Here is a 144,179-nt window from a genome sequence, read left to right on the forward strand (position 1 = left end):
GTTGGTGCACATGAGGCTCTTAGGTGATGGGAATCTGACAGGGATCCAATGTAAGGTTGGGACACGTGTCTTACATTTTCTGTAGCCTTTATATATAGAAGAAATCCTCAAATGCAGGGCTATTGTGGCAAATTATGTAAAGCAATTCCGTAAAAAAGTATTGGTGTAGGCCTAACTTACACTTAAATACTTTTTTTACAGAACTGCCTTACAATACGCGCCACGGGAGCCCTGGAAAACAGTGTGCTATATTAGCCATTGTGTGTTGTGCCTAGGGCTGTTGCGGTGACCGTATTACCGCCACACCTGGCGGTCATGAAGGGAGTCAAATTCCATGTGACCGTTTAGTCACGGGTAATTAGGCTTGTCCCATCAGCTTAAATCACATGAAAAGCATCCTCCATTTGCTATTTAAGTTCACAAAATATGTATTTTTTCCCGCTGCCCCTGTTTCGAGACAGATGCATGTTTCTTCAATATTTTTATTTGACGGCCTGGCGAAAGGCCTCCTGCGGGGACGGGGGCTGCGATTCAAAATAAATTAAATAAAAATATAGGACAAAACACACATCACGATTAAGGGAGACAACACGACACCTAAACAGAGAAGTAAGACGACAACATAGCATGGTAGCAACACAACATGGTAGCAGCACAAAACATGGTACAAACATTATTGGGCACAGACAACAGCACAAAGGCCAAGAAGGTAGAGACAAAACATCACGCAAAGCAGCCACAACTGTCAGTAAGAGTGTCCATGATTGAGTCTTTGAAGAAATTGAGATAAAACTATCCACTTTGAGTGTTTGTTGCAACTCGTTCCAGTCGCTCGCTGCAGCGAACTGAAAAGACGTGCGACTCAGAGATGTGTGTGCTTTGGGGACCTTTAACAGAATGTGACTGGCAGAACGGGTGTTGTATGTGGAGGATGAGGGCTGCAGTAGATATCTCAGATGGGGGGGACTAAGGCCTAAGAGGGTTTAATAGATAAGCATCAACCAGTGGGTCTTGCGACAGGTATATAGAGATGACAAGTTTACAGAAGAGTATGGAGTGCAGTGATGTGTCTGTTCTATATGGAGCATTTGTGGAAAATCTGATGGCCGAATGGTAAAGAAAATCTAGCCGCTCAAGAGCACCCTTACCTGCCGATCTATAAATTACGTCTCCGGGGTTAGTTTGGCAGCTGGGGTGAAAGAGGACCGATTACGTTCGTAATGGCTGCTATTTCACCCTTGCTGACAGGCAGTGGCTGAGACAGCAGATGTTCTGACAATATACACTGCACTCTTTGAGAGAGTGCAAACCAGGCCAAAGACCCCTCAGAGACACCAATGCTCCTTAGCTGGCCCACCAGAATGGAATGGTCTACTGTATCAAAAGCTTTGGCCAAGTCAACAAAAATAGCAGCCTTTTCTGGGTCTTTGGACTCATACCTTGTGGGATTGGTAATAATCTGAGACAGATTTAGGGAGTCCCATTGCTTTAGGACTTGGTCAGCTGGTTTAAGCATGTCCCAGTTTAGGTCACCTAGAAGGACACATTCAGACTTAAGTGTAAGGGGCCAGGAGAGCGCTTAGAGCAGGTAGGGTACAGGCTGGTGCTGATGGAGAGACAAATCTGCCCAATTCCAGCCTTGCTGAAGAACCCCCAGATCATCACCGATCCTCCACCAAATTTGACAGTGGGTACGAGACCCTTGTAGGCCTCTCCAGGCTTGTAGGCCTCTCCAGGTCTCGCACCCACTGTGAAATGTGGTGGCGGATCGGTGATGATCTGGGGATGCTTCAGTAAGGCTGGAATCAGAACAGATTTGTCTTTGTGAAGGATGCATGAATCAAGCCGCGTACAAGGTTGTCATGGAAGAAAACTTACTTCCTTCTGCTCTGACAATGTTCCCCAACTCTGATGATTGGTTTTTCCAGCAGGACAATGCTCCATGCCACACAGCCAGGTCAATCAAGGTGTGGATGGAGGACCGCCCAATTTCCAGACCTGAACCCCATAGAAAACCTCTGGAATGTGATAAAGAGAAAGATGGATGGTCACAAGCCATCAAACAAAGCCGAGCCGCTTGAATTTTTGCGCCAGGAGTGGAGTCACCCAATACCAATGTGAAAGACTGGCGGAGAGCATGCCAAGACGCATGAAAGCTGTGATTGAAAATCAGAGTTATTCCACCAAATATTGATTTCTGAACTCTTCCTAAGTTACAAAATTTGTATTGTGTTGTTTAAAACTGAATATGAACTTATTTTCTTTGCATTGTTCGAGATCTGACAACACTGCATCTTTTTTATTATTTTGACCAGTGGTCATTTTCTGCAAATAAATGCTCTAAATGACAATATTTTTATTTGGAATTTGGGAGAAATGTTGTCAGTAGTAAAGAATAAAACAAATGTTCATTTTACCCAAACACATACAGTTGAAGTTGGAAATGTACAGTTTTTCACAATTCCTGACATTTAATCTTAGGGAATTTCTGCTATCTTAGGTCAATTACGATCACCACTTTATTTTAAGAATGTGAAATGTCAGAATAATAGTAGAGAATGATTTATTTCAGCTTTTATTTATTTTATCACATGGGTCAGAAGTTTACATACTCAATTAGTATTTGGTAGCATTGCCTTTAAATTCTTTAACTTGGGTCAAATGTTTTGGCTAGCCTTCCACAAGCTTCTCACAATAAGTTCTGGCCCATTCCTCCTGACAGAGCTGGTGTAACTGAGTCAGGTTTGTAGGCCTCCTTTCTTGCACCCACTTTTTCAGTTCTGCCCACAAATTTTCTATAGGATTGAGGTCAGGGCTTTGTGATTGCCACTCCAATACCTTGACTTTGTAACCCTTAAGCCATTTTGCTACAACGTTGGAAGTATGCTTGGGGTCATTGTCCATTCGGAACACCCATTTGCGACCAAGCTTTAACTTCCTGACTGATGTCTTGAGATGTTGCTTCAATATATCCACATCATTTTCCTACCTCATGATGCCATCTATTTTGTAAAGTGCACCAGTCCCTCCTGCAGCAAAGCACCCCCACAACATGATGCTGCCACCCCAGTGCTTCACGGTTGGGATGGTGTTCTTCGGCTTGCAAGCCTCCCTCTTCTTCCTCCAAACATAATGATGGTCATTATGGCCAAACAGTTCTATTTTTGTTTCATCAGACCAGAGGACATTTCTCCAAAAAGTACGATCTTTGTCCCCATGTGCAGTTGCAAACCATAGTCTGGCTTTTTTATGGTGGTTTTGGAGCAGTGGCTTCTTCCTTGCTGAGCGGCCTTTCAGGTTATGCCGATATAGGACTCGTTTTACTGTGGATATAGATACTTTTGTACCTGTTTCCTCCAGCATCTTCACAAGGTCCTTTGCTGCTGTTCTGGGATTGATTTGCATTTTTCGCACCAAAGTACGTTCATCTCTAGGAGACAGAACTTGGTCCCATGTTGTTTATACTTGCGTAATATTGTTTGTACAGATGAATGTGGTACCTTCAGGCATTTGGACATTTCTCCCAAGGATGAACCAGACTTGTGGAGGTCTACAATTTGTTTTGAGGTCTTGGCTGATTTATTTTGATTTCCCCATGATGTCAAGCAAAGAGGCACTGAATTTGAATGTAGGCCTTGAAATACAGTGGAGAGAACAAGTATTTGATACACTGCCAATTTTGCAGGTTTTCATACTTACACAGCATGTAGAGGTCTGTAATTTTTTATCATAGGTACACTTCAACTGTGAGAGACGGAATATAAAACAAAAATCCAGAAAATCACATTGTATGATTAAGTAATTAATTTGCATTTTATTGCATGACATAAGTATTTGATACATCAGAAAACTTTGTTTGCAATTACAGAGATCATACGCTTCCTGTACTTCTTGACCAGGTTTGCACACACTGCAGCAGGGATTTTGGCCCACTCCTCCATACAGACCTTCTCCAGATCCTTCAGGTTTCGGGGCTGTCACTGGGCAATACGGACTTTCAGCTCCCTCCAAAGATGTTCTATTGGTTTCAGGTCTGGAGACTGGCTAGGCCACTCCAGGACCTTGAGATGCTTCTTAGGGAGCCACTCCTTAGTTGCCCTGGAAGACCCAGCCATGACCCATCTTCAATGCTCTTACTGAGGGAAGGAGGTTGTTGGCCAAGATCCCGCGATACATGGCCCCATCCATCCTCCCCTCAATACGGTGCAGTTGTCCTGACCCCTTTGCAGAAAAGCATCTCCAAAGAATGATGTTTCCACCTCCATGCTTCACGGTTGGGATGGTGTTCTTGGGGTTGTACTCATCCCTCTTCTTCCTCCAAACACGGCGAGTGGAGTTTAGACCCAAAAGCTCTATTTTTGTCTCATCAGACCACATGACCTTCTCCCATTCCTCCTCTGGATCATTCAGATGGTCATTGGCAAACTTCAGACGGGCCTGGACATGCGCTGGCTTGAGCAGGGGGACCTTGTGTGTGCTGCAGGATTTTTATCCATGACGGCGTAGTATGTTACTAATGGTTTTCTTTGAGACTGTGGTCCCAGCTCTCTTCAGGTCATTGACCAGTTCCTGCCATGTAGTTCTGGGCTAATCCCTCACCTTCCTCATGATCATTGATGCCCCACAAGGTGAGATCTTGCATGGAGCCCCAGACGGAGGGTGATTGACCGTCATCTTGAACTTCTTCCATTTTCTAATAATTGTGCCAACAGTTGTTCCCTTCTCACCAAGCTGCTTGCCTATTGTCCTGTAGCCCATCCCAGCCTTGTGCATGTCTACAATTGTATCCCTGTTGTCCTTACACTGCTCTGTGGTCTTGGCCATTGTGGAGAGGTTGGAGTCTGTTTGAGTGTGTGGACAGGTGTCTTTTATACAGGTAACGAGTTCAAACAGGTGCAGTTAATACAGGTAATGAGTGGAGAACAGGGGGGTTTCTTTTTAAAAAACTAACAGGTCTGTGAGAGCTGGAATTTTTACTGGTTGGTAGGTGATCAAATACTTATGTCATGCAATAAAATGCCAATTAATTACTTAAAAGTCATACAATGTGATTTTCTGGATTTTTGTTTTAGATTCTGTCTCTCACAGTGTACCTATGATAAATATTACAGACCTCTACATGCTTTGTAAGTAGGAAACACTGCCGATTTTGCAGGTTATCAAATACTTCTTCTCCCCACTGTACATCCACAGGTACACCTCCAATTGACTCAAATTATGTCAATTAGCCTATCAGAAGTTTCAGAAGTTTCCATGACATAATTTTCTGGAATTTTCCAAGCTGTTTAAAGGCACAGTCAACTTTGTGTATGGACACTTCTGACCCACTGGAATTGTGATACAGTTTATTAAGTGCAATAATTTGTCTGTGAACAATTGTTGGAAAAATTACTTGTGTCATGCACAAAGTAGATGTCCTAACCATCTTGCCAAAACTATAGGTTGTTAACAAGAAATGTGTTGAGCGGTTGAAAACGAGTTTTAATGACTCCAACATAAGTGTTTGTAAACTTTTGACTTCAGCTATACCAATAAATAGTAAAACCAGAGAAACTGATCATTTTTCAGTGGTCTCTTATTTTTTTCCAGAGCTGTACTGTATATATATATATAACTACAACGAATACAAAAAAACTCAAACTAAAAACGTAATAATCTGATGTGTGACAATATTAGCCTATTACTTGTGAATTATAGTTGTATCACCTGAGAATGATGCCCAGCATAAGGCAATAAACAATAATGAAGGTGTTTTCCCACTAATGGAACATTCACGCGTATAGCCTACTGCCATGTGTGCATTGCTGCGCTCATACTGTGAAGAAATGGCCTAATAGTTTATCAACATTTTAATCTAAATATTCTGATCTGTCATTGCGTCAAAAAAACATTTTTTTAATGCTAGTGGTTGTATTAATTCAGGATCTATCGTATCCCCAACTGTCCCAGACTATGTTTGGAATAAAAAAATGTGTTGCACAGAATAGGTCAACTTTTGTACTATGGGGATAGTAGATTGACATAAAATAGTGCTTTTGATGTTCGTTAGGCCTACTCATCTTGTTGGCTGACGAAAAGTAAATGTGTACAGTACAGTTCTTCCAATATCTTTAATATGTATCTCAGAATTGGATAAGGACACGCACAGGTGCGTCCAGGATTTGTCTGTCTTCACTTGTAGCCTGTGAGAAAGACCCTATCACGTGATGGAGAGCCATATTTAACCTTTATTTAACTGCTTGAAGGTGTAGGCTATATTACATGGAATTATTCGACTTTTTAAAAATGTTGATGTTCCAAAGGTCTGCATCAGTGGTCTGCTTTCCAAAGGTCTGCATCACTGCATGTGTGGAAGCCAAGATATGTTAAATGTGTTTGTTAATTAACAGTCAATTAATTACTTGAGACCGACAGTTATGTGCCCCATGCAAGTTGCAACATTGTACAATATCACTTTTTTTTTATATAATTGACTAAACGCTACAGCATCAACTGTCTCTCTGCTTTTGACCTGTTTACTATTCATCAGTTCAAATGTAATGTCTTTTTGCATGACAAAATCCTTCAGACAATTCCACAGTAGCATGGAGTAATATAATTCAGATAGGAAGTGAATAGGCCTATAAGTGGAATATGGGACCACTATTATCTACATACAACAATGTATTTCAGCGCTGCATTGTGCACTCAGACAGATAGGGCAAATATATCTAGTGTTTACTATGGTATAAAACGGCTCACTAGACTACTCCTATCCCGAGACCATCACAAAATCAAGGTTTTTATGCTTTCTATTACAATTTGTTTTTAACAATAGTGTATGCAGGTGTAGCGGGTAACAAAGTTTGGCTCTGACTGAGCTAGACTCAAATATGGGACACAATTTGGAGAGACACAATGTGACATGCATGATAAATGAGGACCATATTCACAGGTGTAGATCCTACAAGGCAGAGCGAGCAATAAAGATACTATGTAGCTGCTATGAATGACTTAATGCGTTCCCTGTACATTTATGACGCCCTCTGGAAGAAAACCTATGAATAGAGTGTACAAGCTGCCGTGGTTCATTGTCATGAGCTTCCGCATCTTGTTGGCTGACGAAAAGGAAATGTGTACAGTTCTTCCAATATCTTTAATACATATCTCGGAATTGGATGAGGACACCCGCAGTTGCGTCCACGATGTGTCTGTCTTCACTTGTAGCCTGTGGAACTCATTTTCGGAGCAAGCTTAAATGGGCTTTTACTCTTTGTTGATGTCAGTATTGCAGCATAGTTTATTTATAAATACGCTTTCTGATACTGCATAAGCAATGCTGTCTCCGGGTGTTGCAGATGCAAAGTGTATGTGCAGTGATACACAATTACCATGAAATCCTCTCTATTTATTTAAGGAAGTCTTATTTGAAAATGAAGGGGTTTCAGCCACTATAGGCTACTGACTATACTAAACCGACTAGCCTACAGTTAATAGGCTACCATAACACAGTTGTCTATTGTGCTCTACTTCAGCTGCACATTTTTTGAAATCTAAGATGTTTGATTTATTTGAAGTTGAATTTGTGTCTTCTCTGTCACTGCCTCCACCCTGAAATGTGTATGTTTCTAGGTTGCCACACTGCCCGAGGAATGGACACCAGCCACCAATCGTATTCGATCACTCCTGGACAACCTATTTCTCACGACACCTACGTCTCTGTGTGTGGAGTAGGCCTACCAGTTTTCCACACCCTAATGGTTTTCCCATACCGTCATGTCCTGGAAGAAGCCCTGCTCCACCCCCGGATTGCTGCATCCCTGCCCAGGTCTGTCCATGACCTCCAGGGTGCTCAGGCCCTGCAGATAAGAACTAATCACAGCGCTCATTGGGAATTTTTTAACGTTGCAGCAGCAGCTGTGATGGCAATAGTCCTTAATGTGTTAGCAGTAAGTCTTCATAACTGTTATAATCATAGTCACAGTGCTTTCTTTGCGAGTGAAAGTTGTTGTTTTCGTTTACTATTCATGTTCAGCACTAGTGCAAATCATGTTTATTTTTTTATCTTTGTTGTTTATTTTTGTCTCAGGTCAAATTCAAGTACCACCTGTGTGAGTTTTCACTGTCAGGCATCTTCAGTAACATCAGTATGTTAATACTGCTTCTTTGTGACCTTTGATCAAGAGTAAAAGAGAGCTCATGTCAAATCTCTCTTACTGTATCATTATAGTGAAAGGAGAAAAGCTGGAACAGTGTTACAGCAAAGTTCTTAAGGTGAAGAATGAGGCACTTCTCCAGATAGCGGACTTCAAATACACAGTGCTTTTCACAAGCTATTGTCATTTAGACTGATGACTTCTTCAATTTCATAAGGGTAGCATATTAATCCAATCCTCTAGACGCTACCATTTGATGTGTCATCATACTGACTGTCTTTTTTTCTGTCTCTATGGTATTACGTGTACAGACTGACACTAATCTACCAAGATTATTTTCATCTATATTATTCATAGTCGTCTATTTACCATCCACAAACCAATGCTGGCACTATAACCGCACACAAGGAGCTGTATGAGGCCATAAGCAAACAAGAAAATGCTTCTCTGGAAGCGGCACTCCTAGTGGCCGGGGACTTTAATGCAGGCAAACTCGAATCAGTTTGACCTAATTTCTACCAGCATGTCACATGTGCAACAAGAGGAAAAAAACTCTAGACCACCTTTACTCCACACACAGAGACGCATACAAAGCTCTCCCCTCCATTTGGCAAACCTGACCATAATTCTATCCTCCTGATTCCTGCTTACAAGCAAAAACTAAAGCAGGAACTACCAGTGACTCGCTCAATACGGAAGTGGTCAGATGACACGGATGCTACGCTACAGGACTGTTTTGCTAGCACAGACTGGAATATGTCCCGGGATTCATTTAATGGCATTGAGGAGTATACCACCTTAGTCATCGGCTTCATCAATGAGTGCATCGACAACGTTGTCCCCACAGTGACCATGTGTACATATCCCAACCAGAAGCCATGGATTACAGACAACATCCGCACCGAGCTAAAGGCTAGAGCTGCCGCTTTCAAGGAGCGGGACACTATTCTGGACACTTGTAAGAAATCCCGCTAATCTCTCAGACAAACCATCAAACAGGCAAAGCGTCAAGACAGGACGACGATTGAATCCAGGACCTCTATACCAGGCGGTGTCAGAGGAAGACCCTAAAAATTGTCAAAGACTCCAGCCACCATAGTCATAGACTGTTCTCTCTGCTGCCGCATGGCAAGCGGTACCGGAGTGCCAAGTCTAGGTCCAAGAGGCTTCCAAACAGATTCTACCCCCAAAGCCATAAGACTCCTGAACATTTGAATTAAATGGCTACCCAGACTATTTGCATTGCCCTTTTACTCTGTTGCTACTCTCTATTTATTTTCTATGCATAGTCACTGTAATAACTCTACCTACATGTACATATTACCTCAATTACCTCGATGAACCGGTGTTTCTGCACATCGACGCTGTACCGGTACCACCCTGTATAACGCCTCGCTATTGTTGTTTTACTGCTGCTATTGAATTATTTTTGTTACTTTTATTTCTTATATTTTTTATATATATATATATATATATATATATATATTTTTTTAAACAGCATTGTTGGTTAAGGGCTTGTAAGTAAGCATTTCACTGTTGTATTCTGTGCATGTGACAAATACAATTTGATTTGATTTGATCTCTGGGGCCAAGCTTCCTGCGATCCAGGACCTATATACTAGGTAGTGTAAAATTATCAAAGACTCCAGTCGCCCAAGTCATGGACTGTTCTCTCTGCTACCGCACGGCAGGCGGTACTGGAGCGCCAAGTCTAGGTCCAAAAGGCTAGACTTGGACTTTCTGTTCCTTGTTAGAAACTAATAGAGCTATCGTCAGACCGGCTTGAATACTGTGTTCCTTACAGGACATTCTGTCCCCACCCAAGGAGGGGAGAGACCTTGGGCTTGGAGTAGATTATTTAACAGGTGGCAGACAATGCGAGAAGACTTGTGAACTATATTGCCATCGTATCTGAGAGGAGGAGGGATATTTATGATGAAATGTGTGGTATATAGACCAATTTACAGGAAATGATAAGGGGAACGTTCCCGTGAATAAACATTTGACTATAGTGGCTGGGCCTTCGCCTGATTCATTTCAACCAGTTTCCTACAAATTCTGGGTTTCAGGCTGAGAGTAATATAATTCAATTGGGTTATGTACCTGAAGAACAAAATTATCTCATCACAAATAACATTTGATTTGATTTTGATTTGAAAAAGCTCTGGGCTCTTCTGAAGGAAGCCAGACTCCTGAGCTCTGAGAGAAAAGCCACAGAGCAGGATGTGAGCAAGTTGTACAATGTGTATATATGAACATGTTAAGTGTTTTGCTAGCTATGAAGTAGAGCTTTATGCGTAGACATCGGTGAGGTTACTCAGACCTGTAATGCTCCAAAGCTGTAATGCTGTCATAATCAGCCTGGTATGATCACCCAGGAGATGACTGACCAAATAAAGAACTTGGCTGGGGTGTGTGGAGCCATAGACAACAGTGGGGTTAAACTGTAGAACCCAGTTCCTATATTTGAGTATAAAAATAAATTTTTTTCAAACAAAACTACTCTACATTTTATCTCTAGGACCCTCAGGATGACAATTCAGAGCAAGATTACTGAATGTAAGTACATTAGTTACCTTCAGAAGTGAATGTATCAAACCAGTTGCTGTGATAAAAGTGTTTTGTTGTTGTGCACAATCCCCAACAATAATATGGTATTTTTTGTTGTAATAGCTACTGTAAATTGGACACTACAGTTATATTAACAAGAATGTAAGCTTTCTACCCATATAAGACATGTCTATGTCCCAGAATTGGCTGTTGTTTACAACATCATTCTAGTCACATTATCGCATATTGAGCAACAATCGTCCCGGTTTAAAAGCACTGGTTTATCAGCTGACATAAAACATGTTTTTTTTTCATAGCATCAGCCAATCGAGGCCACCGCTCTTTTAACCAGAGACACCTTTGGTGAGTCTCCTGAGGCTGTGACATTGTCACGTTGACCGTTAGATGCTTTGCAGGTGTGAAGCTCACAAACAGTTAATACAGGACAACAATTGTTAACTTGATACTGTAAGTGTAACCAAGGAAGGATCTTTAGAGTTACACATGAAGTTATTCACTACACATTTCTGTGATAACATTGTTTGTGTTTGTTTCAGATTTAGAGTTCAGGTAAGTCATTTAAAGTAACTTCTGTATTTCACCCTCAAGTGTTAGGTTGTTAGTAAGAGGTATTCAGAAGTTATTCTTGGAAGTTGTGAGCTTAAGTGTGATTGGTGCAAAGGACATGCTCCTATGTTTCCTTGACTGAAAATACTATTGTGATATCATTAAATGACTGTTGCATAACTGCTTTTGAAAGGTTTTTAAATGCGTAATTGTTGCACAAGGCCAAGATGTCTCACAGCCAAGAGCAGAGTGAGAATTAGGCCGACTTCTCCAAAGAAATAGATGTGGTCAAGGTCTGGAAACAAAGGATGGAGGAAATGGACAAAAAAATATATAAGCAAGGCTGGCAGTCTCCCTCAAACACATTCAAGCTTTTTGCTAGACCCTCCCATTGACATCAATACAGGACTAAGTGAAAATCGGTCAGTCAGGATTCAACCCCTAATGAATACTGACACAAACTCTGGTTCAATCACGTCTGGGTCAAATTAAGCAGAAATGTTTTAATAACGTTTATTACTTGTTTTTCTGGCAGATTAAGAACCTTGAGGACCAATTGGAGAAGCATTATGGTCAGTGAAGACATTCATTGAAAACATTTTTTAAGTGGACTTTAAAAGGCACAGTGCAGCCAAATATGTGATTTCCCTGTGTTTTATATATATTCCACACTATGAGCTTGGAATAATACTGTGAATTTGTGAAAAGAGCCTGTTTTTGGTGGGATTAGTGGGGTTAGTTAGGGATTAGTTAACAGACCAATAACAAAGTGTTCCAAACCTCTCTGCCGATAACAGCCAATATAAATTTTCCCTTCCCCACTTGAGATATTGCCCTTTGCTAAGAAGCTATTTTAGTGAATTTTGGGGTGTACATATTACCCCTTTTTTCTCTCCAATTGGTAGTTGCAGTCTTGTCCCATTGCTGCAACTCCCGTACGGACTCAGGAAAGGCGAAGGTTGATAGCCATGCATCCTCCGAAACAAGACCCTGCCAAACCGCACTGCTCACTTAACCCGGAAGCCAGCCACACCAACGTGTCGGAGGAAATACGTACAGCTGTCGGCCAAAGTCAGCGTGCAGGCACCCGGCCAGTCACAGCACGATGGGACAAGGACATTGCTGGACCAACGCTGGGTCAATTGTGCGCCGCCTCATGGGTCTCCCGGTCACGGCCAGTTATGACAGCCCAGGATCGAACCCGGGTCTGTAGTGATGTCTCTATCACTACGATGCAGTGCCTTAGACCGCTGCACCTCTCGGGAGGCCTTTTTTTTTCAGCCTTTTTTTTCAGCTTTTTTTTTTTTCAGCCTGTGCTGCTATGAATGTGTTGAAGGAGAGGGAGGGAAATGGCAGTCCTCCACCACAGGTACGTCCAATAACTAAAATAAATATTCAGTTTGACCATTAAGGTAGTTCATTGTACTGTATCTAGACAATCCCGCTTGGCAAAAACTGGTTGAATCAACGTTGCTTCCTACATCATTTCAACAAAGAAATTCATTGTGGTGACTTTGAATCAATGTGGAAAACTGATTGGATTTGCAAAAAGGGAATTTTGTATTTTTTTTCCCACCCAACTTGTAACCTAAATCCATTGACATGGTGACAATTCTTGTTAATTTCATGTTGAATTCATTTTAGTTGACAACTTAACCAAATGTAAATCAAAACTAGATGTTGAACTGACGTCGGTGACCAGTGGGATGGATGTGGAAAACATACACAACAATACACACACGTACATTTCAATGCCTATTAATTATATGGTTTATTTAGACCATTGGTAAACATTACCCTCTGTGACAAACATTTTAATGCTGTTAGAACCATGCTCTAGACGAACAGTCTGAACAAAGAACTCGTAAACAACCAAGGTCCAGACTCGACCACTCTCTTAGTCTTTCCTCCTTTCCTTTGAACTTTTATCTAGCTATTTCTATGGAGTAATCAGATGTGTTTATACACTACCTCCTCTCAGTCTCTCAAAAGGCATTTGAAAGGCATCCTTCCACACATCTAGACCCCAGAGAGAGGATACATTCCTGCTCTATTTGATATCAGAAGTTCATACTTGGGTAAATAGAGACTTCGCTTCCTTCGGATGCCTTGGGCCAGGGTCTTGGAAGATCGATAATACCCACACCAAGGTGGTAGTATGCAATGCTGTTTGTTTCTCCAGTCTGCTTTATGGCTCAGAGACCTGGACCCAATATAGGGAGCACAACGTCATCCTGGAATCGTTTTCCCACGTTAGCGGAGACTGCATTCACGGTAAACGCTGCATATGTCGGCTCATTTGGAGATTTCAATCGCGCTATAGCGCTGAACAGCGATACAGATTGAATCGAGACCCAAGTCGACTTGCATTGAAGCAAGCATGGCTGAAGGACATCTCTGTTGGCTCGGCCATGTGATCCGCATACCTGAACACCACCTCCCTCGCCGAGTTCCCTACAGCCCTACAGAGTGGTGCCAAACGCTCTGCTGGAGGTCAGAAGAAGCGCTCTAATACAACCATTGCATTTAAAAACCAAGGTCTTGTCTTGGCTTCAGATAGATAAAATAGCTCACCCACATAAACGAATGTCTTGATCCTGTTTGTTTCCTTCAAATGTAGTCTATTTGGAGAATGGACTGTGAGACCCTGTTTGAATGATTGATTGCTTTTTATTGACAGAAATCTGTCATGCAAATAAGTGAAAATTATAATAAAATGGATTGCTGAACACTCGTGCATTTGTCACTGATAACAAAATCCTCAATATGTCTATACTGTAAACCTGCTATTTAACATTAGGCACTCTGTGGTCACCAAAAAAACTCAAGGCTCGTACTGTGTATAACCCTCCCATTCAAAGTGAATGACAGGTAAATACTATATTTCTGACAACCAATAATCACGGTAACAGACAAGTGCTCAATATAAAACCTTGAGTATGAACAGACGTGCTCTCTTTGGATGTAACATTAATTTTTATGATACAATATGCTGTTATATCCATCAAATACATCCCTAGTGTACATACAGAGCGTGTTCCTAACTGTTCTGAGTCTCAGTGGTGGAGGGAGGTGGAGAGGTAACATAGATGACCTGGAAGCTCTTACCCTCGTCCATCAGGTCCTCCATGCTGACCCCCAGGAAGCCCACAGCCCCCAGGGCCTGCATGTAGGGCTCAGTCTCCACCATCACACCTTTGAAGAAGCCCTGCTCCACCCCATGACGCAGGAAGCCCAGGTCACACGTTGCCAACATCCTTGTTCCTACCAGGAAGGAAGAAAAGGAGGGGGTTGTAGTATTCTTTAGAACAATCCTTCTATTTCTATGGTAACCATCATACAGAGAGATACAACAACAACAGGTTCTGTGCACTGCAATACTGTCTTCCTGTAAAGGCTACTGTGATAACTCTATAGATATGCAGTGCCGTAGAGATGCAGTAAAAGTTTAGCGCATGTTCGGCACCAATATTGTTAGGATAATACAGTCAGAGGTCACTAAGTACCAGTGGCGACCAGTCATCCATGGCTCTGCCCCACCTGTTTTGAGACCCACATGTTTTGCATTTTTTTGTATAAAAAATATATATTAATATACAGTATATATAATATATATATATATATACACAAAAAAATGGGGGGGGGGTGTATGTTATTTTGGCATTAATACATGTCACGTATCACTTTGCAAACAATGTAAAAACAAATATATATATATATAATTGAGTTAATAAATCTGCAGACAACCATGGTCTCTTTTTTGTTTTCTTGAGTAAGGAAGTTCCAAAATGCAGGTGTTTCAGTCTAGCTCAGTGCTTTCTGTGGTGGTGGGACGGGCCAGCAGAAAATAGGAACATTGCGCCGTGATTGGCTCAGTTTTCTGTCACTCATGGGGACCTTGCGCAATCGCCTAGCTTCAGTCCTTTAGTAAGGGTAGACATCCAAAATGTCAGCCCTTTTGGTCCTACCATAGTGCTATATTGCAAGTACCCTTCCAAGAAGTGTCAAGGTCATTGGCCACAGAAATTACGTCAAATCACGTTATATGTACAGTAGCTTTGATTGAACTGATCAAGTCAACATCTTAATTTCACAACCTTAGCAAGCAGTCATCATCGTGAATCAAGTCTACTGGCAAATCCTTTTTAATCCTTGTCATATGAAGAGAAAATATAGATAAAAACGTAGAGCAAATGTAACGATGAGTTGTTTGGAAGGAATCGGTGACAGTGGCTAACCGCAAGCATTGCAACTGGGAAGTCAGACTGGGAAATATGTTTTGAGCGGTCATCCGACTCGGAATTGTAAACCTTTTTCTTTGATGACAAAATTTGCCAAGAAGGACCACCGCGCACAACAAAGTGAGTCCAACAATGTCTTATACGCTGCTGCATAAATAATGTAATATGCTGGGGAGATATGGTCAGCCATATCAGCAATGCTTTTTAAAAGGCAGTAAACGAGGTTGAATGAATTGTTTCGTTGCCAGACAAGGCTCCACTGATGGCCAGGTGTATCGGTGGTAGGGATTCACTCCATTGTGCTGGAAAGAAAGCTCTGCTGTTGGGACAGCTTTATGTAGGCCCTAAATATTTGTGGGCACCGCTTGTCACCGTTATAGTGCAATCAATGTATTGTTTAGCGTTGTGTAGTGGCTTTGATGGCATGCATTACAAAAAAATTGGGGGGAGTTTGCCCCACCAAGATTTACATGCTAAAATCGCCACTGCTAAGCACAACATAGCTTCAAAGTGTAAATTAGCAAGAAAGATGAGTTGGCATCAAGTAATTGTCTCTGGCCCTCTCCCAGTTAGGGGGAGTGATGAGTGTCAACAAAGTGTCACAACTCAATCGCTGGTTGAAAACCAAAAATATATTTAAAAAAAAAAATGTATATACATTTACAAAAAAGAAAATGACTGCGTTTTTGTCTTTCGAGCTTCTAGTCTTAATCTATGTAGCCTACTCAATCACTTGTTATAGCTACTATTTTACAGGCCTCCTAGGCCGTATACCGCGTGCCTCACTGAGTTCCCTAAATTCCTATGGGACCTTGTAGTCATGGCAGATAATATTCACATTTCGTTGGTAGAAAAGTCCACAGACCCACTCCAAAAGACTTTCGGAGCCATCAACAACTCAGTGGGTTTTTTCTCCAACACGTCTCCGGATCTACGCATTGCCACAGTCATACCCTGGATCTAGTTTTGTCCCGTGGAATACATATTGTGGATCTAAATGTTTTCCCTCGTAATCCTGGACTATAATAATCTGCTCAAACCCCAACCAAGGATTATCAAAAGACGTGCTATAGATTCTCGGACAACCCAAAGATTCATAGATGCCCTTCTAGACTCCCTCCACCTACCCAAGGACCTCAGAGTACAAAAATTGGTTAACCACCTAACTGAGGATCTAAATGTAATCAGTATTCCCTAAGAGAGGATGGCTTTCACTTCAGCAGTGATGAATTCATGAACTTCTTTGACGAAAATATCATGATCATTAGAAAGCAAATTACGGACTCCTCTTTGAATCTGCATATTTCTCCAAAGTTTTTTTCAAGCACAGAACTGCCAGGACCTAGGATCAATGGAGCCACAAAAGTTGTTGTTTTTTAAATGTATTTTTTAAAATGTCCTCTAAACCTTCCAGCTGCATACTGGACCCTATTCTAACTAAACTACTGAAAGGGCAACTTCCTGTGCTTGGCCCTCCTACAGTGGTTCTTCCCTTAAAGTTGTGTCATACCCATGCTACGGAATAGTATGGCAAGTTTGAGTGCATTGCGTAATATATTACTGTCAGCCATTGTTGCCATTAATGTTAGTTTGACCACCAGAGGGCATCTTTGAGACGTTATTGAAAATAAATGGAGTTGTAGGCTAAGAGTCCTGTTTACTGAAGCTGTTTTAGCATAATTTACTTATTGGCATAAAGGCTTACTTCAGTATACAGTATATCAATCAATCATTCATTCATTTGTGCATGTCAACGCACAGCATACAAGTCATCCATGTCTTTAAATACAGCCAAGCATTTTAGTTATAAAATGAAATAACAAAGGGAGCCTTGAATAAACGATGAATAAAGCGCAACATGTCGACTAAAGCAATTGAATTCACGAATGCACTTGACTGTTTTTAATATTGGCTGTACTAGACTTTAACACCTTTTTTGTTAGAACAGACCATATGGGATTGATTTATAATTTGTTGTGCTGTTTATACTGTTAGAAATGTTGCATACATTTATTAAAATTGTGTTTCTATTCTCAGAAAAACAAAAATGCATTTGACATTAGTCTATGTAGACCTCAGGGTTTCCCTAGGCTACTCTCGACTGCGAGTGAAGAGCAAAATAATCATAACATTTCCACACCCTAATTTCACACCCAAACGGAGATTCAGTGAAAATAAATATTGGATTAATTTATCAAGACCAGGCCCCATGCTTGTCTCAGAGCAGCACGAAACGGTGTTGAAATAGTTGACCACACACGGGTAGTCTATTATTTCAAATCCTATTATAACAATTGGATGACTTTGGGTGTTTCAGTAAGCAACAATTTGTTGCCTTCAAATACTTTATTCCAATAGCAGACATCACTTGCGTATATTCAGTCAACACATATATTTTAAGAATTAAATGGAATATAACAGACCATTTTCAGTGACAGGTAGATCCAGGTTTTCAATGAAATGACACTGAGATGTAGGACTTAGAGTCCTGTTTACTGTAGCTGTCTTAACCTCTTGGAACACTAGGGGCAGTATTTCATTTTTGGATGAAAAAACGTTCCCGTTTTAAACAAGATATTTTGTCACGGAAAAGATGCTCGACTATGCATATAATTGACAGCGTTGGAAAGAAAACACTCCAACGTTTCCAAAACTGCAAAGATATTATCTGTGAGTGCCACAGAACTGATGCTACAGGCGTCAAGATGAAACTTCAAACAGGAAATGAGCAACATTTTCGAGGCGCTGTTTTCTATTGTCTCCTTATATGGCTGTGAATGCGCCCTGAACGAGCCTACACATTCTGCCGTTTCCCCAAGGTGTCTGCAGCATTGTGACGTGTTTGTAGGCATATCATTGGAAGATTGGCCATAAGAGACTACATTTACCAGGTGTCCGCCCGGTGTCCTTTGTCGAAATTGGTGCGTAATCTCCAAGCTGCACGCATTCATCCATGTGATTCAGAGGAGAGAGGAGACTTCCACGAACGATATATCATTGAAGAGATATGTGAAAAACACCTCGAGGATTGATTCTAAACAACGTTTACCATGTTTCAGTCGATATTATGGAGTTCATTTGGAAAAAAGTTTGCCGTTTTGATGACTGAATTTTTTTTTTTTTTGGTTAGCCAAACGTGATGAACAAAACTGAGCGATTTCTCCTACACAAAGAATCTTTCAGGAAAAACTCAATCAATCATTCATGCATTTGTGCATGTCATCACCCCAGACAGCACACATACATCTCGCCTACGTCTGCCCAATGTATATACATGCTAGATCGGCCAATGTAGGATGGGGTATGGGGGGTGATAACAGACATAATTAATCCTAGGCAACCGTACCACTGTGTGGCTGCCTTACTAACGTCTGTGTGATGCCTGCGTGTTAATGAAAGTCATAAGGTGCATTGTTGATATTTATATTAGTTACATCTCAACCATAAATGTGATGAACTGACCATTTTCCCTGTGCAAGCCGACGTTCCAAAGTAGCCTCCGAGTGTAGCCTACGGCATATTTCCTGTTCTCGCTAATGGCCTAGAAAAGATTATGTCCAATCTATAGGTAATCTGTCTTTCCTTCAACACCTCATGGCATGGTATGGTATGTTAGCCAATCACAAACTGTGTTATTACCAGTTCCCAGTAGCCTACATCAGACAACTAATAAGAGTTGTGTCCACGGCTTTCAGTTGAATAGAGGAGTTCAAAGCCTTTCCCAGAGGGTCCGTGTTATTCATGATCCTTGGGATGTCTCTACCTCTATCAAGTATGAATATAAAATGGTTTAGTGTTGGTTTCGGGTTTAGGGTTCAGGGTAAGGATGTCCCAAGGAATCTGGATAGCAGTGACCGTTCATAGAGTAGGAGACTGGCACAGTATTTGAGAGCTCGGCGACGACACAGCCATTCATTTGTTAGTTTTCTTTACAAGCGGCAGAAGCGATTTCTTTTGAATGTCTGCCCCAGTTAGTTTCCTTAGAGATGATGAAAATAATTAACAATATGTCTTTGATCCAATTGAGGAGTAAGTAGGCTATATTTAAGTTATGATATCGTTAGGAAATATTTAGGGCTACTGTGTTTATAAGTCAAATTAGATTTATTTGAAAATAATACATTTTTGTTGATAAGTTGATAACATATGTATGGTCATATTTCTGATGTTTTATTTTGTTTGTTATTTTATACATTTAATGAATGTATATAATTACTGCCACTAGTGGAGCTGTGACGTCAATCGAATGTATTAGTGAGATCGTGAGGTCTTGGAGATTTCTTCTTCATTCTTGGAGAATGACTAGTTCTGAACAATAATATTTTTCCTTCTCATCATGTGCAAATGTGCAATATGAATTGAGGTAACACGGTTAATTACAAAGTCTCTGAGTTTGATGTTTGAAGGCAATTTTAACCGAGTGAAAAATTGGTTGGTACTTTACCCATTGTAAGTAATGGAGTTAGACAAGGTTGCTAATGGTTTACATGTAAGAGAAGGGACTAAGATGGCGACCAAACTTTCTGTACTTTTTTTCAACAACGTTTTATTTTCTATGAACAAAGGCGCAGTTTACTTTAGGTAATATATGTAAATATGTGATGTCACAATGTGTTAGTGCTAATATTCGTACGAAAATAGCGTTTAACAGTTTGCAAGTTTTATGCTAACTAATGTTTGCTTGACTAAGAGCTAGTTAGCTCTAGGCTAGTTGGTTTTAGTCAATGTCAGCTTACATGTAATGGTTGTTGCATTTGTTTCACACATAATTTAGAGTTTTCGAAATGGACATTATATATAATGTGTATATGTATGGTGACTCCAGGTTTGGATCAAGGGACCAACGGGACTGCCACGGGCAAGTACCTTGACGGGTACCAGGAATGGTGCAAGGACAATCTGAAGGTAATTATCTTTGCACACAACAGCAGCGTCCATGCCTCCAGAGTACTCACGCCTGCTATAAGGACGGAAGCCGCAGCTGTTTACTGAGGGAAACCATGCAATTGTATATGAAATTATTGCATATACTGTAGTGTCGTGTCTTTGGCTATGTCGGATTAAGTGATATGACATGCTATTCTATAAAATAATTTCTCCGTCATTAATATTACCTGATTGAGCTAATCATGTAAATGTAATTAACTAGAGAGTCGGGCACCACAAAATAATATTTATAGAGCTGTTATCTTCCGAATAAACTCTTAAAGACCTAGTAATATTTTACATCAATAGCAGTCAATATTAATCGTCATCTTAATTCAGTCTCATCTGAAAGTTCTAAATTCTTGGTTATCTGCACGAATCCTGGCTAACAAGTTGAACCAGCAATACAAAATTGGGTTTAATTATTTATTTACTAAATACCTAACTAATCACACAGAATTACACATACACATAATTAAATAATAACTTGATTACAAATTACATCATAAAGGAAACCATAAATATTTACTCTGAGCTGCGCTTCGGTAGGTTGGTGGTAGATGGAAGGCCGTGTTGCACCACAGAGTCCTTTGTCCTTTGAAGAATGTCTCTGCTGGTAAATACGTTGTAGTAACGTTGTTGTGTGGTAGACTGGATACTCTGTCTGTTCCTTCCTAACCTGCATTTGCTTTATCTTGGCCAGGTCGCAATTGTAAATGAGAACTTGTTCTCAACTTGCCTACCTGGTTAAATAAAGGTGAAATAAAAAATAAATACAAATCATTGATGAGAATGTCTCAGATGACAACCGAACTAACACCATATTCATTAAGTACCACCACATATGTTCAATTGTTCGGATTACCAGAATATAGTTAATTTCCCCCCACCTTCTGATGTTCCCAGAATCTCTATGTTAACCAAGGGTTTTGCAAATGTAACATCAGTAGGGTAGAGAGAGGAAAAAGGGGGAAAGAGGCACCCTAAAAAAGCCCAAATCATGGGAGCAAACCACACACACACGTCAGAGTTATAAAAATCCATCTTTAATTATATGAGCTCTATCACAATCCTGTGACTATCAGATAAATTCAGTGTCTCTCAGTGAATTCTGAGAGCCCCCTTCCAATGCAACTGAGAACCTTTAATAGCAAAGACACACACAGTCAGAAAGCATAGACATAATTCATCGTTCATCTTTGTCTCCTTTCCCAAACCCCAGAACCATAAACCAAATCCTCCATATCAACAGGCATATATCAAATTGTCATTTAGATACAACCAACTCAAAATACAACCTCCTGGACAAACTCACGGAGAGGAGAATGAGCCTATAGGTTAAGATAGAAACAACATTAGAGGGAGCATAGAATGATTCCAGACACTGCCACCCTTCTTTCCCCACTGGAAAAAGGTAGGGAGTAAAATATATGTTTACACATTTTTAATTTTTTTTTGACCTTTATTTAACCAGGCAAGTCAGTTAAGAACATATTCTTATTTTCAATGACGGCCTGGGAACAGTGGGTTAACTGCCTGTACAGGGGCAGAACGACAGATTTGTACCTTGTCAGCTCGGGGGTTTGAACTCGCAACCTTCCGGTTACTAGTCCAACGCTCTAACCACTCCAGAGTAACGCTGAGGTACATTGCAAAATTCTGAAACTTTTGGCTAAAAACTATACAGAAAAGCTAATCCATGCTATTGTCACTTCTAGATTAGACTACTGTAATGCTCTACTCGCTGGCCACCCAGATAAAGCACAAGATAAACTTCCATTATTGCTAAACACGGCCGTGAGTATCTTGTCAAATAAAATGTTATTTGTCACATGCGCCAAATACAACAGTTGTGGACCTTACAGTGAAATACTTACTTACAAGCCCTTAACCAACAATGCAGGTAAGACAAATACCCCCCAAAATAAGAAATAAAAGTAACAAATAATTAAAGAGCAGCAGTAAAATAACAATAGTGAGGCTATATACAGGGGGTACCGGAACAGAGTCAATGTGCGGTGTCACCAGTTAGTCGAGGTAATTGAGGTAATATGTACATGTAGGCAGAGTTATTAAAGTAACTATGCATAGATAATAACAGAGAGTAGCAGCAGTGTAAAAGAGAGGGGGGAATTGCAAATAGTCTGGGTAGCTATTTGATTGATTGTTCAGGAATCTTAGGGCTAGAGGGGGTAGAAGCTGTTCAGAAGCCTCTTTGACTGAGACTTGGCACTCCGGTACCGCTTGCCGTGTGGTAGCAGAGAGAACAGTCTATGACTAGGGTAACAGTGCCTGGTAGGATACTTGGCCCCGGTGATGTAATGGACCGTACGCACTACATTCTGGCTATGCTTCCCTTTGTAATCTGTAATAGTTTGCAAGCCCTGCCACATCTGACGAGCGTCGGAGCTGGTGTAGTACGATGCGATCTTAATCCTGTATTGACTCTTTGCCTGTTTGATGGTTCATCGGAGGGCATAGCGGGATTTCTTATAAGATTCTTGGTTAGAGTCCCGCTCCTTGAAAGCAGCAGCTCTACCCTTTACCTCAGTGCTGATCTTGCCTGCAATCCATGGCTTCTGGTTGGGGTATGTACTGTGGGGACGATGTCATCGATGCACTTATTGATGAAGCCAGTGACTGATGGGGTATACTCCTCAATGCCATCGGAAGAATCCCGGAACATATTCCAGTCTGTGCTAGTAAAATAGTACTGTAGCTTAGCATCTACATCATCTGACCACTTTTTTATTGACCGAGTCACTTGTGCTTCCTGCTTTAATTTTGGCTTGTAAGCAGGAATCAGGAGGATTATGGTCAGATTTGCCAAATGGAGAGCGAGGGAGAGCTTTGTATGTGTCTCTGTGTGTGGAGTAAAGGTGGTCTAGAGTTTTTTTTCCCTCTTGTTGCATGTGACATGCTGGTAGACATCGGTCTATTGAATCAAAACTGATTCAAGTGACGCTTCTAGATGAGCATTTTCTTGTTTTCTTATGGCCTTATACAGCTCCTTGAGTACGGTTATAGTGCCAGCTTCGATTTGTGGTGGTAAATAGATGAAAATTCTCTTGGTAGATAGTGTTAGTCTGTACACCTAATACCATAGAGACAGAGAGAGTGGGGGAGAGCTTATTTTGTGTCTCTGTGTGGTGTAAAGGTTGTCTAGAGTTTTTTTTTTCCCCTCTGGTTGCACACTTAACATGATGGTAGAAATGAGGTAAAACGGATTTGAGTTTCTCTACATTAAAGTCTCCGGCCACTAGGAGCGTCACTTCTGGATGAGCGTTTTACTGTTTGCTTATGGCCGTATACAGCTCATTGAGTGCGGTATTAATGTCAGCATCGGTTTGTGGAGACAGCTATGAAGAATATAGATGAAACATCTGTAGGTAGTTAGTGTGGTCTACAGCTTATCATGAGATACTCTACCTTAGGCGAGCAAAACCTTGAGATTTCCTTAGATATTGTGCACCAGATGTTGTTTACAAATATACATATACTGCCAACCTTTAGCTTACCAGAGGCCGGCTGTTCTATCCTGCCGATACAGTGTATAACCAGCCAGCTGTATGTTATTCATGTCGTCGTTCAGTCACAATTCGATGAAACAAGATGTATTACAGTTTTTAAATGTCCCGTTGGTAGGATATATGTGCTTTTAGTTTATCCACTTTATCATCCAGCGATTGTACGTTGGCCAGTAGTACCGATGGAAAAGGCAGATTAGTCACTCATCGCCGGATCCTCACAAGGCACCCCGATCTCCTTCCGCAAAACCTCAGTCTCTTTCTCCTGCAAATGACGGGGATGAGGGCCTGTTCAGGTGTCTGGAGTAAATCCCTCCCATAAGACTCATTAATTACAAATTATTTGGTCAATTCAAGGTGAGTAATCGCTGATCTGATGTCCAGAAGCTCTTTTTGGTCATAAGAGATGGTAGCAGCAACGTTATCTTCAAAATAAATTACAAACAAAACAAAACTAACAAAATAGCGCGGTTGGTTAAGAGCCCATAAAATGGCAGCCATCTCCTCCGGCGCCATTATCTAGAACCAAGAAAATGTATCATATTACTCCAGAGCTATCCTCTGGCTTCCTGTTAAGGCTAGGGATGATTTAAAGATTTTACCACTAACCTTCAAAGCATTACATGGACTTGCTCCTACCTATTTCTATCTCACGTACACTATGGTTACAAGACACAGGCCTCCTTAGGCAGGGCTTTCTACTATAGAGCTAACTTTTTATCGAATGGTCTGCCAATCCATGTGAGTGATGCAGACAGTTGCGACCTTTAAGTCTTTACATCTCTTCAGTAGGTCCTTTGATTGAGTGTAGTCTGGCCTAGGGGTGCGAAGGTGAACGGCAATGCACTGAAGCGACAAACCACCCTTGCTGTCTCTGCCTGGCTGGCTCTCCACTGGGATTCTCTGCTTTTGACCCTATTACGGAGGCTGATGCGATCTTCCTGTCTGGTTTTGCGCTTCCTCGGCTCGTGCAGCGGAGGAGATCTTCATGGGCTATACTCAGCCTTGTCTCAGGGTTGTAAGTTGGTGGTCTGTTGATATCCCTCTAGAGATGTGGGGCTGTGCTTTGGCAAATTGAGTGGACTTATATCCTGTCTGGGGGTATCGTCAGACAGGGCCACAGTGTCCCCCGACCTCCCCTGTCTCAGCCTCCAGTATCTATGCTGCAATAGTCTATGTGGCTGGGGGCTAGGGTCAGTTTGTTTATATCTGGTGTAATTCTCCTGTCTTATCTGGTGTCCTGTGTGAATTTAAGTATGCTCCCTCTAATGCTCTCTCTCTCCCTCCCCTCCCGGTGGACCTGAGCCCAAGGACCATACCTCAGGACTACCTGGTCTGGTATGGCACCCTGACCTGTTCATCGGACGTGCTACCTTGTTCCGGACCTGCTGTTTTCTTCTCTGTTTCTGTCTTTCTCTCTAAATATAAATATGGGTTGCATTTACAATGGTGTTTGTTCTTCACTGGTTGCCCTTTTATTGTGGCAACAGGTCACAAATCTTGCTGCTGTGATGGCACACTGTGGTATTTCACCCAATAGATATGTTTTCTAATTATTTGTGGGTCTGTAATTTGAAGAAAATATGTATCTCTAATATGGTCATACATTTGGCAGGAGGTGAGGAAGTGCAGCTCAGGTTCCACCTCATTTTCTGGGCAGTGTGCACGTTTTCTCTTGAGAGCCAGGTCTGCCTACGGCGGCCTCTCTCAGTGGCAAGGCTATGCTCACTGAGTCAGTACATAGTCAAATCTCTCCTTAATTTGGGGTCAGTCAGGGTAGTCTGGTATTCTGGCACTGTGTACTCTCTGTTTAGGGCCAAATAGCATTCTAGTTTGCTTTGTTGTTTTGTTAATTCTTTCCAATGTGTCAGGTAATTTAGTTTTCTCGTGATTTGGTTGGGTTTAATTGTGTTGCTGTCCGTAAATATATATATTGATTGCAGTTATTCCCGAACGAGTGAGCATTCATGTGCAAAGGATTAGCGTTTCAATTATTATAATTATCAACTGTGTAGTGACTCTGGTCTTTCCCGGCCTTCTCAGTCCACACCCACTTCACTTATTTCCTTGAAACCATATATATGTTGTTTGTTTATGCATTTCTGTGATTATTTAGTTAGTAAATAAATGATTAAGACAATTGATGTGACTAACATGAGGTAAAGAATGATTCATTAATTAGAAGACTAATTGATCAGATATTAAAATATCTGAAGGAATATTAGGAAAATTCTAACTTTGTAATCTGAAGATTTTCCTTGGTGTCCCGACTTCCTAGTTAATTACGTTTACATGATCGTTTAATCACGTAATAATAATTAGAGAATTGTTTTGATAAAATAACAGTCTTCACTTTAATGATGCCAAAGACAACATATGGCGCCCCCTGTGAGGAATCTAAGATAAAACTAGTCCGCACGTTTGGGTCAATTTGATAACGTATATGACGCCCCGTGTGAGGAATCTAAGATAGAATTTGACTTTGCTGTTGAATTCTATATATCAATTGTGCAAACAGAATTGTACAAATAGTGTGTGTATTTCCATTTGAACAGGCTACGGAGTGCCTCCGGTCGTGTGTCGATAGCAGTGAGTGATAAATTCCAGATTTAGTCCAAACGGTACGATTTCTGTCAGTCAATATTAATTTCTAGAACCAGTAAGGTTAGGAATTAGATGATAGATCTGTTCAGTGCTCAAGCCGAAGTATTCTGTCCGCCTACCGCACTAAGCCAGTGTGGATAGGCCACAGGCGTATCTGTAGTTATGTACCGGGTCGCTCCGGCAACATAACGCTAGCAAAGTATGCCGAATGGGTGAATGTGAGACGTCACTAGTAAACTCCCCCTTTCCATTGTGAAAAGGACCCTATGTTGTGCTTGGAAGTGAGATTCCTGTACAAAGTAGGATTAGCTTGCACAAGATGCTAAGCTAACAAAGAGAAACTAGTTTATTTTTCCTGTGTCACGGTGTAATTCCTCTGCCTTGTGCGACGGAAGTCCCGCCCTTTGTACTTCCGTTTGATTTCAGCATTCTGCATCACTGGTGGTGAAGAGTCGCCAGTACATCTCTTTGAAAAAGAAGTATGTGAAACCCAAACGTGGATCACGTTAAGATATCCAGCCAATCGCATTTGACTGAATATCGACGTCTCATTCAATTTAACTAACAAGTGAAATTGCCAGATTCACTTTAAGTGGATCTTTTAAATAATATCCAAATTGATTGGGTTTCTACAATGAGACAAGTCCAACTTTTTCCACATTAACCTAGATGAAGCAACGTTCTCAGGTTATTTTAAAGTTTAATTCCCAGATAGCCTATACAGGTTTGATTTATCATTAAAATAGATCTGTAAAATCTGCTTTTGCAAAGCACATTCAGTAAACGCCAGTACTGACTGGGGAATCCCATGTGGCTTTGGCCTTAGGGAGGAGTCAACCTAGTGGTGAATGTACCCTAACATTTAAACTACCGGTTACTTTTATGATTATCCAAACAATTCCAATTGCTTGGATATCATCGTCTCATTCAATTTAATAAGTTAAATTGTCGAACATACCTTTCTAGGTTCTTCCAATTAAATTAGAAATTTTAAACTTTCCAATAGTAACTTAGATGAACCAACTTCCCATTGATGGATTGGAAAACCAACCAGGTATGGTCACAGGCTACAGTGCCTTCACCGACCACACTGTCCTCCCCTAACGCTAGCTGCAATATAGTCATTCACGAGGGGTATCTGTCGAAAGCACCCCTTGGGAAAAAGACGTTTAGAAACCTCTCGGGGCAGAATCCGATATCTCAACACATTCCTTCAGCCAATCTGATTGAAAATTATTTTCATGATTTCGAGCCAGCTGTCTCTGTGAATGAGCAACTTCCCTCCGATAGTTGAGATGAACTTCTCTTGCCCTTCAGACACTTCCGCAAACACCACGGCGGTCCCGGCAAGAAAAACATCGATGCGCAGAGTATACTCTGCTTCCGATGACACACCTTACGCTTTGTGGGGGACTGTCAACCCTTACAATGACACTAATGGCGTCAGTCCAGCAACTGACCCGATGACTCCCACTGGTGAAACACTTTGCGACATCACAGACCGATATCCTCGTCTCAGTTCACAGGTACTGAAGAGGTTGCTTGAAAATTAAAGAGCCGCACACTCTAGGAGCTCAGATGCAAAAATGTAATTACCAACGTTTAATCAGCCAAGCTGTCTTCATCAGGGTATAATCACAAACACTATGGGATAACTCGTTTATGTAGTGTCAAAAGACACAGGTGTCTGTAATCATGGCCAAGAGTGGCCTAATATCATTGGTTAATCATCAAATATCAAAATGGCATACAAAGAACAGCATACAAACAACAAATGGATAGCATACGATCGATCATAAATTCATTTGACTACAAAAGCTTACAAACAATTACAATGGCAAAGTCACAATAATCACAAGAATGGCTTCAGATCAAAGTCTACGTTGAGACCGAAGGGAGCAAGAGTCTTTACAGGCAGCCTCTCGTTTTAACAATACATTATCAAGGTCACCCCCTCTCCTAGGGAGGGTGACATGTTCGATGCCAATATAATGCAGAGACGAAATCGAGTGGCCTGCCTCCAAGAAGTGGGCCACAACTGGGTAAGTAAAGTTTTTACACCTAATGGTGCTACGATGCTCTGAGATATGTACTTTCGTGCTTTGTTTTACACACATTTTTACCACAAGGACAAGTTTATAAGACAAATAACTGCTTTAGTGGAGCACGTAATAACACCTTTGATTGGGATCGATTTCCCTGTTTGTGGGTGTTTAAGGATCTACATTTATAAGTTGCCATTGCATTGAGCACAGCCATTACATTTGTAATTTCCATCCAGTAGGGGTGCAAATAGACGTTGTTCAGGAATATTTTGGGGTGGTTAATCAAAGTGTACCAATTGGTCTCTGAGATTTCTGCCCCGCGAGAATACGACCAAGGGAAGGTCCGAAAACACATTACCGAGACTATCATCAGATTTTAGAATGTGCCAATGTTTGAACAATTCCCTTAATTTGTTCAGAACGCTTTGAATAGCGGGTAGTTGGAACCCAATAATGTGTCTTTTTGCGAGACTGACCTTGAAAAAGGTCATGTTTTGTTTTGAATTTTCTCAATCTTAATCTGGTAATTTTTGTAGCCCCTCTCCTTAAACTTTCTGCGTCTCAACCATATTTCTGTCAATCTGTTTTTTGCTAATTCTTTTGATTCGACGGAATTGGCTGTAGGGCAAACTATTTTTCAAAGGAAGTGGGTGACAACTATCAGTCCTCAACAAACTGTTACGATCAGTAGGCTTCCTGTAATGATCAGTGTATAGAACATTATCTTCACACAATCAGAAGATCAAGAAAACTGATTTGACGTGTATCAGATTGCATAGTAAATCTCAAATGATCAGAACAGGAGTTAAGAAAAAAGCATGGAACGCCTGGAGCTGTTTTGCATCACCCCTCCATAAATCAAAAAATATCATCAATATACCGTTTCCAAATAATGATGTTAGGCAAGAAAACAACTGAAGAGGTTGCCACACGCGGACGCGGTTGTTAGGCAAGAAACCAACTGAAGAGGTTGCCACACGCGGACGCGGTGGTGACTGACAGGCCTCAACAGCCACTGAGCGTTTTGAAGCACAAACACCAGGTGATTTGGTTGAAAGGTTACAGCCATTGTCATAACAACGCGGCCGCTGAAAACTGGTACATAGGGTCCGACCTTTTCGTTTGCGCCTCGGACACCAACACCACCCGCTGGTGGGGGGAGTTCCGAGACACAAAGGGGGGAATAGTAGCCCAGACCCATGATGAGCCTCATCGAGGCCGGTGGGGGGCCCGAGACTATAAATCCAGAACATAAATCAAATCTAGTTGTAAATTCCCCTATGAGAACAGTGAGGAGCAGACAGGCCCCTATGTAACAGTATAACTTTAGACCGCCCCTGCGCCCATACCCGGGCGCGAACCAGGGACCCTCTTCAAACATCAATAACAGTCACCCTCGAAGCATCGTTATCCATCGCTCCACAAAAGCCGCGGCCCTTGCAGAGCAAGGGGAACCACTACTTCAAGGTCTCAGAGCAAGTGACGTCACCGATTGAAACGCTATTTAGCGCGAACCACTGCTAACTAAGCTAGCCGTTTCACATCCGTTACACCTAGACAGGGACTATTTTAGAACACATCTAAGATAGTACTGAGGTGTACCACACTGGTCGTAAAGGAAGTCCAGTGGACTTGTCCACCTCCAAAATAATTGGCAACAATAATCATTCCCAACCATGTGTAGGTTCAACTACAATACAACTAGTAAAATGCTCTAATCATGTGTTCCGGTAGTATAATATTTCAGAATAAATCAGTAGGATAACTGGTCCCCTTGAGTACCAGTACCAATACCAGCAACAATCATTCCAGCTACAATCAGTAAGAAGGTTAGAGACCTAACCAATCAAATTTCCCTTGACAACAGTGACATAGGAGTCACTCAGAGTGCAGCACGAGGAAGGGAATCTCCAGTGCACTCTTCCAATGGTTAACAAACATGCAACTAATAAATAGAACCCTCCAGTCTGGAGGAAAATTATTAGAAGTCATGAACCATGATTACACCACGTACGACTGGTCCAATGCTTAAAGAGTACTTCCGCCGTGAGGTTAGCTCCTCCATGGATAACATAGCTATGAAATAGACTTCTTCATGCCTATCGCCACTACAATAGTGGAAGACACCGTGACTTGTAGTAAAACCAATACAGACTCCTTCGACACCAATTCTGACTGACCTCCAGGCATTGACCTGAAAATTACCTGACAACGTCAGACTCATTCTGATCTAGTTGTAATCTGCCAGGATACTTGGTTCTTCTCTTGACATGCGCGCTTGTATAAGCATAAACGCACATGCACAACAGAACATCCAATTAGGTACACACACGTGGCAAAGAGCACTGCCCTGCCTACGGAAAACCATGCAGAGCTTGTGGAACTAATAATCATTTTGCAAAAGTGTGTCTCAAAAGCAAAAGAAGGGTGAGTGAGGGCAAGATTCACTGTGTTGATGATGTCATTCAATGCTCAGAGCTGAAAAGTGAAAGTGACATTTACATGCATGAATCCATTGGGGCTGTACACTCAAGAGGGAAGAAATGGTTTGTGACACTACGATTACACAACAAGCAACAACAATGTCAACTGGATTCTGGTGCTACATGCAACGTAATGAGCTACAAAGACAAAATCAATCTGGCACCTGACACACATCTATTGCCCAGCGATACTAGTCTAAAGCTCTACTCAGGAGAGCTAATGAGCTCTATGGGCACCTTTGAGACCGAATGTGTTATTTGGGGACGCAAACACAAGCTGGAGTTTGAGATTGTAAAAACCAGTCAACATCCTCTCCTCTCAGGCTTTACATGCGAATGCCTGGGACTGATGCAGTTCACTGTACCAAATGACCTGCACATTGTGGATCATGTCCAGCATGGACCCCTGTCCAAAGAACAACTACTTAGCAGATATGACGATGTATTCAACATGCCCGTTGAATCTGTGCCTGGGGAGGTACACTTTGAAGTGGATGAGAGCATCACTCCAGTCCAGTGTGCTCCTAGCAATGTGCCCATTGCAATGAAAGTGGCTGTGAAGGCCCAGCTGGACAAGTATGAGGCCGATGGCCACATGACATCTGTGACTGAACCAACTGACTGGATCAGCAATATGGTCATAGTGAAAAAAAACAGAGAAGCTGAGGGTCTGCATCGACCCAAAGCATCTGAACCAAGCACTGAAACGATCCCACTACATCATGCCGACACTAGAGGATGTCCTCTATAAGCTTCCCAAGGCCAGGATTTTCACCTTGGTGGATGCCCGAGATGCATTCCTTCAATGCAAGCTGGATGAAGAAAGCAGCCTCATGACTACCTTCTGGACCCCCTGGGGTCGGAAACGCTGGCTCAAGCTCCCGTTTGGTGTCTCGGTGGCGCCTGAGATATACCAACGTAAGCAGCACGAGTTACTGGCTGGGCTCAAGGGCATTGAACCCATCGCAGATGATGTCCTGATCGTAGGCTGTGGTGACACAGACGAAGAAGCAGTATGCGACCACGATGTGAAGCTCCTGGCACTGATGGAGCGCTGCCGATCAGTTAAGCTTCGCCTTGGCCTGAAGAAGCTGCAGTTCAAGGTGAAAGACGTCCACTTCCATGGCCACATTCTCTCGGCAAAAGGCCTGAAGCCGGACCCAGACAAGGTCAGAGCGATCCTCGACATGCCAAACCCGTCTGATGCAAAAGGAGTACAGCGTCTCATCGGCTTTGCAAACTATCTTGCAGATTTCATGCCACACCTATCAGCAGTCTGTGAGCCTCTGCGCCGGTTGCTGGACAAAGACACACCATGGCACTGGCTACCCAAGCACGAGGCCGCAGTGCAGGAGATGAAATCTCTGGCTTCATCCATGCCAGTGTTGCGCTACTACGACGTCATGAAGCCTGTCACAATCCAGAGCGACTCCAGCCAAAGGGGATGCTGCCTTATGCAGGAAGGCCAGCCCGTTGCGTTTGCCTCGAGAGCGCTCACCCCCACCGAACAAAACTATGCACAAATTGAGAAAGAGTGCCTCAGCATCGTCTTCTCCTGCCAGCGATTCCATCACTACTTATATGGGCGAGACCTGGTCATCGCTGAAACTGACCACAAATCACTCATTGCCATATTCAGTAAACCTCTCCTCCAGGACCAGAGATGTACATCAGCGACACACTGAGCAGGGCAACAACACAATGTACAGGCAGAGGCACTGTCTATCAGCGGCAGGCCATCTGTTCGCTACAGCAGGAACAACAAGATGTTCAACAGATCAATCAGGCAGACTACTTAAACGTAACAGATCACCGCCTAGCCCAGATAAGGCAACACACTGACAAGGAGGAATGCCTACAGTCACTGAAGTCCATGGCTCTCGCAGGTTGGCCATACCTGAAAGAGGAGACACCTTTCACAGTGAGAGAATACTGGACCTTTCGAGATGAGATCAGCGTGCAAAATGGCATCTTGTTCAGAGGTCAGAAGGTCATTATTCCCAAATCACTACGTCCAGAGATGCTTACCCGATACACTCCAGTCACGTTGGAGGTGATGCATGCTACCGCCAGGCTCGTGAAACATTATACTGGCCAAACATGCAAGCAGAAATTAAAGACTTTGTCAGCAACTGTACCACATGCAACGAGTACGCTCATGAACAGCAAAAGGAAACCATGATGTCACACGAACTGCCCACAAGGGCCTGGCAAATCTTCAGCATGGACTTATTCAGCCACAGACAAAAGGACTATCTTCTCATCGTTAATCACTACTCTGACTTTTGGGAAATTGAACTGCTCCCTGACTTGTCTGCAGAGACGGTCATAAAGCGCTGCAAGGTGCAGTTTGCAAGGCAAGGTCAGCCTGACAAGGTAATCACGGACAATGGCCCACAATTCACTGCACAGTTCAAGCGTTTCGCCTCAGAATGGGAGTTTGACCGCGTGACCTCCTCTCTAAGACACCCAAAAGCAAATGGCAAGGCAGAATCAGCTGTCAAGATTGCAAAAAAACTGTTAAGCAGGGCCTTGCGCGACAGCAACGACCCATGGAAAGCGATCTTACAGTGGAGGAACACACCCACTGAATACATGGACAGCAGCCCAGCACAACGCCTTCTGTCCAGACGTCTGAAGACTACCATCCCCGTAGCTAACAAGCTACTTGAGCCCTGCGTCATGGTTGGCGTCACGGACAAACTGCGTCACAGAAAGCAGCTCGCTAAGTGCTTCTACGACCGGACTGCTCGGGACCTACCAGAGCTGGAGGTGGGTGAAACAATAAGGATGAAACCGCTGCCGGGAGACCACACAGGACTTTGGAGGCTGGGCACATGCCTGCAGAGAGTTGCACCACGTTCTTACCTGGTGGATGTTGGTGGCTCCCTCTATCGTCGCAATCGGGTGGATCTGCGCGTAGCAGAGCAGACAAACCAGAACACGCCATACACTCACCTAGATGAGCTGGATCACAGTCCAGGCCTAAGGGTAAGGGGTGCAGAATTGAGACATGGGCCAACTGAAGGTGAGGCTTCTACCCCACCAAGCTCTCCAGCTCGTGCCCCTAATCCTACCCCTGTCAGAGCCAATACTTACTCACGGGTGGGTCGGCTGTGCAAGCCACCGGACAGGCTTACTCTGTAAGCAAGGGACTGTTAACTTGCCCTCGGTTAATTAAAATCTATATTTGTTCTTAAATCATTAAATTTAAATTAAAAAAGGAAGATGACAACTGAAGTAAAAAAAGAAAATGTAATGCTTTTTCTATTGTTATGACTTGCCCTCTATTGTTAAGAATTTAATGTTATGCCTTTATGTTTGCACTTTCTATTGAAAAGGATGATGTTACGGAGTCTAGTTGATAGGTAATCGACTAGCCGGACTGTTCCCCGGAACTCCAGTTGTTGCCATTCGTACAATGCACAAACAAGGCTATTGAACCTGACATTGGTGTCTGTCGTTATTCCTTTATCTAACATATCATACTGAAACAGTGGTGGTGCTTGACTTGCACATTCAGAACACACACAATTCTATAATAGAACTGTTATTTGACGTGTATATTTTTTGACACGCAAAGACCCAAACGGCGTTCCAAAGAGGCGCGCATCTTCAAAGGCGCCCAAGATCATGTCGTATCTCCACAAATGTCACTTGTCTTCATTTTTCCAATCAACAAGAATTCACAGTACCATAGCAAAAATCACTGAATACAGTTATTTTGAAAGTTCACATGAATCCAATAGAAACGAATCTTGTTCGATGTGAATCACCAGAGAGCAATCATGCAAAATTCACGTTTCATATGACCTAACTAACATGCATCTTCTTCCTTAGGCTTCCAAACCACAGTGATTCATAAACCACCCCCACAAATCAAAGTTCTAATATGCAAAGCGTTCAAATACGGCTTACGAAGCCACTCTTCACTGCAATTCCAAAGTTACACAGTTCCAATACCTATGCAATGCGTTCAATATTACAGATGAAGCCAATTTTCACAGTAATGCCACAATTCCAATAGCCTATGCAGTGCATTTTGATACTATTCACAGCGATCTAAGCACAGCATTCCACTGTGTTCCAAGTCACATCAAACAAATATTTTAAGTAGTTTTTTTTGGTGTATCTGTATTTTACTTTACTATTTATATTTTTTGACAACTTTTACTTTTACTTCACTACATTCATAAAGATAACATACTTTTTACTCCTACATTTTCTCTGACACCCAAAAGTACTCATTACATTTTGAATGGCTAGCAGGACAGGAAAATTGTTTAAATTCATGCACTTATCAAGGTACCATCCCTGGTCATCCCTATTGTCTTTGATCTGGCGGACTCACTAAACAAAAATATGCTTTGTTTGAAAATTAGGTTTTGTACATTTCTTTCCACCAATGGTTACTGACAACATATTTTACCCATAACCATTCATTCCCAATTTAAAAGGTAACCATAGATGTCTACCAGGTGTTAAAATAGCATCCATAAAATGGACGGCTCTCTTCTGTGCCAGTGGATTTTCATAGGAAATCGCCATTACACCTCCTGTACACCCTGTTCACCCACGACTGCAAGGCCACGCATGACTCCAACACCATCGTCAAGTTTGCTGATGACATGACGGTGATAGGCCTGATCACCGGCGACGATGAGAGAGCATTCAGGTAGGAGGTGAGTGACCTGGCAGTGTGGTGCCAGGACAACAGTCTTTACCTCAACGTCAGTAAGACCAAGAAGCTTATCGTGGACTAGAGGAAACGCCGTTGGACGAGCACGCCCCCATCTTCATCGACAGGGCTGCAGTGGAGCGGGTCGAGAGCTTCAAGTTCCTCGATGTCCATATCACTAAATACTTTAAGTGGTCCATACACACGCAAACAGAGCGAACGGAGCAAAGTACAGAGAGATCTTTGATGAAAACCTACTCCAGAGCGCACAAGACCTCAGACTGGGGTGAAGGTTCACCTTCCAGCAGGACAACAACGCTAAGCACACAGCCAAGATAACGCAGGTGTGGCTTCGGGACAAGTCTCTTAAACATTTTAATACATTTTAGAATAAGACTGGAACATAACAACATTTTGGAAAAGGTCAATGGGTGGGAATACTTTCCAAATGCACGATATGTACTGAACAAAAATATATATGCAACATTCAACAATTTCTTCAATTTTACTGAGTTACATTTCATATGAGAAAATCAGTTAGTTGAAATGAATTCATTACGCCCTAATCTATGGATTTCACATATTCATTTGAACATTTTCGGACACTTATCCAGAGCAACTTACATGCAGTGCATTCATCTTAAAATAGCTAGCTTAAGACACAATCGTATCAAGGTTGACATTTCTGAGTTTCCTAGTTCCGACTAGTGACATGAACGCCGCATTATTTATGCTGCTAATAAGCTATTTGCAACATCCTGTCTATTTATAATGTTTTTTTGTCATTGTTATTTTTTTCACTACCAATTGCTCACACAGTGTATGATAATGTTAATACTGAACAATTATTTGGTTAGAAATTTAACTGAGTTCCTAGTTCCTGTTGTGGTTCGTTCCTTGTCAATCATTGGTGAAATTAGCATTCAGACAATATATTTTATTAAATCATTCAAAAATCTTTATTAATTCATTTGCAGACAGAAGTTGACAACAGGAACATAGCACGCATGTTTCTGAGTAAGTTCTGCAAAATAGAAAAGGGTCTAAGTAGTTTTATTATGCCAACAGTCATATATCTTAGTCATGAATTACTTACATCATTACCTTCTACTCATGACACCAAACACATCCCTACACAGCTATATAAACAAGAGTTTCAGTGTTATCTAAAAGCTCAGCAGTAAATGTCCACTCCCCAAGTTAATTTATGGTGTAATGTCTGACCAGTCTCTTATCTCTTACACTCCCCTGCAGAGTTCTGTCTCACAGTCACACATTTCTCAGACCGTTTCTTTATAAGAGGCAGAGACAAGAAAAAACTGTGGAACAATATTAAACCTTTATAATGAATATATATATTGTTAATCTGTAGTCTAGGACCCCATACATGTAAGGAGGGAGGGGTCTTATAACCCCTCCCCTTCTATTAATACAACATAAGCATAATCAATTATTATAATACATCAAACATTTGGTACAGCCCCGATCATGACCCAAGGTGAACCCGACATTCCAACTAGGAAGTTTCACTTGATTGACCCTCAAGTGAAACTTGAGAATTAGAATTACAAGTGGGAAGTTACTGTATAATGGACAGAGGTATTTTAAGTATCATCTCACCACATCACATGTTACAGCAATTAGTCAGTCTATGACACAGTCAATAACGTGGTACGCAACCATTGGTTGTTGCATCGTCTTGCCTTAGCTGTGGAACGCGCCATTTCTCTGAACGAGCCCTTTCACGTCATGCCGGAAACTTTGACATTTCTGACTTGCTTACTCGTTGTAGAAAGATACCCGAGTTTCCCACTTGGGAAGTATGACGTGAACGCGCTTTGATCTGTTTTAGGCTATTTTCAGACAGGAGCATTAGGTACATCTGGAATATCAACGAATGGCATGTCCATCATTTGGAGAAAAATTACACTGGTCACTCAAAACATTATTAATAAAGTATTTATAAATGATAAATAACCCACACTTTAGATGAGGCCACAAAAATATGTAACTAATGACTCAGTAAATGGTTTATAAGGACCTATTTTAAGCATCTTATGATTGGAGTAATGACTAATACATTATGAATAAACGTTTTACTAATCCATTATAATTGCTTTATTGTGTGGAGCTGTTATAAAGTGCTACCCTTGTGTCTTTTGTTTATTTTATTTTTGTGTTCAATTATAACCCAGCTGTACCTGCAATTCAGCTTGTTGCTACAACTTGAACAATGTGTTGGTGAAGAACAGAAAAACCCATTCTCTCTAAAGTGTCTGTGGAGAAGCATCTCTCTCCTTTTGAGCAAAAGCGTGTCTAGAAGCTGTCAGCTCTTCTTGATCCTCGCTTCAAGGCCTTCTGGTGCCCAGAGCAGGTAGGCTACCAGCAGTGACCAACCTTGCTCCACAACCTCCCCAGCCTGCCATTGCACAAGAACCACCTGCAAAGACAAGCAAGTGTTTTGCCTTGTTCTTACCCCTCAACCTCACTCCTGCTGTTGTCCCCAGAGAGGTATCAAACTACCTCTCTGCTCCTTTCCTGCTTGAAATTTCAGATGGAATGGAATGACAACGCCTCCCTTTTCCCGAACCTATCAAAGTTGACTGCAATGTACCTCCATGTCCCTGCATTCTCAAACCCAGTGGAACGGGTCATCAGCATCGCTGGTAGATCATTCAGGCCTGACCGTTGCTCAATGAGTGACAAAACATTTGTGATGACTGCTTATCAAATGCAATCACCATCTTAAATTGGATATGGGATATGACCATGATGTAAAGAAATTCGGAAAAATAAATGTTCTATAATAAAATAAAATCTGTTTGGTTTACATTTGTATTACTTTCCATTACTTCGATTGATAAATGTTTATGTTTAAAAACTTCTTTAGCATACTGGTTATTGTTCGGAATTTTGAATGACTGATGTGCTCAAAGTAAACTGCCTGTTACTCAGGCCCAGAAGCTAGGATATGCACATATGGAAGCATTGGATAGAAAACACTCTGAGGTTTCTAGAACTGTTCAAATAATGTCTCTGAGTATAATAGAACTGATATGGTAGGCGAAAACCCGAGAAAAAAACATCCGGAATAACAATTCTTTGAGGTCACAGGCCATTTCAATGCTAGCCTATGGGATATACAAAATAAATCCTCCCAGATTGCAGTTCCTATGGCTTCCACTAGATGTCAATAGTCATTTATTTTGATATTAGAATACCTGAGGATTAATTAGAAACATCGTTTGACTTGTTTGAACGAACGTTACCCGTAACTTTTTGATTAGTTTGTATGCATGTTAAACCAGTGGATTATTGAGATCATTGGCGCCAACTAAACAGACTTTTTGGATATAAAGAAGGACTTTATCGAACAGAACGACCATTCATTGTGTAGCTGGGGCCCTTGGGATTGCAAACAGAGGAAGATCTTCAAAGGTAAGTGATTGATTTAATTGCTATTTGTGATGCCTGTGCTGGTTGAAAAAGTATTTTGATGTGGGGCACTGTCCTCAGATGGTATGCTTTCGCCGTAAAGCGTTTTTGAAATCTGAAAACGCGGTTGGATTAACACAAAGTTAAGCTTTTAAATGATGTATGACACTTGTATTTTCCTGAATGTTTAATAATACGATTTTTGTATTTTGAATTTCACACTCTGCAATTTCACAGGTTCATGATCCCTAACAGGTTGTAAATTTTTTTCAATTTTCTTTAATCATGAAGTATTTCATTTTAAGCTACTCTCCCGACACTTCCTGTCTTAGCCTCCAGTAATTATGCTGCAATAGTTTGTGTCGGGGGCTAGGGTATGTCTGTTATATCCGGAGTATTTCTCCTGTCTTATCCGGTGTCCTGTGTGAATTTAAGTATACTCCCTCTAATTCTCTATTTTTCTCTCTCTCTCTCTTCTCTCAGAAGACCTGAGCCCTAGGACCATGCCTAATGACTACCTGGTCTGATGACTCCTTGCTGTCCCCAGTCCACCTGGTCATGCTGCTGCTCCAGTTTCAACTGTTCTGCCTGCAGCTACGCAACCCTGACCTGTTCACCGGACGTGCTACTTTGTCCCGGACCTGCTGTTTTCGACTCTCTGTACCGCACCTGCTGTCTCTAACTCTGAATGATTGGCTATGAAAAGCCAACTGACATTTAATGCTGAGGTGCTGACCTGTTGCACCCTCTGACAACCACTGTGATTATTATTTGACTGGTCATCTATGAACATTTGAACATCTTGGCCATGTACTGTTATAATCTCCACCCAGCACAGCCAGAAGAGAACTGGCCACCCCTCAAAGCCAGGTTCCTCTCTAGGTTTCTTCCTAGGTTCCTGCCTTTCTAGGGAGTTTTTCCTAGCCACCGTGCTTCGACATCTGCATTGCTTGCTGTTTGGGGTTTTAGGCTGAGTTTCTGTACAGCACTTTGACATCGGCTGATGTAAAAAAAAAAGGGCTTTATAAACACATTTGATTGATTGATAACTGAAAGCCCTCCAAACCATGATCATATATATTTTCAAATACTTGCATATATTCAAATACCTTCAAATATTACTTATCTTTCTGAGAGGTATTCAAAACACTTTCAAATATTATTTGTTTTTCTGAGACCTGTATATTATTATTATTTGAATTTCAAAGGAAATAGTTCCCTTTAGTTGGTTCTCAAAGTTGGCATTTGAAATAACCTACAAAGTACAATGATATTCTGCCTAAGTCTGCTGTGTATGGTGAACTCCAAAGCAATCATACTCCATGGTAATTTAAAGCCTGCTACTACTATCTATACATTCCCCACCACTGCTTACTGGTGCTGTAGTTATGAGACAGTGAGCAAGACTGTGTTGAGCTCGGAACTTCAGTTATCATAGTGAATGAGTAAAACATTTTTTTAGGATTTATTCAATAGATTGTGAGGCAGGGTTACTTTCTTATTACACATCAATGATTTGGCCTGATTTCCCCTCCAGGTCTGTCCATTCATGAACTTTGCCTGATAATTGCGACAAAACACTTGAATGACATCTACGATGAAGAACCTTTAAACTTTCAAATGGTTTACAATGGTAAGGATGTATGAACAGAAGGTTACGCAAAAAGCGGGTATATTATTGGTGGGAATGACTGTACATACATTTACACCACATTTTCTTTCTAATTAAGTTCCTCCAGAGGAAATCCAATTTTATACATCATTTTGACAAGCAAGTTGTCATCAAGGTGAGTCCCGCATATCATCATCTCAGTACAAGACAATTTCCTGCACACTATCCATCATAGGTTTCTATAGATAATTCTTAAGGTATCTGCATCAATATTGAAGAAAGGTTTTCTTTCAGATTGAAGAGAGTCGATATGCTTTTCAAAAAGGTAATATTCTTTAATATTGAGTCCAGTTTGAGGGTTGGTTTTGGACAACCACTGAAAGCCATGGGACCCCGAACCATCCCCTCACAGACTGACAATGAATGACCTGATCAAAATTTTCCCCCACGTGTATATTCCCTGTGTGTAAATAGAATGATGTGGCTCTACTTATTGAATAAAGTCAAGCATTTTCTTCATCAGTGTATGACCCATACTTGTTATAGTGATGCATGAAGATGAAACCCATTCAATGCTAAACGCTGCCATCTAGTGGTCTGTTTTCAGCACCAACATTATTAGGTAAAAACAATTCGCAGATTTCAGATGGACATCAGCAGCAATGAGCAGTCACTATACTTTATTTTAGGGACAATAGCATACAATTTCTCTGTACAATATTTAACATCCACTTCCAACCAGGCATCTGAAAAAGTTTGTTAAATAACTTGCAAAAAAAAATAAAAACTATTGGCAAGTCCACTAGCCAACTGAACAGTCATTTGTGCCAAGTCACACTGTTTGACTATCAGCAAATACAGAACTGAAGCTAACCTAGGTTTAGCTTTAGTGTTGTTTTGAGAGAAAGTGTGTTACAGAAAACACTGTCTGCTGGTCACATACAAGGGATAACATTCTTGCAACACTGCTGGAATATTGTAGCAATGGTATCTCAATGCTGTAGAGTAACATCTGGGGTCTGAGCTAGGATGTCTGAGGTAAAACAATGACCGGTTTCACACTACTGAGCAAACCCAAACCATCATTTGCTGGCTCTGATATTTTCCGATCACATTGTCATTTTTTTATGGTGGATGCTTAACCAGGCCACCCCAGTCCGACTCGGTTCGGCTTAGTTTGGCTCACCTCAGTAGTGTGAAAATTGTAAAACTATTGATTCAGGGTTTAATTTGAGGGAATTTTCATCAGACCACCTTAGAAAGAAATGAGTCTCATCTGGGGAAGGAAGAGTGACCGTTTTGGGCCATTTGGCTCATAAATTGAAACAATTTAAAAACATAGATATACAAAATAAACAGGACAAATCTTATTATGGAATAATTAATTCATCAGGGATTTTTTTGCTTCTTTTCTTCTATATTCTAAAAACAATAGAAAGAACCTCATGCTATATCCATCAACTACAATCTAAATATGACATGTATATTTACATAATGTGCATTTCAATATTCCAGTCAATCTGAAGTTAAATGTTATTGGACTTTCTGAAGTTTATATGAAAGAAAATCACCTCTCACAAGAAGGCCAAGGTCTGATCAACTAAGAAGATTGTAGTGTGGTTTGGGGTTTAAAACGTCTGTACAGTGAAATCAGCTCTGTACAAGTAGCTGTGGTTGAAAAATAAAAATCAGGTACACAAAATTATACCCTCAAAATACCAGAAATCAGAGGATCACATAATGGCTACATATTTATTTTTTCTCAAAAGCACATACGACAATCAAAATAATGCAGTAGTACTGTAGTGATTGTATATCTGATTGTTGGTTCACCGCTAACTGCTTGGAAACGCGTGCCCCTTCCACTCTTCCTCCAATGCCCTTTGCTTGCTAGTTGTATTGCTGAGCGCTACAGGGTTCCAGTGTGTAGGGAGGGAGGGGGGATTCACAGTAACGGCCACCATTCTACGGCTTTCTCAATTAAAATGTCCTTGAATCCTTACATCCCCTCTCCTCATCCTCAACCATATTAGGCAAGGAGACAGGATGTGAGGAGCCAAGGAAAGACAAATTGTGATAGAGCCTACATCCGCTGAGAGACCACTGGCCAACTGCAGCCTTTACCCCGAGAGTACAGACACAATCTAGTAATGCAGTTGGGCCTTCCCTAAGTCCGTTCCACTGTCTTTCAGATAAGAGGTAAAGTAATAGTTTGATTTGGCACCTGCCCACCTGCTCTCTGTCTTATACTCAAAAGCTCAGGTCTGCAAATAATTAAAAGATCAATAGACAAGATTAACTGTTTAAAAAAATGCTACAGTGGTGTGAAAGTCGCTCCTGCAGCAATACAAGTATGTACGCACTTGCACCATTCTGCACGAGTTGCATATACTGTAGTAATTACTGAAAAGCATAGTATTGAATCCCTGAACGTTGTTGTAGTTCCAGTTTAAACACTGACTAGGTGTGAAGAGAGAGAATGCAAAGATGAACGCATCATCATCCGTGTCAATGTCACCCAGAAGACAAATCTGAGCTCATACAACAAGCTAGAAATGGAACACATTCACAAATCAAATTCCGGAAGGACGACGAGAGACATCCAAGTTTTGCCCAGGGTGGGTCTACAGTAGTAACGTTGTCACACTGATTAAAGGCTCAACCGAGTTGAGATGATAGAGAGGCTAGAAGTAGAGATGTTTTAACGCTATGGTTGAGATGACACCAGGAAGAGATGGTTCACCCGCGTCTCAAAGCAGAAGGCTAGTAGTTAGGGACTGGAGAGACATAAGGGTAGTAGCTACGGACAGGGTGAGACAGAAGGGTAGTAGCTACGGACAGGGTGAGACAGAAAGGTAATAGCTACGGACAGGGTGAGACAGAAGGGTAGTAGCTACAGACAGGGTGAGACAGAAGGGTAGTAGCTACGGACAGGGTGAGACAGAAGGGTAGTAGCTACAGACAGGGTGAGACAGAAGGGTAGTAGCTAGACAGGGTGAGACAGAAGGGTAGTAGCTACAGACAGGGTGAGACAGAAGGGTAGTAGCTACAGACAGGGTGAGACAGAAGGGTAGTAGCTACAGACAGGTTGAGACAGAAGGGTAGTAGCTAGACAGGGTGAGACAGAAGGGTAGTAGCTACAGACAGGGAGAGACGTAAGGGTAGTAGCTACAGACAGGGTGAGACGTAAGGGTAGTAGCTAGGGACTGGGAGATAAAGATGGGTAATAACTAGGGAGTCGAGACAGAAGAGTAGCTTCCTGAGCTTTTTTAAAAAGAAGATCAAAGGATAACCAAAAGGCATGCTCACATCATTAAATACTCGGTTGACACAGCAAGCCAAAATAAGTGTTTAAAAAATATAATATAATTTTCAATGACTTAGGGGGTTATTGAAATACTCTTAAAATGTAGGATTAAAATGTTTACAATAAAAACAAATTAAAACAGCAAGGAAGGACAAAATAATGCTCAAAAAGAATTCTCGCAAAGAAAAACAAGAAGGCTCGCGTAAATTCATGGTCATACATCTCTTGGCAGACTAGTTTTAAAAACTGTGGTGATAATTATTATATTTTCACCTGCCACAGCTGTACAGTATATAGTTCAATAATACCAAAGTAATGATGTCATCTGAATAGTTTACAGAGAGATTGTTGTAATCATAGAAATAGAATTAACAGAACTAGCAACAATAGTAGTTCTACTTCTATGGTTGTAGTGTTGTAATGAAGATGGAACTGAGGTATACCGTGTTGACTTGAGGGAGGTCTATGGTTTTGCTTTCGAAGTAGTAATGCTTGGAAATGGATCACCCCCCCTAAAATAAACCTTGATTACCATTGTTTTGATATTATGTACAGCAGCAGTACACGTGACATTCAGAAGCTGTTTCTTATTGGCATTACAATTGTCATTATCATTATCATATAAACACAGAAAGAAAACAGCAAAGGAATTTTAAAACAAGTTGCCCTTTTCTGAGCTGTGAGAGTTCGTCTTGTAGAGTCCATACTCTTCCTCTTCTTTTTCTTAGAAAATAGAACAGAAGTCTGTTAGGAGGTCCTAGTGTTTTCTTCATATAGAAAATATCCCTTTTGCCCAGCTCACAGGGTTTGTGTTCTTTTGAAGGATTCTTTTTGACAGTTTGAGGCTCGCTATGGGAGTCCAACACATCATGATACTATGAAGTGGGTAGAAACCAAACCAGTGTTGGTGGGCACAGCCAGGTATTTCCTGAATGACAGTAGTGTAGCGCACAGCACTAAAACACACCACGCCAGCACACCCATCTGAGGGGGTCAGGGGTCAGAGTTTAACCCGGGATCATCCAGAGTTCATGATCCTGAACGGGCCACTCTGGTTGATCAATGTATACCTGAAAACATCCAATCAAAATAGCTCCATGTCCACCACCTGACACGTCCAGTCAATGTTCGTCCATTCATAGGCTGGACTCTTTGGGAGGGAAGTCCACGTTGGTCACCATGGTGACAACGGTGACAATCTCCTCGGGGGCGATGATGTTGGTCTGGCGTTGCATCTGGATGATGCGTTCCTCCACGCAGCCTGCCGAGAGCCTCGCCTCGGCCTCGTGATCCCAGCACTCCTCGATGGTCTCACACAGCATCACCAGGCCCTGGGACAAGCATAAGAGTATATATATATGGTCATTTAAGCAGAAGCTTTGATCATACGCAGGAACTGAACCCATAACCCTGATGCTGCTAGCTCTATGTTCTAACCCATTTGGTTTCCAACCCTTTTTGGTTACTGTACACCAACTGAATTTTGCTCTGCCCAGAGTACCACTGAAATACCTAAGTACTACTTAGGTCGTTTTTTGTGGTATCTGTCCTTTACTATTTATATTTTTGCCAACTTTGACTTTCATACATTCTTAAATAAAACAATGTACTTTATAATCCATACATTTTCTCTGACACCCAAAAGTACTCGTTACATTTTGACAGGAAAATGGTTTGCTTAAAATGTGAAACAATTTTTACTTTTAATACTTCAGTATATTTGAGCAATTCCATTTACTTTTGAGTATATTTAAAACCAAATACTTTTAGACTTTTACTCAGTTTTTTCTGTGCGACTTTCACTTGAGTCATTTTCCAAGAAGGTATCTTTACTTTTACTCCAGTATGACAATTGACCACCACTGGTCTTCACTCACTATGTGTTTCTGCCAGCACTCTCTGAGGCAGGGCCGTAGCTTCTTGTGGACCACCACCTCCTGCATGTCCTCTAGAGACGGGTGCTGGCCGACCTCCTCCTCGAAGGGCAGTGTGTACTCATCCACAGGACCTGCAACAAAACACACACACACTGCATGAGAATACAGAGAAAACACAAACACACACACACACACACACACATACACACACACACACACAGTGAGTCCTTTGGGATCACATTCGGCACTGTAGGTATTCTGGTCACTTCCGTCAGCTCCACATGGAGTCAGCAGTCGGCCGTGTCACTGATCCTTACTGAGACGCACAAGGTCAACATACCCGTTGCAAACACACGAGGACACACACACACACACGTTTTTCTCTCACCGTCTGCAGCGGTGCAGCGAGCGGTCAGCTCCCACAGCACCAGCCCCATGGCGTACATGTCTATCCTCAGGAAGGAGTCTCTCTGGAAGTTGATGGCCCCCTCCAGCACCTCAGGGGCCATGTAGCGCCTCGTGCCCACCTGGAGAAGCATAACACAAGGTTATACTCTGTCTCATATCAACAACACACTGCCCTAAGGTCATAGTTCACTCCGAAATCAACGTTTGTCCGATATTTACACGCCTTTTACGGACCTCAATCGTGGGATATTACACTGCTTTTGAAGTCTGAAAATGTATTTGATTTTGAAGTGAACTACAGTATCACAACATTTGCGGATAACGTATTGACAAAGTCTGTTCTTTCTGCAGGTTAATACAGCATCAGAATAACCAGCGTCACTATTTTACCTGGCCGTGGGTGTCTCCTGCTGACTTCCCAGCTTCAAACTTCAGGGCCAGGCCGAAGTCCGCTATGCAGGCTGTCAGGTTGTTCTTCAGAAGCACATTCTTGCTCTTCATGTCCCTGTTGGAGCCAGAAAGAGAGTGATGAGAGAGTGATAGAGAGTGAGAGTGAGAGATAGAGAGTGAGTGAGTGAGTGAGTGAGTGAGTGAGTGAGTGAGTGAGTGAGTGAGTGAGTGAGAGAGAGAGAGAGAGAGAGAGAGAGAGAGAGAGAGAGAGAGAAAGAGAGTGCCCCCCCCTCTGCAAACAATAAGGTTTTTTTAAATTCAAGGTAGGACCGGGCCCAGCGGATACCACACCCTACCCACCTGTGTGCGACGGCGGGCTTGTGTCCGTCCTTCAGCCCAGGGATGTCCTCGTGGAGATAGGCCAGGCCACGGGCCAAGGTCTGGGAGATGTGGCACAGCTCGTTCCACGACACCACATTGGCCTTCAGGTAATCAGTCAGAGAGCCCTATGGGGGAAACACAATTAGTGTTAGTCTTTTCTCTATTCACCCTGTAGGATTGTGTGCAGGAAAATTAGGACATTGGTTCATTTGACATCTCTGATCCTGCTTCAGCTGTGACATGGGAGGAGGGGGGGATAACATAGTTGTAGTAACACTGTCCAACCACTGGAGGGCAGACAGACAACCTGTTGTTGCCAGTCATTGGAAACCCGCTTCAGGGTCTGACAGGGTCTGTGGCAGAGGAGGCTGGTAGGAGGAGCTATAGGGGGACAGGTTTATTGTAATGGCTGGAATGGAATTAATGGAACGAAGTGAAACAAGTGGTTTCCATATGTTTGATGTGGAACCATTTATTCCATTCCAGTTGTTACAATAGTCCGTCCTCCTATAGCTCCTCCCACCAGTCTCCTGTGGTGTGTGGTGTTTGGTCGGTTGGGGGTTAAGAACAAATAGACCAGGGTTCCCCAACTGGCGACACGCAGGCACATTTTATTTGTTGTCTGAGACTATTTTTGGGTGGTCTTTTCAGCTCCAAGTGATTTTAATTTTGGAAATCTCTTCCAAAGTATTCCCACGCGTAATATGTGATCGTATACAAATGTAAGCAAGGTTTTTTTTTTTGTGTGTGTCAAATATACTCTAACGTTCAAAAGCTTGGGGTCACTTAGAAATGTCCTTGTTGTCGAAAGAAAAGGTAATTTTTTTGTCCATTAAAATAACACCAAATTGATCAGAAATACTGTGTAGACATGGTTAATGTTGTAAATGACTGTTGTAGTTGGAAACGGCTGATTTTGAATGGAATGTCTACATTGCTGTACAGAGGCCCATTATCAGCAACATTGTGTTAGCTAATTCAAGTTAATCATTTTAAAAGGCTAATTGAGCATTAGAAAACCCTTTTGCAATTATGTTAGCCAGCTGAAAACTGTTGTTCTGATTAAAGAAGAAATAAAACTGCCATCTCAACGTAGTAACTAGTTGAATATCTGGAGCATCAGAATTTGTGAGTTCAATTAGCCTCAAAATGGCCGGAAACAACTTTCTTCTGAAACTTGTCAGTTTATTATTGTTCTGAGAAAATAGTGCCAGCAAAACACCAGCCTCAACGTCAACAGTGAAGAGGCGACTCCGGGATGCTCTGGGATGCTAATTGAACCCACAAATTCTGATGCTCCAGATACTCAACTAGTCTAAATCTGCCAGTTGAGGACTTGAGAGGCGTCTGTTTCTCAAACTAGACACTGTAATGTACTTGTCCCCTTGCTCAGTTGTGCACCGGGGCCTCCCACTCCTCTTTATATTCTGGTTTGAGACAGTTTGCACTGTTCTGTTAAGGCAGTAGAACACAGCGTTGTACGAGATCTTCAGTTTCTTGGCAATTGAGCAGTTGAGGACTTGTGTGGCGTCTGTTTCTCAAATTTTCAGCTGTGCTAACATAATTTCAAAAGGGTTTTCTAATGATCAATTAGCCTTTTACAAATATAAACTTGGATTAGCTAACACAACGTGCCATTGGAACACAGGAGTGATGGTTGCTGATAATGGGCCTCTGTACAACAATGTAGATATCCCATTCAAAATCAGCCACTTCCAGCTACAATAGTCATTTACAACATTAACAATGTCTACACTGTATTTCTGATCAATTTTATTTTAATGGACAAAAAATGTGCTTTTCTTTCAAAAACAAGGACATTTCTAAGTGACCCCAAACTTTTGAACAGTAGTGTATCTGTTTGGACTACTTGCGGTCAATTTGCAGTCTACAAATTATTTGTAATTATGTTCCGGCCCCCTGACCATCCTCTCTGATTCCAGTTCATGATCCCTGAAATAGACAAATGTACATTTTAATGGACAATCAAGTTATGTACATACGTTGTCGTGATAGGCTGTTATGAGCCAGAGGTCTATGTCCATGTTGTTGCCTCTCTTCTCCACACCGATAAAGTGGAGCAGGTTCTCGTGTTTCATCCCAGTCAGGCTGTAGATCTCATACTCGTTCTGCCATGACAGCTTGTCCTGCAAGCGACACACCAACAGACAACGTTAGGTTCTCTGTAGCTCAGTTGGTAGAGGACGGCGTTTACTACGGCAGGATTGTGGGTTTGATTCCCGCGACAGCCCATACGGAAAATGTTTGCGCACATGACTAAGTTGCTTTCGAGAAAAGCGTCTGCTGAATGGCATATATATTAGCTATTTCACCTTGTGTGATGCACAAATATGACCACAATAACTAATAGTATTTCATTGGGCACTTCAGTCCCATAAAACAGGAGGCTCAAGCCAACTTCCTAGAACAGAGCTAAACCTCAATTATCTATATAAAGTCATTTTTACCTCAACGTCCAACTCATACCTGAATGGGGAAGACCTTGACAGCCACGTAGTCATTGAGGAGCTGAGCCTTCCACACACAGCCGAAGCGCCCCCTGGCTTTGATCTCGATCAACTGCAGTGGCTTCTGCCCCATGATGGGAGAGGGAGGGGTGTGTGGCCCCAGTGGGTCCTGTAGCAGAGGGCAGACAGGGAGATAGACAGCAGGTTGGTACTGGGATCAATGAAAACACTCATACGCTCTCTACTAGTGTGACATTGGGGCTACATACTTGGTGTTGGGCTCAATTCCATTTCAGTTCAGTCAATTGATTCAGGAGGTAAATTGAAATGCCAATTCTAATTTCCATCATTGCTTCTCAGTTGAAAATAGCAGAAAGAACAGGTGCACGTCCTCACAGTATTCAGTCCCCACATGATGCTGATACACCGGATACAATTTTATTGTATCTAATTAGTTCTGTCATTGCACTAACAGGAACAGTATAAAAGCTGTGTAATTGCTGGGAACACACTTGGGAAGACAGATCATTGATGAAAACCTGATGAGATTCATCTGAAAGATTTCCATCAAGGAAAACTGTCTTAGTTAGTCTAGACACAGAGCAGTGTGAACGCTTAAAACACTGTCCGCAGGGATCATTCCAGGGCAAGGAGAGAGCATTGTTGTATTCTACTTCAGTTACGTGGTCCTGTGTGGCTCAGTTGGTAGAGCATGGCGCTTGCAACTCCAAGGTCATGGGTTCGAATGCCACAGGGGACAAGTACAAAAAGAAATGCACTCACTACTTACTGTAAGTCGCTCTGGGTAAGACTGTCTGATAAATGACTAAAACGTTATAAGTTGAATGCAACGGTGATAGAGAATGCATCCCTATGTAGTGCACTACTTTTGATCAGGGCCCATAGGATTCGGGTCAAAAGTAGTGCACTACAGTATATAGGGAATACGGTGCCTTTTGGGGCGCACCCAGAGTCTTCTCTGAGACTTCAAAGGGCATTAGCTCGGTCAGTCCAACCGTCTCTTCAAAGAAATGGACTTGACATCCATTTTCAATTAGATCCTTCCATGTTATTATAGGAATATTTGAAGACCAAGCGTGTCTTTTACAAGTCCTCCCGCATAAAAGGTAGAGTAAATAAGAGAAAGGAGAAGAGAGGAGAGGTCTGGGACTTAGAAGAAGCTAGTTATAATAAAGAGAGGGGAGGGCGCCTTTAGCCTTCGATTGTGGTGATGCGTCCCAAATGGCTCTCTATTTTCTCAACTACTTTTGACCAAGGCCTAAATGGCTCTGGTCAAAAGTAGTGCATTATATATGCAATAGGGTGCCAACCTGGCAGGGTTGAAAACAAGGCGGGTGTGGCAGTAGCTGCTGTCAGAAGTAATGCCATGTATTTAGCATATTTATATCTGGGTACTGTATCGCATGAAGAGCAACCTGATATGAGTGGCCTGGATGGGTCAAGCCTCTCCCTCTGGTGATGGCTTAGGGCAGGGTTAGTTTCAAATCAACAATGTGCTAGAGGGAGCAAGTGTCACAAATTGTGTGTGTGTTCCAAATATAAAATGGGTCAAGTCAGCTGGTCCTCTGGATTAAACTAATCACTTCCACGTGTGACTTTCGAGAGAGAGTGAGGGAGTACGATGTCACCATCGATGTGGAGCCCCAAAACAGAACAATACATAGTGGCTGGTTCAATGTCCACTGGAGGGCATGGCAACCATTGATGGAAAGATGAACAAGTGAGGGGTGTTCGAGGGGGGTCTATTGTCGCCCTGCAGAGCTGAAGAATGGTGAGAGGGGAGGTTGGGGCAGACTCTCGCCGCCATCAATAGCCTGCCAAGCAACAGCGCTGACATTGGCCACGGTTTCAGTAAACACACCAGACGCCTGCCTGCCCGACATGCTTATGCCTGACTTTTCCTCGCCATAGTTTCAATAATTAATCAGACGCTTGAATGCTGAGTCGTAAAAAGCAGGATTGAAAACCGTATTGTGTTTAATGGAGAGACGCCCCTGGGCACTAATAAATGTCCCTCAATAGAATTCCATCCCATTTATGATGTTTTGAAAAAGGAACTTAAAAAAACAAAAAAAACAATTGTGTTGTTTATTTTACGGCCGATTTACGATCTGGTACGTCCTTGGTGGTGGTAAGAGGGTTATGAATCGTAGTGTGTCCCGATTGGCACCCTATTCGCTATATAGTGCACTACTTTTAACCAGAGTCCTATGGGCCCTGGTTAAAATGTAGGGCACACTAATAGGGGATAGTGTGTCATTTGGGAGGCATTCCTTGGCTAGCAATGTAATGACACATGCGACAAGGAGCAGATTGACAGGTAAAATGTTGTGAAAATATTTTCTTACTGTCTGCAAGTTCACTTAGAAGTAACCACTTGGCAGGCAGAGGCAGTTCCAACTGACTCTAGGCCACCATGACGGTTCTATATTGGAATTGAAGGACTGTTTTGTTTCTAAAATCCGAAGTCCTCAGGAACAATGACACAGCCAAGGAGGCTAAGGAGCATTCACAATAGATACCAGCTGTACCACAGAACAATTTGGAAGAGGTAACCCTAGGTAACCCTGCTAAGGAGGTAAGGGCAATTTGATCAGATCCACTGACTGTCTAAAGGCCTAGTATGAGTCTCAAATGGCACCCTATTCCCTATATATGCACTACTTTTGACTGGGGCCCACGAGAGCTCTGGTCAAAAAATAGTGCACTATTTAGGGTATAGGGTGCCAATTGGGACACATACCTAGACCAGTGGCAAACAGTTCAAGTGGCAAACAGTTCAGGTAAAGCACTACAAAAGCAGGAGCAGCATCTCTTTCTCTAGAATGGTTATGATCTGGGCTGTGTACAGTGACCAGTCAGTCAGTGTCACCAGACCCAGGCTCTGTTCACAAGGTGGTTGGGCGGCTGAATGGCATGCATTACACTTTGTCAGCACACCACACTGTACCACAGGAAATAAAAAATAATCTGCACAAACCCACCCACTCTGATGCATGAGGCCTTCAAACAATCACACATCTCAGCTACTTCAATTACAGCAATTGATTTATGACATTGAAAGCATCACATGCTGCTGGGGGGGGTGAACAGTAGTCCTTTGTTGCGAAACATTGGCTAAATGTTGACCAGCACCACATCAAAGGCCATACTTGTATTTAAATTGGTCCAATGCCTCTTTCATCCATGTATTAGCACAAGAATGGGCCTCGTCCCAAATGGCACTGTATTCCCAACATAGTGCACTACTTTTGACCAGAATCCTATGGGCCCTGGGCAAAAGTACTGCAGTATATAGAGAATAAGGTTTCATTTCAGAGGCAGCCTTTCCGTAATTCAATGGATTCCAACCCCTCTTTCATTTACACGTTGGCACACGTCATCTTAGTTAGCTACCCTTGGTTGCATTGCAACAGATTTTTAAAAAGTGCTAAATATTATCATCCAAAGTGGACATCCATGCTCATAGAATGCATTTTGTACATTGACTCATGCATGCACTTTGTTTGGTCATCGGTTGATTCCACTGTATTCTGCATTACAAAGGATGAAAAAAAAAAATGCATGACGTCCATGCAAAAATATGATTAAAAAGATCCATAAAAGCAACCATGACTCACATATAAAATAAACCCATCCCAAAGAAATAAAACAATAAATCGGGAAGCAGTCAGAAATTAAACGGGCCCAGTTATCAAGCTCCCTCCCAACCAAAACCCACTGAAATTGAAAAGTGTTGGAGTTTAATAAAACGTATCTTACCTCTATCATTATATGAAAGGCGTGCTTGTTATAGGATAGAAAAGAGGCAAAAAAAGAAATGATTGTTTTCAGTGAGGGTGAAATGGAGGTAGATAAAGGAGCAGTAGTCACATCCCAGATGATAGATGACTCTGGTAAGAGAGATCTCTCCCTGTTTCTCCTCTCTCTCTCTCCAGCTTTCCTCCTGGGCCTCCTCCCTTTTCTTCTCTCTCGCCCCGCTCACTCCTCCTGGGTCTGGCGTGTGAAAGATGTGGGCCTGTGTGTGTCGTCAGCTACTGAATCAATTCCAGCTTCCCCTGACCTCTCATGGCCGTATGAAAAATAGAGCCCCGATAACAAATATGTGGACAGTGTCGCCTGGCGCCGCAGCATCTGATGACCATGTGTTTGTGCTTGTGTGGGAAAGCGAATATACGAAACATCTTTCCATGACAGACTGACCAGGTGAGTCCAGGTGAAAGCTATGACCCCTTATTGATGTCACATTAAATCCACTTATATCAGTGTAGATGAAGGAGAGGAGACCGGTTAAAGAAGGATTTTAAAACTTTCAACAGGGTTTGGTAGTAGGTGCCTGTTCTGTTCCTGCGGGATTATTTTCCTGCTGTAGCATACTGGCTCAAATTCAGATATGGACGCGATCGTGATTGTGGTGACCCTTGAAAGGTTGCCAATCCCTTCTCGCTCACTCTCACTCTGTAACAAAGCACAGTGAGTGTTTACCTTTAAAAAAAAAACAAGCTCATTAATAATGGAGAGGCCTCAGCTCATGTTCCATACAGTAAAACAGGTAGTTAGGAGAGTGGCTGCTGTGCCCAAGCAGAACAGTCATAAATTATGTCCCTGCCATAACTAGCCCTGGGCCTGTGTATGCATGTATTACTGCCAGACTCTGGCAACCTCTAGGACACTAGCTAACGGTGTCCTGGCATTTCCTGCATTCCATTGTTGTATTCATAGCAAATAGACGGATGCTCTTAAATGTACATTCTCCAGGCTCACCTCACCCGCGTGTCAAGACTGCTTGTCTGGCTACAGCAGAGCTTGAAGCAAACCCACGTAGGGCAAAGGAAACGGAGGGGCGCTTGGTCGTAACAAATCAGACATGACACAGAGATTAAGAGTCGAAGTGGGCGAGTTTTAGTCCGGTGTCAGATCAGCTGCTCACAAGGCAAGGCAATCAGCACTTCTGCTCAAAGGAGATGCGTTATAGATTAAACATGGACACTTTAAGGGCCCAGGGTTAGAGCCAGCCTCCAGGGGAGGGAAGGAGGGAGGGAGAGAGAGGGGAAGGGGGAGGGAGAGCCTGACTGCATTATTTATTAGTTTGTGCTTTTCCCCTCACTTTCCCTTTCAGGCCTAAACCGCACCCTGGGTGCTCGCTCCTCCATGGCATCATGGCCACGTAGTGCTGGGTTAGGGAGGCCAGAATCATCCCAGCTCACCCCAGAAATAGATGACAAACACAGGGAGCCTTTGGGGTGGAAGGCAGAGGAGTGGGGTCAGGTCACACTGTTCCGTATGACGCAGTAACCAAGCACAGTAACCAAACACTTCACGGCATCGTGGGCTCCCTCTCAAACACACTGCAAAGGGCAACAGGCAGAGGAAAGGCAGTGGCAGTGTTCTGGTGACATTTGTATTTATTGAACGGCAGTTTACAAAGAGCTGTACAGGAGCAGGCTTGAGTGAGCCACCCTATGCCACCCTCCGACCTATGAGCACAGAGCCCTATCCTGTGAGCCTAACCAGGGTAAACAAACAACAGCTTTGTGTGTGTCCGTCGTGTGCCTGTGTGTGGGGCCATAGTAATGGCTTGCGTGCTGAGCAGATACACATTTCACAGTATTAGTGGCAGGCTGTGCCCACATACACTGCACGGACTGCACGCACACACACACACGGCAGCACACGGTCCGAGTCGGGGCTAGGCTTCCTGTCACTCTCCAGCTAATCACGTGTGTTCACTTCAGATCAGCAGGTTCAACGTTCTCTTCTGCCATCCATTGTTTTGCATCCGTTTTCCTTGGAAATGTTAGTGAGTCACTCCTATATCAAGATTAAAATACCAAGCAGTGAGGAGTACGTCTTCCGTTTATTCTGGACATCGCACGCACACACTCTCACACTCTTACCTGTGTTGGCACCAGGACGGGGGGGTATGCCAGCTTGTGATGACGGTACATCCAGAAGGAGAAGATGACGATGGCGGCGATGCCCATAATGGGCACCAGAGAGTACAGCAGGGTGTTGAACAGCTGAGGCTTCTGGGAAAACGGGTTGGAGGTCGCTGTGGATGGAGGACCGGGGGGCGGAGGAGAGGGCGGTAATGGGGAAGAGGGGGAAGAAAATGAGAGGGGTGGGGTACATAAAGGTGCGAGAATGGGGAGGATGGTGGAAAGAGAGGGAAGGGGGTTGGTGAGGAGGAGACAGGGAGATGGAGAGAGAATACACCTTAATACAGGTATGCAAATGTGCTTTGTTCCCCTCATATTTTCATCACGCCATACACAATGGTATCAGAAGACTAGTAGTGAAACACTCTAAAAATAGTTCCCGACACAGCTCAACACATCTGGGTCGCTTCAACAAAATCCCCTAAATAGTGAGATTAATAGTGAAATGCATTTCATGAGAACTTAAGCCAGCAGCCAAAAATAACCACCGAAACAACCAAGTGACCCAAAAAACAAATAGCTAAGTCTTACTGTGCAGTCCGCCCACTTGTCATATCACAAAGATGTAGTATTTGATGTGATCAGCCACAGCTATGTCATCACATTTCTCTGCCATCACAGTTCTCTGCCATCACAGTTCTCTGCCATCACAGTTCTCTGACATCACAGTTCTCTGCCATCACAGTTCTCTGACATCACAGTTCTCTGACATCACAGTTCTCTGACATCACAGTTCTCTGACATCACAGTTCTCTGACATCACAAACACGGCTGGATTGCATTATTGCTGCGGTTTCCCTTCCTGTGACACTGAGGTTATCTGGGGCTGGGCTTGGTGGCCCCGACGGACGACACTAGTTGCTACACTCTGACTGGGCCTAGACTCAGACAGGTCCCTACTGGCCGCCATAGAGAGGAGGACAGTGGCCAGCCTGGACACAGAGTTTCAAATTAAAGCAGTGGACCTACGGGCCCTGGTGAAGTAGAAGACCTTGTGTCTCTAGTGTGTGTTGGGGAATATGCCCCAGTGCCTCTTGGGTTAGGTTGGGTTATTCTTATTGACTGATCGTCTGTATTTGGCTGGAAAACAGACAGAGGAGGATGTGACATTACATCAGCTTCCGGTGTGTGAACTTACATGACGACTTACTTTGGACAGCCTGCGTGTCGGGGCTGTAGAGGAACTTGTCGTTACACATGTTGCCTTCGCAGCAGCAAAAGAAGACGTCCGGACTCTCTTTCGTCTCCACACATTCACTACTGCGGCAGAGAGAGAGAGAGAGAGAGAAAGACAGGAGAAGAAAGAAGAGAACACCTCTGTCACAAAGGTAGAGAGCTGAGTGCTGGCAGCCCTCCACTGAACCGATCCCCCTCTTTCTCTCACTTTTTCTCTCTGGTGAGGAAGAACTACATCTTTACAGGAAGAGACAGACAACCACTCTAACAAGCGCTGTAGTAGAAAGCCAATTTTTGCTTGATCCGAAAATGTGGTATGTGGTCAGAGACGCCGTACTTATACTTATTTTCCACCATCATTTGCAAATAAATTCATTAAAAATCCTACAATCTGTTTTTCTGGATTTTTTTCTCATTTTGTCTGTCATAGTTGAAGTGTACCTATGATGAAAATTACAGGCCTTTAATTTTTTTAAGTGGGATAACTTGCACAATTGGTGTCTGACTAAATACTTTTTTGCCCCACTGTATATGCCATTTAGCAAACACTTTTATCCAAAGTGACTGTTTTCGTGCATACATTTTCATGTATCGGAGGTCCCGGGAATCAAACCCACTATCCTGGTGCCATGCTCTACTAACTGAGCTACAGAGGACCACTAAGCCCTAAGTCTACAATCTTGCCTCAGAATAAGACACTACCTAACCTGTCATAGCAGTTGACATCGTCCAGCCAGCAGCCCTGCTTGACGATCTCGATAGTTCCCGAGGTGTTTTTCCAGGTGGCGAAGCAGTGGAGCCTCTTGTCCTTATCTCCGTAGCAAGGCTCGATGCCACTGCGGTTGGTTCGCTCCTTCTCCCAGCTAGAGTTGTAGTAAACGCACTCCTGTGTCTCCGAGCGACCCAGGATTGCACCTACAAGACAGAACAAGAGATACACAAGCAGAACGGGTCATTCACAGCCTGTATTCTACATACGGTGCATTCGGAAAGTATTCAGACCCCTTCACTTTTTCATCTCGTTACGTTAGAGCCGTATTTTAAAATTGATTAAATAAAAAATGTTCCTCATCAATCTACACACAACACCCCATAATGACATAGCAAAAACAGTTATTTTGAATTGTTAGCAATTCCTTTTAAACACAATTTTTTTTTTTTTTTAATAACAATTCAGACCTTCTGTTATGAGTCTTGAAATTGAGCTCAGGTGTATCCTGTTTCCACTGATCATCCTTGAGATGTTTCGTTGGAGTCCACCTGTGGTAAATTCAATTGATTGGACATGATTTGGAAAAGCACACACCTGTCTATATAAGGTCCCATAGTTGACAGTGCATGTCAGAGAGAAAAACAAACCATGAGGTCGAAGGAATTGTCTAGAGAGCTCCGAGACAGGATTGTGTCGAGGCACAGATCTGGGGAAGGGTAGTGAAACATTTCTGCAGCATTGAAGGTCTCCAAGAACACAATGGCCTCCATCATTATTAAATGGAAGTTTGGAACCACTAAGACTCTTCCTAGAGCTGGCCGCCCGGCCAAACTGAGCAATCGGGGGTGAAGGGCCTTGGTCAGGGAGGTGACCAAGAAACGGTGGTCACTCTGACAGAGCTCCAGAGTTCCTCTGTGGAGATGGGAGAACCTTCCAGAAGGACAACGATCTCTGCAGCACCCCAACAATTAGGCATTTAAGGTAGAGTGGCCAGACGGAAGCCACTCCTCAGTAAAAGGCCCATGACAGCCCGCTTGGAGTTTGCCAAAAGGTCCCTAAAGGACTCTCAGATCACAAGAAACAAGGTTCTCTGGTCTGATGAAACCAAGGTTTAACTATTTGGCCTGAATGCCAAGCATCACATCTTGAGGAAACTAGGCACCATCCCTACGGTGAAGCATGGTGGTGGCATCATCATGTTGTGGGGATGTTTTTCAGCTGCAGGGACTGGGAGACTAGTCAGGATCGAGGGAAAGACGAACGGAGCAAAGTACAAAGAGATCCTTGATGAAAACCTGCTCCAGAGCGCTCAGGACCTCAGACTGGTGGTGAAGGGCAATGACCCTAAGCACACAGCCAAGACAACGCAGGAGTGGCTTCGGGACAAGTCTCTGAATGTCCTTGAGTTGCTCAGCCAGAGCTCGGACTTGAACCCGATTTAACATCTCTGGCGAGACCTGAAAATAGCTGTGCAGCGACGCTCCCCATCCAATCTGACAGAGAATGGGAGAAACTCTCCAAATACAGGTGTGCCAAGCTTGTAGGGTCATACCCAAGAAGATTCAAGGCTGTAATCGCTGCCAAAGGTGCTTGAACAAAATACTGAGTAAAGGGTCTGAATATTTATGTAAAGTTGATATTTCAGTTTTTTTATTTTCTAAAAAACTGTTTTTTTGCTTTGTAATTATGCTGTATTGTGTGAAGATGTATATATATATTTAAATAAATGTTAGAATAAGGCTGTAACATAACAAAATGTGGTAAAAGACAAATGGGTCTGAATGCACTGTACAACACTGGCTAACAGAGCTCATAACAGGGCAGCAATTGCCTCAACTAGTGTTCATTCATATCATTTGTTCAGTTCACTGGACAGTAGTGTATGGATGTCAAATAGGTCTGCTTTTACTATCGGACTGATTGATTAACTGACGGAGGCCAAATGTGGCATTCTGGTTACAGCCTACGTGTCCTTAAAAGACACAGACAGAAGCAGTGCACACACAGGAAAACAACATGTGCATTTTCAAATAGAACAGCTAGGCTATTGATGTGTACAGCAGCTTCCATGTAACTGAGGTATGGGTCTAACTTTAGCTACGTCATGTATTTTTCAGCAGGGCACTGACTGAATCAGTCAGGCTGAAATAAAAGGGCTACAGAAGTCAAGTGCTTTTGGCCAGAGTCGGGCTGCAGCGGTAGGTCGTTTTAAACTAGAACGTAAACAGTATCCAGGCTGAGGGCACTCTCTACCAAAATGGTGGTGGATAAGGTGAGTTCCCCCCTTTACTATGTAAAGCGCTTTGGGTACCTCAGTTGGTAGAACGGCGCTATATAAATCCAATCCTCACCTTTGCTGTGCATTGCACTTGCCTCACACAGTTAGAGAACTGCACACACAGGGAGGGCCAAAGCCCAGCAATAATCATTAAGGAATGAGCTTCGCCCCTGATGCATGGGGGATTTGTTAATTCGATTTATAAAATGGTCAAAAAAAGATAATCCCATACAAACAGACCTCAGTTATCACCTATTAAACAGGTGAAACAATTGTCCCAGCGGGTAAGAGAAGGAGTACTGCTCTCAATGCTCTGTCCTACTGCTCTCAATGCTCTGTCCTACTGCTCTCAATGCTCTGTCCTACTGCTCTCAATGCTCTGTCCTACTGCTCTCAATGCTCGGTCCTACTGCTCTCAATGCTCTGTCCTACTGCTCTCAATGCTCTGTCCTACTGCTCTCAATGCTCTGTCCTACTGCTCACAATGCTCTGTCCTACTGCTCTCAATGCTCGGTCCTACTGCTCTCAATGCTCGGTCCTACTGCTCTCAATGCTCGGTCCTACTGCTCTCAATGCTCTGTCCTACTGCTCTCAATGCTCGGTCCTACTGCTCTCAATGCTCGGGCCTACTGCTCTCAATGCTCTGTCCTACTGCTCTCAATGCTCGGTCCTACTGCTCTCAATGCTCGGTCCTACTGCTCTCAATGCTCGGTCCTACTGCTCTCAATGCTCGGTCCTACTGCTCTCAATGCTCGGGCCTACTGCTCTCAATGCTCTGTCCTACTGCTCTCAATGCTCTGTCCTACTGCTCTCAATGCTCTGTCCTACTGCTCTCAATGCTCTGTCCTACTGCTCTCAATGCTCGGTCCTACTGCTCTCAATGCTCTGTCCTACTACTCTAAGCTACCATTATTCCAGTAGGAATCCTCTAATTCCCACCTCACAAACCTGAGAAGACCCATGTTCGGGAACCAGAATCCCAGCCCTCTTTCCCTTGGCTTGGGTTGGCCCAGCCTGAAACTGACCCGGCCCTGGTCCTCCTGCCACCTCAGCTTGCTCTGGTTGGTTCTCTCACTCAGGAGCTAAGAACAGCTCTGGCAGTGGGCTGTGCTGCTCTGTGCCCAGGCTGTAGTAGGGCCGTTCTTATCCCCTGGTATCTCAAACCCGGGCTCGGCTTGGCAGACCTGGGCTCAACAGCACCACGTCACTGCCTCAGTCACAGCCTGCCAGGGCTGCTGTGTGTGGGTGGGAGGCAATGCTGGGAATCAGATGCAGGTGGTTCTCTCTTCCTGTATTCAAGAATATGCTGTTTTATGGAAGCCTTTGGGCAATTCCATGGTAACGGAATTACGCTTTGACTCAGTTTTCAATTAAAATGTATGCTAAACATAAACCATTGATTTCAAAGTTTAACAAACCATACAACTCCATGCACAAGGTCTACATTTAACAATTTCCACAAATTGTCACAAAAACGAATTACTGTTAATAATGATACAAACATTGCTAAGATAATGAAGGTAAAAAATACCCCTCTGTTAATGCAGGTTTTCCAAAAACTCTTAATTATCTGCTCCGAATTAAGATTGAAAAATGTCTGCAGAAAGAAAATGGTGTCAGCTATGACATGACACCAATTTATTTTGGTTATGGAACTACGGTAGGTAGTAAGTGGATTTACATCTGGTAACGGAATTACGAGAGAGAGAGAGAAAGGCAGAGAGGGAGATTGTCCAGACGGTTTTCACAGTCTTGCTTTGACCACCAGACAACAGGAAAAAACTGTTATGAGCTGAACATAACAGTATGGCAGTGGAAGGGAGAACAGTAGCAGGTGACCAAACTGTGGTTTGTGGCTACTTTGATTTCTATAAATTCTGCTACTTGATTTGGTAACAAAATGGCCAATTTTAATCACAACCTAATAATGAATAAACAAACTTGTATGCAGGTAAAACACTAAACTACTTGGTAGGTCTACCCTTCTTTATCCGCCCTCTTCACGAGAGAGATAGAGAAATGAGAAAATATCTTAAAAACAGGTCCAATGCAGATGTTTTTAACTCAATATCAAATCATTTCTGGGTAACAATTACAGTGCCTTCAGAAAGTATTCATACTCCTAGACTTTCCCCACATGTTGTTGTGTTGTTACAGCCTGAATTCAAAATGTATTAAAGTGAGATTGTGTCACTGCCCTACACACAATACCCCATTATGTCAAAGTGGAATTATGTTTTTCTAAATGCGTACAAATTAATACAAAATGAAAAGCTGAAATGTCTTTCGTCAATAAGTATTCAACCCCTTTGCTATGGCAAGCCTAAATCAGTTCAAGAGTAACAATGTGCTTGACAAGTAACAATACGTTGTATGTACTCACTGTGTGCAATAATAGTGTTTAACATTATTTTTTAATGACTACCTCATCTCTGTACCCCACAAATACAGATAATTGTCAGGTTCCTCAGTCAAGCAGTGAATTTCAAAAGGAGGGCACCTAATTGGTAGATTAATAAAAAAGACACTCAAATATCGCTTTGAGCATGGTGAAGTTATTACACTTTGGATGGTGTATCACCCAGTCACTACAAAAATACAGGTGTCCTTCCTAATGCAGTTGCTGGAGAGAAAGGAAACCGCTCAGGGATTTCACCATCAGGCCAACGATGACTTTAACATCTCTGGCAAGACTTGAAAATGGCTGTCTAGCAATGATCAACAACCAACTTGACAGAGTTTGAAGAAGTTTTAAAATAATAATGTTAAAATATATCGTAAAATCCAGGTGTGCAAAGCTCTTAGGTACTTACCCAGAAAGACTCACAGTTGTAATTGCTGCCAAAAGTGATTCAAACATGTATTGACTCAGGGGTGTCAATACTTATGTATACTATATATTTCTGTATTTAATTTAATACATTTGCAAACATTTCTAAAAACATTGTTTTCAATTTGTCATTATGGGGTATTGTGTGTAAAAAAACAAAAATAATCCATTTTGAATTCAGGATGTAACAACAAAAGGTGGAATAAGTCAAGGGGTATGAATACTTTCTTGAATACTTTCTGAAGGCACCTTACTGTGATTGTTTTGTTTTCTAGTAAAATGGTAATAAAAAGAGGTCCTCAGCAAAGAGAAATGTCTCAAGCAACAATTTTGCTAGGACTGCCTGAGTGGTTTGAGTGGAGGGGGGGCGTGCTGTTCTTGGCAGAGAGGTTTGGAACTTTCTTATTAGCCTATTAACTAATTTAACACATGGTGATGTCACAATGGAAGGACAAAACTCCACCCCACCAAAACAGCAGTCTTTTCAAACGCTCTTACACTAGAAGGGACTTTTACACAATTCGAAAATATTATTCCAACCTCAGTGTGGAAATATAAATAAAACACAGGGAAATCTAATTTTCGACTGCACTGCCTTTAACCTCTACAGGATGAGTGTCTCTAAACCGGGATGGTTGTTGCTAACATGCGCTAATGTGACTAGAATGACGTTGTAACCAACAGCCAACCTTCCGGGACATAGACATGTCTTATATGGGCAGAAAGCTTAAATTCTTGATAATCTAACTGCAGTGTTCAATTTACAGTAGCTATTACAGTGAAAAGATACCATGCCATTGTTTGAGGAGAGTGCACAACAAAACACGTATCATGGCAATTGGTTTGATACACTCACCTCTGAACGTAAATAATGAACATACATTCGGTAATCTTGCTCTGATTTGTCATCCTGAGGGTCCCAGAGATAAAATGTAGCATAGTTTTGTTTGATCAAATCTATTTTTATATTCAAATGTAGGAACTGGCTTCTACAGTTTGAACCCCTGCTGTCTCAGTTCGATTTGGGTATGTCATTTTAGGCGGAAATTGAAAAAAAAGGGTAGGATCGTTAAGAGGTTTAAGTAACGGAATTGGCAATGCAATGTTTTTTAAACTTAGGAGGCAAATCGTTTATTTTGATATTAGTTGGCAGTGGTCTTTACTTCAACATGATTGTGTTTTGATGTATTTCTAATAGCTAACTATTTTCTGGTAGATGTCTTCCATTGGTGGAAAAAGTACCCAATTGTCATACTTGAGTAAAAGTAAAGATACTTAAATAGAAAATGACTCAAGTAAAAGTAACCCAGTACAATTCTACTTGAGTAAAAGTCTAAAAGTATTTGGTTTTAAATATAAGTATCGAAAGAAATGTAAAATTCCTTACATTAAGAAAACCAGACGGCACCATTTTCTATTTATTTAATTTAATTTAAGGATAGCCAGGGTTACACTCCAACAGTCAAACATAATTTACAAACATAGCTTGTATTTAGTGAGTCCGCTAGATCAGAGACAGTAGAGATGACCAGGGATGTTCTCTTGATAAGTGTGTGAATTAGACCATTTCGCTTTTCTGCTAAGCGTTCAAAATGTAACAGGTACTTTTGGGTGTCAGGGAAAATGTATGGGGTAAAAAGTACATCATTTTCTTTAGGAATGTAGTAAAAGTTGTCAAAAAATATAAATAGCAAAGTAGTACTCAAAAGTATTTTAACTTAAGTACTTTACACCACTGATGTCGTCAATGACTCCTATTCCATCCGTTTGACCAGAAATCAAAGCCTTTTCTTACTCCACATTTTTAGAATTGAAAATGCTTGAAAAATCCACAAATGCCTCAACTTCTCAAATATAGACTAGCTTTCATTTTTACACCCAATTTGTCATCCTCCTATGAACTTCTCATCGGTGCTCATGGGTCCTTTTAGATGGAAATACCCCTTTACATAAATTAGCCTATGTAGCTCAACAGTACAAACTAAACAATATTGCACACAATGTTCCTGTGTCTAAGTTGACTAAGTTGAACACTAGACTATTGAACAGAATGAAATGGAAGCAAAATACTTCCAAAAGAAAAGCTCAATCAATCTTCTGACTCGATCGCTAGTTACTGCTCCTTCAGATACCAATCAGGGTGAGTGCATAGCATAGCCCACACAAAGTGGCAGATATGCCTGATGAACATTCCCTCCCACACAACAGCACTGTGTCCCAAATGGCACCCTATTCCATACATAATGCACTATTTTTGACCAGTGCCTCTGGTCAAATGTACTGCACTATGTAGGGAATATGATGCCATTTGGGACACAGTTTAGTTTTACGGTACGGAACAACTCTTTATTTTTCAACACTTTTGATGTTGTTCTAACAATGATTTATTTGTTTGCAGAGAGATATTATATGGGTGAGAGTGAGAAACTTCTCAGAAACATCTTAAAGCATTTCAGATTGAGCCATATGTTGTAGTGATATGTGGGATTCAGGTTAAACTCTGGATTAAATAAATTATGGGTGGATGTTTGTAGCGTCATACTGCAATGAGGATTTCTGGGTAGGTGTGGGTATGAATAAATATTCAACAGAATAAACAGCCGCAATAAAATAAACAGCCTGAAAACAAACCAAAAAGCTTATAAACCTAATATCAAGATATTGTTCAGAAGAACTAAAAAATGACTGCAGTCCAGGCTCACTGCTTAAAACCAAACAATTCCTAACCACAAGCCTCTGTTAAACAGAACAGACACGTGTGACATGTTTTCAATGAAAGTAGTTCATCCTTCTGTTTAACAAAAGTAATCCGCTGGAATTAATGTAATCCACAAAGCATGTAACAAAATAGTCGCAACACTTTGCGAAACTAGTCTGGAGGAACCATATGGTTTCAAGCCCCATCATAATCGGAGCTGTTTTTTTGTGGTTAGCCAAAACAACACTCAAGAGCCAGGCATTCAGACTTAACAAAAACACTCCTCACCACAGGTTTACAATGAGCTAACCCGAAAACTTCTGTCAACTCATGATCCCTTGTTAGAAGAAACTGCAGTTGTGGTGTTAAGATAACACAATGTCGGAGGAAATGTCAATATACAGAGGTCTTTGTGCTACAGAAGACATGGTGGTATAGTCATGCACCGATTACATTTTTGTCCGATATCGATATTTTCCGTGCCAAAAAAACGATACTGATAACCGATATTTACAATTTTAGTAGCCTTTTAAGCATTCTAGTACAGTTAAATAGTTAACACACACACATGGATGCAGCGGTCTCAGACACTGCATCTCAGTGCAAGAGGCGTCACTACAGTCCCTGGTTCATATCGAGGCTGTATCACTTCCGGCCGTGATTGGGAGTCCCATAGGGCGGCACACAATTGGCCCAGCGTCGTCCAGGTTTGGCCGGGGTAGGCAGTCATTTTAAAAAAGAATGTTCTTAACTGACTTGCCTAGTTAAATAAAGTATACAAACACACACATTTTTTGGGTCATTTACATATTCCCCCAATTCCAGTAAAACATAATCAAAACCTATTTCTTTCATTTACTTGCTGTGTTGTTTCGTTGTTTATTTGTTCAGTCGTTTCATTCTCAGTCAGGATTTCAGCAAAAACTCAGCAAAAAAAGAAACGTCCCTTTTTCAGGACCCTGTCTTTCAAAAGATAATTCGTAAAAATCCAAACTTCACAGATCTTCATTGTAAAGGGTTTAAACACTCTTTCCCATGCTTGTTCAATGAACCATAAACAATTAATGAACATGCACCTGTGGAACGTTCATTAAGACACTAACAGCTTACAGACGGTAGGCAATAAATGGCACAGTTATGAAAACTTAGGACACCAGAGGCCTTTCTACTGACACTTGTGAACGTGCCTTAGGCATGCTGCAAGGAGGCATGAGGATTGCAGATGTGGCCAGGGCAATAAATTGCAATGTCCGTACTGAGAGAGGCCTAAGACAGTGCTACAGGGAGACAGGGCGGGCAGCTGATCGTCGCAGTGGCTGACCACGTGTAACAACACCTGCACAGGATCGGTACATCCAAACATTACACCTGCAGGACAGGTACAGGATGGCAACAACAACTGCCTAAGTTACACCAGGAATGCACAATCCCTCCATCAGTGCACAAACTGTCCACAATAGGCTGAGCGAGACTGGACTGGGGGCTTGTAGACCTATTGTAAGGCAGGTCCTCCCCAGACATCACCGGCAACAACGTCGCCTATGGGCACAAACCCACCGTCGCTGGACCAGACAGGTCTGGCAAAAAGTGCTCTTCACTGACGAGTCGCAGTTTTTGTCTCACCAGGGGTGATGATCAGATTGGTGTTTATCGTTGAAGGAATGAGCATTACACGGAGGCCTGTACTCTGGACGGGGGATCGATTTGGAGGTGGAGGGTCCGTCATGGTCTGGGGCGGTGTGTCACAGCATCATCGGACTGAGCTTGCTGTCATTGCAGGCAATCTCAACGCTGTGCGTTACAGAGAAGACATCCTCCTCCCTCATGTGGTACCCTTCCTGCAGGCTCATCCTGACATGACCCTCCAGCTTGACAATGCCACCAGCCATACTGCTAGTTCTGTGTGTGATTTTCTGCAAGACAGGAATGTCAGTCTTCTGCCATGGCCAGCGGAGAACCCAGATCTCAATCCCATTGAGCACATCTGGGACCTGTTGGATCAGAGGGTGGGGGCAGGGCCATTCCCCCCAGAAATGTCCAGGAACTTGCAGGTACCTTGGTGGAAGAGTGGGGTAACATCTCACAGCAAGAACTGGCAAATCTGGTGCAGTACATGAGGAGATGCACTGCATTACATAATGCAGCTGGTGGCCACACAAGCTACTGACTGTTACTTTTGATTTGACCCCCCATTTGTTCAGGGATACATTATTCTATTTATGTTAGTCACATATCTGTGGAACTTGTTCAGTTTATGTCTCAGTTGTTGAATCTTATGTTCATACAAATATTTACACATGTTAACTTTGCTGAAAATAAATGAGGTTGACAGTGAGAGGACATTTTTTGTTGTTGTTTTTGCTGAGTTTACATGTAAAGCAGTAAAGTTTCAGCTCTGTCTGTCTGTGGCCTCACTTCCTTGGTGCGCACTCTCACTGTGTCCATTTCCATCATGTCCAGCTGTGTACGTAACATTTCACGTAAACCCTGTTTCTTGTCTGCATCGAAGTAGTGGTCATTGTACATAGCGTCGAGGCGACACAGTAAAGAGAGAATGCCACTGAATCGCTTTGTTGAGCAGGCATTTCAATGCCACGAGAGGGTATTCACATCTGCTGCAGGCGCAGTTGACAAGCTTATTTATTGAGTCTGTTGTTTGAATGGAGCTAGCTAGTGTGATCATGTTTCAAACATGTTCTCAAATGCCATTGAAATGGCAGCAGAGGTATGACAACCAGCACATTCATGAGCATGCACTTACGACTTTCCTCAGTACAAAATCCTCGACAACCCACTGTGCTGTCAGACTCAGCATGCTCATGGGGTTGATATCGCTGGTCCAAATGTCAGTCGTGAAGCTAATAGCAGTGACGCAAAGTAAAAACATTTTTTTGTCGGAGTGACGCTATTACTGTGTAACTCCGGTAGGGCAAAATCTGAAAAATAGCACATTTGGTAGTGTGTACTGGTGCGTGACCAGTTGGCGAAAGCAAACATCACCCACAACAGAGAAAGATTGACTGTCAAAGGCAATGAATTCCATTATATTGTTCATGGATTTCGCCGCCTTTGAGTTGTCTCGCTGAAATGTTATTACTCTTTCAAATGACTGCTCGACTTGTTGACTGCTCGATCCACACAGCAGCCATTGTGGGATAGGTTAGGAATGCAGTGTTGCACATGTAGTGCTACATGTTACGTGGTGTCATTAGGCCATGTACCGACGTTATATAGGTATGCACGTCAGCTTTGACATCAGTTTTCCACATCGGCATTAAACTAGACATCGGGCCGATTCCGATAAGGTTACCGATATATCGTGCATCACAAGTGGTACTACTAATGTACATAGAGAGCAGTGCTGCTCACAGCAAAACTTAGTCTGATTTGCCCCCTGCTCAGAGTGTAGCCGATCTCTCACTCTGCCCTGAGTGCCCTCCATTTCTAGCTTAGAGAACATCTTTGTCCTTAGATGTACTGAAACATGCCCACAGTATAAGCATCAACTAAGTTTAAGGGAATATTAATTGGCTACTTTCAGTACAAGCAAATGCAAAGTGAACATTGCCCACCAGACGACCTCCCATTCCCCACTCAACCTAAATGAAATCAAATGTTGTGGTTTAGACAGGGCCATTGCCTTTTATGTACAGTAGACTGACTGACTGACTGGCAGGCTGGTGGACTGCAGTACAGGGAGTGAGTCTGGACTTGGCAGCCTCACCAAAGGCTCCCCGACTCCCTGCCTGCCTGACTTGCTGCCTGTCCAGAAGCCAAAAGGTGATGCTGGGACTGAGAAGGTAATCATACGAGCTTGAGGCCCGGAGCATTTAAGAGCTAAAGGGCTCCGCTCAGTCCAGTGGCTCCCCTGGAGGTCAGGGCCCTTGGGCAGGTGTCCAGTCGGTATTCGGCCATGATTAATACAAGTTTGTATAGCTGGCTAGATTAACTACCAATCTAAAATTGTTAGCTGACATGGCTAATTGAGTGACTGTCAGTGACTGACATAACAAGAGAAAAACTGCTGATACACAACCGCATTTCGAAATTGCATTTTGTGTATTATATTATTCTTACTCTCAACAGTAAGTTGAGACCCAGACTGAGTTCCTTAACCCTCCAGAAATGTCACTTACGTCTGGAACCGGCCCTGCATGGGGGACCTCCTGCACTGCCATGTGTGTGTAAACCAAACTATTCATTAAAGACTTGGCATAGTTATAGCAGAGGGTGGAATTGCTCATGCTGTTGATTTAATAAAAAATTACAAGAATATTAAATTGACAAAGACACAGAGCAAATATCCTAATGGATAATGATTATTGACGATTCGCTTGTTGATTTTGAGAGATAGGCCTACAGAACGCAAATAAACTCTACACAGAATTGCTTCAAGCTGGGTGCATCTTTACCCTTAAAAAAACAATCCCTGTTCTCGTGATGATGCCCAGTGCCAAGATGGAGTGAAAGGGAATTCATTTGAGAAACCTCCAGAGTGAGTAATTACTTCAGTTGCTCCCCGAGTACAACATTACACCAGCCTTTACAATGGACTGATTTCAGGGGCCACTCCAGGATAAACTGGAGTGAAGAATGTATTTTTTTGTTTTGTTTTTAAATGTACTTTTAACCCCTTTTCTACCGAATTTTGTGATATCCAATTGGTAGTTACAGTCTTGTCCCATTGCTGCAACTCCCGTACGGACTCGGGAGAGGCGAACGTTGAGAGCCATGCGTCCTCCGAAACACGACCCTGACAAGCCACACTGCTTCTTGACACAATGCTTGCTTAACCCGGAAGCCAGCCGCACCAACGTGTCAGAGGAAACACCTTACAACTGGTGACCGAAGTTAGCGTGCATGCTCCCGGCCTGCCACAAGGAGTCCCTAGAGTGCGATGGGACAAGGACATCCGGCCAAATCCTCCCCTAACCCAGACGACGCTGGGCCAATTGTGCGCCGCCTCATGGGTCTCCCGGTCGGCGCCGGCTGCAACACAGCCCGGGATCGAACACAGGTCTGTATTGACACCTCAAGCACTGCGATGCTGCTAGCATAGAGGAATGGCAAGACGTTAAACGGTAATGCTTTTACAACAGCACTGGAGCGAGCCAAAGGCAAGAGTGCAGAGGTCTTACGAGACTTAAGAACTGGCTTTGTGAGGAGAGTAGTGGACATGGGTTAAGAATGAACATGTTCAGTATCCTACCTCCCCGTTTCACTCAGTTTCTTTGGATTGTGTTCTACCGTTTTGTTCCTACTGAATACACCCCAGGTTCTCTGCAGTTGGGTCCAGGAGCAGCTTTAACCTCACCTACTACAACTTTCTAGCTGGAAAAGTGACTTGTTTCAGTCTGTCAAACTGAAAAATTGGGGCAATTACAGCCAGCTGCTTGTCTGACTGGAGGCACAGCAGCTGCCGAGGCTCGTAGCTGATACGTAGGAAGCGGCGCAATTGGCACCCTTTTCCTATATAGCGCACTACTTTTGACCAGGCCCCATTAGAACTGCATGGTGAAACACTGCTTACTTCGGCAAAGCTGAGATCCTACGGAGTCAGCACTAATTGTAATGACATATAGCCTGATGTTTATTTTTCCAGGACCCTTATGCTTTCATGTGACGTTATAAAAACCCTTTACGTCAGGCATTTTAGGGTTCAGTTCAGATAAATAAAGCAGCGTCAAGAAAGCAGAGTGTCAGACGCCTGAAGAAATTGGTTTTCATTCTCTTCTTGGCTATGTCGAGAGTACCGGGGCATCATATTACAACACCAACAACAACTGTCAGGAAAAGATATGGGGTGAGAGAGGGGTCCCTTAAACAGCTAACAGCTCTACTGACACCGGGGAGTGTTCAACTTCTAGAACCACTTGTTACTACTCAGTTACACTCAGTTGACTCCTTCAACCCACTAACTGTATTGCACAATTAGAACCAACTTGAGTATGAAGATGCAGCGTTTACTGATTAAGAAAAACCTTTGGTTCTGTTCTATATGCATTACAGATCTACTCATCTCTCACCACAACCGCTGTGGGGGACCCTGAGTCTGCCGATCGAGACGGCAGATATACCTACTATATCCTGGACATTGCACCCACTGAATAACATGCCCGTGTTCTGCCATGATCAACGACATAGGAGGAGCTATGGAAAAACACTGGGCCTGGTTTCTCTCTCTGTGATGTGGCTGAGGGACAGGAGTGGCTAGCTATACAGCTGCAGTGTAGGGTTGCTGCTGACTATCAGCCAGCTTGCATTATGCAATGAGTAGAGAGACAGGAGACTCACTGCAGGCGGAATCATATGGTTGTGCACCCTGATGACACACACACACACACACACACACACACACACACACACACACACACACACACACACACACACACACACACACACACACACACACACACACACACACACACACACACACACACACACACACACACACACACACACGGCCCCTATGCGGCTGGTTTCCTGGGATTGGGTTACAGTTATATAATATACAGTAGAAGTGCCACTGTAGCCCATCGGGAGGAATATTGCTCTCCACTCTGCCTGCCTGGTGTAATCACTTTACTGTGACAGGGTGAGGGATGCTGGACCCTTGGAATCAGCCACTTATGGCCAAATGTCGAGCAGCATCTCTAGTGACTGTTAAGAAGCAACTAACAATACTTGGAAATGGATGATGTATCCTTATTGGTTATTCAATATAAATAATTTCTCTATTCATATTAAGTTGATACGGACTTCAAAAAGCACACTGAACCGGTTAGTTGCTAGCCAGACGCGATCACAAAGCCTGCAGTCTTTCCATACAGGCCAGTAAAACCACCAAACTCAGCAACAGCATCCAATCCCCTTAATCCTTGCTGGAATGTCCGACAGCCTATCAGTCTCAACTTCAATTAAACTGCTTACGGCCAAGGCTACAGCATTCAGGGCACCCAATGAACTAGTCTACTGTACAGGCACCCATATTCCAGGGCCCCGCGCCAGCCTAATAGGCTACAGCCAGCTCTGTGCATAGTGTACATTCTTACAGTTTATTCTACAGGAAGGAAATACCATTTTAAACTGCTAATTATCCTCAGCAGTGTTGGGTGTAGGGGTAAGTTCACTGACAGCCAGCTAGCTAAATTGTCTGGAATTATCTTGAGGAGGAAAATTGTGGTAAGCATAATTTATGACAAGAAAGGAATGGGGAAAGCAAAATTCAATGCTTATCTTCAGAGCAATTCAACCACGTAAAAGCAAATGACTGCTCACAACCACCTATAGCTAGGACTATTTAGCCGAGAGGACCATTTCAGGGCCTAATTGATAAAAAAGGTCTTCCCCAGTATCTCTTACTACACTATTGTTCTTTCATCCACAGGGCTCGAAAATACCTCATGCTTATGTACTACAGGAAAAGCCTACATTTTCAAATAGGTATTTAAAACAGGCCATGATTATTAGTAATTGGTCCCCCTCTAACCATTTAGTGTGCATTAGCCTATGGGAAGCAAATCAACCGGTTTGTTCAACAAGCAGCAGATACATATAACCCATGTCCCTAAAACAGACTTCCATTTGTGCTTTGGGAAGCGAGTCAGTGAAAGGGAGAAGAAAAAAACCTGATGACAGCAAGGCATGAAAAATCTTATCGGGAGCAAGGGGGGGGAAAAAAGAGTCTCGAGAGACTTGAAACAAGAACATGATAAATGTAGAACAACCAGTGTTAATCAGCCTGGATCTAAGCAAGGCCGTGGGCTGAGCAGCCAGTCTGTCTAGACTACTGCAGTCCTGTGAAGCATAAGGAAACATCTGCAGGACACATTAATTACACTTAGGACTAGGCCCTTTTTACTTTAGGCCTCCCGAGTCCTGAGCACTGAAAAAATTGCATTGTGAATTGCATTGTGCTGAAAGTGAAACCCATGGTTTACTAACGGTAACCGTAGCCTAATTATGCACGTCTTACCATAGACATCATACCTTTGTGTAAGTGGGTAACTCTACCAATTGACAGAATACAGGAAGTGCATATTTCCCTTTCAAGACAATTCTATACGTATCTATACTGAACAAAAATATAAACGCAACATGTAAAGTGTTAGTCCCATGTTTCATGAGCTGAAGTAAAAGATCCCAGAAAGGTTCCAAACGTACTAAAAGCTTATTTCTCTCAAATTTTGTGCACAAATTTGTTTACATCCCTGTTAGTGAGCATTTATCCATTGCCAAGACAATTCTCCATTACCAAGAAGCTGATTAAACTGCATGATTACACAGGTGCACCTTGTGCTAGGGACAATAAAAGGCCACTCTAAAATGTGCAGTTTTGCTTCACAAGTTGAGGGAGCGTGTAATTGGCATGCTGACGGCAGGAATGTCCACCAGAGAGGTTGCCAGGGAATCAAATGTTAATTTCTCTACCATAAGCCAAGCCGCCTCCAGAATTGTTTTAGAGAATTTGGCAGTACGTCCAGCCGGCCTTACAACCGCAGACCACGTGTAATCCGGGCTTCTTCACCTGCGGGATCATCTGAGACCAGCCACCCAGACAGCTGATGAAACTGAGGAGTATTTCTGTCAGTAATAAAGCAGTTTTGTGGGGTAAACTCATTCTGACTGGCTGGGCCTGTCTCCCAAGTGGGTGGGTCTATGCCCTCCCAGGCCCACCCATGGCTGTGCCCCTGCCCAGTCGTGAAATCCATAGATTAGGGCCTAATTAAATGATGTAAATTGACTGATTTCCTTATACGAACTGTAACTCCGTCAAATCATTGAAATTGTTGCATGTTGCATTTATATTTTTGTTATTACTAATAAGTAAGTTCTGCAGTTTCAAAGAGTTTGAGCTTGTAATGTACCAATATTTATCTCCAAAAAGTAGCTATGATATAGCCAATGGATATATAACTCTGGATTTCAACCCCATCTCAAAATGGTTAAGACCGTTTGGAAGTTCTCTTTTCCTTCTGCTTCAACCGTCAACTGCGGGTAGAAAATGTCATAAAAGGGACAACAATCACTTTATCAACTTTACCCTGTATACAGTGCATTCAGAAAGTATTCAAACCCATTGACTTTTTCCACATTTGTTACAGCCTTATTCGAAATTGTTCAATTGTTGTTTTTTTCATCAACCTACACACAATACCCCATAACAAAGCAAAAATAGGTTTTTAGAAATGTTTTCAAATTTATAAAAAATAAAACTGAAATAGCATTTACATAAGTATTCAGACCCTTTTACTCAGTACTTATTTGAAGCACCTTTGGCAGCAATTACAGCTTTGAGTCTTCTTGGGTATAACGCTACATGCTTGGCACACCTGTATTTGGGGAGTTTCTCCCATTCTTCTCTGGAGATCCTGTCAGGTTGGATGGGGAGCATCGCTGCGCTGTCTTGGCTGTGTACTTAGGGTCGTTGTCCGGTTGGAAGGTGAACCTTTCGCCCCAGACAGATCATGAGATGGGGCAGGATTTCATCAAGGATCTCTCTGTACTTTGATCTGTTCATCTTTCCCTCGACCCTGACATGTCTCCCAGTCTCTGCCACTGAAAAGCATCCCCACAGCATGATGCTGCCACCGCCATGCTTCACCGTAGGGATAGTGGCAGGTTTCCTCCAGACGTGACGCTCGGCATTCAGGCCAAATAGTTCAATCTTGGTTTCATCAGACTAGAGAATCTAGTTTCTCATGGTCTGAACGTCCTTTAGGTGCCTTTTGGCAAACTCAAAGCGGGCGATCATGTGGCTTTTACTGAGGAGTGGCTTCCGTCTGACACTCTACCATAGCCTGATTGGTGGAGATGGGAGAACCTTCCAGAAGGACAACCATCTCCAGAGGAACTCTGGAGCACTGTCAGAGTGAACATTGGGTTCTTGTTCACCTCCCTGATCAAGGCCCTTTGCCCTGATTGCTCATTTTGGCCCGGGCGTCCAGCTCTAGGAAGAGTCTTGTCGTTCCAAACTTCTTCCATTTAATTTCTTTGGGACTGGGGGGTAGTATTGAGTAGCTTGGATAATTAAGGTGCCCAGAGTAAACTGCCTGTTACTCAGGCCTAGTTGCTAATATATGCATATTATTAGTAGATTTGGATAGAAAACACTCTGAAGTTTCTAAAACTGTTTGAATGATGTCTGAGTATAACATAACTCACATGGCAGGCAAAAACCTGAGAAACAAAACAACCAGGAAGCGGGAAATCTGAGGTTTGTGGTTTTTCAACTCATTGCCTATCCAATATACAGTGTCTATGGGGTCATATTGCATTTCCCAAGACTTCCACTAGATGTCAACAGTCATTAGAACCTTGTTTGATGCTTCTACTGTGAAGGAGGGGGGAATGGGAGCTGAATGAGACAGAGGTCTGCCAGAATGGCACGAGCTGATCACGCGCTCTCACGTGAGAGGTAGCTGCGTTCCATCGCATTTCTACAGACAAAGGAATTCTCCGGTTGGAACATTATTGAAGATTTATGTTAAAAACATCCTGAAGATTGATTCTATACTTCGTTTGACATGTTTCTACGAACTGTAATATGACTTTGTCTGAACCTTCGCTTGGACTTGCCCGCGCTTCGTGAGTTTGGATTGTGTACTAAACGCGAACAAAGAGGAGGTATTTGGACATAAATTATGGACCTTTCCGAACAAATCAAACATTTGTGGAACTGGGATTCCTGGGAGTGCATTCTGATGAAGATCATCAAAGGTCAGTGATTCATTTTCTCTCTATTTCTGCTTTTTGTGACTCCTCTCTTTGGCTGGAAAAATGGCTGTTTTTCATTTTTGTAAAAAAAAAAATATTTTAAAAATCCTTGTGTTCCTATTTTTGTTTATTAGTCTCGGGCTGTTGCGGGTAGATTCGGCTGCCGCTGTGTGCCAGGCAATTTTAAACAATTTCATGTGTCTGAAGGTACAAACTCTGCCTTCCCGGCGGGCCCAGAAAGAAAATCAAGTGCACTATAGACCTATCACTGGCCAATCGGATGGCTCAGATGACTGTGTCTGCAGTAACGCAGCAGGCATAAAAGAAAGCTACAGCAAAGTTGATAATTGTGAGATTTCAAAACTTTTAAAACCATGACTGCAGACGGTCAACGAATAGAGCAAAAGAGATGGTGTTTTAATGAGTTTATGACACTTTTATAAGCCATAAAATGCACGTTCGTATTTCCACTCTGTGCTACAACAAGCACTGTAGCAGTAATGAATGAGTATCTATAGGCTTGCGTTGTTGTTATCATTAGCGGCTTGGGACTTTGTTAATATCGAGGAATATTTAACTTGTCTGTTCATAGGAGTAACAACATGAATTTGTGCACGAGACAGAAATAATGCAGTGTGACTCGAGTTGCCATCATCTGGAAGGCAGTGTTCCTTTTTGGTCAGTGTCAGTGGAGGAATGTTGAGTGTGCGGACACTCAGTCTGCTGCTCTCTTCCTCTGCTGAGAATGACCATCAGATGCAGGCACCATCAGCCCAGTAAAATAAATACAATTTTAAATGTATGCTCACTCAGCTGTGTTTCACAAGTAACACAACAACCAATATATTACCAGTGTGATAATATAGCCTACCACAAATATAATTTTTTTAAATGGCCCGAACAACAATGCATTGGCAGAGCAGTTCAAGCAAAGCCAATATGCAGTGATAATGTATTGGGCCTATTGTTTACTGCACAAACCTCATTGCTACATTACTATTTTTAACTTCTCTAGGATAGGGGGCAGCATTCGGAATATTGGATGAAAAGCGTGCCTAAATTAAACTGCCTGCTAACTCATGCCCAGAAGCTAAGATATGCATATTATTAATAGATTTGGATAGAAAACTCTGAAGTTTCTAAAAATGTTTGAATCATGTCTGTGACTATAACATAACTCATTTGGCAGGTGAAACCCCGAGGACAAAACATTCTGAATTTATTATTATTTTTTTGAGGTCACTCTTTTCAATGGGTTTTCATTGGGAATCCAGATTTAAGTGACCTTCTTGCAGTTCCTATCGCTTCCACTGGATGTCAACAGTCTTTAGAAATTGGTTGAGATTATTCCTTTGAGAAATTAAGAAGTAACACTGTTCAGAATGAGGGAAGTGTACTCTTTGTTAGAGGCGCATGACCTGAAAGCTAGCTACACTTTGATTTCCTCCGGTATTGAACACAGATCATCCAGTATTCTATTTTATTGAAAAATTTTACGTAAAATAATACCCAAAGTTGTATTACAAAAGTAGTTTGAAATGTTTGGACAAAGCTTACAGGTAACTTTTGTAGTCATGTTACGTGAGTTGGAACCAGTGTTTTTCTGGATCAAACTCGCCAAATAAATGGACATATATCGATGGAATTAATCGAACAAAAGGACCATTTGTGATGTTTATGGGACATATTGGAGTGCCAACAGAAGAAGCTCGTCAAAGGCATGAATTATATCTTTATTTCTGCATTTTGTGTCGCACCTAGAGGGTTGAAATATGGTGGTCTGTGTTTGTTTGCTTGGGTGCTATCCTCAGATAATAGCATAGTTTGCTTTCGCCGTAAAGCATTTTGAAATCTGACACGTTGTCTGGATTCACAACAAGTGTAGCTTTAATTTGGTATATTGAATGTGTGATTTCATGGAAGTTACATTTTTATAGTAATTTATTTGAATTTGGCGCTCTGCATTTTCACTGGATGTTGGCCAGTTGGGACGCTACTGTCCCACATATCCCAGAGAGAGGTTACTTGGTTAATATAGCATAGGCTTACATTTAAATTGTGTTTTTTTTTTTTTTTAAATCTATGCGGTAGATCTCAGATTACATTTAGTGGTTTTCTTACTAAATTCAATATTTTTTTTAATATTGTTGAATTCAGTTTTGTCTGGATTCCGTGATTCTGTCCACATCACAGATTTTATAGGTCCCTAATTATTCAGGAAGGATACAAGGAAACTGGGACACAGTGCCAGCCAACTCCAGCAGCTCCTTAAACTGTGAGCGACCAAAATATTGCAGAAATAGTTTAATCCAAATAACAAACTGTAAAAGTTCAGAACGAGTACAATATTTTGGACACGTGAAGATCTTTAGTGCAACTCCCCTTGCTTCTTGAAACCGGTGCTAGCAAAAAGAAGATGTTCTGCAGCTGTGCCATCCATCCATCCTGAAGCCTGGACCTAAGAGAGGGGGGGGCTAGGCCTGCTACATCTGTCTGGCTTCATCATTTCTCTGGTCTGGTTTGGGTTGCTGGTGGTTGACAGTGTCAACATGAGCCCTGTTGGGGGTGGGAGCATGCTCCTTTTCACTGACACGGTGAGGAATGCCTGGGCTCCACTCCGGTGCCTCCAGGGTTCCCTGGAGACTGGTGACTCCAAGGGATGCTGCAGACCTGGGTTCAAATAGTATTTGGCCACTTTCGGATACTTTGAGTGTTTACTTGAGTCTGCCTGGAGTATATGAAATGGAGTGGTTTGCACTTATGGGACTATTCCATTGGCCCTGATGTACCAGGCAAGCTTAATCAAACACAGCTTAAGCTTGAATGATACAAATACTATTTGAACCAGACTCTAGAGAGCGAAGCAGCAGGTAACCTGAACCGGATACAAAGCCTGAAATGGGCCACGGGCAGGCGAGCAACAGCAATTGAGACGTTTATTATCCCACACCAAACCTCAACCACTTCAGTAAGTCAGAGCGGAGTTTGGTTTCAGTTTTAGTAACACATCTACAGTCCAGCAGAGCATGTCTGTATTACTGTACATGACATGTCAAGATGAGTGTGATTCAATTATACTGCTGTTGCTTGGCTTTGGTGAAGCCAACATAAGTCATTACACATTTTTGAGCTGAGGATTTAAGCGGCTGGGCTAGAGCTACTTTACCCTCAGCATATGGCTGTATAGTCTAACCTCTTTAGCCTTGTTTTAAAGAGGATCAAACTCTACATGGGCCTTTGTCCCAAATCAGAGTCAAAGGACTGCTTGTGGCTAGACATTTGAATTATTTGTTGAGCGTCACACTGCATATTTACTGTCCTCATAATTCCTACTCATACCAGTATACAAAACACCCACATTTAGTGACAGATATTCAGGCTTAACACAGAATGAAAGATTTAAATGAAACAATGTACATTTGTAATGTGGCCAGAAAAGCTAATACTTTATCATGTCATCAAACCTTGAAAATATAACCTTGACAGTGTTTCCCCTAGGATTCTTTCAGCAGTGGTGGCAAAGGTGACAGGGGTAGCTGTTTGCATAGACTTTCAGTCATTGAGCCAATGACTATCCCTTTAAAAGCACATCTCAGCTGCTAAATGAATATAGGGGAAACACTGCTTGACTGACCAACTGTTCGGGAAGATAGCAGCTTTCAAAAGCAGACAGCATACAGGATTATCTAGGCAGCTTGCTCCCCAGTGAGGATTCTGCATTTAATTCCATATAGTCTCAAGTCAGCAAGTTGTAGTCTTTATTAATGAGACGAGGTCCACCACCACCAGACAAAAACATATGGTTTTATTTTGCATTTCCAGTATAGGCCTAGAGGTTATCTGATGCCACAGTATAACAAAACAGTGATACCACTCAAATGAAAACAGTACAGGTTAAGATGATATTTCCCCAATGATTTCCCATCTACGATAACATCTATTGACAGTGGGTACTCAGGTGACACGACAAACAATGGACGCTATGTGTGATCAAATACACTTTCAGTACATATGGTTGTTAAAATAAATAAAAGTCCTTTGAAAACCTGAATGTGGAAGTTAACCATGAGCCCAAATGTAAAGTGCTGTGCTAAAAACTGTCAAATCTGTGGGACAGACTTCACGAAACCTGTGTGCTGATATTTGCTTTTTGCCATTGGTATTACCCTCTACCATGTGACATTGTATTGCCAACAAGTATGGGAACGTTCCGAGGGTGTTTCATAGTCATCAGACAGCCATTGGACTGAAATAGAAGGTTAATTGTTTTCAGAGACATTAAAAAAGCATAACAGCTTACAAAGTAGAGTTTTGTAGCTACATTTTGGTGTATGAGAAGTTAAAATTCACATTGCCACCTGTTTTCATGACAAGATGCTAGCTAGCTGTATGAGGGAGGATGTTGGCTTGACGCCGTTCCCTGAGGTAACGCTCTGGGCGAGAGGCAGCGCTGCTCTGCAGTGGCTGTATCAGGGTTTCGGTTAGGAAAATGTGGCGCCGAACAACATGACCTGGGAAGATTTGAATTTACCGGCCATTGGGTGCATAACCCATTAGGGCTTCCACCCACGCTGCTCAGAATGACAGAAATCACATTTAAATGATGGTAATGAATCTTAACCTCTTGAAACTAGGGGGCACTATTTTTCATTTTGGAAAAATAACGTTCCCAAAGTAAACCGCCTACTTCTCAGGACCAGATGCTAGAATATGCATATAATTGACAGCTTAGGATAAAAAAACTCTAAAGTTTCCAAAACTGTAAAAATATTGTCTGAGTATAACAGAACTGATATTTCAAGCATTATTTCTTATTTTGAAACCCCTGTCTTTTTACGCATCCCTATTGCCCTTTGAAAGGGATATCAACCAGATTCCTTTTTCTGTGGCTTCCCTAAGGTGTCGACAGCCTTTAGACGTAGTTTCAGGTCTTTATTTTGAAGAATGAGCGTAAACGACTACATTGCGTCAGTGGCCAGCTGAGGGCTCTGAGTGATTCTTGCGTAAAAAAGACAGGTAGTCATTTTCTCTCGCTCCTACTGAAAAGCCAATTGTCCCAGTTGAGATACACAGCTAAAAAAAATAAAGGGAACACTTAAACACAATGCAACTCCAAGTCAATCACACTTCTGTGAAATCAAACTGTCCACATAGGAAGCAACACTGATTGACAATAAATTTCACATGCTGTTGTGCAAATGGAATAGACAACAGGTGGAAATTATAGGCAATTAGCAAGACACCCCCAATAAAGGAGTGGTTCTGCAGGTGGGGACCACAGACCACTTCTCAGTTCCTATGCTTCCTGGCTGATTTTTTGGTCACTTTTGAATGCTGGCGGTGCTTTCACTCTAGTGGTAGCATGAGACGGTGTCTACAACCCACACATGGAGGCGCTACCAGGAGACAGGCCAGTACATCAGGAGACGTGGAGGAGGCCGTAGGAGGGCAACAACCCAGCAGCAGGACCGCTACCTCCACCTTTGTGCAAGGAGGAGCACTGCCAGAGCCCTGCAAAATGACCTCCAGCAGGCCACAAATGTGCATGTGTCTGCTCAAACGGTCAGAAACAGACTCCATGAGGGTGGTACGAGGGCCTGACCTCCAGAGGTGGGGGTTGTGCTTACAGCCCAACAACGTGCAGGACGTTTTTCATTTGCCAGAGAACACCAAGATTGGCAAATTCGCCACTGGCGCCCTGTGCTCTTCACAGATGAAAGCAGGTTCACACTGAGCACATGTGACAAGACGTTACAGTCTGGAGACGCCGTGGAGAACGTTCTGCTGCCTGCAACATCCTCCAGCATGACCAGTTTGGCGGTGGGTCAGTCATGGTGTGGTATTTCTTTGGGGGGGCCGCACAGCTCGCCAGAGGTAGCCTGACTGCCATTAGGTACCGAGTTGAGATCCTCAGACCCCTTGTGAGACCATATGCTGGTGCGGTTGGCCCTGGGTTCCTCCTAATGCAAGACAATGCTAGACCTCATGTGGCTGGAGTGTGTTAGCAATTCCTGCAAGAGGAAGGCATTGATGCTATGGACTGGCCCGCCCGTTCCCCAGACCTGGATCCAATTGAGCACATCTGGGACATCATGTCTCGCTCCATCCACCAACGCTACGTTGCACCACAGACTGTCCAGGAGTTGGCGGATGCTTTAGTCCAGGCCTGGGAGGAGATCCCTCAGGAGACCATCCGCCACCTCATCAGGAGCATGCCCAGGCATTGTAGGGAGGTCATACAGGCACGTGGAGGCCACACACACACACACACACACAAACACAACTGAGCCTCATTTGGACTTGTTTTAAGGACATTACATCAAAGTTGGATCAGCCTGTAGTGTGGTTTTCCACTTTAATTTTGAGTGTGACTCCAAATCCAGACCCTCCATGGGTTGATAAATTTGATTTCCATTGATAATTTGTGGGATTTTGTTGTCAGCACATTCAACTATGTAAAGAAAAAAGTATTTAATAAGAATATTTCATTCATTCAGATCTAGGATGTGTTATTTTAGTGTTCCCTTTATTTTTTTGAGTAGTGTATTATCAAATAGATATTTGAAAAACACTGAGGATTGATTATAAAAACATTTGCCATGTTTGTCAATATTATGGACACCATTTTTTCCGGCGTTGTCGTGAACGCTATTTCCGGTGGATTTCTCAACACAACGTGAGGTATTTTGGGTATAAACATAATCTTTATGGACTAAAAGGAACATTTGCTGTCTAACTGGGAGTCTCGTCAGTGAAAACATCCGAAGATCAAAGGTAAACGGTTAATTTGATTGCTTTTCTGATTTGTGACCAAGCTTCCTGCTGCTAGCTGGACATAATGCTATGCTAGGCTATCGATAAACTTAAAGGCTTGTCTTACTTTGGCTGTAAAGCATAATTTCAAAATCTGAGAAGACAGGGTGATTAACAAAAGGCTAAGCTGTGTTTCACTACATTTCACTTGTGATTTCATGAATATTAATATTTTCTAGTAATATTTTCTAGTTTTGACCGTTGCGCTATGCTAATTAGTGTAGGTGATGACAATTCTCCCAGATCCGGGATGGGTAGTTCCAAGAGTTAACAGAACATGCAACTGTAATTAACAGCCATAAAACATTATTTTCAAACACTTGACAAAATGCAATGCGCCAGAAAACACCATTCTAAACAGCGCACCTGATGGCGCTTCCATGTGAGAGATTCAAATATCTGTTCGAAATTTACAAAGAATCTAAAGATGCAATAACTAGGATGGTTGCACTTTGGCTTCTGGACAACAAAACAAAGTTTACATAAATAAATATGCCAAAACTATACATAAACAAAATACATTTAAATTCAGTTTCACAAATCCTGAAAAAAAAAATCCCCGTCTTAGGATCACCACTTTATTTTAAGAATGTGAAATGTCAGAAAAATAAAAGAGGATTTATTTGAGCTTTTATTTATTTCATCACATTCCCAGTGGGTCAGAAATGTACATACACAAAACTAATTGAGTGTAACTATCCACAAGCTTCCCACAACAAGTCGAGTGAATTTTGGCCCATTCCTCCTACTGGTGTAAGTCATGTTGAGTGCGCAAGACGTGAAAAGTAGCATGGTTTGTTGTCTTCCTGTATTGAACACAGATAGATCAAATTGTAGACTGGTCTATTATTAACGTTTAAAATTACCTAAAGTTGTATTACAAAAGTAGTTTGAAATATTTTGGCAAAATTTATAGCCAATTTTTGAAATATTTTGTAGTGACGTTGAGGTTTTTGGAAGCTGTTTTTTTTCTGGATCAAACGCGTGAAATAAATGGACATTTGGATATATATGGGCGGAATTAAATCGAACAAAAGGACCAATTGTGATGTTTATGGGACATATTGGAGTGCCAACAAAAGAAGCTCGTCAAAGTTAATGCATGTTTTATATTTTATTTCTGCGTTTTGTGTAGCGCCTGCAGGGTTGAAATATGCTACCCTCTTTGTTTACTATTGGGCTATCATCAGCTAATAGCTTCTTATGCTTTCGCCAAAAAGCCTTTTTAAAATCCGACACGTTGGCTGGATTCAGAACGAGTGTAGCTTTAATTGAGTATCTTACAATGTGTGATTTACCGAAAGTTAGATTTTTATCTTTAAAAAAAATATATAATAATTTGCCGCTCTGCATTTTCCATTTTTTGTCCATTTGGAAGACCCATTTGCGACCAAGCTTTAACTTCATGACTGAGGTCTTGAGATGTTGCTTCAATATATATCCACATAATTGTCCTGCCTCATGATGCCATCTATTTTGTGAAGTGCACCAGTCCCTCCTGCAGCAAAGCACCCCCACAACATGATGCTGCCACCCCCGCGCTTCACGGTTGGGATGGCGTTCTTCGGCTTGCAAGCATCCCCCTTTTTCCTCAAAACATAACGATGGTCATTATGGCCAAACAGTTCTATTTTTGTTTCATAAGACCAGAGGTAATTTCTCCAAAAAGTACAATCTTCGTCCCCATGTGCAGTTGCAAACCGTAGTCTGGCTTTTTTATGGCAGTTTTGGAGCAGTGACTTCTTCCTTGCCGAGCGGCCTTTCAGGTTATGTCGAAATAGGACAGATACTTTTGTACCGGTTTCCTCCAGGATATTCACAGAGTTCTTTGCTGTTGTTCTGGGATTGATTTGCACTTTTCGCACCAAAGTACATTCATCGCTAGGTGACAAAACGCTTCTCCTTCCTGAGCGGAATGACTGCTGCGTGGTCCCATGGTGTTTATACTTGCGTACTATGGTTTGTACAGATGAACCTGGTACCTTCAGGCATTTGGAAATTCCTCCCAAGGATGAACCAGACTTGTGGAGGTCTACACTTTTTTTTGTGAGGTCTTGGCTGATTTCTTTTGATTTTCCCATGATGTCAAGCAAAGAGGCACGGAGTGTGAAGGTACCCCTTGAAATACATCCACAGATACACAAGAAATTTGTGGAGTGGTTGAAAAACGTGTTTTAATGTCTCCAACCTAAGTGTATGTAAACTTCCGACTTAGGAGTAAATAAATAAATAAATATATATACACTCCTATCTATACAGAAATAAATAATATTATTCAAAATTCTTCACCAGAAAGCATGACTTAGCCACAAAGGAATCGAGAATCATTAGCTTATTTTTTTAAATAGCTTTGCATTGTCTCAAATCACAAGCTTGTAGGCTTATGCCTTAGCGGCCAACCGATTAAAATCGGCATGGCCGATCCGATTAATTATGGCCGATTTCTAGTTTTCATAACAATTCGGTAATCTGAATTTTTGGACGCCGATTATAGCCGATTACATTGCAATCCACAAGGAGACTACATGGCAGGCTGACCACCTGTTCTGTGAGTGCAGCAAGGAGCCATGGTAAGTTGCTAGCTAGCATTAAACTTCTTGTAAAAAAGAAAATCAACCAATCTTAAAATAATCAATAGTTAACTACACATGGTTGATGATATTACTAGTTTAACTAGATTGTCCTGGGTTGCATATAATCAATGAGGTGACTGTTAATTTATCACCAAATCACAGCCTACTTCACCAAACGGGTGATGATTTAACAAAATTGCATTTTCGAAAAAAGCACAATCGTTGCACCAATGTACCTAACCATGAACATCAATGACTTTCTTAAAATCAATAGACAAGTATATTTGTTTAAACATGCATATTTAGTTAAAAGAAATTCATGTTAGCAGGCAATATTAACTAGGGAAATTGTGTCACTTCTCTTGCGTTCAGTGCAAGCAGAGTCAGGGTATATGCAGCAGTTTGGGCCGCCTGGCTCATTGTGAACTGTGTGAACACCATTTCTTCCTAATAACGACCGTAATTAATTTGCCAGATTTTACATAATTATGACATAACATTGAAGGTTGTGCAATGTAACAGCAATATTTAGACTTAGGGTTGCCACCCGTTCCGTATTCCACTGAAAGAATAAACTTTTTGTTTTTCGAAATGATAGTTTCCAGATTTGACTATATTAATAACCTATTGCTTGTATTTCTGTGTGTTTATTATAATTAAGTCTGTGATTTGATATTTGGTAGAGCAGTCCGACTGAGCGGTGGTGCGCAGCAGCAGGTTCGTAAGCATTCATTCAACCAGCCCTTTCCTACGTTTGCCAGCAGCGCTTCGTAATGCTTGAAGCACAGCACTGTGCTGACTTCAAGCCTATCAACTCCCAAGATTAGGCTGGCAATACTATAGTGCCTAGAAGAACATCCAATAGCCAAAGGTATATGAAATTCAATTGGTATAGAGAAAGAGTCCCATAAGTCCTATAATAACTACTACCGAAAACTTCTTAACTGGGAATATTGAAGACTCATTTTAAAAGGAACCATCGGTATCGGCTTTATTTGGTCCTCCAATAAATCGGTATCAGTACATTTCAATAACCAAAAATATTGTATTTTCAGCTTGTGACCAAAAATCAAAAATAAAATGGGAAGCATAGAAATAGGTAGCCTAGTTGTTAGAGCGTTGGGCCAGTTATCAAAAGGTTGCTGGATCAAATCCCCGAGTTGACAGGGTAAAAATCTGCCATTCTGCCTCTGAACAAGGCAGTTAACCCGCAGTTCCGCGGTAAGCCATCATTGTAAATAAGAATTTGTTCTTAACTGATAGACCGTTGCCTGCACGTGAACGGGAGGTGCGCTTCAATAACCAGTTGAGAAATTTTTTAAAAACGTGCACAACTGTTTTTAAACAGGCGACTGTACTTAGAATTGTTGCGCAATATATGGTCTTATAACAGCACGTTTTACTCCAGCAGCAACCAGATGAGGATAATAGGCTCTGTATGCTGTGCATGTGTGATAGTTGTTTATGTATCTTCTTTATCCAACACCTAAAAGCATGACAGTAAAATTAGTTTCCATCAATAAATAAAAAGCACTATTTTGCAAATGGGATCCCCCCTCCTGGTCATTTTGGCCAGTAGTTATTTTTATTTAATTTTTAAATAAAAAAAACATTTACTGATGTGTTATTATTTGGGGGGAAAAAAATGGCTAAAAGACAGCATTTACCTGAAACTTACCAGTCAAAAGTTTGGAAAAACCTACTCGTCTGGGGACAGCAGGTAGCCTAGTGGTTAGAGCGTTGGGCCAGTTTCCAAAAGGTTGCTGGATCCAATCCCAGAGTTGTAGAGTTGTAAATAAGAATATGCGCACACTTAACATGTGTAAATATTTGTATGAACATAAGATTCAACAACAGACATGAAATGGACATGTGACTAACAGAAATGTAACAATGTGTCTGAACAAAAGTAACAGCCAGTATCTGGTGGCCACCAGCTGCATTTAGAAATGCAGTGCATCTCCTCCTCATGGACCGAACCAGATTTGCCAGTTCTTGCGGTGAGATGTTACCACACTCTTCAGACATTTCTGGGGGGATTTTTTTTTTTATTTAAAAAAAATAAATTACTTTTAAATCACCCGAGCCCTTACCCTCTGATCCAACAGGTCCCAGATGTGCTCAATGGGATTGAGATCTTGGCTCTTCGCTGGCCATGGCAGAACACTGACATTCCTGTCTTGCAGGAAATCACGCACAGAAGGAAGGGTACCTCATGAGGGAGGAGGATGTCTTCCCTGTAACGCACAGCATTGAGATTGCCTGCAATGATAACAAGCTCAGTCCGATGATGCTGTGACACCGCCTCAGACCATGACGAACACTCCACCTCCAAAATCAATCCCGCTCCAGAGTACAGGCCTCTGTAATGCATTCCTTCGACGATAAATGCGAAGCCGACCATCACGCCTGGTGAGACAAAACCGCGACTCGTCAATGAAGAGCACTTTTTGCCAGTCTGGTCCAGCGACGGTGGGTTTGTGCCCATAGGCAACGATGTTGCAGGTGATGTCTGGTGAGGACCCACCTTTACAACAGGCCTACAAGCCCTCAGTCCAGCCTATTGCAGACAGTCTGAGCACTAATGGAGGGATTGTGTGTTCCTGGTGTAACTCAGGCAGTTGCTGTTGCCAACCTGTACCTGTCCCGCAGGTGTTACGTTCGGATCAGCTGTCCGTGCTGTAGCGCTGTCTTAGGCGTCTCACAGTAGACATTGCAATTTATTGCCCTGGCCACATCTGCAATCCTCATGCCTCCTTACAGTATGCCTAAGGCACATTTATGCAGATGAGCAGGGACACTGGGCATCTTTCTTTTGGTATTTTTCCAGTGTCAGTAGAAAGGCCTCTTTAGTGTAGTGTGGTCCTTCTGTAGCTCACTTGGTAGAGCATGGCGCTTGTAACGCCAGGATAGTGGGTTCAATTCCCGGGACCACCCATACGTAGAATGTATGCACACATGACTGTAAGTCGCTTTGGATAAAAGCGTCTGCTAAATGGCGTATATTATTTATTATTATTATTGTACTAAGTTTTCATAACTGTGACCTTATCTGCCTACTGTCTGTAAGCTGCTAGTGTCTTAACGACCGTTCCACAGGTGCATGTTCATTAATTATTTAAGGTACATTGAACAAGCATGGGAAAGTGTTTAAACCCTTTACAATGAAGATCTGTAAAGTTATTTGGATTTTTACAAATTATCTTTGAAAGACTGCATAAAGTAGTATAAAAAGTTGCATTCTAATTTCATAAATTGGTTCATATTGTTACACATTCTCAGTGTTGCATAAATCCTAATCATTTGTTAATATGACCAACTCACCTTAAAATTATTGGTCTTGCATTAGTGTAATTATGTATTACGTACTGCCTCATTTGCATATTAAGTGCCATGTTTGTGTAATATTGCATTTTAATTTAAATACATTTTACTTGAATCATCTCTGTTCTACACCATCCCTAAAAATGGCAAAACAATATCTAATTGGGAAAAAACATGTTAAATGTAAGAATCCCAACAGGTGATTTGGTGCCATTATTGACTAGGGATTAACATAAGGTTGTGGACTGGTCTTTGACCTTTAACTATCACTTCAGATAAGACCTCAGCAACAGGAAGTCCTATCCTCATGAAATATAGTGTTATGTTACGGAGATGCTTCTATATGAGAGGAAATACAAAGTATAACACCATATACAGTTTAATTTTGACCCCTAACACTCTACAAAATGATAGATGGCATAGGTGACTTATGGCTAGTTCCCCTCAGATAATAGCACCATGGATGCTTGTTTGTGATTTTTTTAGTTTCGTCAATGGTCTTGGTGCACTGGAAATGTAATGCGGCACGCACTGTGGAAGAGGCATATTCCAGGTATATCCACACACTATGATTCGTCTTACATTATGAATCAACATACATCTTCCCACTTATACAAGTCCCTGACTCAGAAGACACCCAAGTTCATTAAAGTATCCAATCACTGCTACTGCACAGACTGAGACATGTAACAAATTGCATTTTTTTTTAAACAGGAGGTATCAGTATACTTGTTAATGAGAAAGAAAAACAAATCGGGATCTCTGTTCAAGCAAAGTGTAATAAACTTTAAAATGAGGAGAGTGTCACGGTCAAAGGCCAAGAAACATTGTATCACTGACTGTGTACAGTAAGTAATACAGTATTTCTAACACAACCATACATACAAAGCCAATTATTTTACCAACAGATATCCACCCACCTGAGGAAAACGAGATGAGAAAAACAGCAAACGCCAGCTCACTAGCAGCTCCCATTTTCAATCCAATTGAAATCCCTTTATTTCCGGGAAATAAACAACACACAGCTGCAAAGGTTTGCTCCTCCACTGTGTGTTGTGGAGGTCTGTGCAAAAAAAAAAAAAAAATGCAACTAGCCAGCTAGTTTGCAAGCTAGTATTGTCAACATAGTGTGGTATTAAACACGGACTTTCCAGTTGACAGGTGTTTGTTGAGAAGACCCACTCCAAAATATCCACTGGCCAGCCACGAGGCTTGCTACTACGTTACACAGTTGAAGGTCCTGAAGAATTATGTCCAAAAATATGGAAGAGGTGATACTTGTGTAGCTCGCGAGAGGCTACAAAATGGTTAAAACCATAGCGAATGACTGACTTGTTGCAGGTTGGTCTAACTATCCGTAGCTCCTTACAGCACTAGTTGCTAGCAATAATACTAGGCAACTATTCCACTGTGTTTAACATTAATGTTCCCTTTCTTTACATTCAATCTTGTTCATTTACCTAGTTAGACGAAACCAGGTAAATGTGATAAGCAGTCAAATTAGCAACAATATCATTGAACATATCTAATTAACCCGCAATCTTAGCTGGATAGCTAGCTTCAGGTAGTTTAAAATTACGTAGTTTTCTAGATATCGTAAATGATCTAACGTCAGCTAGCTAGATAAGAAAGACGTTTAAATACACCACCTTTCGTGGACTAACGTTATATTTGATACATCTCATGTCTTGGTCCTCACGACGATGTCTTCACCTTCCAAAATGTAAGGTTAACGTTATGCTAGCGCATAATCCAATTCCAAAAAGAAACATTGTATTTCCCCTTCCCAATGGACTGCAATGTGTTCTGTCAGTTGGCTTTTACGAGCTAGTTGTGCACACCGTAAAAGCTGGCAACCAGTGCCTGTAAAAATCGTATCCAATTGCAGCTTTGGAGCAACCAAAATGTTATCAGACACGTCGTTGGGAAACGCACATGAAATCAACAGCGAATAAGTTTTGTCAACACGCTGCTGTCAAGTCATGAGTGTATCGAGGACAAGAACGGCAGTACAGCATTTTCCCAAGCGTGCAATATCCTCAACGTTTCCCTCTCCTGTGACCAGTTCCACAGTTTCAAGATGGCGTTTGGTGTGGATTGTCTTTGTTTTTTTCTTTACTCCACCCTCAGACCCCTCCCATCAGTTTACTCAAACCCCCTCTCGTCAAATCGAAAGCGAGCTCGGGTAGCCTAAAGATGACTGGAATCCAATCAGAGAGGAAGATAATCGTTCATAGTTGGGATACATCTCAATAGGCTACGTGGATTCCTCATTTTATGTCCTCTTCTTCATATGCTCTGATCGAAAAACATTGGATAGGTGAAATAAATATGATCGATTCTTACAGGAAGTTGTTTTACCTGTTCAGTTTCAGATCAACCCATGAAGGAAGAGAGACAATGCCAAAAAGCAATATACTCCCTAGCTGACAAAACTTATCTCCATGAAGGAAGTTTCCCACTAAACAAATTATCTTGTCTTTTAGATGTATTTTCCAGAAGTCAGGTGCATTTTAGGTGTGGAATGAAAGGCGAAAAGACGTATTTTCCGGGTTTATTTTCCGGATATCGAAAATACGCCTTTTCTAAACATTGCTAATACGTATTTTGTGGACGTTGAAAATACATATATTCCTGATATAGAATAAACGTATTTTACGTGAGGCAGGTAGCCTAGTGGTTAGAGCATTCAGCCTGGAACCAAAAGATTTCTAGATTAAATCCCTGAGTTGACAAGGTAAAAATCTGTTGTTCGGCCCCTGAACAAGGCAGTTGACCCACTGTAGACTGTCATTGTAAATAAGAATTTGTTCTTAACTGACCTCCATAGTTAAATAAAGGTTACATTTTCTGAACATCGAAAATATTTATTTTGTGGACGTTGAAAATACATATTTTACAGATGTTGAAATCAGGTGCATTTTACGTGCTGAATGAAAGGTGAAAATACATATTTTCCGGACGTTGGTTCTATGGTCAAATTTCAACTGCACATACAGTACCAGTCAAACGTTTGGACACACCTGCTCATCCAAGGGTTTTTCTTTATTTTTACTTTTTTCTACATTGTAGAAGACGTCAAAACTATGAAATAACAAATGTGGAATCATGTAGTAACCATAAAACTGTTAAAAAAATGAAAATATATTTAATATTTGAAATTCTTCAAAGTAGCCACCTTTTGCCTTGCCAATTTGCATTTCAATTAACAGGTGTATATTTTACCTATATGGTAAAAGACCAAGTCCATATTATGACAAGAACAGCTCAAATTAGCAAAGAGAAACGACAGTCCATCATTACTTTAAGACATGAAGATCAGTCAATCTGGATCATTTCAAAAATAAATGCTTCACAGAGTTCAAGTAACAGACACATCTCAACATCAACTGTTCAGAGGAGCTGGTGTGAATCAGGCCTTCATGGTCGAATTGCTGCAAAGAAACCACGACTAAAAGACACCAACATAAAGAAGAGGCTTGCTTGGGCCAAGAAACATGAGCAATGGACATTAGACCAGTGGCAATCTGTTCTTTGGTTTGATGAGTCCAAATTTGAGATTTTTGGTTCCAACCGCCATGTCTTTGTGAGATGCAGAGTGGGTGAAAGGATGATCTCCGCATGTGTACTTCCCACCGTGAAGCATGGAGGAGGAGGTATGATGGCGTGAGGGTGCTTTGAAGGTGATACGGTCTGTGATTTATTTAGAATTCAAGACACACTTTACTGGCATGGCTACCACTGCATTCTGCAGCGATACACAATGCCATCTGGTTTGCGCTTAGTGGGACTATCATTTGTTTTTCAACAGGACATTATTATAGGAGATATTGTTATCCACGTCTGCACCAACGATGTTAGAATGAAACAGTCAGAGGTCACCAAGCACAACATAGCTTCAGCGTGTAAATCAGCTAGAAAGAAGTGTCGGTATCGAATAATTGTCTCTGGCCCCCTCCCAGTTAGGGGGAGTGATGAGCTCTACAGTAAAGTCTCACAACTCAATCGCTGGTTGAAAACTGTTTTCTGCCACTCCCAAAAGATAGAATTTGTAGATAATAGGCCCTCTTTCTGGGACTCACCCACAAACAGGACCAAGCCTGGCCTGCTGAGGAGTGACGGACCCCATCCTAGCTGGAGGGGTGCTCTCATCTTATCTACCAACATAGACAGGAATGTAACTCCTCTAGCTCCACAATGAAATAGGGTGCAGGCCAGGCAGCAGGCTGTTAGCCAGCCTGCCAGCTTAGTGGAGTCTGCCACTAGCACAGTCAATGTAGTCAGCTCAGCTATCCCCATTGAGACCGTGTCTGTGCCTTGACCTAGGTTGGGTAAAACTAAACATGGCTGTGTTTGCTTTAGCAATCTCACTAGGATAAAGACCTCCTCCATTCCTGAAATTATTGAAAGAGATCGTGATACCTCACATCTCAAAATAGGGCTACTTAATGTTAGATCCCTTAAGGCAGTTATAGTCAATGAACTAATCACTGATCATAATATTGATGTGATTGGCCTGACTGAAACATGGCTTAAGCCTGATGAATTTACTGTGTTAAATTATGACCATATCTAGTGACCATATCTCCCGTGCATCCCGCAAAGGTGGAGGTGTTGCTAACATTTCCGATAGCAAATTTCAATTTACAAAAAAAAAAAAGACGTTTTTGTCTTTTGAGCTTCTAGTCATGAAATCTATGCAGCCTACTCAATCACTTTTTATAGCTACTGTTTACAGGCCTCCTGGGCCGTATACAGCGGTCCTCATTGAGTTCCCTGAATTCCTATCGGACCTTGTAGTCATAGCAGATAATATTCACATTTTTGGTGACTTTAATATTCACATGGAAAAGTCCACAAACCCACTCCAAAAGGCTTTCAGAGCCATCATCAACTCAGTGGGTTTTGTCCAACATGTCTCTGGACCTACTCACTGTCACAGTCATACTCTGGACCGAGTTTTGTCCCATGGAATAAATGTTGTGGATCTTAATGTTTTTCCTCATAATCCTGGACTATCGGACCACCATTTTAAAACGTTTGCAATTGCAACAAATAATCTGCTCAGACCCCGAACAAGAAGCATCAAAAGTCGTGCTATAAATTCACAGACAACACAAAGATTCCTTGATTCCCTTCCAGACTCCCTCTGCCTACCCAAGGACGTCAGAGAACAGCAATCAGTTAACCACCTAATTGAGGAACTCAATTTAACCTTGCCCAATACCCTAGATGCAGTTGCACCCCTAAAAACGCAAAACATTTCTCATAAGAAACTAGCTCCCTGGTATACAGAAAATACCCGAGCTCTGAAGCAAGCTTCCAAAAAATTGGAACGGAAATGGCGCCACACCAAACTGGAAGTCTTCCAACTAGCTTGGAAAGACAGTACCGTGCAGTATCGAAGAGCCCTCACTGCTGCTCGATCATCCTATTTTTCCAACTTAATTGAGGAAAATAAGAACAATCCAAAATTTTGTTTTGATACTGTCGCAAAGCTAACTAAAAAGCAGCATTCCCCAAGTGAGTATGGCTTTCACTTCAGCAGAATAAATTCATGAACTTATTTGAGGAAAATATAATGATTATTAGAAAGCAAATTACGGACTCCTCTTTAAATCGGCGTATTCCTTCAAAGCCCAGTTGTCCTGAGTCTGCACAACTCTGCCAGGACCTAGGATCAAGAGAGACACTCAAGTGTTTTAGTACTATATCTCTTGACACAATGATGAAAATAATCATGGCCTCTTAACCTTCAAGCTGCTTACTGGACCATATTCCAACTAAACTACTGAAAGAGCTGCTTCCTGTGCTTGGCCCTCCTATGTTGAACATAATAATCGGCTCTCTATCCACCAGATGTGTACCAAACTCACTAAAAGTGGCAGTAATAAAGCCTCTCTTGAAAAAGCCAAACCTTGACCCAGAAAATATTTTAAAAACTATGGGCCTATATCGAATCTTCCATTCCATGTTGCGCAGCAACTCACTGCCTTCCTGAAGACAAACAATGTATACGAAATGCTTGAGTCTGGTTTTAGACCCCATCATAGCACTGAGACTGCACTTGTGAAGGTGGTAAATGACCTTTTAATGGCATCAGGCTCTGCATCTGTCCTCGTGCTCCTAGACCTTAGTGCTGCTTTTGATACCATCGATCACCACATTCTTTTGGAGAGATTGGAAACCCAAATTGGTCTACACGGATAAGTTCTGGCCTGGTTTAGATCTTATCTGTCGGAAAGATATCAGTTTGTCTCTGTGAATGGTTACTCCTCTGACAAATCAACTGTAAATTTCGGTGGTCAAGGTTCTGTTTTAGGACCACTATTGTTTTCACTATATATTTTACCTATTGGGGATGTCATTCATAAAACATAATGTTAACTTTCACTGCTATGCGGATGACACACAGCTGTACATTTCAATGAAACATGGTGAAGCCCCAAAATTTCCCTCGCTAGAAGCCTGTGTTTCAGACAAGTTGCATATCACAGGGGCTATTCGATGCTAATGCAGAGCGCCACAGGATGTTTTTGTGCTGGTCAAGGGCAGACAGGTCTGGAGTGAACCAAGAACTATATCTATTCCTAGTCCTAAAATGTTTTGAGTGGGGCATGCTTATTTAAGATGGTGAGGAAGGCACTTTTTAAGAATAGCCAGGCATCATCTACTGACGGGATGAGATCAATGTTATTCCAGGATAACCCGGCCAGGTCGATTAGAAAGGCCTGCTCGCAGAAGTGTTTTAGGGAGCGTTTGACAGTGATGAGGGGTGGTCGTTTGGTCGCAGACCCATTATGGATGCAGGCAATGAGGCAGTGATTGCTGAGATCTTGATTGAAAAATGCAGAGATGTATTTGGAGGGCGAGTTAGTTAGGATGACATCTATGAGGTTGCCCGTGTTTACTGAGGGCACAGCTGGGGGCAGAGGGTGGTCTATAGCAAGCGGCAACAGTGAGGAACTTGTTTCTGGAAAGGTGAATTTTTAGAAGTAGAAGCTCAAATTGTTTGGATACAGACTTGGATAGTAATACAGAACTCTGCAGGCTATCTTTGCAGTCCCTTGGGCAGTTCTATCTTGGCGGAAAATGTTATAGTTAGCGATTGAGATTTCAGGGTTTTGGGTGGTTTTCCTAAGCCAGGATTCAGACACGGCTAAGACATCTGGGTTGGCAGAGTGTGCTAAAGCAGTGAGTAAAACAAACTTAGGGAATAATGCTTCTAATGTTAACATGCATGAAACCAAGGCTTTTACGGTTACAGAAGTCAACAAATGAGAGCACCTGGGGGGTGGGAACACATCATCAGAGGAACAGAGGAGAAGTAGGATAAGGGTACGGCTAAAGGCTATATGAACTGGCCGTCTAGCACGTTCGGAACAGAGAGTTAAAGGAGCAGGTTTCTGGGCACGATAGCATAGATTCAAGGCATCGTGTACAGACAAAGGTAAGGTAGGATGTGAGTACATTGGAGGTAAACCTAGGCATTGAGTAATGAAGAGAGAGATATAGTCTCTAGAGATGTTTAAACCAGGTGATGTCATCGCGTATGTAGGAGATGGAACAACATGGTTGGTTAAGGCATATTGAGCAAGGCTAGAGGCTCTACAGTGAAATAAGACAGTAATCACGAACCAGGACCGTAATGGACGAGGCATATTGATATTAGAGAGAGGCATGTGTAGTCTAGTGAACATATGGGTCCAGTGAGTGGTTGGCTGACTGGGGACACGGCGATTCAGACAGTTAGCAGGCCGATGCTAACAAGCTAACAGTTAGTAGGCCAGGGCTAAACAAGCTAGCAGTTAGCAGACCGGGCAGGCAAGCTAACAGTTAGCAGACCAGGGCAGGCAAGCTAGCTGTTAGCAGACCGGGTTAGCAAGAAAGCAGTTAGCAGGGGCTAGCAAGTTAGCCTTTGGGGGACGTTGCGATGGGAGTAAGTCTGTTTTTGCCTCTTCGTGCGGTGACATCGATAGACCAGTTGTGGAGTTAGTAGGGTTCCAAGTAGCTCTAGGTAGCTAGCAGGTTAGAAGAATGGGCCTTCAGCGGGCGTCGCGCCTGAAAATGTTCAGTTTGCGGTAGGAATCCGGGGATATGGGGTGGGATAAAATAAATAAATAAATAAATAATAGGTCCGTTATGCTCTGGTTAGAGTCACGTTGTTCAAACTGGCGAGAGCTTTCCAAGCTAAAGGTTAACTGATGACCGCAAGCAATGGTTTGCTGACTGATAGCTGGTAGCTAGTTAGTTGAGGTATTCCAGATCTGAAGTAAATATAAATACTTTGGGAAAAAAACAGATCCACGCAACATTGGGTGAGGTGGGTTGCAGGAGAGTATTTAGAAGTTGATATGCTAAGAAAAATATGTAAAACAAAAACAAAGATCGTACTTTTTGGAGAAATCGTCCTCTGGGCTGATGAAGCAAAAATAGAACTGTTTGGCCATAATGACCATCATTATGTTTGGAGGAAAAAAGGGGGACACTTGCAAGCCAAAGAACACCATCCCAACCGTGAAGCACAGGGCTGGCAGCATCATGTTGTGGGGGTGCTTTGCTGCAGGAGGGACTGGTGCACTTCACAAAATAGATGGCATCATGAGGTAGGACAATTATGTGGATATACTGAAGCAAAATCTCAAGACATCAGTCAGGAAGTAAAAGCTTGGTCGCAAATGGGTCTTCTAAATGGACAATGACCCCAAGCATAACAACAAAGTCAAGGTATTGGAGTGGCCATCACAAAGCCCTGACCTCAATCCTATAGAAAATTTGTGGGCAGAACTGAAAAAGTATGTGCAAGCAAGGAGGCCTACAAACCTGACTCAGTTACACCAGCTCTGTCAGGAGGAATGGTCCAAAATTCACCCAACATATTGTGGGAAGCTTGTGGAAGCCTACCTGAAATGTTTGACCCAAGTTAAACAATTTAAAAGCAATGCTACCAAATACTAATTGAGTGTTTGTAAACTTCTGACCTACTGGGAATGTGATGAAAGAAATAAAAGCTGAAATAATTGATCCTCTCTACTATTATTCTGAAATTTCACATTCTTAAAATAATGTGGTGATTTTAACTGACAGATAATTTTTACTAAGATTAAATGTCAGGGATTGTGATAAACTGAGGAAATGTATTTGGCTAAGGTGTATGTTAACTTCCGACTTCAACTGTACATCTATGTTTGGGTCAAATCAAGGCCGGTCTGAACCAGAACAAATCTGAACCAATTATAGACATCTATGTTTGGGCCAAATATAGGCCTATGGACTGGACCAAATCTGTACGAATTATAGATATCTATGTTTGGGCAGAGACAAATATTGTCTAGTATAGTGACAAGTTATTCAAGTGACTGCTCTAATAATGGAAATACATGCCCTAAAAGATGGAAAGCAAACGGGAGGAGGAGAGATCAGGTGTGACCATTCAAGCCAATGAGAGGGCAGATATGCACGTGAACAGGCCATAGAGATAGATAGAGGACTCATCTCTGTATTTGTGCAATTATACCATTTGTGACAGCATGGGCAATGCCATTGAGGCAATCTCCATTTTAAAGTAGTCAATTTTCTTCATCATTGGCTGATTGCTTTCAACGTATAGGAATCCCCACCCAAATTACTACTTTAAAATGGTGGAAGCCCTCAATGGCAATGTCCATGCTCACAAACAGGTTATATCCATGATGAGTCCTCTACCTGTATTACAGGAAAAACTCAGATATAAAGTAGTTTTTTCTTCTTCAAAGTTGCCGAAATGCCACGTGGGCCACGTATATTAGTGCATTCGAAACAACCTAACCATTATAACACTTCTCTTCGATCAAATAAGCCTCACGTAGCAAATTAGCAATTACATTTTTTGTTGACCAAATTTGACACTCTTTAATTGACACTCTTCTCCTTCTTTTGTAAAGGCAGTTGGCATCCAGTATGTTGCATTACAGCCCCCAACTGAACAATAGTTGTGATACAAAATGGGAAAAGGGGAAATGGGATTTTTTACATTTCAAATGTCAAATGTAACATATATTTTTTAATTACCCTGCCAACTAACCCTACACTCATTAACACCCACCATCTTATTCCACTACTTTAACCCTATCTGATCCAACCCCAGGGCAACAGCCTGTGAGGACGGGACACTACCACTCAACACACCCTGTAACTCTTCTGAAGTCGACTCTCATAACCCCAAGTACTTCTCTGCAGCTGCCACCACAACATCTATTTTCTGTGACTTATGATCCATCTCTGCGGTACAGTTGATAATGATTGCTACGAACGCTAAGAAGCCAACCTTACTGTATCACTCATTGGCCTAATCCTCGGTTCTGGCACAGATCTACTATTCACAGGGCTCCTCTCAGAATCCCTCAACCTTGATTCACCCTCCTCTACTTTCTTCACTGCCTTAGTATACAACATCTTCTGCACTACTCTGACCCTGGCCACCTCAACCTCCCTCCCTCTCACCGGACACGTCCAATCTCTAGTAACATGGACACTCCTACAGTTGAGACGCATAACTTTTTCCACCAAAACTGCACATTCCTCTATCCCATGTCCTCCTGCACACTTCCCACATCTTGGAAACTCCCTCCTACACACTTCATGTGACATGCCCATAAACGTGACACATGTAACACCGCAGTATATTCGCCACAAAAGCTTTAACAGCATAACTCATATATCCTAACATTACTGTGTTAAGTCAAGTTTCTGAATCACCATGCTCCCCACCGGTTCTGCATCGCACCAAGTGGTGAGTGGCACAAACACTAGGAATCTTCAACATAAATTGCTCCACCTCCACACTTAACGCTAACACAGAAATCACACCCTTCAATGGTGCCCTGTACCTAAGCGCAAAGCAAGATACAGGTATTTCCCTGGGTTGCTTCACATAGAGCGCCCTCTCCCTCTGATCTGAAGAAACACGAACAAACATCACAAGTCCACTTAAGGTTACCTTCGCCGGCTCAACAGCACCCACCATCCTTTCCACCCATCTTTTCCACCCAACTACCCATGGATCAGCCAAAAGGCCTGGTTTCACTCTCTTCAAAAATCTCACTCCCACTGGACGAAACGTAACTTTATCATAACCATGTCCATCAATGCAAGACTCGGGCTCCGAGCTCCTCACAATTCCTTCTACCCCTTTCATTTCACCTCCAGAACTCGAACTTGCGTCCCGCCCACTCTGTTTGAACTTGACACCAATCTTCCTCGACATACACTCTCCCTTGTTATTGCTAGCTTCAACAGATTCAAACCTATCCTCTGCCTCCCTCAGTCTTTTCAACCTCCTCTCTCTTTCCCTCCAATCCTCCTCCCTTAACCAATTACCTGACTCCTGAAAATATTTAACTTTTCCAAGCCAAAATTTCTTTTTAGCATCCGAGAGAGAGAGACATGCTAAGCCCTGTACTCTCTCCACTTCAAGCTCAGTAAAGCCTCCAGTCAAGAAGCCAGCCTCCCAAAACCAATTTTGTTTAAAACCCTCTTTCCTGGGCTTATTTGTATGGACAGATTCTGGGCGGAGTAAAACCTCTCGCTTCTGACTACATCAATTCACCAAAGGTCAACACTTCAACATTGTAATGATTAAACGCTTACATTGTAACTATGTTTATCCTCTGTAGTTGCGTGCCTTTTTCAATAAAGATTCATTTATAATAACCACCGATTGTTTCCTTGTCGAGATTCAATTGCCACATGCAGCACATTTATTGAAAAAGTGTGAATTTCAGCAAACAAAGAAAGGAAAGCAACTACAGAGGAAAAGGCATGCAACTTCAAAGAAAGGCACGCAACATTTTTTTTAAAGTACTGACTTTGGGCGGATTGATGTAGTCAGAGCTGAATTCCACAAAGCCTGATCTCTGCTCCACTCCATTGGCGGAGTTCATCATAAACTTCCTTCACCATGGAGTGGAGTTTAGTCAGCTAACCCCCCTGGAGTTGATTGGAAAATCAATGGTAAGTGGAGCAAGGAAAGATGTAGGCCTACCATAAGCAGGAGCATGTTTTTTACAATTTCATGATGGTGGACTGGTGGATAATGACTTGTGGTGAAATGTACCCATAAACCATGTGTCTCAAGGAAATGAATGTATTTGCCTCCTGCATGTTGGTAGCTGAAGGATTTATCTGACTGCACAAGGTGATCTATCAGGCTAAATTTGTTTTGATGGATGAGGCTATGATTAATGTACTCAGGCAACAGTGCCCCCCCACCTCCCCCGCTCTCTCCCTCAACACACAAAGGCGTACCCATTCTACTTGTGAGCTACTGTAACACATAAGGCTCAGTGTCTGGGATAGTTGGAATTCTTTGATGTCAACAGTGATTTGTCATACTGTAGTGTTTTTCCAAGCTACACTGATGTTGTCATACCTACACAAATATAACACCACTGTGTGTTAAGTACTTTGTTGCCATGCAAAAATACAGTTGTGTTGTAGGAGCACTACAGTAGCCAGTAGAAATACCTTTTAACATTAAGTGTTTGGATTTTTATGGATTATTGCTAAAGTTTTTATGGTTCTGGTTTGAAAGATTCTGACCCAATAGGTCATAGGCACACACATGCACTTGTTCTCATGCCCAAACCCAATCCCAACCTCTGGCTGCATAAGAGACGGTAATTGGACTAGAGCAGCGTATCCTAATTACAGGAGGACTAGTTCTTAGTTTAAAAAGGCCAAGTGGTCACACAGGAATTCAACTATTACCCACCCGGGCAGCCATGTCCTCCTGCTGTTACGTAGCTTACTAAGTGTACAATGTGAGGTGAATAGACTAGGGATGTCCTCCTGTCAATGTTACAGCAGGCCCACTGGTTTGAGGACCCCCATTGTACACCAAGAACACTTTCTTTGTCAGTTGTAGTCAAGCAGCAGTCTATATGAATGTATGACAGGAGCACAGCCACAACCAACCATTTAAGATTTTAAACAATTCTACATGCCAAATGGGACAACAGCCAAACAAGGCCAGGGATCTTGGCACAGAAGAGATTACTGTATGCCACTAAGACAAATTCTCTCCCACTGCGAGCACACACACACACACACATTTGTTTTACTGTTCTTGTGGGGACCAAACAATTGATTTCCATTGAAAATCCTATTTCCCCTAAGCCTATTTTTTTAAACCTTTATTTAACTTGGCAAGACAGTTAAGGACACATTTTTATTTACAATGACGGCCTACACCTGCCAAACCCGGACGACGCTGGGCCAATTATGCGCTGCCCTATGGGACTCCCAATCACGGCCAGTTGTCATACAGCCTGGATTCGAACCGGGGTGTTTGTAGTGACACTGAGCACTGAGATGCAGTGCCTTAGACTGCTGCATCACTCGGGAGCCCTCCCTAACCCCTAACCCTAATTGTAACCCTAAACCTAACCCTAAGCCTAAAATAGCCTTTTTCCTTGTCCCCACTTGTCCAAATGTTCCTTGTTTTAATATCTTTGTGAGAACTTCTCTACAAACCTTGGCTACTTCTCCTTCCTATAACTTACCAAGTTCACCAACCCCATGTAATTCCAGTTTGGGGATATTGTCTTCCTTTTAACATAAACATTTTCTATGTATTTGAAGGATGAAAAAGTAGGACAGCCTTCAGAGTTGGCTGTTTGTTTACATTTAGGTTTCTGTTCGGGAATGTTAAATTGTTCATGCAGAACGGTACTGCTCTGACATACTTCCTGCATTCCTATCCTTAGCCTAGAGCTTGCTATGTGAGCCATGCGTGTGTAATAAAAGTAATCACTTGAGAAGGACACTTGCCAATGTTCTGGCTTGTTCAATTATTTTATCCAAAACATTTAGGGAGAAAACATTTGCTTCAGTAGTGTGGAATATAGCACCCCATACAGCAAGTATGAACAGGCCAGTGTTCAATAGCGAGATATGGAAGTTTGATCTTGAAGTAAACTGAATAAATATCGCTTAGTTACTGCCTTGTAATGCCTACTCACGACGTTGCTAAATCTAAAAGTCAAAGACAAGTGGTGACAGGAAGTCCGTTTGGATCAGAAGCAGATTCTAAACAGCTTGATCCATTGACACACCTGATCTTATTCACACCTGGTAATTGTTGCCACCTGCCTGCAGCTGATCTCTGCCAAAGCCATTACTGTCCTATAGTCCCAGGCCCCAGGATAAAATTGTTCAGGATTAGATGGAGTTCATGTCGTAAGGCTAACAGCCTTACCACATGGCATCGTGTTGTCCTCCTTTCCTCTATCTTTCACATCACAAGTATCTTCTTTTTTTCTTTTCCTTTTCTTCCTTTCTATTTCTCTCTTCTTGAGTAAAGGAGCAATTTAAAGGAAGGAAGAATAGAATAGCATATCGCACAGGACAATGTGCTTGGCAATGAAGTACAGGCTTAGGCTACATGGCATAGAGATAACAATACATCACAAGACATATCGGCTACATCCTACTGGCACCTGATGCGTCCCAAATGGCACCCTATTCCCAAATCAAGTGCACTACTTTTGACCAGGGCACATAGGGTAATATGGGGAATAGGGTGTCATTCGGAACACAGAATTACCCTCCTCCTAATCTCATTAGGAAACAAAATCTCCTGTTGGCATTACACCATCATCCATTGCATATGATGATGCTCGTTAGTTAGGTTGTTCGTGATTGGCATACTGCATACGTACATTAAGTATGTCTTAAATGTACGTACAGAGCAGGCATGTGCCTCACTTCAGCCTCTCCAGCAAAGGGTGGAGTGAACACTTATGCAGCAAAAGTTTTCAGTGAATATCTCAGGGGGATTTTTAGAGGCCTAATATTTCACTATCTGATTAAGTTGACACATAATAGCTACTTCTATTTCAGCGTCACAAACAATAATTTTGGTTTGGTTTTCTGATTGATGTTGTGTTGACATCGGGTTTACAGCCTACATACTATACACAGGAGGTTGGTGGCACCTTAATTGGGGAGGACGGGCTCGTGGTAATGGCTGGAGCGGAATCAGTGGAATGGTATCAAAGACATCAGACACATGGTTTACATGTATTTAATGCCATTCCATTCGCTCCGTTCCAACCATTATTATGAGCTGTCCTCCACTCAGGAGCCTCTTGTGATACCATACTACAATACTAGTTAAATTAAATTATTTATTTGTTTGCTCAACATTATTTCACACATACATGTCTCACACCTACACCGAGCAAAACATCCAAAATAGTTATTATGGTATTTCTGGGTCTCTCTTTCCCCTATTTGTCAAAGCAAGCAGAATCTGTCTCTCCTCGACACCCGCACTCCATGGCGCTTGACATGAGTGATGGTATCATTGACAGATTTGTTCCTCATCCCTGTAAGAAATCCCTGTAAGAAACCCTTGCTTTTACCTGGCACTGCTCTCCTCATGTCCTTACATGAACCCAGGTACCATCTTTCTCTCTCCATCTCTCTCTCCACCTCTCTCTCTCCACCTCTCACTCCATATTTCTCTCTCTCGTTCTCTCTCTCTCTCTCTCTCGTTCTCTCTCTCTCTCCCTCTCTCTGCTTTCTCTCTCTGATTTATTTCTCCCCCCCCCCGTGCAGGGAGGCTTTGAACATGCTCAACATTAAAACTGGCAAGCTCAGTGCTTTTTAAAGCAAAGCACGTATCAGTGTCTCTTTAATCTTAGTATGTCCAGCATTAGCTACTGTTGCCCCTGTTGCACTCTAGATAGACAGGCAAGGCCTATTTATTTACCAGGCATTGCCAGGACAGGCAGGGATAAATGATTACAGGCATTATAAATGTATCAATATAAGGGTTTTAAAGTGTTTCGATTACCTCCATTTTTGTTTTCCTGGTACCGTGCAAAGATCTTCCCAAAGAATCTGATGACAGACTTTTCGCCACAACGAGAGTTTTGAGTCAAGAAGGATTTTACTCTTGAAAGCACACAACTGTTTTTGTGTACACAATTGTGTGAGCAGTGGAGCACATTTTCCAAGTTGGCCTTTTTCCCATAGCCACTGTCGTTTCAACTCACTCCAAAACGTACCAGAAACAAGTTGATAGGGGTCAACGGGTTCTCAGCATCGGTTCATGTCATCGTCGTCACATCTCTTTATGCTTTCTGTTCCATCGCCATTCACAGCATCAATGGCTTTTACTGTAAGGCCATCCTTCAGGTAGATGAAGGCTTGCCCACCCATAGGCCTATTCACCTTTAAATTCAACTCGTCGTTATGGGAACAAATAAACATCTTTCTTTTCATATTTCAGAGAGCCACGGAAATGAATTGCATCTACAGATGAAAGCAATCAATTATTTGAGTTTACATATGGCAATGAAGGTTATTATCCAACAGCCTTTCACGAGTTCACATCCTTGCATAGAATTTGAATTCACACATTCGCTTTTCATTCTAAGAACCTTGGGTGCTAATACATGTATTGTGGCAGACTTCTGAAGTTCATTTTGATATACTAAATGTTAGATAAGCAACCTGTGTGACAGCGCATTGAAAAGCCACCGCCCTAAATAGAAGACGGTTGTACTTGGCGGTGCCATCATAATGTCTGTGCAGTCGGAGTTATTTGACCACAGGACCCGTCTTCTCTCAAATCAAAGCATGTGTTGATGGATTTGCCCTATATTGAACTCACAATGTTATGAGATATACAGACATTGTGGAAAGGTCAACAAAAAATAAATCTCTACGTCGTCCATGTAAAATAACATCACAATATACATAGAGTATTGGCAAATTTCAAAGCCATAATAAATCATTGTGAGGGAAACAGGGTCATACATATGTCATACACCACTGTATACTGCTGACTTTGGTCTACTGTAGCTGCTCCTCTTCTCCAGCTGGTTCTGGTGTCACGCTGAAATACTTCTCCGCTAGCGTTAGCCTGTCAACAGGGCCTAAAGGTGCCCCTAAGTTAGGATCCCACTGGTGTTGAGAGGACGCTTATTGGTGCTGCTCCCAATTTAGGGTTCAACCTCATGCAGAGTTTTGTGATGTCTCCAACAAATGCGACCTTAGTTATCACAGAGTATTAATCAGCATGTGATGGCTGTTCACATATAGACCTACTCCTGAAATAAGGAGTCCCAAATGGCACCCTATTCCCAAGTGTGCTACTTAAAAAAAAGTGGTCTGTCTTGTAGTGCACTCAATGGGAATGGGGTGCCATTTGGGACTCCATGTTGTTTCCTCTCATTGGGGAGATGAAAGCATGACAGACTGAGCATTGACTGCTCTATACTTAGTCCATCACCACCCGAAATATACACTATTATTTTCATAAAGCTCCTCTCATGAGGGCTAATTTGAGAAGAATATTAGCTTTGCTTTGGTTGGTAGACGATCAAACATGTTTTGAACATGACAGTACATTCACATAGCTGCTCTGGCCCGACAGACAGACAGACAGACAGACAGACAGACAGACAGACAGACAGACAGACAGACAGACACAGACAGCAGCCAGGCATTGTACTAGCCTGAGCAGCAGAGAACCCTGCTCGCTAAAAACAACGGCCGGGTCTTTCATCCACTAGCCAGTCCACCACATCGCCCAGCTACGTTCTGTACCCATTGAGTTATGCCAGAATCCTGCCACCATCAGCATTTGCATATTTCCAGACTAAAGGGGATTTACCCCGGTCCTTTCTGTCCTTTTCTATCTAGTCAGACAGGAGGCATTGAAAGTGTTGTTGTCGAGCTAATCCATAGTGTGGCGGAGGGAGGGTGATGGGTGAGGAGCAGGGAGCTGTCGCTGCAGGGTAAACATTAAGCATTATACCCTGTTAGAAGGAGGGGGATGGACGGACGGACGGACGGACAGACAGACAGACAGACAGACAGACAGACAGACAGACAGACAGACAGACAGACAGACAGACAGACAGAGACGAGAAAGACAAAATGGGTAAACAGGAAGGGTTTATTCATGTGCCCTCTGTTCTGCTGTTGTTCTACCATAATGTGATGGCTAGCTGTACTATATAGAGACAGTTTACACTTCCAGGATGAGTTAATGGGATTTACTTCAAGACAGCACTGTAGACAGCACTGGAGTATTTGTCTGATAAGAAGAAGAAAAAGATTACTATTGTCCATTCTCACAGGGAAATGGAAATTAGTCTTCTGCTTAATCCCAATCCCTCCAAAACACACATGAACACACATAGGTTGTCAGATTATTGTGGAGAGGAACACTGGAATGTTGCTGTCTTTCAGAGCACTTGCTCTGTCTAACTCCAGCCCTGTGGTGTGGCTCAGCTAAGAGATAGTTTTTTAACACAGCCACCTAAACCTCAGTTGGGAAGCAGTAGCGACTCATTCAGGAAACTCCTGGGCAGTCTGAGATCCTGCTGTAGATAAAGTGGCGCCGGTCCGACAGCGATCTCGCTCAGCCCTACCCTTAGTTTCTCTCTCTCTCTCACACAATCTCTGGACATGGCCCATTTCACTCGACCCTCCCCTTAGTCTCGCCGGCCGCACACCAAACATGCCAAGTATTCCCACAAAACAGGACAAACTGGTAAACAATGGGGTTTGAATGGAGTGGGTAATGTTGCTGTCTGAGTCTCTGGGTTTACCCAGTGGCTGGGTCTCTTGAGAGGAGGGGGTGGTGATGTGTGTGTGGGCCATCTGTTGCAGGCTGACAGAGTTGTTGTGGCTGAGGAGGAGGATGTGTTCTCCAACTCCATAGCATTTAGTGGCAGCTAGGCCCCTTCACAGCTACAGCTGAAGCCTTTCCAGGATGGCCACACTTTGTAGGCCGTACACAGGGCAATTATCTTCAGCCAAGCCAAGTAGAAGCCAATCGGCTGTCGCCAATACCAATGAAGGGCAGAATACTGCCCCACTGGCTCGACTTCGAAAGGAGTCAATACTATTGACTTTCCTTTATATGTTGGCAGAACAGCTTGGCATTTTTCTTTGGGTCGGCTGGTTTCCATCTACAGATGTTTTTTTATTTTTCATTTCACCTTTATTTAACCAGGTAAGCTAGTTGAGAACAAGTTCTCATTTACAACTGCGACCTGGCCAAGATAAAGCAAAGCAGTGCGACAGAAACAACAACACAGAGTTACACATAGAATAAACAAGCGTACAGTCAATAACACAATATAAAAAAAATAAAGTCTATAGACAGTGTGTGCAAATGGCATGAGGAGGTAAGGTAATAAATAGGCCATAGTAGCAAAGTAATTACAATTTAGCAGATTAACACTGGAGTGATAGATGAGCAGATGATGGTGTGTAAGTAGTGATACTGGTGTGCAAAAGTGTAGCAAAGTAAATAAAAACAATATGGGGGATGAGGTAGGTAGATTGGGTGGGCTATTTACAGATGGACTATGTACAGCTGCAGCGATCGTTTAGCTGCTCAGATAGTTGATGTTTAAAGTTAGTGAGGGAAATGTAAGACTCCAGCTTCAGCGATGTTTGCAATTAATTCCAGTCACTGGCAGCAGAGAACTGGAAGGAAAGGTGGCCAAAGGAGGTGTTGGCTTTGGGGATGACCAGTGAGATATACCTGCTGGAGCGCATGCTACGGGTGGGTGTTGTTATCATGACCAGTGAGATGAGATAAGGCGGAGCTTTACCTAACATAGGCTTATAGATGACCTGGAGCCAGTGGGCCTGGCAACGGATATGTAGCGAGGGCCAGCCGACTAGAGAATACAGGTCGCAGTGGTGGGTGGTATAAGGTGCTTTGGTAACAAAATGGATGGCACTGTGATAGACTACATCCAATTTGCTGAGTAGAGTATTGGAAGCTATTTTGTAGATGACATCGTCGAGCATCGGTAGGATAGTCACTTTTACTAGGGTAAGTTTGGCGCCGTGAGTGAAGGAGGCTTTGTTGCGAAATAGAAAGCCGATTCTAGATTTGATTTTGGATTGGAGATGTTTGATATGAGTCTGGAAGGAGAGTTTACAGTCTAGCCAGACACCTAGGTGTTTGTAGTTGTCCACATATTCTAGGTTAGAACCGCCCAGAGTAGTGATGCTTGTCGGGCGGGCGGGTGCGGGTAGCAAATGGTTGAAAAGCATGCATTTGGTTTTACTAGCGTCTAAAAGCAGTTGGACGCCACGGAAGGAGTGTTGTATGGCATTGAAGCTCGTTTGGAGGTTAGTTAACACAGTGTCCAAAGAAGGGCCAGATGTATACAGAATGGTGTCGTCTGCGTAGAGGTGGATCAGGGAATCACCCGCAGCAAGAGCGACATCGTTGATATACAGTATACAGAGAGAAGACTCGGCCCGAGAATTGAACCCTGTGGTTCCCCCATAGAGATTGCCTGAGGTCCGGACAACAGGCCCTCCGATTTGACACACTGAACTCTGTCTGCGAAGTAGTTGGTGAATTAGGCGAGGCAGTCATTTGAGAAACCAAGGCTATTGAGTTTGCCCATAAGAATGCGATGATTGACAGAGTCGAAAGCCTTGGCCAGGTCGATGAAGATGGCTACGCAGTACTGTCTTTTATCGATGGCACTTATGATATCGTTTAGTACCTTGAGTGTGGCTGACCAGCTCGGAAACCAGATTGCACAGCGGAGAAGGTACGGTGGGATTCGAAATGGTCAGTAATCTGTTTATTAACTTGGCTTTCGAAGACTTTAGAAAGGCAGGGCAGGATGGATATAGGTCTATAACAGTTTGGGTTACCCCCTTTGAAGAGGGGATGACGGCGGCTGCTTTCCAATCTTTAGGAATCTGGGACGATACGAAAGAAAGGTTGAACAGACTGGTAATAAGGGTTGCAGCAATGGCGGCGGATAATTTTAGAAAGAGAGTGTCCAGATTGTCTAGCCCAGCTGATTTGTACGGGTCCCGGTTTTGCAGCTCTTTCAGAACATCTGGTATCTGGATTTGGGTGAAGGAAAAGCTGGGGAGGCTTGGGCAAATAGCTGCGGGGGTGCGGGGGTGCGGAGCTGTTGGCCGGGGTTGGGGTAGCCAGGAGGAAAGTATGGCCAGCTGTAGAGAAATGCTTATTGAAATTTTCGATTATCATGGATTAATCGTGGGTGACTACCTAGCCTCAGTGCAGTGGGCAGCTGGGAGGAGGTGCTCTTGTTCTCCGTGGACTTTACAGTCTCCCAAAACTTTTTGGAGTTAGAGCTACAGGATGCAAATTTCTGTTTGAAAAAGCTAGCCTTTGCTTTCCCGACTGACTGTGTGTATTTGTTCCTGACTTCCCTGAACAGTTGCATATCTTGGGGACTATTCGATGCTATTGCAGGCCGCCACAGGATGTTTTTGTGCTGGTTAAGGCCAGTCAGGTCTGGAGTGAACCAAGGGCTATATCTGTTCTTAGTTCCACATTTTTTGAAAGGGGCATGCTTATTTAAGATGGTGAGGAAATTACTTTTAAAGAACGACCAGGCATTCTTGACTGACAGGATGAGGTCAATATCCTTCCAGGATACTCGGGCCAGGTCAATTAGAAAGGCCTGCTCGCAGAAGAGTGTTAGGGAGTGTTTGACAGGGATGAGGGGTGGTCGCCATGTTATTCACCTGGCGGCCATTGCTCACTGACTAATGTTCCTTTTCTAACGTTTAACGTTGAGCTGTAAATAAGGTCTAGTGGAGGCTCAAGAAGGACGGCTGAATCTAGCCATCTGTTCATCTGTTCACAGTGAATTTAAATGAAGAGGAGAGCAGATAAGCAATTTCCTATCCTCCTTAGACACCTCTCTGGTGTGGAGGCGGAGGTGCGACCGAGCTCTGGGATGTGGGACTAGCTAAACATAGTGGTGTGCTTAATTTGAAGAGTATGTTTCTATTAGGGTGTTTGTTATCTTGTTGTTATCCATATGTTCTCTTTCAGTTTCTCTGGGAACTTTTAATAAACTGGTTCTACAGAGAACAGTTTACTTCCTCTTTGACGACTCATTGGTTTGTGGACTGTATGTTTCTGTGGTCAACAAAGGGATTTTCAAACAGCACTTTGCACACTGCTATCTGTATCTACTATGCATTAGTTTATCCTAGGGGACTCATCTTACTATAATTCAAAGCCACGGATTTAAAAAAATCTCCATATAGCAGTCTCTGGGTATAAATTGATTGGTGTGTTTTTGTGTATACTAATAATACAACTCTGGCCACCAGAGGAAAACCAATGACTGAAACCAAAGTAACTCAATGTTCTTCAGTGGATCATTTTCTGCTTTCTAATAATGTGAGAAAGAAGACAGAGAGAAAAACCCTGCAGTTGCTCAGAGAAGAAGACATGGTCAAACCATTGGCACAATAGTGTTCTGAACAGGTTCATCTCAGTGATCAAATGAAAGGATGAGGCAGATGTCTCAACACAGCTGTGAGTTTGGCATGTACAGTACTGAAAGAACCACCTTCACCATGTACCATGAAGAATATGTGGTAACATAATGTAGTGATCTCTCACCCTCTCTCTCTCCCACACAACTCTGCCTCCCCCTATCCCTCTCACTCTCACTGTCTCTCTCCCTCTTTCACTCACTCGTTGTCTCTCCCTCTTTCTCTCTCTCCCTCCATACATCACTGTTTCCCAGCAGGAGGCTGAACTGAAGTAATCAAATCCAATGTATAATGCAACAGTGTTACAGCGAGGGAAGTCAATGGCTGTCTGCTGCGTTCAAGAACACTGTGTCCTCCAAAAAAGGGATATGACCCACTTTTCACGTCAGTAAATACATTTTTACTCTGTGATTGGTGTGGGAATTTAATCCGCTGGTGTTGCTAGCACCACCTTCTGTATTCAGAGATTGCCTCTTAAAATATTTATTCACTGGGGAATTCTGTTCCGATGCATTTTTGCTATACTTTTCAGTGATATGTTATGTGTGTCAGGCAGACATTTTAGTTCTACTTCTAACAGGGAGAATTTTAACTCATCTATCCTAGATTTCTCTCAATGACCCGACACCTCTGCTGTACAGTAATTGTCGATGGGGATTTGGAGCTGTGCTGCTCTCTTTCAATGGGCCGGAATGAGAGGCGCCAGCCAGCCCAGGGGTTTTAAAGAGACCACAAATCCCACTGCCTTTGAAACCAGACACCCCGATTGCTATGGAGTGCGGACCACCAAGAATCACTATGTGTGGGCAGTCAAAGGTCTGGCAGTTTAGCACAGAGAGAGAGAGAGAGAGAGAGAGAGAGAGAGAGAGAGAGAGAGAGAGAGAGAGAGAGAGAGAGAGAGAGAGAGAGAGAGAGAGAGAGAGAGAGAGAGAGAGAGAGAGAGAGAGAGAGAGAGAGAGAGAGAGAGAGAGAGAGAGAGAGAGAGAGAGAGAGAGAGAGAGAGAGTAGTATCATGTATCATGTTCGGGTATCATGTTCACCTGTGTATTAGCCTGTATGAGCAGAGTGATATACAGTACTGTAAAGGGAACAAGGAAGGAGAAGGTTGAGATTTTTTTATAGATTATTATTATGATCTGTCCATGTAAAGTGATAAGTAGCAGATGGTGAATGACTTTGGAATCTTAAACCTACCAAGGTTGGGGTCTATTCCATTTAAATTCCAGTCAATTCAGAAAGTTAGCTAGATCTAATTTTAAAATGTTCTCATTGAAAAGCATTGAAGAGAATTGGAACTTCAGTACATTTCCTGAATTGACTGGAAAATGGAATTGACCCCAACCCTGAAACCACTCATTGACACAGGAAAATTCTGCTATTTAAACACAGCTTAATAAGCCTCCTTGATGTTAAAGAAAAGCAATCTTGCTTTTAATAAGTGTGAAATGATCGGTGGTGGGACCCTGTTAAATGTTAGTCTAGTAAACCAGATTGCCTAGGGAGACTAGTTAAATGTAGAAATCTTCCCAAAAAGCATATGTTGTGGAAGGGCACCAGAGGGGATGGCTGCCGTTGTACGGGCTCCTAATCAATTGTACTGTTATGTGTGTTTTTTACGCATTGTTTGTAACTTATTTTGTACATAATGTTAATGCTTATGACCAAAAAGAGCTTCTGAATCAAATCAAATCAAATGTATTTGTCACATACACATGGTTAGCAGATGTCAGTATAGAGACAAAGTAGTCGCAATTCAACGGCTCAGACACAAGAGGTATGTGGCAGGGTCTACAGTCAATCACGGATTACAAAAATAATTACAAAAAGAAAACCAGCCCCGTCACGGACCAGGATGTCTTGCTCCCAGGCAGACTAAATAACTTTTTTTGCCCGCTTTGAAGACAATACAGTGCCACTGACACGGCCCGCAACCAAAACATGCAGACTCTCCTTCACTGCAGCCGACGTGAGTAAAACATTTAAACGTGTTAACCCTCAGTTACCATAGCTTTCTTGGGAACAGGAACAATGGTGGCCCTCTTGAAGCATGTGGGAACAGCAGACTGGGATAAGGATTGATTGAATATGTCCGTAAACACGCAAGCCAGCTGGTCTGCGCATGCTCTGAGGGGGCGGCTGGGGATGCCGTCTGGGCCTGCAGCCTTGGGCCTGCAGGGTTAAGACGTTTAAATGTTTTACTCACTTCGGCTGCAGTGAAGGAGAGTCCGCATGTTTTGGTTGCGGGCAGTGTCAGTGGCACTGGATATCAGAACAGCGATTACTCACCTCGAATTGGACAAAGATTGTTTCTTTAATGAGTCAGACGCAATGGATATACAGTTGAAGTCTGAAGGTTACATGCCCTTAGGTTGGAGTCATTAAAACTAGTTTTCCAACCACTCCACACATTTTTTGTTAACAAAGTATAGTTTTGGCAGGTCGGTTAGGACATCTACTGTGTGCATGACACAAGTACGTTTTATAAACAATTGTTTACAGACAGATTATTTCACTTATAATTCACTGTATAACAACAGTAGGTCAGAAGTGTACATAAACTCAATTGACTGTGCCTTAAAACAGCTTGTAAAATTCCAGAAAATTATGTCATGGCTTTAGAACTTCTGATACAAAATTGTAGACCTCCACAAGTCTGGTTCATCGGTACAAGCAAGTATAAGCACCATGGGACCACGCAACCATCATACCGCTCAGGAAGGAGGCACGTTCTGTCTCCTAGAGATGAACGTACTTTGGTGCGAAAAGTGCAAATCAATCCCAGACCAACAACAAAGGACCTTGTGAAGATGCTCGAGGAAACAGGTACAAAAGTATCTATATCCACAGTAAAATGAGTCCTATATCGACATAACCTGAAAGGTCGCTTAGCAAGGAAGAAGCCACTGCTCCAAAACCGCCATAAAAAAAGCCAGACTCCGGTTAGCAACTGCACATGGGGACAAATATTGTACTTTTTGTAGAAATGTCCTATGGTCTGATGAAACAAAAATAGAACTGTTTGACCATAATGACCATCATTATGTTTGGAGGAAAAAGGGGTAGGCTTGCAAGCCGAAGAACGCCATCCCAACCGTGAAGCACAGGGGTGGCAGCATCATGTTTTGGGGGTGCTTTGCTGCAGGAGGGACTGGTGCACTTCACAAAATAGATGGCATCATGAGGATGGGAAATGATGTGGATATATTGAAGCAACATCTCAAGACATCAGTCAGGAAGTTAAAGCTTGGTCGCAAATGGGTCTTCCAAATGGACAAGTTAGCTAATCCAAGTTTATAATTTTAAAAGGCTAATTGATCATTAGAAAACCCTTTTGCAATCATGTTAGCACAGCTGAAAACTGGCCTTCTTTAGACTAGTTGAGTATCTGCTGCATCAGCATTCATGGGTTCGATTACAGGCTCAAAATGGCCAGAAACAAAGGAATTTCTTCTTAAACTTGTCAGTCTATTCTTGTTCTGAGAAATTAAGGCTATACCATTCGAGAAATTGCCAAGAAACTGAAGATCTCGTACAACGCTGTGTACTACTCCATTCACAGAACTGCGCAAACTGGCTCTAACCAGAATAGAAAGAGGGGTGGGAGGCCCCGGTGCACAACTGAGCAAGAGGACAAGTACATTAGATCGTTTAATTTTAGAAACCGACGCCACACAAGTCCTCAACTGTCAGCTTCATTAAATAGTACCCGCAAAACACCAGTGTCAACGTCAACAGTGAGGAGGCGACTCCGGGATGCAGGCCTTTTAGGCAGAGTTCCTCTGTCCAGTGTCTGTGCTCTTTTGCCCATCTTAATCTTTTATTTTTATTGAACATTCTGAGATATGGCTTTTTCTTTGCAACTCTGGCTAAAAGAACAACATCCCGGAGTCACCTTTTCACTGTTAAATATGTAGGCCCCTTACTTTTTTCAATCTTTATTAATGACATGCCTCTATACACATCAGCTACTACATCAACTACTACATCAACTGAAATGACTGCAACACTTAAAAAGAGCTGCAGTTTGTTTTAGAATGGGTGGCAAAGAATAAGTTAGTCCAAAATATTTCCAAACTTAAAGCATTGAATTTGGGACAAATCATTCACTAAACCATACACCTCAATTAAATCTTGTGATGAATAATGTGGAAATTGAGCAAGTAGAGATTACTAAACTGCTTGGAGTAACCCTGGATTGTAAATTGTCATGGTCAAAACATATTAAACATACAACTTTAAGATGCTAAAGGAGCTCCTTAAACTTGACCCTAAAAAAACATGGTTAAGCCCTTTCTTCTTTATGTTTGCTGCCCCATATCATCACCAAACCTGTCTCTCCTTTCTGGGGACGTTCCCATTGCTTGGAAGGCAGCCACAGTTTGTCCTTTATTTAAATGGGGAGATCAAGCTGATCCTAACTGTTATTATAGGCCTATTTCTATTTTGCCCTGTTTATCAAAAGTGTTGGAAAAACCTGTCAATAATCAACTGACTGGCTTTCTTGATGTCTATAGTGTTCTCTCTGGTGTGCAATCTGGTTTCCGCTCAGGTTATGGATGTATCACTGCAACCTTAAAGGTTCTCGATGATGTCACCATTCCCCTTGATTCTAAGAAATATTGTGCTACTATTTTTATTGATTTGGCCAAAGCTTTTGATTCAGTAGACCATTCCATTCTTGTGGGCCGGCTAAGGAATATTGGTGTCTCTGAGGGGTCTTTGGTCTTGTTTGCTAACTACCTCTCTCAAAGAGTGCAGTGTATAAGTCAGAAAATATGCTGTCTCAGCCACTGCCTGTCACCAAGGAAGTACCCCAAGGCTCGATCCTAGGTCCCCGCATTTCTCAATTTACATCAACAACATAGCTCAGGCAGTAGGATGCTCTCTCATCCATTTATATGCAGATGATATAGTCTTATACTATTCTGCCAGTCACATTCTGTTAAAGGTCCCCAAAGCACACACATCCCTGGGTTGCTCCTCTTTTCAGTTCGCTGTAGCTAGCGACTGGAATGAGCTGCAACAAACACTCAAACTGGACAGTTTTATCTCAATCTCTTCATTCAAAGACTCAATCATGGTCACTCTTACTGACAGTTATGGTTGCCTTTTGTGATGTATTGTTGTCTCTACCTTCTTGCACTTTGTGCTGTTGTCTGTGCCCAATAATGTTTGTACCATGTTTTGTGCTGCTACCACGTTGTGGGGATGGGGAGAGATGGGGAGATGGGGAGGAGTCTGTCATAATAAAGCACTGCTCTGCCGTCTTAACACTATCAACAAGGCAACAGTAGTGTGGTCAGGTGCCACAAAGAACGACTTAGGAAAATTACAATTGGCTCAGAACATGGCAGCATGGCTTGCCCTTAACTTATTGATGCACCCATCCCTTTAGCGGGATCATTTTCGTCAACATTCGCTGAATTGCAGAGCGCCAAATTCAAAATAAATTACTAAAAATATTACATTTTCATGAAATCACGAGTGCAATATAGCAAAACACAGTTTAGCTTGTTGTTAATCCACCTGGCGTGTCAGATTTCAAAAAAAGATTTTCGGCGAAAGCATACCAAGCGTTTATGTAAGGACATCTCTCTCAGCAGACATAACATTACAAACAGCTAGCAGCAAAGTAGAATCGCTTACTTTTGATGATCGGATGTTTTCACTCACGAGACTCCCAGTTACACAATAAATGTTCCTTTTGTTCCATAAAGATGATTTTTATATCCAAAATACCTCCATTTGGTTGGCGCATAATGTTCACAAATCCACAGGCTCGAGCGGTCACGACAGGGCAGACGAAAATTCCAAATAGTATCCGTAAAGTTCGTAGAAACATGTCAAATGTTTTTTTATAATCAATCCTCAGGTTGTTTTTACAATATATAATTGATAATATTTCAACCGGACTGTAGCTTCTTAAATAGGAGAGAGAGAGAAAATGTCTGCTCCACTCTGTTGGCGCATGCAAAATGCTACTGGCACCCAGCCATCCAATGACGCAATGTGATCTTTCTCGCTCATTTTTCAAAATAGAAGCCTGAAACTATGTCTAAAGACTGTTCACACCACGTGGAAGCCATAGGAAAAGGAATCTGGTTGATATCCCTTTAAATGGAGGATAGGCATGCAATGGAACAGGGAGATTTGTTTCTCTTAGGCACTTCCTGGTTGGATTTTCCTCACGTTTTCGCCTGCAATATCAGTTCTGTTATAGTCACAGACAATATTTTGACAGCTTTGGAAACTTTAGAGTGTTTTCTATCATAATCTGACAATTATATGCGTATTCTAGAGCTTGAGAAATAGGCAGTTTTATTTGGGTACGTTTTTCATCCAAACAGCAAAATACTGCCCCTTCCACTCAAGAGGTTAAAAGTACACATAGAGCTAACATGAATGATATGCATGTCAACCTCTCATGGCTCAAAGTGAAATAGAAATTCACGTCATCACTACTAGTTTTTGTAAGAAGTTTTGACAAGCTGGACGTACCAAGCTGTCTGTTTAAAATACTAGCACACTGCTCGGACACCCATGCATACTCCACAAGACATGCCACCAGAGGTCTCTTCACAATCCCCAAGTCCAGAACAGACTATGGGAGGTGCCCAGTAATACATAGAGCCATGACTACATGAAACTCCATTCCACATCAGGTAACTGTTGCAAACAGTAGAATCAGATTTTAAAAAACAGTTAAAAATACACCTTACGGAACAGTGGGGACTCTGAAGAGACACACACAAAGGTACAGACATACGCATATGCATACGTTGTAATATTGTTGCATGGTGTAACGTCTTTCTTCCGTCGAAGGAGAGGAGGACCAAAATGCAGCGTGGTTAGAGTTCATGGTATTTAATAAGTGAAACTAAACATGAACACAATAACAAATTAACAAACGAGGCAAAACCGAAACAGTCCTATCTGGTGCAGAGAACACAAAGACAGGAAACAATCACCCACAAAGTACCCACAGAATATGGCTGCCTAAATATGGTTCCCAATCAGAGACAACGATAGACAGCTGCCTCTAATTGAGAACCAATCCAGGCAACCATAGACATACAAAATACCTAGAAAGGGGACAGCCCCATAAACGTACAACACCCCTAGACAAGACAAAAACACATACATCACCCATGTCACACCCTGACCTAACCAAAATAACAAGGAAAACAAAGAATACCAAGGTCAGGGTGTGACAGTACTCCCCCCCAAAGGTGCGGACTCCCGGCCGCACATCTAAACCTATAGGGGAGGGTTTGGGTGGGCGTCTGTCCATGGTGGCGGCTCTGGCACTGGACGTGGACCCCACCACACCATAGTCTTTGTCCTCTTAAGTCTCCTCCTAGGAACGGCGACCCTCGCTATCAACCTAGGATTGGCAACCCTACAACATGGCCCCACTGGACTGAGGGGCAGCTCCGGACCGAGGGGCAACTCTGGACTGGGGGCAGCTCGGGACTGAGGGGCAGCTTGGGACTGCGGGGCAGCTCGGGACTAAAGGGCAGCTCGGAACTGAGGGGCAGCTTGGGACTGAGGGGCAGCTCAGGACTGAGGGGCAGCTCAGGACTGAAGGGCAGCTCCGGACTGGCTGACGACTCTGGAAGATCCTGGCTGACTGGCGACTCTGGCGGATCCTGGCTGACTGGTGGCTCTGGAGGATCCTGGCTGACTGGCGGCTCTGGCGGATCCTGGCTGACTGATGGCTCTGACGGATCCTGGCTGACTAACGGCTCTGGCGGCTCCTTGCAGACTGGCGGCTCTGACGGCTCCTTGCAGACTGGCGGCTCTGGCCGCTCCTTGCAGACTGGCGGCTCTGGCGGCTCCTTGCAGACTGGCAGCTCTGGCGGCTCCTTGCAGACTGGCGGCTTTGGCGGCTCTAGCAGCTCTGGACAGGCGGGAGACTTTAGCAGCTCTGGACAAGCGGGAGACTCTAGCAGCTCTGGACAGGCGGGAGACTCTCGCAGCGCTGGAGAGGAGGACGGCTCTAGAAGCGCTGGACAGGCGAGGCGCACTGTAGGCCTGGTGCGTGATGCCGGCGCTGGTGGTACTGGGCCGAGGACACGCACCTCAGGGCGAGTGCGGGGAGGAGGAACAGGGAGTACTGGGCTCTGGACATGCACAGGAAGCCTGGTGCGGGGGGCTGCCACCGGAGGGCTGGTGCGTGGAGGTGGCACTGGATAGACCGGACCGTGCAGGCGCACTGGAGCTCTTGAGCACTGAGCCTGCCCAACCTTACCTGGTTGAATGCTTCCGGTCGCCCTGCCAGTGCGGCGAGGTGGAATAGCCCGCACTGGGCTGTGCAGGCGAACCAGGGACACCATGCGTAAGGTTGGTGCCATGTACGCCGGCCGAAGGAGACGCACTGGAGACCAGATGCATAGAGCCGGCTTCATGGCAACTGGTTCGATGCCCACTCTAGCCCGGCCGATACGAGGAGCTGGTATGTATCGCACCGGGCTATGCACCCGCACTGGGGACACCGTGCGCTCCACAGCATAACACCGTGCCTGCCCGGTCCCTCTCGCTCTCCGGTAAGCACAGGAAGTTGGCGCAGGTCTCCTACCTGGCTTCGCCATAGTTCCTGTGTGCCTCCCCAATAATTTTGGGGGGCTGACTCTCGGGCTTCCAGCCCTGCTTCCGTGCTGCCACCTCTAACCGCCGCCTCTCCGCTTTGGCTGCCTCCAGCTATGCCTTTGGGCGGCGATATTCCCCCCAGCTGCGTCCAGGGTCCATCTCCATCCAGTATCTCCTCCCAAGTCCAATAGTCTTGATTGCGCTGCTCCTCCTGCCGCTGTCTGTCACCACGCTGCTTGGTCCTGTACTGGTGGGTGATTCTGTAACGTCTTTCTTCCGTCGAAGGAGAGGAGGACCAAAATGCAGCGTGGTTAGAGTTCATGGTGTTTAATAAGTGAAACTAAACATGAACACAATAACAAATTAACAAACGAGACAAAACCGAAACAGTCCTATCTGGTGCAGAGAACACAAAGACAGGAAACAATCACCCACAAAGTACCCACAGAATATGGCTGCCTAAATATGGTTCCCAATCAGAGACAACGATAGACAGCTGCCTCTAATTGAGAACCAATCCAGGCAACCATAGACATACAAAATACCTAGAAAGGGGACAGCCCCATAAACGTACAACACCCATAGACAAGACAAAAACCACTTACATCACCCATGTCACACCCTGACCTAACCAAAATAACAAGGAAAACAAAGAATACCAAGGTTAGGGTGTGACACATGGTGGTATTATGCGTTTTGTATTGTAGATATGTTGTGGTATAATAAAGTGAAATGATGTACTGTTTTATCTTTTGTTTTATATGTAATGTAAGTGCTTTAATGTGTTTGGAGTAGCTGCTAATGGAGATCCCTAATAAATACAAACACAAACTCAGTAAAATCTTTGAAATGGTTGAATGCTGCGTTTACATTTTTGTTCCGTTTAATTGAAAACAATCGCAATAAGGTACTTCATTGTTACCCAGAAATGATTTGGCTGCGTTGGACCTTTCAGCCCATGTGCTGCTGCTTCAATCAACAGCTGGACATCGCGAGCCAGTTCCCAAAGAGTTCCCTCTCTCTCCCCCCTCCATGTCCTTTTCTTCAGGATTCTCCAGAAGAAGAAAAAAATATTGTCTGGGACTGATGGAGATCTGCTGATGTTGCAGAGAGAGAAAGATGGTAATCCCCAACACTGGGCCTCAGTAACATATGCCTGCTAATACCAATGGTTTGTCAGACTGTAAATATGGGTCAATACTGTATGTGTGTGTTCCCGTGTGTATTTGTGTGTGCATGTGTGTGTCTCATCTGCAGACAACCCACTGGGCACACACTGGTTGAATCAACGTTGTTTCCACGTCATTTCAATGAAATTATGTTGAACCAACGTTGAATAGATGTTGAATTGACGTCTGTGCCCAGTGGGAAAGATTGGCTTACATTGCTCACTTGGTGCAGAACAAATAGAATACAAGCACTTCTGAGGAAAGATCAAACTCGTGAGGAAAGAAACCTGCAGAGATGCTTGGCTTTCCAAGCACAGGAAGGAGTAGAAGCACCAGCCAGGCAGCTAGCTTTCTACGGTGTTGTCACAATAATCAATTACAGCCATCTCAGGAGAGCACAAAGACTGATGAGAAGCTAGCCTTCCAGCCTGGGAAATCTTTCATTACTAAGTGTCTGTAATTCATAGCCTTTCAGTAGGGCTACAATATAATTGCATGCAGTGCCAATGGGCAGGTATTGTAAACTAGTGATATAATACTTTTTCTTTTCTGAAACTAGATGTCTCATTTGATGTTTTTCCTCATATATAACACTTCATCGCTTTTTCTCCCAGAGCCCAATGGATGTTCATTAGTGTAATACCTGCAAACACTAACCCTACTGCAATCAATCCAAATTAAAAACTAAAAGTTAACAAAGAAAGCAGTCAGCAACAAGACTAGTGCTTACTTCGTTCTAGTGGTCTTTTAAGGAGAATATTGGAGTGGTTTTCTTCGGGAATTGCTTCTAATGGTTCTAGTTTACTTATTTTCTACCATTACCAACAGCCTACAGTAATGAATGAAATTAAGGCCCTTTGTTGAACCTCTTGTAGGTACAGTTGAAGTCGGAAGTTTACAGACACCATAGCCAAATACATTTAAACTCAGTTTTTCACAATACCTGACATTTAATCCGAATAAAAATCTTCGGTCATTTAGGATCACCACTATATTTAAGAATGTGAAATGTCAGAGTAATAGTAGAGGGAATTATTTATGTCAGCTTTTATTTCTTTCATCACATTCCCAGTGGGTCAGAAGTTTACATACACTCAATTAGTATTTGGTACCATTGCCTTTCAATTGTTTAAAACCTGGGTCAAATGTTTTAGGTAGTCTTCCACAAACTTCCCACAATAAGTTGGGTGAATTTTGGCCCATTCGGTCAAGCCCTGACCTTAGAGAGCCATTTTATTTATCTTCCTCTGTCAGGAGGAACACTCCGAGATGGCATAGCAGTTCAGACGTCTTTTGTCCTCGTCTTGTCGTGTCCTGTATATATATTTACAACTTTTTTCACATACATTTTATTTTTATTTTCCATCAACTCATCTTCAAAACACTCTCCTGCAACCCGCCTCACCAATTTATATTTATAAATAAGTATTATTTACCTCAAATCTGCAATCCTCCAAGAAGCAAGCCAGAAGCTAGCCAGAAACTCCAAGAAGCTAGCCAGAAGCTCCAAGAAGCTAGCCAGAAGCTAGCCAGGAGCTAGCCAGAAGCTAGCCCAGAAGCTAGTTCAGAAGCTAGTTAGCTTCTTTACTGGCAAATCGTTAGTATTCAGCTTACCACGGTTTGTGGTCATCAGCTATCCTTTAGCTCGATAATCTATCGCCGGTTTTGTACGGCGCAGCGCGGCTCGGAACGGAACATACTGGACCAATTTTTCTCTCCATGTCCCTGGATTTCAACTGCTCTCTGGACATTCATACCCGGATCTCACAGCTAGCTATCCGTGTGACTATCTGCTTTCGTCGATTCCGGAGCAAACATCAATTACTCCGGAGCTAGCCAGCTTCGTCAATCACTCCTGAGCTCCGTCAATCACTCCTGGGCTGCAGTCACCTATCCGGACCCGTTTTACTGCCTACGCGGAGCCCCACCGGGCCTTCACAACTGGACTGCCGACGTTATCTACCCGAAGGAGATCCGGCTGGCTCCTCCGTCGCGACGTTACCTGAACGCCCATCTGCGGCCTGTTAACCGTTAGCTGTCTTACCGGCTGCAATTTATTTATTTTTATTATTATTATGTTTCTTCTTGGGCCTCTATAACTATATCTATTGTTTTTCTTTTTATTTTATTTATTTTTTATCTTGTTGTGTGATTTGGATTAATCCCCTCTACCACACGGAACCCCACTAATCTACTGACGGAATGCAAAAGGTGGCTAACAACAGACCTCCATCCTATGCTAGCTTGCCACCGATGGCCTGGCTAGCTGTCTAAATCTCCGTGACCCCCAACCACAACTCCACTCACTGGACCCTTTTGATCACTCGACGAAGGATGCCTCTCCTTAATGTCAATATGTCTTGTCCATTGCTGTTCTGGTTAGTGTGTATTGGCTTATTTCACTGTAGTGCCTCTAGTCCTGCTCACTATACCGTATCCAATTTATTAGTTCCACCACCCACACATGCAATGACATCTCCTGGTTTCAATGATGTTTCTAGAAACAATATCTCTCTCTTCATCACTCAATACCTAGGTTTACCTCCACTGTATTCACATCCTACCATACCTTTGTCTGTACATTATACCTTGATGCTATTTTATCGCCTCCAGAAACCTCATTTTACTCTCTGTTCCAGACGTTCTAGACGACCAATTCTTATTGCTTTTAGCCGCACCCTTATTCTTCTCCTCCTATGTTCCTCTGGCGATGTAGAGGTGAATCCAGGCCCTGCAGTGCCTAGCTCCACTCCTATTCCCCAGGCACTCTCTTTTGATGACTTCTGTAACCGTAATAGCCTTGGTTTCATGCATGTTAACATTAGAAGCCTCCTCCCTAAGTTTGTTCTATTCACTGCTTTAGCACACTCTGCCAACCCGGATGTTCTAGCTGTGTCTGAATCCTGGCTTAGGAAGACCACCAAAAATTCTAAAATTTTAATTCCAAACTACAACATTTTCAGACAAGATAGAACTGCCAAAGGGGGCGGTGTTGCAATCTACTGCAAAGATAGCCTGCAGAGTTCTGTCCTACTATCCAGGTCTGTACCCAAACAATTTGAACTTCTACTTTTAAAAATCCACCTCTCTAAAAACAAGTCTCTCACCATTGCCGCCTGCTATAGACCACCCTCTGCCCCCAGCTGTGCTCTGGACACCATATGTGAACTGATTGCCCCCATCTATCTTCAGAGCTCGTGCTGCTAGGCAACCTAAACTGGAACATGCTTAACACCCCAGCCATCCTACAATCTAAACTTGATGCCCTCAATCTCACACAAATTATCAATGAACCTACCAGGTACCCCCAAAGCCTTAAACACGGGCACCCTCATAGATATCATCCTAACCAACTTCCCCTCTAAATACACCTCTGCTGTCTTCAACCAAGATCTCAGCGATCACTGCCTCATTGCCTGCATCCGTAATGGGTCAGCGGTCAAACGACCTCCACTCATCACTGTAAAACGCTCCCTGAAACACTTCAGCGAGCAGGCCTTTCTAATCGACCTGGCCGGGGTATCCTGGAAGGATATTGATCTCATCCCGTCAGTAGAGGATGCCTGGATATTTTTTTTAAATGCCTTCCTTAACCATCTTAAATAAACATGCCCCATTCAAGAAATTTAGAACCAGGAACAGATATAGCCCTTGTTTCTCCCCAGACCTGACTGCCCTTAACCAACACAAAAACATCCTATGGCATTCTGCATTAGCATCGAACAGCCCCCGTGATATGCAGCTGTTCAGGGAAGCTAGAAACCGTGAAACACAGGCAGTTAGAAAAGCCAAGGCTAGCTTTTTCAAGCAGAAATTTGCTTCCTGCAACATATATATTATATATATTACTAACTCAAAAAAGTTCTGGGACACTGTAAAGTCCATGGAGAATAAGAACACCTCCTCCCAGCTGCCCACTGCACTGAAGATAGGAAACACTGTCACCACTGATAAATCCACCATAATTGAGAATTTCAATAAGCATTTTTCTACGGCTGGCCATGCTTTCCACCTGGCTACTCCTACCCCGGTCAACAGCACTGCACCCCCAACAGCAACTCGCCCAAGCCTTCCCCATTTCTCCTTCTCCCAAATCCATTCAGCTGATGTTCTGAAAGAGCTGAAAAATCTGGACCCCTACAAATCAGCCGGGCTAGACAATCTGGACCCTTTCTTTCTAAAATGATCTGCCGAAATTGTTGCCACCCCTATTACTAGCCTGTTCAACCTCTCTTTCGTGTCGTCTGAGATTCCCAAAGATTGGAAAGCAGCTGCGGTCATCCCCCTCTTCAAAGGGGGGGACACTCTTGACCCAAACTGCTACAGACCTATATCTATCCTACCATGCCTTTCTAAGGTCTTCGAAAGCCAAGTCAACAAACAGATTACCGACCATTTCGAATCTCACCATACCTTCTCTGCTATGCAATCTGGTTTCAGAGCTGGTCATGGGTGCACCTCAGCCACGCTCAAGGTCCTAAACGATATCTTAACCGCCATCGATAAGAAACATTACTGTGCAGCCGTATTCATCGATCTGGCCAAGGCTTTCGACTCTGTCAATCACCACATCCTCATCGGCAGACTCGACAGCCTTGGTTTCTCAAATGATTGCCTCGCCTGGTTCACCAACTATTTCTCTGATAGAGTTCAGTGTGTCAAATCGGAGGGTCTGTCCAGACCTCTGGCAGTCTCTATGGGGGTGCCACAGGGTTCAATTCTTGGACCGACTCTCTTCTCTGTATACATCAATGAGGTCGCTCTTGCTGCTGGTGAGTCTCTGATCCACCTCTACGCAGACGACACCATTCTGTATACTTCCGGCCCTTCTTTGGACACTGTGTTAACAACCCTCCAGGCAAGCTTCAATGCCATACAACTCTCCTTCCGTGGCCTCCAATTGCTCTTAAATACAAGTAAAACTAAATGCATGCTCTTCAACCGATCGCTACCTGCACCTACCCGCCTGTCCAACATCACTACTCTGGACAGCTCTGACTTAGAATATGTGGACAACTACAAATACCTAGGTGTCTGGTTAGACTGCAAACTCTCCTTCCAGACTCACATCAAACATCTCCAATCCAAAGTTAAATCTAGAATTGGCTTCCTATTTCGCAACAAAGCTTCCTTCACTCATGCTGCCAAACATACCCTTGTAAAACTGACCATCCTACCAATCCTCGACTTTGGCGATGTCATTTACAAAATAGCCTCCAATACCCTACTCAACAAATTGGATGCAGTCTATCACAGTGCAATCCGTTTTGTCACCAAAGCCCCATATACTACCCACCATTGCGACCTGTACGCTCTCGTTGGCTGGCCCTCGCTTCATACTCGTCGCCAAACCCACTGGCTCCATGTCATCTACAAGACCCTGCTAGGTAAAGTCCCCCTTATCTCAGCTCGCTGGTCACCATAGCATCTCCCACCTGTAGTACACGCTCCAGCAGGTATATCTCTCTAGTCACCCCCAAAACCAATTCTTTCTTTGGCCGCCTCTCCTTCCAGTTCTCTGCTGCCAATGACTGGAACGAACTACAAAAATCTCTGAAACTGGAAACACTTATCTCCCTCACTAGCTTTAAGCACCAACTGTCAGAGCATCTTACAGATTACTGCACCTGTACATAGCCCACCTATAATTTAGCCCAAAGAACTACCTCTTTCCCAACTGTATTTAATTTATTTATTTATTTTGCTCCTTTGCACCCCATTATTTTTATTTCTACTTTGCACATTCTTCCATTGCAAAACTACCATTCCAGTGTTTTACTTGCTATATTGTATTTACTTTGCCACCATGGCCTTTTTTTGCCTTTACCTCCCTTCTCACCTCATTTGCTCACATTGTATATAGACTTGTTTATACTGTATTATTGACTGTATGTTTGTTTTACTCCATGTGTAACTCTGTGTCGTTGTATCTGTCGAACTGCCTTGCTTTATCTTGGCCAGGTCGCAATTGTAAATGAGAACTTGTTCTCAACTTGCCTACCTGGTTAAATAAAGGTGAAATAAAAATAAAAAAATAAAAGGAGGAACGTGACACATTCCTCCTGACAGAGCTGGTGCAACTAAGTCAGGTTTGTAGGCCTCCTTGCTCGCACATGCTTTTTCAGTTCTGCCAACAAATGTTTTATAGGATTGAGGTCAGGGTTTTGTGATGGCCACTCCAATACATTGACTTTGTTGTCTTTAAGCCATTTTGCCACAATTTTCAAAGTTTGCTTGAGGTCATTGTCCATTTGGAAGACCAATTTGCGATCAAGTTGTAACTTCCTGACTGATGTCTTGAGATGTTGCTTCAATATATCCACGTAATTTTCCTGTCTCAATGCCATCTATTTTGTGAAGTGCACCAGTCCCTCCTGCAGCAAAGCACCCCCACAGCATGATGCTGCCACCCCCGTGCTTCACGGTTGGGATGGGGTTCTTCGGCTTGCAAGCATCCCCCTTTTTTGTCCGAACATAACAATGGTCATTATGGCCAAACAGTTCTATTTTTGTTTCACCAGACCAGAGGACACTTCTCTAAAAGTACCGTCTTTGTCCCCATGTTGTCACGATCGTCGCAGTGAGGAGACCAAAGCGCGGTGTGAATACATACTTTTAATGAATGATGAAAAAACAAGAAGTAAACAAACAAAATAACAACATGACCGCTATCAAAACTGAGTGCTAACATGCAACATCACATAGACAATAACCCACGAAATACCCAAAGAAGATGGCTGCCTAAATATGGTTCCCAATCAGAGACAACGATCAACAGCTGCCTCTAATTGAGAACCAATCCAGGCAACCATAGACATACATAAACACCTAGATGGTAAAACAACCCCATAAACCTATAAAACCCCTAGACAGTACAAAAACACATACATCACCCATGTCACACCCTGACCTAACCAAAATATATAAAGAAAACAAAGAATACTCAGGTCAGGGCGTGACACATGTGCAGTTGCAAACCGTAGTCTGGCTTTTTTTATGGCGGTTTTGGAGCAGTGGCTTCTTCCTTGCTGAGCGGCCTTTCGGGTTATGTCGATATAGGACTCGTTTTACTGTGGCTATAGATACTTTTGTACCTGTTTCCTCCAGAATCTTTACAAGGTCCTTTGTTGTTGTTCTGTGATTGATTTGCACTTTTCGCACCAAAGTACGTTCATCTCTAGGAGACAGCGCCTCCTTCCTGATGAAGGATTGGTGCATGGTGTTTATACTTGCGTACTATTGTTTGTACAGATGAACATGGTACCTTCAGGCGTTTGGAAATTGCTCCCAAGGATGAACCAGACTTGTGGAGGTCTACACTTTTTTTCTGAGGTCTTGGCTGATTTCTTTTGATTTTCCCATGATGTCAAACAAAGAGGCACTGAGTGTGAAGGTAGGCCTTGGAAATACATCCCCAGGTACACCTCCAATTAACTCAAATGAGTTAGTCAGTTAGCCTCTCAGAAGCTTCTAAAGCCATGACATAATTTTCTGAAATGTTCCAAGCTGTTTAAAGTCACAGTCAACTTAGTGTATGTAAACTTCTGACCCACTGGAAATTGTGATACAGTGAATTATAAGTGAAATAATCTGTCTGTAAACAATTGTTGTAAAAATGACTTGTGTCATGCACAAAGTAGATGTCCTAACCAACTTGCCAAAACTATAGTTTGTTAACCAGAATTTTGTGGAGTGGTTGGAAAACGAGTTTTAATGACTCCAACCTAAGTGTATGTAAACTTCCCGACTTCAACTGTATATGTCTTTGCCTCATAACAGTTTGCTTTCCAAGCTGTTTCTGTTTCTGACAGTGTCACATTAATGTACAGGTCTTGTGTGTGCATGCATGTGTCCTTGTGTTTTCTGTACATGCGTGTGTGTGTGCGCCCACATGTGTGGGTGCATGTGTGTGTGGAGATCCAGCCAGGCATGGCAGTGATGTATTGTACACTGCTGCTAAGTCAATGAGGAAAACCTCCTGGGGTGATGTTGAGAGGGGATCCTTCCTTCAGACAGCTAATGTGTTCAGGAAATGGCTACCTCAGACATCCCGCTGATTGGCTACCTTGTCTGAGCACTGAATAGTAGACAGCCTATTTTCCAGTGGTGAGCATTGCCCTTTCACTCTGAGAATGAGTTTTCCTTTGTCAGGTCATTCACAGCAGTACTTACTTACAGACAGGATACAGACAGTGTGTTACAGCTGTTAGTAATGTTCAAGAGGAGAGCTGATGCTTAGAAATAGTATTAAAAAAAAAATCAATAACATGAGAAATGATCCAATGAAATAAGAATGCCTGTAGAGCATGAAGGTTTCCTGGTCCTCGTTTCTCCAAACAAAACCTTAATGAGACACTTTTCTCTGAAGAGGTCGGAGCACAGCGGAGTCCCTCCCCCCCATCCAGCTTCCCAGGTCCCAGACCGTACTCTCTAGTCTCGGCTCTACTGTAATTAAGCAAATGCAGTTGCCAAGAACCGTTCCCCAAGCTCCCGAAATAGGTCCAAGGTGTTAAATATGGAAGATTAAACGCACACTGCAGTAAAACACCTCTTTTATGTGATACATATTATAGGGGTGACGGAATAAAGATAATCTTACAGTATATACACAACTCTGTGTCTGTGTGTGTGTGTGTGTGTGTGTGTGTGTGTGTGTGTGTGTGTGTGTGTGTGTGTGTGTGTGTGTGTGTGTGTGGGGGGGGGAGATTTAGACAGGATCAGATGATCACACGAGTCCTCCATGGCTGTCTGGACACTTTTTAGGCCCGCACCTCCCGTCTCCAGTTTCATAAGCCACCCATCTAAACATCAACAGTCCCTGATTACTTTTACAGACAACATTTGGTGCGATGAAAAGTAATTTATTGCTTGATAACATCATTAGCCTTGACCATTGGGCCCAAGGGAGGCATTATGTCATGTGAAAAACAGAAAAGAAGCAGGAGGAATCTATTGACTACTCTCTCTCTCTCCATCTCTGCACGCAAGGACATACTGTCACTGGTGAAAATGCAACACAGAGAGATCTGAGAACTGCCTTGAGGAGTCCACAAATACCGTGCCTTCAGAAAGTATTCACACCCCTTGACTTTTTGCCACATTTTCATGTGTTACAGCCTGAATTTACATGGACTACATTTAGATTTTTATTGTCACTGGCCAACACGCAGTGGAATTATGTTTTTCTAAATGTTTGCCACTATATCAAATGTGGCCTAAATAAGTTTATGCTTAACAAATCACATAATATTTTTTTATTTTTTTTTTCACCTTTATTTAAATGTTTGCAAATTTTAACAAGATAAAAAGCGTTGAACAGACAACACAGAGTTTAAATCTCTTGAGTCAATGTTGCAAAAGGCATGAGGAAGCCTAAATAATTTTGCAGATTAACACTGGAGTGATAAAGAAGATGGGCATGTACAGGTAGAGATATTGGTGTGCAAAAAGCAAATCACATAATATGTTGCATGGACTGCAATAATAGTTTTTACCATGATATTTGAATGACGACATCATCTCTGTACGGATGGGTGTTGCCATCGTGACCAGTGAACTGAGATAAGGCGAGCTTTACCTAGCATGGACATACAATTATCTGATATTTGAAGGTCCCTCACTCGAGCAGTGAATTTCAAACACAGATTCAACGTCAAAGACCAGGGAGGTTTTCCAATGCCTCACAAAGAAGGGTACCTATTGGTAGATAGGTAAAAAAAAGCAGACATTGAATATCCCTTTGAGCATGGTTAAGTTATTAATTACACTTTGAATGGTGTATCACTACACCCAGTCACTGCAAAAATACAGGCCTCCTTCCTAACTTAGTTGCCAGAGAGGAAGGAACCCTCTCAGGGATTTCACCATGAGGCCAATATTGATTTTTAAAAAGTTTAATGGCCGAGATAGTAGAAAACTGAGGATGGATTAACAACATTGCAGTTACTCCATAATGAAAACCTAATTGACAGAGTGAAAAGAAGGAATCCTGTACAGAATACAAATATTCCAAAACATGCATCCTGTTTGCAACAAGGAACTAAAGTAATACTGCAAAAAATGTGGCAAAACAATTAACCCTTTGTCCTGAACATGAAGTGTTATGTTTGGGGCAAATCCAATACAACACATTACTAAGTACCACTCCATATTTTCAAGCATAGTGGTGGCTGCGTGAAGTGATGGATATTCTTCTAATTGTTATGGACCTGGTTGTCTGCTTTCCACCAGACACTGGGAGATGAATTCACCTTTCAACAGGACAATAACCTAAAACACAAGGCCAAATCTAAACTGGAGTTGCTTACCAAGAAGACAGTGAATGTTCCTGAATGTCGTTACAGTTTTGACTTAAATCTACTTGAAAATCTATGGCTTTCAACTGCTCTGCCTGCGGCTATGGAACCCTGACCTGTTCACCGGACGTGCTTCCTGTCCCAGACCTGCTGTTTTCAGCTCTCTAGAGACAGCAGGAGCGGTAGAGATACTCTGAATGATCGGCTATGAAAAGCCAACTGACATTTACTCCTGAGGTGCTGACCTGTTGCTCCCTCGACAACCACTGTGATTATTATTATTTGACCCTGCTGGTCATCTATGAACATTTGAACACCGTGGCCATGTTCTGTAATAATCTCCACCCGGCACAGCCAGAAGAGGACTGGCCATCCCTCAAAGCATGATTCCGCTCTAGGTTTCTTCCTACAGTGCCTTGCGAAAGTATTCGGCCCCCTTGAACTTTGCGACCTTTTGCCACATTTCAGGCTTCAAACATAAAGATATAAAACTGTATTTTTTTTGTGAAGAATCAACAACAGGTGGGACACAATCATGAAATGGAACGACATTTATTGGATATTTCAAACTTTTTTAACAAATCAAAAACTTGATTGATTGATTGTCGAGCAATGATGACCAATTTGACAGAGCTTGAAGAATTCTGAAAATAATAATGGGCAAATGATGCACAACCCAGGTGTGGAAAGCTCTTAGAGACTTACCCATGAAGACTCACAGATGTAATCGCTGCCAAAGGTGCTTCTACAAATGATTGACTCCTACAGTATATGTCTGTATTTAATTTTCAATACATTTACAAAAATGTCTAAAAACGTGTTTTCACTTTGTCATTATGGGGTATTGTGTCTAAATCAGTGAGCATTTTGTATTTATTTAATCCATTTTGAATTCAGGCTGTAACAGAACAAAATGTGGAATAAGTCATAGGGTATGAATACTTTCTGAAGGCACTGTATGTAGACACATGCAGTAGATATGGATATATAGATATAGACTAAGATAAGATATTGGACAGTATCTACAGACATATAGTATAATAACACATATGATAACGTTTGAACTCCCTGGTCGTTAACGATCATCATTGTGTACTTGCTTTACTCGCTCCTTCCTCTTCTAAAGATCCACCACATGTCATAAAAAGACGGAATCCCATTTTAATCCATCAGATTAGTGACAACAGCCTCTCCGGTCTTAGTGATGATCATTATCCTTCCCCAAAGGTGTTGGTGTAACGGATGTGAAACGGCTAGCTTAGTTAGCGGTGCGCGCTAAATAGCGTTTCAATCGGTTACGTCACTTGCTCTGAGACCTTGAAGTAGTAGTTCCCCTTGCTCTGCAAGGGCCGCGGCTTTTGTGGAGCGATGGGTAACGATGCTTCGTGGGTGACTGTTGTCGATGTGTGCAGAGGGTCCCTGGTTCGCGCCCGGGAATGGGCGAGGGGACGGACGTAAAGTTATTATGTTATATTGATGCTGTTGACCCGGATTACTGGTTGCTGCAGAAAAAGGAGGAAGGTCAAAAGGGGGGTGAGTGTAACGGATGTGAAACGGCTAGCTTAGTTAGCGGTGCGCGCTAAATAGAGTTTCAATCGGTTACGTCACTTGCTCTGAGACCTTGAAGTAGTAGTTCCCCTTGCTCTGCAAGGGCCGCGGCTTTTGTGGAGCGATGGGTAACGATGCTTCGAGGGTGACTGTTGTCGATGTGTGCAGAGGGTCCCTGGTTCGCGCCCGGGTATGGGCGAGGGGACGGTTTAAATTATACTGTTACATTGGCGAATGTGTTGCAAAACAATTACATTATCTGTGCTAGACGATCATCTAATTCTTCAATCTCTTAGCATAGACATATTCATTGGAATAAACCCTGGTCAAAGAGGAGGCCTGGAGGGAGCAATGAACTCTTGGTAATTTCATTATCTGCATCATGGCTGTATCAATACCCAGTGAGTGACAGCCAAGCTCTCTCCGCTTCATCCAGGTAGCTACATGCCAAAGTCCACTGTGTGAGCTTTGTTGTCCGCCAACCTTAAATGGTTCACTCCTCCTCCTTCCCTTACTCCGTTTCACAGGGCATGGCTTGTCATACGATCTACGTGGAACCTCTTCACTGTGGCAGCATCCCACAGCATTATCGATTCCAGGTGGACCTTTCCTGCCCTAGTCAGAGTCATCTGTGTGTTCAGCCTAAGCCAATGTTCTGTTTCTTTGAAGTCATCATCTTAAGCTTTCTGGCGTTTCTAGCCCCCTCTGCTGGTATACCAGCAATAGCACCACGAAACTGGCTTCACTACCTACTCATCCAGCCTGTGGTTTCTTTCATCCTTTAGCTCTGAGAGGAGGCCTTATGTTGTTAGAATGCTGTTACATTAGGTAAGATTCGATCACCTACCAGTGGTGTTCTATGAATATAGTTTCTGGTAAACCTACATTTAGAAAAAAGAAGTACAGAGTAACCCTTTTGGAACCCTTTTTTTCGAAGAGTTTTAGTGTTCCTGGTTGACATTGTGTTTTTTTTGTATTATATATTGCCCTAAATGTATTAATTTGTGTTCCATTATACAGTTTATATAGCGTGGTATGGCATGTTCTGTATCTAGAGATTGCAATGAGGAGGAGGAATAGGAGGTGGACAGCTTGTTGGCTGAGCACACGCACACGCACACACACTAACAGCATTCTGCTTGATTAATATTCCAGAATTTTAGGCGGCTGTGCAGGGTGGGGGAGGGGGAGCTAGTTTAGCTCTCTCTCTCTGTGTGTGTGTGTGTGTGTGTGTGTGTGTGTGTGTGTGTGTGTGTGTGTGTGTGTGTGTGTGTGTGTGTGTGTGTGTGTGTGTGTGTGTGTGTGTGTGTGTGTGTGTGTGTGTGGTATAGTGTGGGCTTTACTGTATGTTTTCTGACTGCAATATGTGGGTCACAGTGTTCCTTTGCTGCCCATATCAGAACATTGGTCTCTTAGTATGCAGCGCCATACTCTATGGGCGCAATACTTCTAATATGAGTTATGTCCCAAATGGAACCCAATCCCCATAGGGCTCTGGTACAAAAAGTAGAGCACTATATATGGAAGGGGTGCCATTTGGGACATGACCATAGATCATTCTACATGTTAGTTGCTATAAAATGAAACAAAACAAACAACGATAACATTTCCTATGGTATTCGTGTTTGTGAGTGTCTATAGCTACCATCCATAACTGTAGGCTTCAGCACTGTAGGTCTGATTGCTTTTTGAGATGGAAAAAAATGTAGCCAGTTGGATAAAATGTATTACATGTCAAAGGTTATTTTCACCAAAAGCTCTTTTTCATTAATCTGTCATTATGCTAAAGACTACTGGCATCGCCTTGATCAACTGTAATCAGGATGGATCATCTCATCTTAGGTATTATATGAGGATTTGGTTGCAATTGTGAATATTCCATGTTTTGAATTGATTTCATATTTGCTTGATTTTCAACTGGGTTCACATTTGTTACAGGCCATTCTGTAGGCCTGTACAAGTCAAGGGTCAAGTTATCCTAACAGTGTTATAGCACATAGACTTCACTGATATTCCTTCTTACTACAGATGTTGCATTGTTTCTACTGTGAACAAAATTCTTCAATTCAATCATTTGACTGAACGTCTCCTGCCTTTCGTCATGCTATAAAAGCCTTTACTTTTAAATGTAAGTTTCCAGAGAAACTGTTGAGTGCTACAGTTTATACAACAGGTGGGTCTAATCCTGGGCCCTGATTGGTTAAAACTGCATTACAACTGGTGTCTATTCCACAAGTTACCACCGGCTAAAGCTAAGATGTTGATACGCCTATTTACTCTATTACATCTCACGGCACAATCCACTATCATCAGCCCAGCCAGACAATTTAAAAACTTGATCTCCACTATAAAAAGCATCTAGACATAATCTCCCATTTCTTTTAGACTAGCAATTGGTTTTCAATAACTAAAATTTGTATTAAGCTTGCTGTCTGTCTCTCTGATATTTGCAACATTGTTTCAGTATTGAAATTCGATCTCTAGCTGTCCTGGATGTGTAGGGGTCAGTAGTCCGGATGAGAAAGACAGGAAGGCAGCTTTTTTTTGCCAGTAGAAATCATGAATCAGCTGGCATAATTTTTATGTATATATACAAAGTAATGTCAGTAGAAATCAGGTCTTTCCAGTTTCAGTTTGAAGTAGCAGTTTGTGCTAGCTGTGTTGTTGGCTAGCTCCTCTGAACAACAGTGTCCTGACCAGAGAGCACATTTTCTTTGCGATGTGAAATCGGCCATCATCAGCTCATTGTCATGGAGGTACCAAAATAAATGTCACTAGAAAACAACTTATAGACATCCAAATGCAGCTACTTTGTTGTTACTCTGTCTGCACTGTTTGACGTGACTGCAAGTTAGCCATAGCTGGCTAGCAAGCAAGCAAGGGATAAGAACGTTGGCAATAGAACATTTAAATACGAACGACTGGGTCGCGTCCATAGATACAGAACAAGAAGACTTAACAACTGGGTCGTGTCTCTGGCAACTGAACCGATAGAATTAGAAACCAGACGGCTTGGGTAGCAACCTTAGATTTGTGTCGGAAACATATCTTGTGGAAGGATGAAATAGTATCAATAAATTCATCAAAGTAACGTTTCTGAAAATATGTCAATCATTATTTGAAGATGTTGGTAACCGGTTGTATAAAAGTGATAATGCCCTCAAAGCCCGTGTTTGGAGGATATATTGACACAGTTTGCTGGTCCTTGATTTTGTCTGGGCCTAACAACACCCGTGCTAGTATATCCTCCAAACACTGGCTTCTCTTGCATTATCACATACATATTTCACAGGACTGAAAACTCTCTCCCTCATCCAACAAATAGCCTAGACGACGGGTCTGGGATGTGAAATGTGTGTTTTAGAGCTGTCTGTTCGGTAAAAATAAAACAGTAAAAGAGCCACAGTCTGAATCTGAAATGGAGCCCTATGGGCCCTTGTCAAAAGTATTGTGCTATATAGGGAATAGAGTGCTATTTGGGACGCATTCACTGGTCAGCCGCTGGCCTACAGCCAAGTTTCCACAGAGAAGGGATAAGGATACTGATGAAGAGCTTCTTCGTTTTGAGAGCAAAATAATCACTACCGGAGACTTGTGCTTTCAATCAGGTCCACTTGCAGCAGTTGTTATCTTGGCATGGCGGTTGAGATCAATAACAACCTGAGTGACTCTGCCAAAATGATCAGAGTGGCTGAGCAAGCCTTGCATATCTTCCTCGGTCTTTCATATTTCAAAAGTCAAAATAGAGACATTGATCATATAAACAATCAGAATAGGCCTAGTGGCTTACCCCCGTCATTGGCTTGAGGCCAGTGCACACCACTTTTTGTGCTCTGGCTTCAGTCCGAACATGGAAAACCCTTCATCATGAGGGTCTATGTGGGCACTCCTGACATGTTATCACTGGAACTGCAAGTCTGTGTATTGGTAAGTTATTGGTTCGAGTCCCACTCCTGACATGTTATCACTGGAACTGCAAGTCCGTGTATTGGTAAGGTATTGGTTCGAGTCCCACCCCTGACATGTTATCACTGGAACTGCAAGTCAGTGTATTGGTAAGGTATTGGTTCGAGTCCCACCCCTGACATGTTATCACTGGAACTGCAAGTCCGTGTATTGGTAAGGTATTGGTTCGAGTCCCACTCCTGACATGTTATCACTGGAACTGCAAGTCAGTGTATTGGTAAGGTATTGGTTCGAGTCCCACTCCTGACACCATGTATAGACAGGCCACCATTATGTTTGCTTCAGAACTTAAAGCTAGAATCCGGAGTTGGAACAATAACAAAGCGGACACCCCACCTCTGTTTTGATCAAAAGCTGAGGGATGGGACTGGATAAATGTAGCCACTCTCAAATTCATAGACAGTGCTATGGATATAGGCACTGACCATCCATGATATCAAAATTATAGTTTTAACCATGTTTTGAGGTTATACTTTATTTTTTTATTTTTTACATTTACGTTGTTTACAAACATTGGAGTAAAACAAGCTTATATTGTGCGTTCTGATGGGGTTTGACAGATTAACTATGCTCATGAGGTGCTTATAAGTTATAATCTTTAAGAATCAATGGTTATAATTAAGTAAAATAAAAATGGATGCAGCAACTGCAGATTCTAGATTTAAGTGCTCTTGGTGAGCCTATAACTGTCCTAGCATTTAGACCAAATGAAAGCACAGTTAAAGGCCCTCTTTATAAGCTGCACTACGGAAGCTATTGTTATATATTACTACAATACTGCTGTTGACTTCACTTCATATCGTTATCTAAATCATTTATACATTTTCATCATGGGCATTTGGGTAATAACTTTGTTTTGCACACAAGTTAATAAGGGAACTTGATTTATGAAATTACCTCTTCTAATTACAGAGTCAATTAGACAGTAGATTATAATGATCCTGATTTGACAACAAATGAAGCCACTTGAATTAAGACAGAGAGCGAGAGGTGGGTAACAAGAGTTACAGGGAGGGGAAAACACAACACAGCAGCTCCATGAATTACCCTGTTCGTTCAACACATTTGTTGTTGCTGTTGTTGTTGTACGTATCCCCCATCCTCATGGGGCTAACAGCTCAGGTTAATATCAGAGATAAATCCTTTCCTACATAACAGCCTATTCTGATGGGGAATGGGTCCTCCGTACCTCAGTTGGTAGAGAATGGTGCTTGCAATGCCAGGATAGTGTGTTTGATTACTGGGACCACCCATATGTCAAATGTATGCACACATGACCGTAAGTTAGTTTGGATAAATTACATTTATTATTATAATGTTACGTGTCTTTTCCTTCACTCTTAGTAGCACTGATGTTGCAGATGGTTGCTAGTTTTGAAGATGGATTTACATCCCTTTTTATTTTTGTATTATTATTTAACCAGGTAGGCTAGTTGAGAACAAGTTCTCATTTACAACTGCGACCTGGACAAAATAAAGCAAAGCAGTGCGACACAAACAACAACACAGAGTTACTCATGGAATAACAATCATACAGACAATAATACAATAGAAAAAGTCTATATAAAGTGTGTGCTAATGAGGTAGGATAAGGGAGGTAAGGCAATGAATAGGCCATAGTGGCTAAATAATTACAATATATACAGTGCCTTGCGAAAGTATTCGGCCCCCTTGAACTTTGCGACCTTTTGCCACATTTCAGGCTTCAAACATAAAGATATAAAACTGTATTTTTTTTGTGAAGAATCAACAACAAGTGGGACACAATCATGAAGTGGAACGACATTTATTGGATATTTCAAACTTTTTTAACAAATCAAAAACTGAAAAATTGGGCGTGCAAAATTATTCAGCCCCCTTAAGTTAATACTTTGTAGCGCCACATTTTGCTGCGATTACAGCTGTAAGTCGCTTGGGGTATGTCTCTATCAGTTTTGCACATCGAGAGACTGAATTTTTTTCCCATTCCTACTTGCAAAACAGCTCGAGCTCAGTGAGGTTGGATGGAGAGCATTTGTGAATAGCAGTTTTCAGTTCTTTCCACAGATTCTCGATTGGATTCAGGTCTGGACTTTGACTTGGCCATTCTAACACCTGGATATGTTTATTTTTGAACCATTCCATTGTAGATTTTGCTTTATGTTTTGGATCATTGTCTTGTTGGAAGACAAATCTCCGTCCCAGTCTCAGGTCTTTTGCAGACTCCATCAGGTTTTCTTCCAGAATGGTCCTGTATTTGGCTCCATCCATCTTCCCATCAATTTTAACCATCCTCCCTGTCCCTGCTGAAGAAAAGCAGGCCCAAACCATGATGCTGCCACCACCATGTTTGACAGTGGGGATGGTGTGTTCAGGGTGATGGGCTGTGTTGCTTTTACGCCAAACATAACGTTTTGCATTGTTGCCAAAAAGTTCAATTTTGGTTTCATCTGACCAGAGCACCTTCTTCCACATGTTTGGTGTGTCTCCCAGGTGGCTTGTGGCAAACATTAAACAACACTTTTTCTGGATATCTTTAAGAAATGGCTTTCTTCTTGCCACTCTTCCATAAAGGCCAGATTTGTGCAATATACGACTGATTGTTGTCCTATGGACAGAGTCTCCCACCTCAGCTGTAGATCTTTGCAGTTCATCCAGAGTGATCATGGGCCTCTTGGCTGCATCTATGATCAGTCTTCTCCTTGTATGAGCTGAAAGTTTAGAGGGACGGCCAGGTCTTGGTAGATTTGCAGTGGTCTGATACTCCTTCCATTTCAATATTATCACTTGCACAGTGCTCCTTGGGATGTTTAAAGCTTGGGAAATCTTTTTGTATCCAAATCCGGCTTTAAACTTCTTCACAACAGTATCTCGGACCTGCCTGGTGTGTTCCTTGTTCTTCATGATGCTCTCTGCGCTTTTAACGGACCTCTGAGACTATCACAGTGCAGGTGCATTTATACGGAGACTTGATTACACACAGGTGGATTGTATTTATCATCATTAGTCATTTAGGTCAACATTGGATCATCCAGAGATCCTCACTGAACTTCTGGAGAGAGTTTGCTGCACTGAAAGTAAAGGGGCTGAATAATTTTGCACGCCCAATTTTTCAGTTTTTGATTTGTTAAAAAAGTTTGAAATATCCAATAAATGTTGTTCCACTTCATGATTGTGTCCCACTTGTTGTTGATTCTTCACAAAAAATACAGTTTTATACATTTATGTTTGAAGCCTGAAATGTGGCAAAAGGTCGCAAAGTTCAAGGGGGCCGAATACTTTCGCAAGGCACTGTATATAAATAATTGGCAATAAACACTGGAGTGATAAATGTGCAGAAGATGAGTGTGCAAGTAGAGATACTGGGGTGCAAAGGAGCAAAATAAATAACAGTATGGGGATGAGGTAGTTTGATGGGCTATTTACAGATGGGCTATGTACAGGTGTAGTGATCTATGAGTTGCTCTGACAGCTGGTGCTTAAAGCTAGTGGGGGAGATATGAGTCTCCAGCTTTAGTGATTTTTGCAGTTCGTTCCAGTCATTGGCAGCAGAGAACTGGAAAGAAAGGCGGCCGAAGGAGGAATTGGCTTTGGGGTTGACCAGTGAAATATACCTGCTGGAGCACGTGCTATGGGTGGGTGCTGCTATGGTGACCAGTGAGCTGAGATAAAGGCGGGGCTTTACCTAGCAGAGACTAGGTCTTCTTCTTGATCATGCTCATTGGTTGTTTTTCCTACTTTACTTGAAAGCACTGATTGTAAGTCTTATCCAGAGAGACTGATCTGTAAAATCTAAATGCCATGTAATGAATCTGTGCCGTAGTGAGTTACATGTGCTCCTACTCTGCAGTAAGGCATCCATGCATGTTTTAGTTGGGCCCTCAAAGGGTGCCACAGCAGCTGCTGTGACAAAGCTGCAAAAATACACAAAACCACACAACAGTCCACTTATTATAGGTTTAAAATATGGGGATAAGCACTTTGTACTTACACAGAGACCTGTGGACCCAACTGGGAGATGTGTCCCAAATAGCATTATATTCCCTAGTGGTGCATTACTTTTGACCAGGGTTGGATTGTCCATGACGCCCTGGTCAATAGTAGTGCACTATAAAGGGAATACGGTGCCATTTGGAATGAAACCTGGGTGTTGTAGGGTGACGGATCAGGTGTTTCTCTGCTGATCTGACTTAATCTGCATCCTAAATGACACCCTATTCATAGGTCAAATGTAGTGCTATTTGAGAGGGAGAAAATGTTGCAGCGTGTGCAGGGTTAGGGAGGATAGGTGGGTATAGGTTGTCATTTGGGACTAATTCCTCAATCGGTAGAGCTGGCACCACTTCTGACAAATCCTTACAACCTGACCTGCCATTGCACTTTTTTTTTGTAAATAATTTAAAAAAACCTTTATTTAACTAGGCAAGTCAGTTAAGAACAAATTCTTATTTACAATGGCCAAACCCTAACAATGCTGGGCCAATTGTGCGCCGCCTTATGGGACTCCCAATCACGGCTGGTTGCGATACAGCCTGGAATCAAGCCAGGGTCTGTAGTGACGCATCTAGCACCAAGATGCAGTGCCTTAGACCGCTGTGCCACTCGGGATCTCCATCACAGCAACACAGCAACAGGTTCAGAGACTTTTTATCTGAAGAGAATCGACTGCTGGGACAGTTCTTTATTGGGGTAGGAACCCAATGTTGTTTTTCTATATAGAGCCATAGTTCTAAAATGGGATTTATTTGGGATGATATCAAGCTAGTCATCCGAAGATATAGCTCTAGAATATATAGCTCGATATAGCTCGTCCACCATCTTCAGTAGACGTCAGAAGATGTACTGTGTGTTGCATGTGATAATGAGTGGCCTTGTTAGACAGTTCAGCAGGACCGACAAGTTTCTCCCAACACTGTCACAACACATCCCATCAGACATCATCAAGAGCAATCCATTGGATTGTCTTTGGTGAAGACAATGTGACGTACTGAAATTAAACAACGGTAATGCTTTTTAATCTGTAGTGGGACTCTCTCTCACACACACACACACACACACACACACACACACACACACACACACACACACACACACACACACACACACACACACACACACACACACACACACACACACACACACACACACACACCCTGCCCACACTAATGTGCCTAGCCTGTCACCACTGCTTCAAACATGGAACAGCCTAGCTTAGCCTGTAACGCATGCTGCGTCTATGAATTGGGGTTTGTGATGAGATGCATTTGTTTCCGGAATTAATGTCCAGGAGCTCCTGGTGGGCCCATTATCCAGGGCTGGTTCTTGGGTCTACTTTAGGAAGAGCTACATGGTACACAATGTACTGTATTAAAGTGTATGGAATTCTAATCATCCATGGGGGGGTAGGGGTGGGGTTAACGGGTTATGGGTGGGGTTAAAGGGGGTAGGGGTGCAGGGTGGTGCAGGGTAGGGGTATTGGAGGGTAGGTGGGTATAACGGTAGAGGGGATAGGGAGACATTAGGGACTAATTCCTTAATTTGTGGCACTGGCACAACTACTGCCAATGCATTACGACCAGACCTGCCATTGCTGCCATCTCACATTACAGCAACAGGTTCAGAGACTTTTTACCTGAAGAGAATCTACTGCTGGGACAATTCTTTATTGGGGTAGAAATCCAATGTTGTTGTTCTATCTAGAGCCACAGTTCTAACATGGGATTTATTGGGGATGATATCAATCTACTCATCCGACGATATAGCTCTCCAACCGTGCACCATCTTCAGTAGACGTCAGAAGATAAAGATTCAGTGGAAACACTACAGGTTCGGTACCGTGTGCTGCTAGTGATCAAGAGTGGCCTTGTAGACAATTCAGCAGGACCGACAAGTTTCTCCCAACACTGCCACAACACATCCCATTAGACGTCATCAAGAGCAATCCACCAGTCAGTGGTGAAAACAATGTGACGTGCTGAAATTAAACAACGGTAATGCTTTTTGATTTGCAGGAGAAAACACACACACTGCTCACTCAAATGAAGTGCACTATATAGACTGAGTGTACAAAACATTAGGAACCTTTCTAATATTGAGTTGCAACCCCTTTTGTCCTCAGAACAGCCTCAATTCGTCGGGGCATGGACACTACAAGTTGTGGAAAGCGTTATACAGGGATGCTGGCCCATGTTGACTCCAATGCTTCCCACAGTTGTGTCAAGTTGGCTGGATGGCCTTTCAGTGCTGGACCATTCTTGAAACACACAGGAAACTGTCGAGCATGAAAAACCCAGCAGCGGCGTTACAGTTCTTGACACTAACCGGTGTGCCTGGCACCTACTACCATACCCAGTTCAAAGGCACTTCAACATTTTGTCTTGCCCATTCACCCTCTGAATCACACACATACAAATCCATGTCTCAGTTGTCTCAAAGCTTAAAAATCCTTCTTCAACCTGTCTCCTCCCCTTCATCTACACCGATTGAAGTCGATTTAACAGGTGACCACAATAAGGGATCGTAGCTTTCACCTGGATTCACCTGGTCAGTATATGTCATGGAAAGAGCAGGTGTTCCTAATGTTTCGTACACTCAGTGTATGTGTGTCGTGATACATTAAGAGGCCAGGGGGTTCTTGCAGGCCCTGTGTTTAGATGTCCTGGTTCTCTGATGTCTCTCCATGTCCCTTCGAGCCCCATGCATGTTGTTGTTGGAGGCAGAAATAGCCTGAGCATTCCTCGCCTGGGCCAGAAAAATCATGATCGGAGATGCTGATGAACCAGCAACCCGTTCAGGAGTGAGAGTGTGAGAGTGTGTGTGTGTGTGTGTGTGTGTGTGTGTGTGTGTGTGTGTGTGTGTGTGTGTGTGTGTGTGTGTGTGTGTGTGTGTGTGTGTGTGTGTGTGTGTGTGTGTGTGTGTGTGTGTGTGCGTGTGTGTGTGTGTGTAGCAGGCTGGGGGTTATAGGGACTATTTTCAATAAACACAAACCCCTAACGGCCCTAGCCGCCCAGTGCCGCTCCAGATCCTACCACATTACCCTGGCCAACAAATCAGTCAGTGAGGCACCATGGTCCCATGTGGCTCAGTTGGTAGAGCATAGGGCCTGCAATGCCAGGGTTGTGAAATTCCCCCGGGGGACCAGTAGGAAAAAAACAGAATGTATGCACTCACTACTGTAAGTTGCTCTGGATAAGCGTGTCTGCAAAATAACAAATGTAAAAAAAAAAGTCAAATGTAATGCACTGTAATCACACACCACCTGCTCTGCTGGTTCCCTGCCTGCTTACATCACTACATGGCCACTCTCTGAGTCCTGCTGTGCCCTGTCAGTGTGAAACACTCCCCACCGGGCAATGTAATTTCAAAGAAATTATGTTGAACCAATGTTGAATTGACATCTGTGCCCAGTGGGACGAACACAATTGTGGTTGGTGATGAGATCCATTTGTTTCTGTAATTAATGTGGCTGTCCAGGAGCTCTTGGCGGGACCATTATCCAGGGCTGGGTCCTGGCTCTATTTTAGGAAGAGCGACATGGTACACAATGTACTGACTTAAAGGGCATGGAATCATCCAAGGGTATTAGGGGTGGGGGTAAAGGGGTAGGAGGACTGG

The 144,179-nt window shown here is 42.7% G+C and overlaps 1 protein-coding gene and 1 long non-coding RNA gene across 6 annotated transcripts; one reads left to right on the forward strand and one right to left on the reverse strand.

Moving 5' to 3' along the window:
• Nucleotides 1–15,199: 15,199 nt before the first annotated feature.
• Nucleotides 15,200–26,010, forward strand: LOC127914015 (uncharacterized). The gene is made up of 3 exons (XR_008087605.1): nt 15,200–15,613; nt 20,319–20,398; nt 25,252–26,010. It is a non-coding gene; the product is annotated as an uncharacterized LOC127914015 (long non-coding RNA).
• Nucleotides 26,011–41,456: 15,446 nt separating this feature from the next.
• Nucleotides 41,457–90,808, reverse strand: LOC118363694 (activin receptor type-2A). Of its 5 annotated transcripts, none has more exons than XM_035744831.2 (11): nt 89,635–90,808; nt 57,478–57,685; nt 56,733–56,851; nt 55,553–55,707; nt 49,654–49,803; nt 49,170–49,313; nt 47,146–47,291; nt 46,786–46,900; nt 46,376–46,514; nt 45,988–46,118; nt 41,457–45,441 (listed from the first exon to the last, which is right to left on the reverse strand). In XM_035744831.2, exons 1-11 carry the CDS (start codon nt 89,687–89,689, stop codon nt 45,247–45,249), a joined length of 1,557 nt encoding a protein of 518 aa, XP_035600724.1. In that variant the 5' UTR covers nt 89,690–90,808; the 3' UTR covers nt 41,457–45,246. The 5 variants fall into 5 exon arrangements, with proteins under 5 accessions (XP_035600724.1, XP_035600723.1, XP_035600726.1 ...); XM_035744830.2 differs by having other exon boundaries at nt 56,733–56,854; XM_035744833.2 differs by having other exon boundaries at nt 56,745–56,851; nt 89,635–90,807.
• Between the last annotated feature and the right edge of the window lie 53,371 nt (nt 90,809–144,179).

Source organism: Oncorhynchus keta, chromosome 30, assembly GCF_023373465.1.
Source record: "Oncorhynchus keta strain PuntledgeMale-10-30-2019 chromosome 30, Oket_V2, whole genome shotgun sequence".
Classification (NCBI taxonomy): Eukaryota; Metazoa; Chordata; class Actinopteri; order Salmoniformes; family Salmonidae; genus Oncorhynchus; species Oncorhynchus keta.

Coding starts and splice junctions, on each gene's coding strand:
- LOC118363694 (XM_035744830.2), bottom strand. CDS start 89,689: ATGGGAGCTGCTAGTGAGCTGGCGTTTGCTGTTTTTCTCATCTCGTTT. Junction 49,314..49,653: donor TCAAGGTCTTCCCCATTCAG/GTATGAGTTGGA, acceptor TGTCGCTTGCAG/GACAAGCTGTCATGGCAGAA. Junction 47,292..49,169: donor TAACAGCCTATCACGACAAC/GTATGTACATAA, acceptor TTTCCCCCATAG/GGCTCTCTGACTGATTACCT.